The 114,829-nt window shown below is 41.7% G+C and overlaps 1 protein-coding gene across 1 annotated transcript; it reads left to right on the top strand.

The window, feature by feature from the left end:
* Window positions 1-74,262: 74,262 nt before the first annotated feature.
* LOC119910013 (ankyrin repeat domain-containing protein 6-like) lies at window positions 74,263-113,371 on the top strand. Its single transcript, XM_038728350.1, has 11 exons — window positions 74,263-74,412; window positions 74,553-74,651; window positions 86,428-86,526; window positions 86,717-86,815; window positions 91,027-91,125; window positions 96,523-96,600; window positions 96,764-96,868; window positions 97,052-97,222; window positions 109,746-110,040; window positions 111,799-112,169; window positions 112,979-113,371. The coding sequence occupies exons 1-11, from the start codon at window positions 74,263-74,265 to the stop codon at window positions 113,162-113,164; spliced, it is 1,752 nt and encodes a 583-aa protein (XP_038584278.1). The 3' UTR covers window positions 113,165-113,371.
* Window positions 113,372-114,829: the final 1,458 nt, after the last annotated feature.

Genomic DNA, 114,829 nt, shown 5'->3' with positions numbered 1-114,829 from the left:
CAGGGTCGCGGGGGGGCTGGAGCCAATCCCAGCTGACATCGGGCACAAGGCAGGGTACACCCTGGACAGGTCGCCAGTGTATTATAATTTATACCATTTTTAATTCAGTTTTGTTGCATGCCTGTCGTACCATGGGATACATAAAAGAAGTATCAATCATCGCAGTGCTCTCTCTTTCTCTTGCGGCTCCTAATTTTCCCAGCATTCCATAGATAACATAAAAACTCGTTTATCTGTTTTGGTTTTAAAACGGAAAAAACACAAAACATCTTGGCTTTTCTGATTTGGTTTTGAAACGAAATAATGAAAGAACGAACCATACACTGATTAACCAGTGTGTCTCAGTAGTGCAGTGGTTAAGCGCTTGCTCTGCCAACCTCAGCATCGGTGGTTCAAGCACCGAGTCCAGGGAATGGCACGTTAACTTCAATACTGAACTGAAGAAATGGTTCTGTAAATACACTTCAATTTTGACGGCCTTAACATTCTTGAAAACTTACAAAACTTTGAACACACACCAGGAGGGTAAAAAACCAACAAGAAGTCGGCCATTTTGGATTTAATTGTCATATTTGGTGAGATACATACATATACAAACTTCGCACTTTAACAAACTCATCCTAGAGAATTAGTCCCTGCGACTTTCCAGAATTTTCTTATCATATAAATGATCACATGTTGTACAAATGGTGAGTTTTGGTTGACCGGGGCAGTCGTGGCATGGAATTTCAATGATTTGCTACAACTTAAGTGTACATGCTCACATCTATACCAAACTTTATGTCATTGATAATGGTCCCGCCCCCAACACATCTACATGCCAAAATTAAGTTATAGTCATAGCGCCACCTACTGGCAACAGGAAGTAAGCCTTGTGTGATATCCATTATGCGATTAAAATAAATTTTCTCAATATGATGTACTGGGAAATAACGTATCATTACTGGGTGCTCCTTTGCACCAAATAAATGACATGGGAAGTGACTTTTAAGAATTTTGTGCAGCGTCCAAAGTGCGTGACACTTAAGAGCAACACTACCTGTCACGCTTCACGTGCAAGGGCCCGTCCAACGCTGATGTCTGCTTTAATATTTAACTGAATTAGTCTCTGCCATGTGATTCTTTTACCTGTAGGTAGCGCTACAGGATTTTAAATTGCTGATGAAACAGTACTTTGCAGCAGCAGCGGTAGCAGTAACAGCTAACAGCTGACAGCTCTCACACGTACTTACTTTAGTAAATACCCATTCTAGTTACTATTTGTTGTCTGCCACATTTTTGACATCTCCTTCTAGACCGTAGCTCTGAATGCCACCAAATTTTCAGAGAATCATCATTTGATCAAGCTTATTAAAAGCTGTACAAAGCATGTCAATATCTCAATTACTTTTCAAGATATATTTTTATATATTTTTATTCTATAAAACTGATACTGCGGCCTAGACAGTATGTGCTACAGACGCGAAACTCATAGGGTAGGTCCAAACCCCTGCAAGTACCTAAGGCACAAAAATTCACACACTTCCACTTCTAGGGGGCGCTATAAGCAAGGTCAACGCGTTCAGCCTTGGAACTCCCGCATATGAAGGCGGATATCAAAAACCTTATATCTACGCGTTCGGGGGATCAAGCTGAATCTTCTGGAATAGGCCACGCCCATTTCCGCTAAGACGGTTTTTTGCTACATTGCGAAAACTGCAAAACCTATTTTCATTAACTCCTCCGAAACCATAAGTCTGATCGGCACCAAACTTGGCACAGATAATCTCTGTGGATAAAAGTTTGCAAAACACTCAGGTGTCATATCTTAGGTTTGAAATGGCCGATCGACGCCAACTTTGGAGCGGTAATGTGGGACGACCCCCTGAGGGCCTGTGCAAAATTTGGTACAACTAGCCACTAGGTGCTATTTAACCTGAAAACATTTTACCTCTATAACCAAAACTCACCTTGACATGCAACTTCAGCCGAATTGTTTAGCATGGTCTCCTCACTACAGGCACCAACGTTGACCCAAATATGCCCACAGATGGCGCAGTTATTGCAGATTAAAGACGTGAAAAAAATCCCATTTATTTACATGCATTTTATATCTCCATAACCACAAGTCCGACTGATACTAAATTTGGGTCATTTGTTCCCCATGGGCCCCTGAGTACATCTGAAAAATTTGGTGCAATTTAGCTTATAGGTGGCGCTATAGTCAAAGCTCAAATACCATCGGAAAATCCCATTCATTTCAATGGGATTTTGAACCAAAGGACATTTTGCCTCATAACTACACGCCAGTACATCGCACATTCATTAACCTTATGTCTATGTGTGTGGGGGATTCTGCCTTTTCGTATGGTATAGGACACGCCTCTGTGCGATGACGTTTTCATTTCACTAAATCGTGAAAACTGAAAAACCTATTTTAATTAACTCCTCCGAAGTCCGATCGCCACCAGACTTGGCACGGATAATCTCTAGACCAAGCCGAAAAAAGTTTGTAGAAGGAATTTTGATCTGCCAAAAAACATCCTAATTATAAGCTAAAAAACATTTCCGAAAAACGCTAAAAACAGGATGTGATCTCATATCTTATGTTTACAATGTCCGAAGTACACCAAACTTATCTTATCTGGCACGCCCTCCACCAGGGGCTGTGTGAAACTTGGCGTAAATCTAGTTTATTCTTGTTTTTATCTTTTTAATCTCGTTTTAAGCCCTAATGCACATTCAGTTGTGGAACTCCCAATTTAATTTATGTCTGTGCAATGACAATAAAGGCTAAAGGCTAACTATGTAATTGATACATCATCATTGCATTAAACTCATTTCTGCACTAATTAGGTGCACAAATTAACATTATGACCACCATTATGACAGGTGAAGTGAAAAACACTGAATATCTTGTTAGCATGTTACCTGTCAGTGGATGGGACATATTAGGCAATAACCTAATATTGGGGCTCATTCATTTATTCATTCACTTTGTGAAGCTGGACATTGTTTAATATCTGGACAATGGACTAGTAAAAAAATGTCTCTGCCTCTGTTAGGGAGTGTTTTGGGGTTAGTCCCTATGATAAAGGTGAGCCAGCCAACACGGACCAGCTCCCTTCAGCTCAATGATATCGTAACTGCCGCAGCATAAGGTGTCATTGTGTGCTTCAGCAAAAATCTATGGAAGAAGGACACTTATTCCCTGTCATTATACTACTGTATGGGCCATAAGTATTTAAACGCAGCAAGACTGGTCTAAGTAGGTTAATTGCATATTAGACACACAGCAATGTAGGCTAGCCTATGTCATTCATGCTACTGGTGTCCGGAGGTACCACAGCACTAGCAGCACTGCCCTGCTTACAGTCACCAATGACAATTTTTTTCCTTTGTTTTTGTATTTTTATTAAATTCTTTTTTTAATACAAAAAAAGACAAAACAAGAAATGACAATCTCAGGGAAGTAAAAACAAAAAACAAAAACATATTCCATTTAGGTCAAAGAACAGAACAAATAAATAAATAAAAAAATAATAAAGACAGAAATATAGTTATTCCTGGATTATGTGCTCGTTGTACCTTCCCCCAAATAATAACTTCGATTTGAAAAGTTAATGTTGCTTTTATTATTTAGTAAGGACAGAATGTTGTTGTAAATCTGAGTATTAATCTGATACAAAGTTACAGGAGAATGTGCATATATAGAGTCTGACATTTGTTCTAAGCTTAATAATGTTTCAAAGGTTTGAAACCATGATTTCTCATTTACATTATTAATCGTCTTGCAATTGCTATAACTCTATAAATCCAACCGACACTATCTTTTTTTAAAATTCTGAACAGTTTTTATCATCCATATAATTCAAATAATAATTTAAGATCCAATGGAATGTTTATTTTAACATGGACACTATTTTTATAACACTAGTTTTGTACATTTCCATATCATATGAAAGAATAAACTTTTCTCTTTATTATAGTGCCAACACTTTTCATCACTGTGTAATTTCATAAGTTTTCTTGGTGTATAGTATGTCCTATTAATACATTTAAAATGTATTATTTTGTTGTGTGTTGAATTTGATATTCTATGCATTTCTTGCCAAATTGATATCCAGATATCTAAACTCTCTCTCTAAAGTCTTTTTCCCAGGTCTTTTCTAGGGCGCTATTATTAGTGTTCTTAAAACCATTTAGTATTTCATACATTTTACTTTCTAGATGAGTTTTGTTTCCCATTATTGCTATTCATACATTTTCGATATTGGTTATATCTGGAACTTTAATACGTTCTCCAAGGTACAGTGTGAGTTTTGATCTAATCTGTAAGTACAGCCAAAAGTCTTTACTCATTAAATCAAAATTAAAATTAAATTAAAATTGTTTTTCAATTATTCAAAAGACATCATCACATTCTTCAACATAACAACACTCTTTTTCTCCCAGTCCTCAATTTCTAACACTTTATCTTTCACCATAAAAAGACCATTATTCCAAAGAGGACTGTTAGGTGAGTTTTGGCCCTTAAAATCTAATACTTTATGCAAATGCTGTGCAATTTCACACAAAATTTTATTATAGGGTTTTGCATAGTTTTCAGGTAGTTGGGGTTAAACCACATTGACTTAAGACATATTTTAGGTTTATTAGTAGACACTATGTTTCTGTATCTTCCCAGATTGTTGAATCCATATTAAAATTGTATGCCCACTTTAGGATTCTTTATAGCAGTGTTCGTTCAGTGGTATTGCTTCTGATAGTTGACTTTATAACCCGATAATCGGTTAAAGGTATTAGTTATTTGTATAATATATAATATATAATGTTAACAAAATATCATCAGCATATATAAACATTTTAATAGACAGGTCCTTAATAGTGTTGTGTCGTTCAAAGAACATATCGTTCATTTGACCTAATCTTGGATGTGACTCGGGAGGAATGGGTTGTCTCAGTGAGTAATTTGTTCATTTTCACGCATGTGTGAAGGATCTTTGACTCTTGCGTTCACTCGTTACACAGCAGCTGCATGGTCTCCGTCAGCACAGGAAACGGAATTGATTAGTTCACTATTCTCAACTGTGGTTCAGCGCTCACATGGGTCCTCCTGGGAGTCTGTCTTCACTCAGCAGGCTGAATTAATGCCAGCACTGGGGAATGAGAGGAAAGTCTGTTGTCAGGTAACAGTCACTGGACTGACATATATCTAATAACTATTTTGATAATTTTGTGACATTTAATAAAGCATAACATTATTACAGCGCAGTTATGTTGTGCTAAGATATAGTTTTAACACAGGCACACCGTAACTTTAGTCCTGCTAGTGTTTACAGCTAACCGCTGATAAGAGTTGTTCTGGGTCTGCTCCACTTCAGAGCACTGACAGAGTTCTACCATGAGCTGAATTACCACAGAGGTCCTCTCCACTCCAAAACAAACGGACTGGCTCAGTAAAAGATTAGCGTTAGCCCTGTGATGTGTTTACAGCTAACAGCTGATCCGGTCCGCCAGAGAACGCAACATAACTTATTTATCGACAAAGCCATGCTGTTGTTTCACAGCTCCTGACTGGTGAACAACCTGCAGTGTTTGAGATTATTATTGAATTTGTTAAATTTTATAGTGTGTCAAGCTTACTTGTAACTAATATATTCCCTGTAAATTTGATGTTAATATATAGATTTTACTCATGGATAGGGACGTTAGGCTACAGTATGAATGAGCACTTTAGAGATATAGTGATAGTAATTATAATTATATATGGTCTGGTTGTACTCAGGAAAGATTGTGAAAATGGACAGATTTAGCCGTAGTGGCATAATTGAATATTGACATCATATTTCTGTGGTTTTTCCATGGTTTGAATTTAGTTGTGGCTCCATGGGGCTTTATAGAACCATGATAGAGAAAGATCAAGAGGTGAATTTGTACATTATACTTTGTCAATTAGAGCAAGCCAGGCAGCCTTCCGTGTTTGAGAACTGCTGTTTTTAAAAAAATCACCCACTAGAGGGCTGCAGGGCCGCAATAACCAGCCTAGTTAAAATGAACGAAATGACACAAAAAAAGATTAGTTCATTTTAATGAACGAGATTTGGTGACTCGAGACATTCAAAAGAGTGACTTTTCCCATCCCTAGTCCTTAATAGAAATACCTTGAATTGCATATTTACTGTGAATCATGCAAGCAAATGGTTCCAAAGAAAGAATAAATAACAAAGGTGATAAAGGGCAAACTTTTTGAGTGCCTCTTATAAACAAAATCAGTAAACCGTTTGTAGAGACTTTAGTGATAGGGTTACTGTACAACACAGATATATACTTAATAATATTTTGACCTAAACCAAATTCCTTTAAAGTTCTAAATAAGTATTTCCATTCAATACAGTCAAAGGCTTTCTCAGCATCTAAAGAAACTGCCACTGCCGGGTTGGGCAACTTTTTGGCGTAATGAAAGGTGTGCATTATTTTTCACATATTATTTCCAATTAATCTATTCTTAACAAAACCTGGTCTTTGTGTACATGAGAAGATAAAATTCTACCTAATCTTATGGATCATGTTATGTAACTGAATCGGTCTATAATTACCACATTCAAGTGGATTTTTATTTGGTTTAGCCAATAATGTAATTATTGAAGTGTTCTTATTTTTTGGCAGGGTGTTAAAATACTTAGACTCAATGTATGTAAGTTTATCTGCAAGTAGATAAATTAATAAACATTTTATAGAAATTAATTGAAAAGCCGTCCTCCCCTGGGGCCTTGTTGCTAGCTAGAGAATTAATAGCTGTAATTTCTTTATTAAAAATTTATATTAATTATTTATTTTTTATTTAACCTTTATTTAACCAGATGATCTCATTGAGATTTAAAACCTCTTTTCCAAGAGAGACCTGGCCAAAATAGCAGCATATTGACAAAGCACAGTTACAAATATGAAACACGAGCACACGCACAACAACAGAGAACAATTAACAAGACCATTACGATACATAAACAAACGTTAGACCACTTAAAAGTACAATTTTTACATACCGTAAGTTTAAAGGATTTAGTTATTTTAAAAGCAGTGACAACAATTTCTAGCGTCTACTTCCAAATCTTTCATGAAGTGTTTAAATTCACCAAAAGGGATCAGATTTCACAACTGCAAATCAGTCTGCAATGTGTTCCAGGTAGATGAGGCAGCATAACTAAAGGCCTTCTTGCCGAGCTCTGTACGGACCGTAGGTACAGATAACAAATACAAGTTAGCGCAAATTAAAGGAACTGATGTAGCTTGATATATAAGTGCAAAGATAAGAGGGGAGCATTTGCAACATAGACTTGTAAATAAAAGTAAGCCAATGTACGTGCCTCCTCACTGATAATGAGGGCCAGTTTGTCATTTTGTACAAGATACAATGATGTGTTGATGCTTTAAATCCAGTCACAAACCTCAAAGCACTATGGTAGACAGTACCCAACAAAGACAAACATCGGCCAGGTGCATTTCTATAGAGCAGGTCACCGTAATTGAGTGCAGTGAGAAAGGTTGCAGCAACCAATCTCTTCCTGGTTTTTCAAGTTTTTTAAATAATATCCTACTTTTAGTTTGAGCTTTTGTACCAGTTTATCAATGTGAAAGCTGAGAAAGCTAAGAAAGCTGATCATCATTTAATATATCCAAATATTTGTACAATTGGACTTGTTCGATTGTTGACTGTCCAGAGACTTGTTAGATTTTGAAAAAAGCATAATCTTAGTTTTCTCAACATTCAAAACTAGCTTTAGCTGATACAGTTGAACCTAATTATAAAATGTGTTAAATTTATAATATAAAAAAAGTGAACCAATAACATTTCAGTGTCTGCTGATGATGACATGTGCTCAGTCCTAGTACTCCTGGACTTTAGCGCTGCATTTGACACCAAAGGTCACAAAATCGTGTTAGACAGACTGAGGCACTGGGTGAGGATATCTGGTACATCTTTTGAATAGTTTTCATCGTACCTGTCACATAGAAGGTTCTGTGTCTCTGTGAATAACTGTCTCTTCATTCTGTTCTGTTAAATATGGTGTGGCTCAGGGGTCAGTCTAAGGACCCTTTTAATTTCCTTGTCTATCTGGTTGTCTTTACATTATAACCATGAACACCAATGAAAATAAATATTAATAATGAATAATAATAAACCCAAATGAGGCCCTAAACTGGACAAATAGTGTGGGGGTTTAGAGGAGGGACAAGGCATTGAGCAACCAATCCTATGTAAGACCTCTGACCAATTGATGGAGGCCACTGCTTTGTGGCCTAAAGGTGTGAAATGCTAATATTCCCTTGCATGGACCCCCACCAGGGGATTATTCACATTGGTAACTGATGGCTCTTAGTGGCTCCCTGCTGTGCCCCAAACTTGGTACATATCCAGGAGTATTCGGGATTGTGTGACTGGACAGCAAACTCCCGTACACACACGTTTATCTGTGGAGTACACAGGAGTACTCAGGAGTTTTACATGCCCGATACAGCGCTTTTCACGCAGTGGTTGTCACTTAATTTTTCCTTTATCTCAAGGACTATAAATTCCCTAAATCTAAATTTTTTTTTTTTTTATGTAAATGCTCCATACCTGTATAGCGCCTTTCTAGTCTTTTCGACCACTCAAAGTGCTTTTACACTACATCCACACAAATTCAAAAGTGCTCAAACAGAAACTAACATTCACTCACATTCATACATTGGTGGAACAGAGGCAATTTGGGGTTCAGTATCTTGCCCAAGGACACTTCGACATGCAACCTGGAGGAGCCGGGGGATTGAACCACCGCCCTTCCAATTAACGGGCAACCTGGTGTATCTCCTGAGCCACAGCCACCCCTCTATGATATTGATGATACTATGTAAGCCTATTATATAGTAGGCGTCACTACTGCAGGCAGTTAATGCTGTAATGTTACTGCATTTGAGCTTCTGATAGTAAGGCAGAAATTAATGTAATGAAAAAGAAAGTTGCAAAAATGGGGCGTTGACATATAACCATAGTAGAATCAGCAGGTCATACATCATCCTCCAAGCTTGCCCAGGCGCACTGTCATGCCTCTTTGAGTCTGAGCATCAAGCTATTCAGCTTATCTTGTATTTTACTTCGTACTTCGGTATATGTCTTGGTGTAGGTGTGTCTGTTTGTTTGATTGTCTGTCTGTCACTAAATAGCACATCCCGTTTTGAATCAATACAGGATGTGATTTGTCCCATATTTCTGAGTTGTCATCAATGCAACATCCCATGCAAATCATCCCACATGCATTCTGTGAAGACTTGTCTTTTTGTACCCCTGATTGGACAATATTCGCTGCCATTGTTGGTTTGATTAATACCGTCAGGTTCAGGGCCAATTGGAGAACGGTGGATCTCTTGGCAGGGAGTCGAGTAGAAACATCAGCAGTGGCAGCACCAAAAACCCACCTGAAACAAAAGTGGAAGCAAAAGTACCGACGATGAGAGTGGGAGAAATCAAATACTTGTCTGGAAAGTGTCGACGGAAATGAGTCAAGCCAAATTTGTTGGCCAGTGTTCTGTGTAGTGCACAGTGGCTGTCAGACCTGTGACAGCATGCCGAGGCAGTGAAATGATTTAATAAAACATAGTAATTAGGGCCCAGTCACGAACCGTGCGAGGTCCCTATTGAAACACAAGGGATTTTTCTTTTCTTTTTTTCTGCAAAATAAGCTGAATTTGGGGGCCTAAACAAGCTTGAAAACTCACCAAACTTTGCACATAATTCAGACGCAGCAAAATTTTTTGTATTTTATGGGTTTCGCGCATGGGCATGGCAAAATGGCTCGCTAGTGCCCCTGGACTAAGTTTCACCTACGTGTACGAATTTTCTGTGGTACGTGTATCATGTTCAGACGTACAAAAAAGCCTCTTGGAGCGATGCCCGACACCCAACAGGAAGTTGGACATTTTGGATTCAATGGTCATACTTCTCAAAATGATACTTTGAATAAATTGATAATAAATATATACTTAAACTTTTAATAAATATGCTTAAATACGCTCACTCAATTGGCTATGCGTTCAATTTCATTATCTAATTTCAGGGAATGACGAAACATTGGGGTCAGAGGACGTGGGCCAATCATGCACTGACCTACACTTCTATGTTTTATGACTTGACGATGTATACTATAGAAAAACTGGGTGAGGAAGAGATAGACTTCATGAACTGACAAACTTTGTTGGTTGTCAGGGATGGGAAGACTCAGACCCAGAGCTCTGTAAGCTATATTCTGTAATAAAACTGCTTAACTTTGACCAAAAAAGCCTTCTCCTATTGCTTCATTAAAGAATACGCAGGACTACACATAGTTTACTCACTCTGTGTTTGAAAATATTTTCCTTGGTGGATAGCTCTGGTGTGCGTTAGCTAATGCTAGCATATGGATTTTTATATGTATTAGCTAACGTTTGTTAGCATTTTAATAGCTTCATATTCGCGACATCAACTTATAAACAGTGTTGGGAGTAACGCGTTACAAAATTAACGTTACAGTAATGTATTGCTTTTTGCTGTAAGGTAGACTTAAATGTTACTAAAATACTTAAAATGACCAGAGAGGTCTTTATCAAGGTAATAAATGCAACTAATATGTTGCTGTCTGTGTGCTAAAGAATAGGTTCACATTTTTATAGTCTACCTTAATACTCACATGTCCATGTTTACAGTAAGTTATTGGTCTCTGTAATCATTATTCCTGCCCATATAGTCTGTAAAGACATCACCTCAGTTGTCAATTTTGTATAAATTCATTCTAATGTGACGGTGCCACTTGAATTTCTCCGCGCGCTGTAAGGTCGGAGACTCCGTGGAGGCAGCCGTCGGTTCGGCGTTCCCGAGCAGTGGAAGCCGGTGTGGTGAGCGGCGGGTGACCTCCATGCGTTCTTCCCCAGTGCGGTAGGGGCCGTGGAGACTGTGTGGTCCACTGTGTTGTATCTTATGTTGTTTACTTACATTATACAGGCCTAAGCCGCAATGTCTGGTGTGGGCAGAGATCGCCTTTTGTTGATTAAACGCCTTTTCTTAGATATCGTTTAAGAATAAATACATTAACTTGTCACATGTTTTGAGTCATCCTTGGTTTTTTCCACCCGGTTTATTTATTTATTTTTGCTAAAACCTCTTTGGGGGGCGCCAAAATTTCTCTATGCAGGAAAAACCCTGCCATTTCGCCTCATATGTAGGATCACAGCAACATGCCAGAAGGCACAGTGGTGCTGCTTTATAATAGTCTTCCAAACAGGCTAAGGCCCTCCTGCTTTTGTCTTTAGGCAGCTGTAATGTCAGAAATCTAATACTTGCCTTTGTTTTCCCCAAATAAAAGTCAGTCATTCTTTTCCATTCATTAAATTGCTTAGGGGGTTCCACAGACAGACTGGAACTGGAACAGAACGAGCACTCTGGGTAGTACCTTCATCTTTATGGCAACTATTTGATTGTACATGTTCACTGGTATTACCATTAATTAAGATCATTTTCAAAATGGTCTGTTATGGGTATGTACTGTATAAATCTTTGGGTATTTGTACTCCTAGGTATTTAATCCTACCTTTTCCATTTAAATTTAGACATTCTGTTTTCCTCTGGGTCATAGTTAAATGTGAGAGTCTGAGTTTACTCTAGGTTTAATTTATACCTAGACTATGAGCCAACTGAGCAAATATTAGCAATATTTTAGGCAGGCTTAAATTAGGATTTGTAAGATCACAACAATGTCATCTGCGTACAGGGAGGTTGTTTTCTATGGGTCCTTCTCAAGTCTCTTAATTGCATCCACGTTTCCCTCACTTGTGTATTTAACTTGTGTCTTAGTCCCGCCCACTGGGGATGCGTGGAGAGACACGAGGAAACCTAGAGGAGTGAAGGAGTGAAGGAACGAGGAAATATGTTTTTAGAGACATGTGACGTCCTTTCCTCCAAAGAGACCCCAAATAGTCGAAGATTTGATGCTTCGATGCCGGAGCCTGAATCGACTGTCAATCTCACAGTTGGAGCTTCGTAGCAAAACAAGGATCATGCCATTTTGGCGATATGGGGGTGCTCACCGTCTGATTTTACATACTACCAATTTTCTCCCAATAACTTAATATACAGCCTATGACAATACACATTTAATGCTGTAAATAAACATGTAAAAAAAATAAAATTGTCAAAAAAGTGTGTGAATAAATCCAAATTTGTAACCCTAACCCTGGGTCATCAGTACGCATGTGTAGGCGTAGAGTTTGTGTGTTGCGGCAGAAGAGGAACACTTTCTGAAGAGCCCCAACTTCACTGGAGTTGTGCTGAGTTGTCTGCACCTCGCAGGACTTTCGGATAATTTATCACCGTTCATGAACCACACAAAAATATTTTAGCATTTTTAATGATACACAGCACGGAATGCACGCAAAACTCTGCACAAGACCGGTGAATGGCAGGAGAGAGAGAGAAACCTGATTCTGATTCGACTATGCAAATCCTAGTGTTTACTATGTTTTATTGTTGTCTATTTGGACTAAACAGGAATAACCAGCCTCACATGTGACTGAAGAGAAATGAGGATAAATGATGTAAAACGTGTTTCTTGCAGACAGACAAGAAGTAGACTCTCTGACTTTGTCTCCATAATAAAAATTAATGGGAGAAATAGGAGCAAGGAATCGACAAATAAGAGACTTGAGAAGCACCCTATATCTCCAATTAAAACACCAGTTATATCTTTGTATTCTGTAATTGCCTGAGCTAATGGCTCAATAAAGAGGTTAAACACTGTTTTGGATTAGTTCCCATAGTATTTTAATTCCAGCTGTAGGAGAACAGAATAAAGACCTTAGGCAGCTGTTTGTTAAAACCAAAGCGATCAAGAACCAAATATAAATATTCACATCGGACTGAATCAAAGGCCTTCTCTTCATCAAGACTGAGATAAGATATAACTTTATTAATCCCCCGTAGGGGAAATTTCGGTTGACATAGCAGCACAAAGGAATACAAAAGAACAGATGCAGTATTATAGTATTAACAAACTATTTATACTATACAATCAATAATAATCATATACAAACATTTTCAACCAGATAAATGTCTTAAATATAATCAGGAAAATCTGTCAGTTTGGTGCTGTGGTGTTGTGGAGCCTGATGGCTGATGGCACAAATGAGCCTCCAAAGCGCTTTCAGGCTCGAGGCTGGATGAGTCTGTGGCTGAAGGAGCTCCTGGGCTGCCTCAGCTCATCATAGGGAGGATGAGAGGGGTTGTCCATGATGCGTTTCACCTTTCATCCTCCTCTCAGTTACTGCCTCCACACTGTCCAGTTCCGTCCCCACCACCGAGCAGGCGTTCCCCACCAGCTTGCCCAGTTGAATTACTAATAGCTATTGATACTGTGTTACTATTTCTCATATGGTCAATTAGGTGGAGAGATCTCCTCACGTTGTCCTGCGCTTGTCTGTTTTTTACAAAACCTGTTTGGTCTGTGTCTACCACATCTGGGATGATATTTTCCAATTGCTTTGCCAATATTTATGATAATCTAAACAGATATTGATCAATAACAACTATAGTCTGTCCTGTCTTTACCCGGTTTAGGAATTAGTGAAATCACAGCTTGTCTCCAGGATAATTGAGGATGGCAGTTTATACTGCATTTTATTGATCTGGGGTGCTTTCACTTTGTGGATGAATTTACCTGCCTGTTTCCTGTATTCTCCATGAAAGTAATTTTTTAGATTTGGGCCGTTCTCATAAAAATTTTGCTCAATTAGTTTAGCTCTCTTTTCAGTTTGATTTTTAAATAGAGCATTTAAAGTTTGTTTTGTCTCCAGAATCTGGTTTCATTGTTGTTAAATTCCATATGTTTGATGTGGTGATGTCGCAGTGGATAAGACACATCCCTTTGGTGTGAGAAACCCGGGTTTTAAGTTGCTTTGGATAAAAGCGTTAAATAAATGGTTACACTCCAAAAATAAACGCTTTTATCCAAAGCAATTTACATTTGAGGAACAACATACAAGCATCAACAGAGCATCAGATACAGATCTACAACTGACAATACATACTAGTAAGAGCAGCAATAAATACTAGTAAGAGCTCATAGTGATTTTCAATCAAATATTTAATTTGTTTCTGTTTTTCCCTTTTCTTCTGAGCTGAGTCAATCGGACACCATCCCTCCGCGACTCGTCCGCTCAGCTTCAGTCTCAGTCCACCACTTCTTCCCCTCCCTCCTCAGAGCTGGCCAGCTCCACCCCCTCCCCTCCTCTCTCCATCACAGAGAGGGAAGTCAACGGTCTTTTCTGGAGGCAGAAACCCCGCAAAGCAGCTGGGCCGGACTCTGTCTGCCCATCCACCCTGAAGCACTGTGCTGATCAGCTGTCTTTTTAACACCTCACTGGAGACATGCCATGTGCTACCCTGCTTCAAAGCCTCCACTATCATCCCTGTCCCCAAGAAACCAAGGACCACTGGACTAAATGACTACAGACATTCAATTCAATTCAATTCAATTCAATTTTATTTATATAGCGCCAAATCACAACAACAGTCTAGACCGTACTCTGTGATGTTATTTACAGAAGCCCAACAGTTCCCACCAAGAGCAGCACTAGGCGACAGAGGCAAGGAAAAACTTCCTTTTAAGAGGCAGAAACCTCGAGCAGAACCATGGCTCAGGGTGGGCGGCCATCTGCCTCGACCGGTTGGGGTGAAGGAGAAAGAAAGAAAGAAAGAAAGAGAGAGAGAGAGAGAGAGAGAGATGTAAGGAGAGAGAGAGGGGAGGGAGGCAGCCTACACAATACACACACAGAGGTACAGACAGTAAAGGTGATGTTGCTATAGACTAAATGAAAAATGGTACAGATATTTATAGTAGTGTTAATGGTAACCATCGTAATGTTAATGATTATAATAACAATAATAACAATAGGACTAGTAACAGTAATTGTAGCAGAGGGTGTCGAGCAGGAACACGGGGGCAGCAGGTGACCTGCAGCCACAGATCCAGACTCCACAGCTCCAGAGCCAGAAACACCTGCAGGAAGTGATAGGAGGAGAGAGGAGAGGGACGAGAAAGCACAAGACTACCAGAAAGGGGAGAAGTTGTGTTGTCTCCCTGACCTCTGTGGTTATGAAGTCCTTGTGTTGTCCCACCTAAAATCCGTTACAGACACACTCCTGGACCCCCTGCAGTTCGCCTACAGAGCCAACAGGTCTGTAGACGATGCAGTAAACATGGCCCTTCACTACATCCTCCAGCACCTGGACTCCCCAGGAACCTACGCCAGGATCCTGTTTTTGGATTTCAGCTCTGCTTTTAACACCATCATCCCGGCCCTGCTGCAGGACAAGCTCTCCCAGCTGAGCGTGCCTGACTCCACCTGCAGGTGGATCACAGACTTCCTGACGGACAGGAAGCAGCACATGAAGCTGGGAAAACATGTCTCTGATTCCAGGACCATCAGCACTGGATCCCCTCAAGGCTGCGTTCTTTCCCCCCTTCTCTTCTCCCTGTATACCAACAGCTGCACCCCCAGTCACCAGTCTGTCAAGCTCCTGAAGTTAGCGGATGACACCACCCTCATTGGGCTCATCTCAGGTGGGGATGAGTCCGCCTACAGGTGGGAGATCGATCTGGTTACCTGGTGTAGCCAGAACAGTCTGGAGCTTAATGCTCAGAAGACAGTGGAGATGGTCATGGACTTCAGAAAGAGCCCAGCCACACCCTCCCCCATCATCCTGTGTGACTCTCCAGTCACCACTATGGACTCCGTTTCCTGGGCTCCATCATCTCCCAGGACCTCCCTCAAGTGGGAGCTGAACATCACCTCCCTCACCAAGAAGGCCCAGCAGAGGATGTACTTCCTGCGGCAGCTGAAGAAGTTCAGCCTGCCAAAGACAATGATGGTGCACTTCTACACCGCCATCACTGAGTCCATCCTCACCTCCAGATTGCAGCTGGCTCCTCCCACGGACACAAACTGTTTCAGACTCTCCCCTCTGGCAGGAGGCTGCGGTCCATCAGGACCAAATGGAGTTGATTGCTGGCAGGTGTGGCAGGCACAGGAGGCTGCTGATGAGGTGCAGGTGTGGACCGTCAGCTGGGCTCAGGAGCAGAGAGAGAGAGGGAGAACACAAGCAAGGGGAGCAGAGGAGACACAGAGAGGCAGGCAAAACACAGAGGAAAACAGAATGCAGGAAAAAAGGAGAAACAAACAGGACACTCACTGACACCACAACACATTCCTGGATTATTTATTTTATTGTTAGGGTCCACCGATCAAAATAATCAAAACAGCTTTTCATAAAAAATAATCCAAGACGTGAATATTGTCGTGAAGTCTGTTGATCTCTGTCTTATAACTTCTGCCACAGATGCCACACACTGTGCTTCCGTTACCTTGCTGGCTACAAAATAAAAAGCTAGCCTACCCAATTTCCTCTGTTTAGTTTTCATCATTTTCCTTTGAGGTAGCCTATGCCAAATAGAGTCTGCTGCTGTATAGGTGCCGTAAAACAAGTGTTGTTACGGTTCTGTTAAGACGATAATGAGGCACATAAAAAAGTACGAGTTGAAATTCAGAAAGCTGTGAGTAGTCACATTTTCTGCTAGTGCTTTCTGGCCAACACGTTCTCATCTCAGTGCGTCATAGCTGATGCTTTCAGCCAGCGTGACAAAGCATAAGGATTTTACGCTTTTTTTAACTTGACGTGTTTCCGCCAACAAGTTCCAGACAGTATAGCCAGGATTTGGCTATTATAGTTCAGCCCTCTTTATTACCATATTATGGTATGCCTCACCTACCAATAGGCTTTGTGTCTTTTAGTTCCGTTATTTGTTAGGTAGGCTACATGGTACGCAGTTTGTTTAGCAATGCAAATACAATAGGTAAGTCAAGACACACTGCAATTGCATTAACCTTTGGCTTCTTGTCCTCCTTTCAAAGGTAGGCTACTGGTATTTTGATATGGGGCTGTCTCTCAGAGCGAGATCAAATGAATTTGTACCATAGCTTACCATTAGACCATACCATTAGATAGCCTAATTTTTCTATAAGCAATATTATGTCTGGTTTCAATTTGATAATAGCCTTCTGGTATTTCACATCTTTTCTGAGCAAGTTTTGTGCAAAAGGAATTAAAGGCCTGTCCCATACAGACGCCTGTATGGGACAGTATGTAAGACAGATGATGGCAGCCTCTGGATTACGCTCATAGTGCTTTTTGTGTTTTTGTTTATTAACTCTGTTTTCTGCCGTCCCTCTCTGGTAACATTTACCAGTGAAGAGCTCTTAAACATTGGACTTTCAACTGCTCACACTATTCCATCGCTCTTTATCGAATCAAGTTATTAGTTGGAGGAGCAGCAGCTCTGTTTGGGATCTACCGGAGACACCAAAGGGGGAAGCGTGCTGGCGCGCTGGTTAAACTGAGACAGCGGGGTTTTCGCATTGCGCTCCCTTCGATCCACCTGGCGAATGTCTGCTCTCTGGCGGCTGTGGCTCAGGAGATAGAGCGGGTTGGCCGTTAATTGGAAGGTCGGCGGTTCAATCCCTGGCTCCCCCTGGTTGCGTGTCGAAGTGTCCTTGGGCAAGATACTGAACCCCGAATTGCCCCTGGCGGCTGTTCCGCCAGTGTATGAGTGAGTGTGAATGTTAGTTTCCGTTTGAGCACTTAGGCTCAGTGTATGAATGTGTGTGAATGGTGAATGCAGATGTAGTGTAAAAGCGCTTTGAGTGGTCGAAAAGACTAGAAAGGCGCTATACAAATACAGAGCATTTACATTTGACTCTCCAGGGACATATGCAAGGATCCTCATGGACTTCAGATCGTGTTCAACACCATCATCCCAGACATCCTCAGCACCAAACTCCAGCTCACTGTGCCAGCCTGTCAGTGGATCACAAACTTCCTGTCTGACAGGAGTCAGCAGGTGAGGCTGGGGAACATTCAGTTTTATTTATATAGCGCCAAATCACAACAACAGTTATCTCACAGCGCTTTTCATAAAAGAGCAGGTCTAGACCGTACTCTATGATGCTATTTACAGAAGCCCAACAGTTCCCACCAAGAGCAGCACTAGGAGACAGAGGCAAGGAAAAACTTCCTTTAAGAGGCAGAAACCTCGAGCAGAACCATGGCTCAGGGTGGGCGGCCATCTGCCTCGACCGGTTGGGGTGAAGGAGAGAGAGGGAGAGAGAGCGCGAGAGAGAGGGCAAGAGAGGAACAGACAGAAAGAGGGCAGGAGAGGAACAGAGAGAAAAAGAGAGGGATGGAAGGAGAGAGAGAGAGGGGAGGGAGGCAGCCTACACAATACACACACAGAGGTACAGACAGTAAAGGTGATGTTGCTATAGACTAAATGAAAAATGGTACAGATATTTATAGTAGTGTTAATGATAATAATCGTAATGTTAATGATTATAATAACAATAATAACAATAGGACTAGTAACAATAGTTGTTGCAGCAGAGGGTGTCGAGCAGGAACACGGGGGCAGCAGGTGACCCGCAGCCACAGATCCAGACTCCACAGCTCCAGAGCCAGAAAACCTGCAGGAAGTGATAGGAGGAGAGAGGAGAGGGACGAGAAAGCACAAGACTACCAGAAAGGGGAGAAGTTGTGTTAGTAACATGCAATAATGGGATGAGGTTACATGCAGAGGTAGAGAAAGTAGAGGAGAGAGGAGCTCAGTGCATCATAGGAAATCCCCTGGCAGTCTAGGCCTATAGCAGCATAACTAAGGGATGGTTCAGGACTCACCTGAGCCATCCCTAACTATAAGTTTTATCAAAGAGGAAAGTGTGGTGTCCGAACGATAATGCTGCGATGATGTGTTGAGAAGAAATCCGCTTGACACTGTTCTTGATTATAAAAGTTTATTACATCAAAGAATTCAGCATCAATTACAAGCTCTGCAGCAGCTTGGAGAGTGACCCAGCCCGATAACCACTCTGTCTCTCTGTACATTGAACACAGCTTATATAAGACATGTTTAGGTCTCTGCTAAATACCATATAAGGGCACAGTGCTGTAGACTAAGTGTAACCATCTGTTAGACACCACTTCCCCTACCACTGTGTCTCTCTCCAGCTCTGGGTCAGGGGTCAAATTCTATAGGAGGGTTCACTCTTGGTTCACCCATCAATCATTACTTCCTCATAAGGGTTCACTGTTCCTTTCACCAGCTGCAGAGCATTATATTAAACTGTAATGTCAAAAGCATATGTTATACACCACATATTCCCCCCTACGAGACTTAATTGAGTCTCGAAAAACAAAAAGAGAGAAATTTCTCCAACACACACTTCTAGCATATTATTTTTAACAACATATCAACTTTATGGAGTGTGAGAACGAAAAACCTGTCCGGCAGCCTTCATTCCAAATTCCCTCCAAGACAATCTAGACAGGAAAATTTTCTCACGGCCCCTCTGCCTTAGGCGGCCACGCATGGTACTCCAGTCCAATTAATGAACGACATCTTTATCAGTCAATACAGAAATACGGTTTAGCCAATACATGTGAAAACCTCAGGAAATTAAACAAATCAAAACCATGTCCGAATTCAGGCTGGTCAACCCATCGGACCCTCCAACGGACCTTTCCCTGCCTAGACCCTATATCCCTAAGCATCAAGAAAAAGAAAAAAAACCTGAGGTCCCCAAATATTAACTCCCTAAGTGAAAGTACAAGTCTTTACATAGTTAACACAAAAAGAATATAATTGTTAATTAAGTATTATTCATTCACATATGTATTCATATCTATATCAAAGTAGACATAGGAAGGTATTCCACTGCAGCTCCTCAGCAGTGTCGATGCAATCCAGACGTTTCCACACCGTCCTTGTCCAGAGTCCATTCATACTGTCCTTGTTTGAGTATTTGAATCCCCATCTGTACATCCCCTTATACTCTGGAAGAAAAGAAAACACCAACCAGTATCTTGTTGCAAATAACACATGAAAATTAAAACCCCAATGTATAAAAATACAAAGTAACATTAAAATGGATATCTTTCCATCATTACTTCATCTGGTTCCCCTTCATCATCTCCATCTAAATCAGCCGTAGTTAACAAAGGCATCTGAGTGTTCTCCCCAGGCATTACCACTCCAACCCATCTCAATATCATAGCTTTCGCAAAAGTCAATAGCACCGTACAAAAGCAAAACATCAAACACAGCGCTACAAAGGCTGCTACCAAAATCTGAACCACCACTGCTCCCACTGGTCCTAACTGATTTTGTAGCCAAGTATTTGCTGACCATCCAGCTCCCTCAGATTGACCAAACGCATCCCTTATACTCTTTAATGCATCTATAACACTAGTGATATTATCAGAACTATCTGGGATCAAAGTATAACAACCGTCTCCCGTCAAGTTCATAGCCACACACAAACCTCCTTGTTTGGCTAAAATATAGTCAAGAGCCATGTCATGTTTCAACAATGTCAGTCTGTGACTTCTTTGAGTATTTGACAGAAGATTAAACCCTCGTATAGTTTCATTTGCAAATCCCTGCAAAGTATAAGTAATATTATCAATGTGATCTGCCAAAAAAGTTACACCATACCATGGAAAAAGTCCAAGTCCCCACTTCTCACCTAGACTTATCCTCCAATGGTAGGCTTCAAGATTATGAAATTGTGCCATGCTCCTTTTCACCCTATTTCCGACCCCCGGATCAGAATGAGCTATAGCAGGTGTCTCCCCTTTATGGATTGTAAACACCTCATACGGAAGTTTTAGCGTCGCCATGTAACAACATCCTATCCATCCATAAGGTAAGAATATATATGCCTTATCACCACAAACCCACCAAATATCTTGAAAATTCCCTATCGTCACATTGCCAGGCAAAAGCTGATCTCTTACCATCAAAGTCCTTCCCTGCTTACTAGATGGCACAGCAAAAGTTACTTCGTATGTGTTTCCTCTAACCTTACGGTCATGCTTATCCAAAGACATCATATACTCATCACACTCTGATATTCCCATAAACATCCCTGGCCCATCATACGTCTTATTTGAGCAAAAACAGCTACTAGCCCTCACAGGTCTTACCTCCATTGCTTCAGGAATTGCCGTTAACTTATTTTCCTTCTGATCTAACAAATTCACATAGGGTAATTCATTTATCCAAGAACAATTAAGTCTAGGTCTAAACAACTGCGACGACCACGACATCACTATATCTGTTGACGATTGTTGCTGATACGACAGCCATGATAGAGCATAAGATTGACACATGACGGATAGAGGTTGGGCCACTGTCTCTAAAATTGAATCCCACGTGCCTGGTGCGGGAACTTTCAACAGACATGGACCATCTAATTTCTTAACTGATCTTACAGAATGAGTTAACTGCTGGAACCATAAATTCCTACCTGCCCAGCCATCTGTAATTTTCAAAACAGAAGAATCAAACCCATATGCCTTCCATGTAGCTTCCCTCTTCTGTAACGAGCGATATTGATCAGTCATATCTTCTGGTATTTTATCAACAGTAAAGAACTCATTTGGTACATGTGGGATAATATTCTGAACGGTTTCAGATGACTCCTCATCCTTTTCTTGCATTCTTTGCTCCCCAGTCTCCATCTGTAACGCAGGCTTCTGAGTTACGTCTACCAACTCCTTTACTGCCCGAAAAATTGTAGTCGGTGTCTGTGTCATATTTACAATGGTTGTTATTGCCTCTGTAACATTCATTTCTTCCACAGTTTCTACTAAAACAATCACATTAGTTGATGTATTAACTCTTTCAGTTATTTCCAAGGGCCCAATGACAACTGTTCTCTGTGTATTATTCACTCTTGGAGTGACTACTGTAGGATACTGCTCCTGAACTCCTTTGGTGACTGTTGTCACTTCACCAGGCTCTAAATCTTTCATCATAAGCGTCACCTTACGGGTCACATAACCTTGTATCCAATAATTTTGAAACGGAACAAATTTAAAATCTGGCTTTAAATACGTACAACTATATTCCCCTAAGTCTTCCCTGGTAGCATTACGCAAAACAAGTGAACAGTCACCAACAATTTTCCACCGCCTCATATCATTAAGCAGAGAAAACTTTCTTTGACTAGGGGGTACACCCTCCAGTCCTGATAACAACACATCTTTACCGCGACTATTTAACCACTTGGGAGGTACATTACCACCCGTATTCCATTTCTCACATTTACAGGGAAGATATACCGAACCTCCAAACTTAACCTTAACCACCGTAGACAATGAAGTTGGCGTTGATGAAATCATCTGAGGCGCTACTGTAGTCAAATGTGTTACATTTATACTTTTAGAAACTGTTGTTGACTTTCCTAGAGGTGCTTCAATTCTAGTTTTCGTATCGTTTTGGTCTGACTCTTTTCCGAACTGGTCTGGGGCTGTTTTGTCTAAGTGGAACACTGGCTTCTCCTGTAACAGAGGTGCAGCCCTTGGTGACCTCTGCGACTTCCCCTTCCACTGAAATAGGCCCTGCTGATTCTGGGACATATTGAAAACCAATGTCCCCAAATCTCCTTTCCTCTCCATCAATTGCAGAGTCATATCTGGCATCATCAAAAGTGTGCACATGATTACCAACATTGTCCACTGAATGGACAATATCCCCTTCTGGGTTTTGGTTCTGGATGTTGTCATGCATCTCTCCTTCTGCCTGTTCTTCCCTATTGTCATCCAGCTCTCTTGAGCCTTCACCATCTTGGCTATCCACCCGCGGCACCTCTTCACTAGGCGCTTTAACACAATGTGATAAATGATACCACGTTGGAGACCCTCTAACCTGGACAGCTGTTCCAGTACTACGAACCACTTCAAATGGTCCCTCACGGCGTTCGTTATACCACTTCCTCCTAAAGACCTTCACGAACACCTTGTCCCCAGGTTGCACTGTGCTCCTTTTTTGCTCATCGAGCTTCTCCTGCACCTCTTCTTTCCTTTGCCTGTCAGAAACATATGTGGACAATTTTTTATGGAAATTGGCCATGTACGTGACATACGCTCTCATTTCATCTTCCAAAAGAGCCAAACTTGGACCCTTGCCACTTGTTCGTAAACAAGGCGTAGGCATCCGTCTTCCTGTGACCAATTCATGGGGCGTTATACGTAAATCACGCAGCTCACTTGAGCGACACACCATTAACGCCAAAGGGAGCGCCGCTATCCAGTTTAGACCCGTATGTTGGCAAATCTTGACAATACGGTTTTTCAAAACCCCATTCATTTTTTCACACACCCCTTGACTTTGTGGGTGATAAACTGCTCCAAGACGTTGTTTGATTCCCAATTTTTGCAAAATCAATTTCACTGTTTTATCCACAAACTCTTTCCCATTATCTGATGATATTCGATCTGGAAGTCCCCACCTGCTTATGACCTCTCTACACAAAAACTTGGCAACCGACTGAGCGTCTTTCCGCTTGGTTGGACAGGCCTCCGGCCATCGTGAAAATCTATCCACAACCACTAGCATGTATCTTTTCCCTTCAACTGGTTTTATCATATCGACAAAGTCAACAACTAACTCACGCATAGGACCCCTTGGGGTGGGAATGTAACCAGGAGGAACAGTCATACCCCTGCGGACATTATTTTTCAGACAGATTGTACACCTGCCTATGACATAATCAATCTGTTCAAGCAAATATGGTGCCCAAAAACCATACTCCTTTGTGATTTTTCTCCTAACCTCCCCCCTGGCAACATGAGCTAACCCATGTGCTTCCTGAATCATCAAACCTAACAGGTCCAGAGGTGCTACTATCAGTCCCTCATGATTTCTCCAAAGACCCGTAGAATCCTTAACAGCACCTCGGTCCAGCCACAACTGTTTATCAATCATAGAAGCAGCTTCCTGCATCAAAATCACTTCCTTAAGCGTAATTCTGTCTTCCAAGTCCACCCCATGAGTGACCAGAAAAACCTTGCCCAATTTGTCAGCTCCTGTGACAGCTTTTGCAGCTTCATCAGCAGCTTTGTTCCCTTGTGTCACTCTTGACGCATCTGTTTTATGAGCTGCACACTTAGCTATCGCTATCTCTTTAGGCCTCATCATAGCATGCAACAGTTTTATTATTTGTGCGTGATGTTGTATCGGAGAACCATCCGTTCTCTTAAACCCCCGACCTTTCCACACTGCTCCAAACAAATGACATACATTATGTGCATATGCCGAATCAGTATATATTGTCACTCGCTGCCCGTCAGCTAACAAACACGCTTCTGTTAGCCCCACAAGTTCTGCCAGCTGTGCAGACGCAGGCTGTGGTATTACTTCAGCTTTTTCAACAACAAATCCCGTTCCTTGAGCTTTTACTACTGCATAGCCAGCACACAATTTCTCTCCCACACGATAACAAGACCCATCAGTCCAATACTCCAGGTCTGCCTCACGTAGTGGAAGGGCTTGCAAGTCTGATCTAAGCCTTGAGTATTTCTCTGCCTCTTGAACACAATCATGTGGCTCACCATCCTCTGACGTTGGCAAATTCTCGGCTGGATTTACCGTATCACACCTTACCAGGGTGACATCCTCCTGCTCTAAGAGCCTATGATAGTCTCTAAGCCTTGGCATAGTCAATGTGTATTTTCCATAGTTCAGGAGATTCCTGAGACTATGATGGGTAAGAATTGTCACTGGGTAACCCATCGTAAGATGATGCTTTGTCATACATTAAATAAACTCCAACCATTGCTCTGTAGCACAGTGGTAGCCCTAATTCCACTTCGAATATGCAGTCGAATAATAGGAAATAGGTTGAGGATTCGACCCTGTACCCGTCGGCTGACAAAGGACTGCACATGCATATTTACCTCCAGTAGAACTAGACACATACAACAAGAAATTCTTAGAGTAGTCTGGTAGTGTGAGCGCCGGCGCCTCCTGTAACCTCTGTTTGATTGTTTCAAATGCCACAAGGCCTTCCTGTGTCCAGGACAGATTGCTGTGAAGTTGAGCGTTCCCAGTATCCTTAACCATAGCTCTCAAAGGTCCCGTCAAACTAGAATAATCCTCAACCCATGCTGAAGAATAACCAGCAATACCAAGAAACGTCAACATCTCTCTGACAGTTCTGGGCTTTGGAGCCTTACGAATAGCCTCCAATTGACAATCAGAAATGCTTCTGTGTCCATGCGTTATGTCTGACCCAAATATACAACCTTCTCCTGGCAATATTGCAACTTCTTTTGTGAGGCCTTATGCCCCTTTTCTGCCAATATTTGTACAATTTAATTGAGTCTTTGTGACATGTTTCTTCATCTTGTGAACAGATCATAATATCGTCGACATATTGAATCACAGTACTCTGCAATATCTGATCTATCCCTACCAAATCATCTTTCAATACTTTGTTAAAATATGAGGACTGTGTTTAAATCCCTGTGGCAATCTCTCATACTCATAAAACTGTCCTTATATGTGAATCCAAATAAACCCTGACTCTCTACACTAAGAGGAACACTAAAAAATGCACCACACAAATCTAACACCGTGAAATGTGTTGCATCAGGAGGGATTTGGGCTAACAAAGTATGTGGATCCGGAACTTCTGCTGGAAAATCAGTTACCACTTCATTTACTGCTCTCAAATCATGAACCATACGATAAGTCTCATCAGGTTTCTTCACAGGCAACAAAGGCGTGTTACTCTGAGGATTTGTTGTCTTCTTCAAAACACCTGCTTTCAAAAGTCCCTCAATTTGTGGTTCGATTCCTTGAATTGCTTCATCCTTCAATGGATACTGATACTTCCAAGGAGGTCTAGCTCCTGGTCGAAGTTCTACTTTCACTGGTTGGGCTGACTTCACAAGTCCAATATCGGTACTGTGTTGAGACCACAAACATTCTGGAACTTGTCGCAACATCTCCTCTTTCATAGAATCCGAGTCCATCTTGGCACTACAATAGATTCATGTGTCATCCGTACAGCTTGTGGCTGTCCCTGTCCTTTAGCTGAAATCATGATTTTAACAAATCGCTGATCTGTACTCCTCCAAATTGCCAAATTCTCTTTCATCGGTACAAAAACAGCTTCCTCTGCTTCTGTCATCATTTCCCCTATGTGTTTCTGCTCATAGTCTTCAGAAACCAACAAAGTCACATGTGGCACACTCTTCTCAATTTTGAATTCTTTCTCCAGATAATCATCAGTGTTTACCTTCATAGCTGCTCCTTGTGGTCCCAAAATTATGCAACTTGAGCTTAGTTGAATTCCCTTTGGTTGATGAGCCAACCATTCCTCTGGGTTTGATTGGGCAGCATTCTTGAAATACTTGAGCGTACAATGGAATGGATATTCTGGAAGTTTCGCATCTGGCATGTTTGCCACAATGAATTTCTCCCATATCTTAGCCGGCTCCAAGAAATCTGCACTGAGATTTCCAATCCAGAATACTGCAGAGGACTCCATCTCTGTTGTCATCAATAGTTGGTGGACCATTTCTTTTGGCACTTCTATCAGACAGCCATCTGGTGTACATTTTATTGTGCAGTTCAATCTACACAAAGCATCTCTTCCCAGTAAGCAATAGGTGTATGTTCTGATACCAATATGGGTATTGTAGTTTTCTGATTTTTATAGCAGAGCTCAATTGGTTCCGTGAGAGGAATCAGCTGCTTCACTCCCTCAAACCCGATTGTCCGAATCAGTTGATTGGACATAGGAAGATGTGTAGCATCTTCAGGCCGAACACAGGTGAAAGCCGCTCCGCTATCCGCCATTACTTCCAATGGTCGGTTATTTACTTTCACCTCAATTGTTGGATCTCTTTCCGGCCCTGATGCTACCAGCTGACACCCCCCTTTCGGATTTTCTGGGCACCTCTAGAATCCTGGCTCTGGGCCCCTGTGAGGGTTCACCAGTCCTCCAAGCGACCTTGACTGGCCCCTGAATCCTCCTCTGAAATTTCCTCCTCTGAAATTTCCTCCTCTGAAATTTCCTCCTGAGCTATTGCACTCACGGGCAAAGTGACCAACCTGTCCACAATTGTAACACACTTCTGGAGATTGCTGAAAGTATGGATTAAATCCTTCTTCTTGAGCTTCCTCGTCCTCTTCCTCTCCAGTTCTGCATCTGTCCATAAACTGGCTGTGGATATGAAACAACTGGGACCACTAGTGGTGGTTGGGGCAATTGCGGTTGTTCCTGGCTTGACTGAAGCTGTGGTGGTGATTGTTGCTTTGGTAAACACTGCTCCTCCATAACCAAAGCCTGTTTCTTCTCCTTCTTCTTATTTTCCACCAGTTGTATTTGATTGAGTTTCCTGAGAGTCACTTGGTCCTGTTCTTTCTGATCATGTTCCTTTTTCCTATATAGATCCACTTGATGGGCTATATGATCTGTATAGACTCCTATTGCCATGCTTCCAAGTCCAACCACCTCTGCCAGTTTGCTCCTTACTGGTGGGGGCAACCCCATCTGTAGTTTAGCTCGCAAAATTGACCGCTCCATTTGACTCGCCTCTGGATCATTTCCTGTGATATTTCTCCACACCTGATGAGCTCTCGACACATAGGCTCTCGGATTCTCTTCTTTTCCCAATGAATCAATCAAGATATTGTCAGGATGCACATTTGTGGGAAACGTGTCTTTCAGTGCTCTCCACAGTCGATTCCTACTTGCAGCGAACAACTCAGGATCATTTACAGCAGTCCCCACATATCGATTAAGTCCCGCTCTCTGAAAAATCTCTTCCATACCTGGAATCCCCAGGAGATTAGCAAAAAGCCTCTTAATATCTCCTATGGCAGTTTGTGTTCCTACCGTAATTTCTTCCAACTTCGAGATCCAAGGATGTGCTCCATCTTGAAGAATAGGCAACTTCTCAAGTATATCTGACATATCGGTATTTGCAAAGGCTTATACTCCAGATTCTGTCCTCGGATTATCACTGGCAGCATCTTCTTACTTGTGCTCCCTTTCCTTGGGCGTAATGCATACTTCTTCTCCAATTTTTGAGGCCCTTTTTTCCTCAATTTCTCCCTCTGTATTGTCAGCTTCTCGAGATGTTCTTCCAATTCTCTTATTTCTTCTGGATAAGTCGACTTCTCCAAGCATGATATGCATCGATCCATGTCTTTTTCTATTTCTTCAGTAGTCATTGGAGGATAAAATCCTCTTGAACATGAAGCACCTTTAATCTCCCACTCTTCATCGCTGTCTCCATCTTCACTTTCATCGGAGATCTGATCTCCTGTATCCTTCTTCTTCCAACTTTCATCACCCCTTCTTTCCGCTCTGGCCAGCCTCCGTCTGATCACAGGATCATATCCACCCATGATCTCTTCTACATCACTCTGTTCATCATCATCTTCCATTCTCCTAAACCTCGCTCTACCCTTAGTTTCCAAACGTGTCATTTTCTTCTTACTTTTGGAGCTTGGAGTCATCTTTATAGTTGTTTCTGCTTGTCCTCTCTCTATGACTTGTTCATCTTCATCTCTGATGCAATAACCACCCTCCTGACTGATCACTGGAAGCTGAGGATAACATCCTTAAACTCCGCTTCCTCCTCGTATGGTGGAGGTCTCTTTGCTGAATCCGTATGTGAGAAGGGTTTGTTGACTTCTGCCATTAATTTTTCTGTTATCTTTGCCTCTTTTGCCATTTTCTCCACACCACTGTCCCTTTTCTCTTGCGTCTCTTTCATCAGTTTTTGACCTTCATTCGAACAACTTAAGAACACCCAGCTCTCTTCGTCTCTTCTCTTTACGTCGTTCCCCTTTTTTCCCCTTGTTTTGATCCGACTTATATGTGGACACAAGTACTTGCATTATTTTAAGTACACCTGGGTTAAGAGTCCCTTCCACAGGCCATGGTTGTTCAATATTAGGCCAACGCTTATGCCATTTTTCAGATAACTTTACAATACCATCAACTAGAGGATTATTTTTTTGCACTACATCAACCGGAGTAGTTACTTTCAACGTTTTAATGTCCTTTTTCCACATAGTGACAACTTTTTATATTTCTTTATTGTAAATTATTTTCCTTATTACTTATTTGTTTATTTTTCTTTTAATTCTACTTAATTGTTGATAGGTGGCAATTTACCACATCCGCTAACGGAAAATCAAGGGAATTTGTCAACTCCAGAGCAATCACAAAAATCTTGTTATCCAGCAATCACACGGCGCCAACTCCTACCTAATAAGCACCCTCTCACCTTAGTTTTGTCCCAAAAGCTCAATACCACTCAATTCCCAACACAACTTGACTTCAAACGACCCCTGCACAAAAACTCCCATATGTAATATTCAAATACAGTAACTGATCAGTCCGTTGCCAAGTCTCCCCTTAGATAGTCATAACATGAAATATGGCAGGCATACACAAATAGACTCTCTGTGTTACAAATGTGTCTATAATATCCTGAAAGGAAACAAACTAATTGTGTAATAATTATAAATGAGTATAGACACATATGCACAGGTGTTTGTAAAGAGTTTGTGGATTGCACAATACTGGCCAGACTGGATCCGGGGCTGCTTTGCTGTGGCGCGCTGGACGGCACCCCCCTCTCTCCTTCTCTCTCTCTCTCTCCTTCTTGTCTCTCAGATCACAGGAGAACAAAAACCAAAAAAAAAAAAAGGGCAAACAACACTTTAGTCCTTTTATGTACTCACAAGGTTATTTCCCCCCAAAATAAGAGTGTCACCTCTCTGAGTAATCATAATCTATTTTCCCTAACTTTTTAACATATCTACGTTCACATGCAAGCTAAGGAATTTCGGTGTCATTTACACTGGGGATGCTGGGGACACTACTCTTCACTCCTATTTAAAGCTTACTCTATTAACAGCCGTTCTTCAATACCAATGAAAATGCCTTTTAAAATGTATTTACACACATAAAAAACCCCAAATGAAAAGTAAGTAAAATATAGAAAAACAAATGTACACTTCCCAAAAAAGTAACTTAGGCTAAGAAAAAACCCCACTGCTGCTTCTGAAATGACCCAAACCATACAGCAGCATTGATCAATAACTTTAACAAATTTCAAAACACAGTTTTCCCCTTGATCAAATTCCCTTCTCTCTTTCTTTATTCATATATATGTTTTCTTGAATCCTAGCATTATTGTCCTCTGCATAGTCTCACACACACACTAGGCTTCTCCTATTTCTCACACACACAACCGAGACACAGCAGGGCAGCTCTCCACACACACACACACACGATAGCTATCCAGTCAACAAGAATGCATTCCTTCACACTGTTTATAAAGCATGCTTCCGCCGCACCTTTTTCCTTTATTATTTTCCTTCCTAAATTTATGCTACCTCGAGTTTGCAGATATTTAATGAGAGGCCACTTCGGACATAGTTCGTCAACACATGTATCGAGAGGTAACTTACAATTAAATTTTTCTTCTACAAGCTCCCAGTTCCTTTGAACGGACCCGAAAATTCACCTAGTTCCTTTCCAGGATTTGCGGCCCATCTAAGATCGCCTTTCAAGGGCTTTTTGTCCAGATCTGCGGCGTCCTAATCCTTATTTTTCCTTTTTCCTTAACCTTATATTTTCTTCCTTATTATTAATTTGTATTCAAGCCGAATGACCCTGGCCAGGGTTACACTCTCTCTCTTTTTCCCTTACTCCAATTTACCTATTCCTTAAAGCCTAGTTTCACGCGACAGTAATTTCCATCCCACATGACTTACGGTTATAAGAATCTGAGGGCCCATATTCTTAATCTTTGCAAAGTTATGAAACCTCACTTCCCGTTACTCCTAGGCTGTTCCCCTTTTTCTTCCTTTTATATCTATCTATCTGTCTTCATCACATTCACACACACACCCTTTTTTCGTTATCCACAACGCACACAAAATTTAGAACGGAGTCTTCTCACACATCCACCCGCAAGCATTCACACGGGATCGAACCGGTGTACCCTTCAACGCACACACAGACACACGAACTGACCAGCGCCCACAGTTTATGAGAAAACTCACCATATACGCCAGCGTCTGGAGCGCGAGTCAGCTCGATGGAGCCTGTGATGGAACGATGAATTCAGGCACAACACGGTCCCTTCGTGGTCGCCAATTTCTGTGGTGTCCGAACGATAATGCTGCGATGATGTGTTGAGAAGAAATCCGCTTGACACTGTTCTTGATTATAAAAGTTTATTACATCAAAGAATTCAGCATCAATTACAAGCTCTGCAGCAGCTTGGAGAGTGACCCAGCCCGATAACCACTCTGTCTCTCTGTACATTGAACACAGCTTATATAAGACATGTTTAGGTCTCTGCTAAATACCATATAAGGGCACAGTGCTGTAGACTAAGTGTAACCATCTGTTAGACACCACTTCCCCTACCACTGTGTCTCTCTCCAGCTCTGGGTCAGGGGTCAAATTCTATAGGAGGGTTCACTCTTGGTTCACCCATCAATCATTACTTCCTCATAAGGGTTCACTGTTCCTTTCACCAGCTGCAGAGCATTATATTAAACTGTAATGTCAAAAGCATATGTTATACACCACAAAAGTCTTAAGCCTACTCTTAAATGTGGAGATGGTGTCTGCCTCCTGAACCCAAACTGGAACCTGGTTCCACAGGAGAGGAGCTTGATAGCTGAACGCTCTGGCTCCTAGTCTACTTTTGGAGACTCTAGGAACCACAAGTAACCCTGCATTCTGGGAGCGCAGTGCTCTGGTGGGGTAGTAAGGTACTATGAGCTCTTTAAGATAAGATGGTGCCTGACCATTAAGAGCTTTGTAGGTAAGAAGAATAATTTTAAATTCTATTCTGAATTTTACTGGAAGCAAATGCAGAGAAGCTAAGACAGGAGAAGTATGATCTCTTTTCCTGTCAGAACATGTGCTGCAGCATTCTGAATCAGCTGAAGAGTCTTAATGGACTTTTTCAAGCAGCCTGATAATAAGGAATTTCAGTAATCCAGCCTAGAAGAAACAAATGCATGGACTAGTTTTTCTGCATCATTTTTAGACAGGATGTTCCTGATTTTTGCAATATTACGGAGGTGAAAAAAGGCGGTCCTTGAAATTTGCTTAATGTGAGACTTAAACGACATGTCCTGATCAAAGATAACTCCAAGATGGTGGTGCTGGAGGCCAGGGCGATGCCATCAAGGGAAACTATATCTTTAGATAATGTGTCACGGAGGTGCTTAGGCCCCAGAACAATAACTTCAGTTTTATCTGAGTTTTATCTAGTACAGAAGTGCTGACTAAGGGTAAAACATCTTTAAGCAACCTAGTCGGGATGGGGTCTAAGAGGCAGGTTGATGGTTTAGATGAAGAAATTATTGAAGTTAGTTGGTAAAGATTGAGGGAGGCAAAACAGTATAAACATATATCTGGTTCTACAGCTGTAGAAGTCAGGTAAGGTTCCTGAGTTTAGAGATAAGTTGGTGCCAGTTAAGGGCAGGTCTTGGTGAATTTTGTTTCTAATAGTAAGAATTTTATCATTAAAGAAGTTCATGAAGTCGTAACTACTGAGAGCTATGGGAATACATGGCTCAATAGAGCTGTGACTCTCTGTCAGCCTGGCTACAGTGCTGAAAAGAAACCTGTTGCTATTTTCCTCTATTAATGACGAGTAGTACGCTGCTCTGGCATTACAGAGGGCCTTCCAATATGTTTTAAGACTATCTTGCCAAATTAAACGAGAATTTTCCAGTTTGGTGGAACGCCAATTCCTCTCAAGTTTCCGCGATATTTGCTTTAATTTGCGAGTTTCAGTATTATACCATGGAGCTAACCGTCTTTGTTTTATTATTTTCTTTTTTAGAGGGGCAACAGAGTTGATTGTCATTCGCAGCGAGCCTGCAGCACTATCAACAAGATAATCGATTTGGGAGGGACTGAAATTAGCATAGGAGTCCTCCGTTACTTTGTGACTAGATAATAAATTTAGAACTGATGGAATCGCATCATGAAATTTAGCTACAGCACTATCAGACAGACATCTTGTATAGAAATTTTTGCCCAATGGCGTGTAGTTCAGCAATACCAACTCAAAAGTTAACAGTGGTCGGATAAAGAGGGATTCTGTGGGAACACTATTAAATGTTAAATTTCAATACCATACACCAAAACAAGGTCGAGGGTGTGGTTAAAACAGTGAGTCGGTTCATGAACACTCTGAGAGAAGCCAATGGAATCTAAGAGAGAGATAAACGCAGTACTGAAGCTGTCATTCTCAACGTCCACATGGATATTAAAATCCCCTACAATAATAACTTTGTCTGTTTTAAGGACTAAAGTTGACAAAAACTCTTTGGTTGCAGTGATTTCCAACTTGGGTGTGAAAGACTAAGAACAAGGCTTTCAAATAAGTTTAGTTTAGGTTTAGAGCTGATTAATAGGCTAGAGTCGAAGATAGCTGCAACTCCACCTCCTCGGCCTGTGCCTCGAGGAATGTGAGTATTAATATGACTGGGAGGGGTGGATTCATTTTAACATATTCTCCATCACCCAGCCAGGTTTCAGTAAGACAAAATAAATCAATATCATAATCTGATATTAGTTCATTTACTAGTACACCTTTAGAAGAGAGAAATCTGATGTTTAAGAGTCCACATTTAACTCTCCTATTCGTTTGCACTATTGCTCTTGTGGTTTTTATGAGGTTTTTATGCACAGCTCCTCTTCTGTTTACCTTTGATTTAAATAATTTCGATGGTCGGGGGGGCAGACACCGTCACTATAGGGTTTTCAGTAAGTAATTCCTGAAATGGAGGAGCAGAGAAGTGTGTTAGGTCTCAACTCTGGGTTGTCATGGATTTGGTCCACTAATAAACTTGGCCAGATTTCTAGAAATGAGAGCTGCTCCTTCCCAAGTGGGATGGATGCCGTCTCTCCGGATCAGACCAGGTCTTCCCCAGAAAGTCTGCCAATGATCTACAAAGCCCTCCGTAATGCCAGAGCAGCGTACTACTCGTCATTAATAGAGGAAAATAGGAACAACCCAAAGTTTCTTTTCAGCACTGTAGCCAGGCTGACAGAGAGTCACAGCTCTATTGAGCCAAGTATTCCCATAGCTCTCAGTAGTTACGATTTCATGAGCTTCTTTAATAATAAAATTCTAGCCATTAGAGACAAAATTCACCAAGACCTGCCCTCAATTGGCACCGACTTATCTCTTAACTCAGGAACCTTAGAAACAGCTGTAGAACCAGATACATGTTTAGACTGTTTTGCTTCCCTCAATCTTTACCAACTAACTTCAATAATTTCTTCATCTAAACCATCAACCTGCCTCTTAGACCCCATCCCGACTAGGCTGCTTAAAGATGTTCTACCCTTAGTCAGCACCTCTATACTAGATATGATCAATCTATCTTTATCAACAGGCTATGTACCACAGTACTTTAAAGTAGCTGTAATTAAACCTCTTCTGAAAAAGCCCAAACTTGATCCGGATGTTTTAGCCAACTATAGACCTATATCTAACCTTCCATTTCTCCCCAATGGTCTGGAGAAAGCAGTTGCTAAACAGCTGTGTGACTTTCTACAGAGCAATAGTTTATTTGAGGATTTTCAGTCAGGATTTAGAGCTCATCATAGCACAGAGACAGCACTGGTGAAAATTACTAATGACCTCCTTATTGCATCAGACAAAGGACTTGTCTCTGTACTGGTTTTATTAGATCTTAGTGCTGCATTTGATACCATTGACCATCAGATCCTATTGCAGAGACTGGAATATTTCATTGGCATTAAAGGCACCGCTCTAAGCTGGTTTAAGTCCTATTTATCAGATCGATTTCAGTTTGTACATGTTAACGATGAGTCCTCCATGCACGCCAAAGTTACTCATGGAGTTCCTCAAGGATCTGTCCTTGGACCAATCCTCTTCACTTTATATATGCTTCCTTTAGGCAATATTATCAGGAAACATTCCATAAGCTTTCATTGTTATGCAGATGATACTCAGTTATATCTATCGATCAAGCCAGATGAAACTCATCAGTTAGCTAAACTTCAAATGTGCCTTCAGGATGTTAAAACCTGGATGACCTGTAATTTTCTCATGTTAAACTCAGATAAAACTGAAGTTATTGCTCTGGGGCCTAAGCACCTCCGTGACGCATTATCTAAAGATATAGTTTCCCTGGATGGCATTGCCTTGGCCTCCAGCACCACTGTGAGGAATCTTGGAGTTATCTTTGATCAGGACATGTTGTTTAAGTCTCACATTAAGCAAATTTCAAGGACCGCCTTTTTTCACCTACGTAATATTGCGAAAATCAGGAACATCCTGTCTAAAAATGATGCAGAAAAACTAGTCCATGCATTTGTTACTTCTAGGCTGGATTACTGCAATTCCTTATTATCAGGCTGCTCGAAAAAGTCCATTAAGACTCTTCAGCTGATCCAGAATGCTGCAGCACGTGTTCTGACAGGAACCAGGAAAAGAGATCACATTTCTCGTGTTTTAGCTTCTTTGCATTGGCTTCCAGTAAAATCCAGAATAGAATTTAAAATCATTCTTCTTACCTACAAAGCTCTTAGTGGTCAGGCACCATCTTATCTTAAAGAGCTCATAGTACCTTACTACCCCACCAGAGCACTGCGCTCCCAGAATGCAGGGTTACTTGTGGTTCCTAGAGTCTCCAAAAGTAGACTAGGAGCCAGAGCGTTCAGCTATCAAGCTCCTCTCCTGTGGAACCAGGTTCCAGTTTGGGTTCAGGAGGCAGACACCATCTCCACATTTAAGAGTAGGCTTAAGACTTTCCTCTTTGATAAAGCTTATAGTTAGGGCTGGCTCAGGTGAGTCCTGAAACATCCCTTAGTTATGCTGCTATAGGCCTAGACTGCCGGGGGATTTCCCATGATGCACTGAGCTCCTCTCTCCTCTACTTTCTCTCCCTCTGTATGCAACCTTATCCCATTATTGCATGTTACTAACACAACTTCTCCCCTTTCTGGTAGTCTTGTGCTTTCTCGTCTCTCTCCTCTCTCCTATCACTTCCTGCAGGTTTTCTGGCTCTGGAGCTGTGGAGTCTGGATCTGTGGTTGCGGGTCACCTGCTGCCCCTGTGTTCCTGCTCGACACCCTCTGCTGCAACGACTATTGTTGCTAGTCTTATTGTTATTATTGTTATTATAATCATTAACATTACGATGGTTACCATTAACACTATTATAAATATCTGTACCATTTTTCATTTAGTCTATAGCAACATTACCTTCACTGTGTGTACCTCTGTGTGTGTATATTGTGTAGGCTGCCTCCCTCCCCTCTCTCTCTCCTTACATCTCTCTCTCCTTACATCTCTCTCTCTCTCCTTACATCTCTCTCTCTCTCTCTCTCTCTCACCCCAACCGGTCGAGGCAGATGGCCGCCCACCCTGAGCCATGGTTCTGCTTGAGGTTTCTGCCTCTTAAAAGGAAGTTTTTCCTTGCCTCTGTCGCCTAGTGCTTGCTCTTGGTGGGAACTGTTGGGCTTCTGTAAATAACATCACAGAGTACGGTCTAGACCTGCTCTTTTATGAAAAGCGCTGTGAGATAACTGTGTTTGTGATTTGGCGCTATATAAATAAAATTGAATTGAATTGAATTGAATCATTTGCTGGACACCACCTCGACAACCAGCGGCGGAATGACGACATGCGGCTATACATGTCATCACTGGTCAGATTTGTCAGGGGTCCAGAGAAAACTACGGTGTCCGACATTGTTTTTGCATATGTACACACCGACTCAACATTAATCTTAGTGACCTCCGATTGGCGTAACCGGGAGTCATTACCGCCAACGTGAATAACAATCTTACTGTATTTACGTTTATCCTTAGCCAGCAGTTTCAAATAAGACTCAATGTCGCCCGCTCTGGCCCTAAGGATGCACTTAACTATGGCCGCTGGCTTCGCTAACTTCAAGTTTCTCAAAATGGAGCTGCCAATGATCAGAGTTGGTTTCTCAGCGGGTGTGTCGCTGAGTGAGGAAAATCTGTTAGAGATGTGAACAGGTTGATGGTGCCCCGTGGATGCTTACGACTATTCTTCCTTCGGACAGTCACCCAGCCACCCCTTCATGGCTGCTCAGGGGATGCCGGGGGACGGCTACCACAGGCTAACTCAGGCCGTTCCGTACCAACTACTAGGGACTGGCTAGCTACAGTAGCTAAAGACTGATCTACCAAGGTGCGGAGCCGGACTTCTAAATCACTGAGCCTCGCCTCCATGTCTAAAAACTAAAGGAGGCAGAGGAGTAACAGAACATCTGACACACCGAGCAGGAGAAAGTAGGAGAGAGAGAGGGAGAAGGAGAAGCCATCGCTAGCTGCTAAGCTAAAGTCGCTAACGGCTAAGCTAAAGTACTGTAGCGTCAGCTACCAAAATTTTAGAACAACTATGAGATTGAACAGCAGTCACTAAAAGATGGAAGATGGAGTGTTTAGGCAAAATTACTGTAAGAATAAGTGTTTAGTGGACAGTTGGCTGCTGTAATCTAACAAATGTAACTGGTATTTAGCGAGAGCAGCACAACACGGTACCAACACACAAGCACTGGAAACAGAAATGAGTTGACACGCTTACCGCAGTACGTCAGCAATGTCAGCCGTCAACTTCACATACATTATCTGGACTATTAGCACTGGCGCCCCCCAGGGGTGTGTGCTCTCCCCCCTGCTCTTCTCCCTCTACACCACGAACCACCAACCTGTCAAACTTCTGAAGTTCGCTGACGACACAACGGTGATCGGCCTCATCCGGGACGGTGATGAGTTAGCCTACAGACGGGAGGTTGATTAGCTCTCTGGTGGAGATGATCATGGACTTAAAGAAGTACTGCGACCAAAAAGGACAGCAGCAGACTACAACGGACAGTCAGGACTGCAGAAAAGACCATCGGTGCCAACCTGTCCTCCATTCAGGAAACATCACTGCAGATCCATCTCACCCCGGACACAACCTGTTCCAGCTTCTCCCGCCCCCCCCTGATTTCTGACTCACAGTGTCAGGAACAATTCCTGTGCATTAACCCAGTAACTCTGCCTCTAATCAGCCACCTGTTTACTGGTTACCACTTATTATTTATTCATCATTCTCTATTTCAGAGCTGTTCATACTATTCATATTGTCATTTTGTATATTGTAGATACTGTATACCAAACCCACCTACCTCAAATACATAACACCTGCACTTAATACTTATTTATTCCATCCTTTGCACTATGCTCCATCACACTGTGTACATGTATGTGTATGTGTATGTGTACCTGTCACATCCACCTCAGACATGTACATAATAATAATAATAACAATAATGGTAATAATAATTTACTCCTGCATGCTTTGCACTCTGCTTATTGTACTGTCTCAATCTTTGTTTTGTTTATAGTGTGTATGTATGTGTTCTCTATTCTGTAGCCTGTGTTTGATTTAATTACTGTGTTATTGTGTTATTGTATTATTGTATAAGTAAACACATCGTGAGCATTGTACAATCCAGAGTAAAATTCCTTGTATGTGTACACATACCTGGCAATAAAGGTGATTCTGATTCTGATAGGCAGGGTAAGATCAGTGATTTAAATAATTAAAAGCCCGGACTATTATTTGAAGTTTTATGGTATATACTGTATCAAAACTTTTGGTAAATTTGTCTGTGGCTTCTCTGTTTGTGTTTGTCAGCTAGCATGTCATTACTATGGTGGTCCTAGGAGCTTAGCACAGTACGATGTAAGAAACACATGCAAATAGACAAAACACAAGCAAAGTAAGAAAACATCTTCAGAAATTTTACAACACATGCGTAGCATTTTGAAAACATACTGCAAATTCAGACAACACAACACATTATTATTATTATAGCAACACATCTCAGAAGCTACACTGTAAGCTTCATAAAGGTAGATCCATTAGTGGTCCAGTCTTCAGTGTTGCTGGTTTGTGCTTGGTTTATTTTGGTTCCTCCAGACATAAAATATTGTAGTGGCAAATGTCCCAGATTGTGCCACGAATTGCTTGCTTTGTTATTTTATAAAGGAGATGCAAAACATCAACATTTGTACTGAAGTAAATGACAGGTAATATTAGATATATATAGATAACAAATTTAGTTTTGAAAATTCTCCAGCTCAATTGTGTATGAATATTTGCTGTTTCAGCCCAACAGCCATTTTGGAGATAAAGAGTAAAAAGACATGAACACAGTGTTATACCAATCACAAAAAACATTATAACCCTCGTTAAGACATAATTTATTGCAGGGCTGTTGTACTGGACAGCATTAGTTTTAGCTTGGTGTACCTAATAAACTGAAAGTACTGTAAGTATTAACTGTATTTGAATATTCTGCACATTCAATGGGTAATGGCACTTTTTAGTCACAGGGTGGCAGCGTTGCCTCAACACTTCACAAATGAGGTTTTGTATGTCTCTGTGTCTGGGTTCAATCACATATGCACATGTGAAATGCATAATCTGCTTTTCTACTGGCTTCTCTTTGCAGCCCTGCATTTTTCTCATAATAGCAGCTGAGAGGTTGCTGTGATGGTGTGATGTGATATTATATAAAAAAAAGTTCTCTTTTTCCCAGCATATGAATCACACCTTAATGGAGTCCACTTCACCTGCCCTGCTTTCCAGATCAGAAGATCATCAAGGACGAGGCAGTCAGTCTGTCTATACCAATTAACGCTTTAACACAGGACAGATGTTTTTGATCCGGTCTTCAGGTTGAGATTATAAATCATAGCAAAAACAGAAAAGTCCTACAATTCATATTATACTCTGTCAAAGACATACTCAGTCACATTTGATTATTTGTGAGATATATTTTCAGCTACCCACCACCAGACTCCAGAGCAGCTTTTTCTCCCAAGCTATCAGACTTTTAAGCTCAAATTCATCCTCAGCACTGCTACATTGATTTTAGTTTATTTCTGTTCATCATTGCATTATAATATTTTGAACAATTTCACTGTACTCAGTTTTAAAAAATGGTCTGTGTGTGGAGCCATTTGTAAATGTAAATGTAAATGCTCCGTACTTGTATAGCGCCTTTCTAGTCTTTTCGACCACTCAAAGCGCTTAAATATGTCATGGAAATGAATCCATTGCCTTGGGGAGAATTAAACAAATAAATACTAAATAATAAAAACAACAGACCGTTGTCTTTTGGTTGATTTATTAAAGCAGGAAAAACAGAAAAATACATGAAACAAAAATTCAGCTGGGTCAGAGGTCTACCACCTAGGGCAGTATCAGACATCTGACCCCGAGCAGAGGACAAACTGCTCCCTCACACAGTGGACTTGAAACTCCACTTTCCATGGTAACAGAGAGGCATAAGACATTTTCACAGATGTTCAAACCCAAATGTCAGAGAAGGTGACTATCAGTACACACTGGTAGATATATAATTATCAGCATTAATACAAGACTGATCAATATTCTGCCACCACAATCCTCCCTCTGGCCACAACATGGACACAATATGTACATCAATAAATTGGCAATACATAAATAAATGCTCACAGTTTACTGTTTGAACAAATGCATCATCAATTAAAAACAGAATATTAGCTTTTGCTGTCTTTTCAGAACATTCTAAAGTTGGGAGCAAACAAGAGGAACAAATATATTCGTACTTAAGATTCATCCTGAAAAACATCACTGCTCTTGGTCATAACATATTCATACTTTGGGTGTGGTAATGAGTTGCCTAGTTACAATTCCTATCTATAATATATCCTAGATTTATCTATGAGATAAAAATTGCTCTTTATCTGTAAATTAATTTCCCACAATGAATGCAATTACTTTCTCTGACGTATGACAATACAATGTTAATATCTCAATATTTAACTGCTGTGACTAGTTTGAACAGTTGATTGTAACTAATGTATCACATTTTCCATCTCCACATTGTTGTTAATTATATATATATATATAAATATAAAACCTAGTTGATTGCTAGCTTTGAATTCATTTGGAACCCCTCTGGGTACCACAGGGGCATTTATATGCTAAGGTGAGGTGTGGTCTGTAATGGAGAGCCTCTGTTTGTGATGTGATGTGTTGATGACAGATTATATGCCTAAGAATTTAGGATAACGTGTGCATTAGGCTGCAATCGATTTTATTGTCTACTATAAAATCCTAAACAGGTGTGTAAACACTCTCCAGGAAAATTACTCACATTTGATATGTGGTATGTATTACTGCAGTGTTTACAGTGATTGTTTGGAAGGAGAGGACTTATGTAAAATATGTGGTTGAGTTAGATCTAGGTGGGTGTTAAGGGTACAGTGATCGCCAATGTCCGATACGGTAAGTCCCATTATGTGCATCTTGTGTAATTGAGTCAGTCTTGTGTTGGTGTTATTGGACATGCTAAAGTTGTTTTTGCATATTTTGGTCCAGAATGTATTATTAGTGCTGAAGTTGAGATCTTTTCCATTTATTTATTGGCAGAGATATGGTGGAGTCAATAGAAGATACAAGTTTATATAATTTAGACAGGCTTGTTTGAGTTACCAGTTTTATTGATGTTGTTTAGGGGTGGTAGTTGAAGGTTGTCATTGGATGTGCTGATTAGAGTACTGCCCTTACTCAAATCTATAGTTTTACATTAACTGTTGGAAAATAAGTAATGTATTATTTTCGAAGATGTGGTGTAGATGTTATATCTTTTTCCTTCCATTTAGTGCCTGTCATGGGTGATTTATTTACTAGAAAATCTGGGTTGTGCCAACTGGGTATATGTAGGCTAGGTGTTAGTAGTTCTCTGTTCAGGCTAACAGAGTTGTGGCAATTACAGTGTTTATTAATAGTGTTGCAAAGGAAGGGTAGGTCCTTGATTGCTAATTCTTTACATTCCGTTTATGTTTCCCACGCAAAAAGCGGGGGAAGGGGGGGGGGGCTCTTAACTACTCTACTCACATGATGTCTGTGAAGATTCTAAGTCATCCAGGTCATACATCTTGTGAACATCTTCTCGTGTAAACTTGATTTTACTGTCCACAGAGTTGATGTGTTCTTTGAAGGCTTGCACTTCTTGGCTTTTAATTTTGAACAACCACTACACAAACGTATGGCTCAACACAGAAGGGCCAACTCTGCAGTCCACTTACATCTGAAGGACAGAGGACACTCGTTTGAGGACCACCAGGTGCACATTTTAGACAGAGAAGATGGACGGTTGGAAAGAGGTGTCAAGGAAGCATCTACACCAGGGTTGAGAAGCCATGGATGGATGGATCAATCAAATGCTGGGCTGCGGGACAAAATGTCTGTCCACCTCTGAAATGTCTGTTAGTGGAGTGCCTAGAATTACAGCCTGATTTTTGTTTAGTGTAGGCATTGCAATTTTGTCAGTGTCCTGTTTGTTTCTCCTTTTTTCCTGCATTCTGTTTTCCTCTGTGTTTTGCCTGCCTCTCTGTGTCTCCTCTGCTCCCCTTGCTTGTGTTCTCCCTCTCTCTGAGCCCAGCTGACGGTCCACACCTGCACCTCATCAACAGCCTCCTCTGCCTGCCACACCTGCCAGCAATCACTCCATCTCAGCCAGTTTATCAACCCCGGTTCTCCACACAATCCCCGCTTGATCGTCGTTGCTCCTGACCTAGTGCCACTTCTTGACTCAAGCTTTTGATCCCGCAAAATCTCTGTTTCCCTGTTTTCTGTTTCCCAGTGATTAACCTTGTCTGTCTGTCTGCCTTTCTGTGGTACAAGTATCATGTCCAGAAGCACAAAAACGCCTCTTGGAGCAATTGCCTAAACCAAACAGGAAGTCAGCCATTTTGGATTTTATGGTCATTTTTTGCGATTGACACACTTTGTACTTTAACTCCTCCTAGGGATTTAGTCCGACCGACTTCAGATTTGTGCTGTGCAGTCTAAACCCACTGACAATTTAAAAGTTGTATAAACTGTTATTACCAGTTGACCAGTTTGCCCATGGCGTGGCGTCCAAAATCGATCGCCATGAAAGAAGAAGTTGTTCTACATGCTCACATCTGCACCAGATTTTTATGATAAGAGTCGCACCCTGAACACATCCAATATATTTGCTCACAGTCATAGCGCCACCTGCTGGCAACAGGAAATGACAAGTTTTACGCTGTAATGTACTACTCCTAGCAGGTTGGACATATCAACTTCAGAACTTTCCCAGAAAGCCCTTAACACACTGATGAAACCATGTTTTAAAACTTCAGTCAATGGCGTGGGGTAGCATGGCAGTTCCACGCTTCACCATGACACAGGAAGTTGTGTTAACTTTACTGTACATGCTCAGATCTCTACCAAATTTTACACGTTTATTAAGAGTCCCGCCCTGAACAAATGTACATGCTGACATTCACCCACTATCATAGCGCCACCTGCTGGCAACAGGAAGTGATCTCTAACGAAGCAGCCCCCACCACACGTTTCACCTACATGTATGAAATTTGTGGCACATATCGGTCCTTTCTAATTTACCAAATTTCTGTGTCCTCGACTGCTCGATCCTCGACCGTGTGGCCTGGAAATCAATCTCAGCACGCCATCTTGAGGGACATCTCAATTCTTAAAATGCACAGCGAGGATCGAGGATCGAGGAGGCTTGCTGATGGAGCTATAAGCGAGGATACATTGGTGTATCCTTTGCGGAAGTCTTTTCAGCCGCTGTCATGTTTATAAGAGGCGTGACAAGCAGCTGGACCAACCCATAGCCGGAGCAGGACACTGCAGTGTTCATGTTGTTTTCATAAGTTATAATAGTTAAGCCTATTAAAAAGAATCAAATCAAATTTCTGCCCTTCACCGTTTGTGTAGCGCCTCATAAAGCGCTGTTCTAACCGCATTCCTTAATGTCATTTCACTTTGATATCACTGATGTTGTTATTGTTGAATGTGATGCAGTATTGTAAAAATGAACAGTAAATAGCAGCTGGATGAAGCGTCTCTCCAGTGACACTATGCGCATTTACGAACGAGCCACAGCAACATAAATTAATAATAAAAAGTCTCCCGACACGCCGACAGGATCTGATGTTAATTCATGTTCTGTGTTCTTCTTCACATCCAAAGGGTCTCACACACAGTCCAGGTTAATACAGTAAGACTGTTTGGAGTAAAGCAGCCATCCTCCTGATCAACCCTGAGCTCCATCAGAGTCTAAACGTGGATTATAGAAGCTGAAATTTAAATTCTGTTTCCTCTCTCTCTGTCTGTTTTGTCTCATGATATTTGCTGTGACATTACTGCACAGATTGAAATGTTTAAATGACTGACAGCAGCCTCTCTAATAATCAAAGTAAATTGTTAAAGATAACACTCGAGAAAGGCCCATCATGTCCAGACGTACCAAAAAGCCTCTTGAAGAGATGCCCTAAACCCAACAGGAAGTCAGACATTTTGAATGTTATGGTCATTTTTGGATGATTTACACACTCCTTACCTTAACAAACTCCTCCTTGGGATTTAGTCTGATCGACTTCAGATTTTTGTGCAGTCTAAATCCATTGACGATTAAAAGTTGTACAAGCGGTGGGTTTTCGTGAAACGGCGTGCCCGTGGTGTGGCGTTCAATATTGATGATTTGCCATAAAACAGGAAGTTGTAATAACTTTGGTGTACATGCTCACATCTTCACTAAATTTGATATGTATAATAACAGTCCCGCCCTAAACACATCCAAATGCCAACATTCACTCAAAGCGATAGTGCCACCTGCTGGCAACAGGAAGTGACCTTTAACAAAGCATTTCCCGCAGCACGTTTCACTTAGATAAACAAAATTTCTGTGGCACCTCTATCATGTCCAGACGTACCAAAAAGCCTCCTGGAGCGATGCTCTAATCCCAACAGGAAGTCGGCCATTTTGAATTGTATGGTCATTTTTGGATGATTTACAGGCTCTGTACTTTAATAAACTCCTACTAGAGAATCCGTCAGCGAGGATGGCGTCCAAAATTGATGATTCGCCATGAAACAGGAAGTTCTTGTAACTTCAGTCTACATGTACCAAACTTTACGTGCTTGATAACTGTCCCGCCCCGAACACATCTACACGCCAATATTCATTTGTAGTCGTAGCGCCAAGTGCTCTGCAGTACCACAAAGGGGATACAGGAAGTGACATCTAACACCTTTGTGCAGTGTCTGAAGCGCGTAGCAAATTCACAGCAGCACCGGCAGAGCTCCAGAATCTTCAACACGGGTGCCTCATGCCCCAACGCAGCTTTAATTATTAGTTTATGATCCATCATAGGCAAATAATATGCATTTACCAACTCTTCAGCGTCAAAAGTTGCTATGGCAATTGTTTACATCTGATAATGTGGGGCTTTAAGAAATACACACATTATATCTTTCCACTATCAGATTAGAAAGTGATAGATTGATTTCATGAAATCCTGCATGTAGCATGTTCTTAAATTTACCATATCAAAGATGAAAATTCTCCACTGTGTGCCAACTTTCCCTTCCATGTATGTCTTAACTTCTTAGTATGTCACATATTCTGTGATGGATTAACTAGAATGTTCCACAGCACAAACCTACATACCAATGCCAGATGTGTACTAAGTAAACAGGCCGTATTAGTCAAAAAACAGACATTGGCTGAGTGTGCTGATGTATCATGAACCATCACCAACAAGACCGGTATGCCAACATCTGAAATGAATTTTACATCGTGTGCCACAACGTCAGATATTTTGAAAAACTCAATTGTTAATTTTGCTCATCTCTAAATGGCAGTGGTTAGAAACAGGTATATAGTGTGATATTCACGAATTGTAAATAAGTTGGTTTAATGTTTGTAACAGAATTTACAAAATAAATACCAAACAAAGTTTTCTGACTAGTACTTCAAAAGTAGTTCATTTTAAGTACATTACTATTTGTTGATTTTATTTTATTTATTTATTTTTTTACACATTTCCACGTGGGGAACTGACTGGTCTTCCCTTACATGAGCCAGGGCAACATGCAGGATTTGTTGACACAGTGAGATTATGCAATGTTAGATGAAGTTATCCTTGAACACAGATGTGTTGATTCAACTCTGCGGTAATTTATGAGGTAATACCAAGTTCCTATGAAGTAAAATTAAGGTGCAATGCTAAATGACACATAGTTTAATCCAATTTTTCAAGAAAAGGTGAATGCAGTTGGTATGAAAGTGTAAACAATGTGCTATATATATATATATATATATATATATATATATATATAATATATATATGATTACTGCAGGGCAATTATATTGAATAGCAAATCACTGTGTTGTGTTGTTTTGTCCACTGTGTAAATATGGAAGATAGTGCTTGAAAGAGGAAAGATCAATAAATGTGACACAGTGTGCTGGACTCTATTACCGCCCCCATTACCCCAACCCTCGACTGGGTAAATATGTAACAGTGAGTAAGTCTGTGCAGTTGGCATAACCTTATATAATGTTACGAAAGAGCTGGGCTAGATTTAAAGAGATCATCCATGCAAGGGCTGCACTTTGACCTTGGTGATTTTGCTGCTGTATTTTACAGCAATGTTATATAAAACTGCAGTGTCACTTGACTGGGGGTACCTTCAGCACAGTGAAAGCATTTACATTATAGTAAAGCCAAACTATGTAAATGTACAAATGGTGCATTTTTTTCTTATTTAAAAAAAACTTAATTTTCTAAGCAGTAAAAATAACGTATCATCGTCTGTGTCCCAAGCAACAAGGTGTAAACAAAGGTTCTGAGGGAAAAGCAAAGATACCAAAGATGCACTCCATAGTATGGTTCACCAACTTTTTTGCCAGCCACCATAGAACACGGAAGAAAACCGAAGACAGCTGACCATAACATACCCTATTCATCATGTAGGTCCACAGGTGGCTGGTCTTTAAAAGGTATGATAGGATTTAATTGTCATTACTTTGTCAGGCTCTTGAAATATTGGGGGCTTAGCCCAGTCATATATATATATATATATATGCATGCTCATATCTGCACCAAACTGTACATGTAGAATGAGAGTCCCGCCCTGAACACATCCATATGCCAACAAAAACACAATGTCATAGCGTCACCTGCTGGCAACAGGAAGTTTTACGCTGTTATGTACTACTCCCAACATATTTGCCTCACCTGCTTCAAAATAGTCTCAGAAAAGCCTTAAGACATTGATGATGCTATGTTGTGAATCTTGTGAGGCGTGTCCTTATCGTGGCGTCAAATTTCGATGCTTCGCCATGACACAGGAAGTTGTTGTAACTTCATTGTATATGCTCACATCTGCACAAAGCTTTGCGTCCTTGACAACTGTCCTGCCCTGAACACATCTACATGCCAATATTCATTTAAAGTCATAGCGCCAAGTGCTATTTAACGGCTCAAAGGGGACACAGGAAGTGACATATAACCCCTTCATGCAGTGTCCGAAGCGCCTAGCAAAATTAATAGCAGCACCGGCAGAGCTCCAGAATATGCAACGCGGCCGCCTCACGTCCCGATGCACTACAAGTGCGAGGGCCCGCCCAACGCTGCTTGCAGCTTTAATTATTATGTATTTCGCCATTTCTTCGGCATCTATCGTCTCCTGCACCGTTTCTCAATAGCGCAGAGGTTAGGGCCCTCCCTTCAGATGCAAAGGTAGAGGGATCAAATCCTGGTCACTGCACATTAACTCCAATACTGAAAGGAAGACAATTTTCTGCAAATACAATGAGTCTTGACAGCCTGAACATTCTTGAAAACTTAGGGTGCTTTTACACCTGTCGTTCGCTACATTTGATCCAGACCAATTGAAAAAAAATGTACACACTGTTGCATTTTAGTTCTGGTCGGGCTGATGTTATACAGACTTACAGGTAACTTGTTGATTGGACAGTTTTGGCAATTGTCATCCTGCATAATAAGGGAAATCAGATTCCAGACTCCATTTGAGCTTTAAGCTTTCAAAGTTGTATTTAGTGCCCCCCCCCCAAAAAAATGACTCATTCCTGATGGACTTCTACAGAGCCCAGCCCGGCAAACTGAGAGGTCCGCCTGGAGGCGTCCGTTGAGGAGGGGGCTCTGTTGTGGTGGCAGCCCGGCTGATGGTGATTGTCCTGTTTATTTCTCCTTTTTTCTTGTGATTTTCTTTCCCTTGTGTTTTGGCCTGCCTGTCTGTGTCTCCTCTGCTCCCCTTGCTTGTGTTCTCCCTCTTTCTCTCTGCTCCTGAGCCCAGCTGACGGTCCACACCTGCACCTCGTCAGCCACCTCCTGTGCCTGCCACACCTGCCAGCAATCAACTCCATCCCTGCCAATATTTCAACCCCGGTTCTCCACACAATCGCTGCTTGATTGTCGTTGCTCCTGACCTGGTCCGTCCTCCATCGAGTCAGCTGGGCTTGCCTACCTCCCCTCTCCTCCCGGGCGTCTTCCACGGCACCCTCTCGGCTCCCCCTCGTTCCTTTCAGTCAGCCTGCCACCACACTCCTCCACCACCCCCCTAGCCTCCCAGTTCCCTCGTCCCAGCCTCCTTGGTCCCACCTGCTCCTCGGCTCCCTTGCCTCAGCCCCCCTCTGCCCTACTCGCTCCTCAGCCCCCCTCTGCCCTACTCGCTCCTCAGCCCCCCCGTGCCCGTGTTCCCCCGGCATCCACCTCTCCCTCACCACACCCCTTTTTCCCTCAATAAAACCAACTGAGCATTGCTTTTGGGTCCTCTCTGTCCTACACACGCAACAGGAACTATTCTTTATGCTTTTCATTAAGTTATTCAAATTTATTGTTGTTATTCTAGTTCTCAAGGCGGTGCTGTGTTTATTTATTTAGCTTGACTGCTTTTTCTCATTCTCCCTCAGTAGTTTCTTATGTTTCTTAATTTTTTACAACCGCTAACATCCTTTTGTCCAATCTGTAGTCACATTTTGTTCATACCATACAATTAATAACACAATTCATGTTTACACAGAATGCAGTTAACTCTTAACTAATTTCTAAATCTAAAAGTTTTTCTTTATGTACAAGCTTAACCAATACCAAAACTATGAATGTTTTTGTGTTATTTACAAATGCTTGCACACAACATGAAACCTTAAATTATGTATAAAGCATCTACTTCTGCTACGATAGCAGCTCAAAATCTATATTGAAACAGCTGATAAGCATTTTTGAATGAACTTATCATTAAAAACACTGAGAAATAGCTGATTTATTGTAATTTGGGTAAAATAGATGGTGTTGAAGTTATTTCAGTTAAATACACAATGCAGCAAAAAGGAGACTTTGTGGAGTTGAGATTATCAAATGTGGATACAGAACAACACAGAAGAGGAGAGAAAGAAACAATGTCTGGATGTCTTGAAGAATAGTTGGGCCAGAGAGATGAAGAGGGCCAAGGAGGAGTAGCTGACCCAGTAAGTCTTTCTATCCAGGTTCTTATTGAGAGATGACATTAGATGACACATTAGATGAGGCATTTTTGTTTTTTTGTTTCAGTGTAATAGTGTATTTACATTTACTCATGTGGCAGACACTTTTATCCAAAGAGAGAGTTTTCAGAAGCTTTTTGAAGTCAGATGCTCTGATGGCATGTGGTAGTTCCATTGTGGTATTGTGGTGATGGCAGAACCAGGCGGCGTTTGTTGGAGGAGAACAGAACAGAACAGAACAGAAAAGGAACGTAAACTATTTTTACACATGTTGAACCAAAAGCCTCACAGGTTGGATTATTTGTTGATCACTATCTGCAATGTCATGTTGAAAATAAAGCTGTTACTTTTTTTCTACTGTATGTTCTATAAATGATGTCCAAAAATGCACACATTCGACCCCTCAAGCTAAAAATGTAGGGTGGTTTACAGTAAAAGGAGACTGAATTACAAAAAACAATAGATTTCACATTGTCTACTGTTTGCAGGTAGAGCTGAAACCTGAAAAGTAATGCAGTTTTTATAATGTTTTGTAATGCCATTAAATGTTTGTATTTAGAAAGTCGTGCTGTGATTGATTGATCTGGTCTTTGTGGAAAGAAAACGTACTAGTGTTTTGACAGAATGATTTGAGTTTGAGTCAGGTTTGCTGTGTTTTGATAGAGTTTTGTGTTTGTAGTGAATGTTTTTTTGCATTTTGTATTTAAAGAACAAAATGTGGTTTTGAGCAGAAAATGTATTGTTTGGCTAATTGTGTGAGGTAGGTGTGTTGCTGTGTTCAGAGTTTTGATAAAGTATCTTGAGTTTAGATAAATGCTTGTTAGCATTTGAAAAAAACTGTATTGTTTGTTGCTGGACACCACCTGTTGACTACTCAAGTCAGCTCCTATTGAATGTTTATTATTAGGATCTTATTTTATATTTCTTATTGAACTGTACTACCTTTTGTGGCACATTCTAATCCACCAAACAAACTCAGAGGTGGCGCTCACACACCTAATTTCTCGCCTTAACTAAACTAATTTTATCAAACTCAGGAGTATTGCCCTAGTTACAGCCCAGCTACCTGACTATCTGCAGGCATAACGCTCATTATAAGGTGACAAAAAAGTTGGATGTAAATCTCTGCAGGTAGCCTACAACATCTGTTCTGCTGAATTATGCATCCACCTCTTAAAGATTAAGTGTGTAAGTTTAGTGACATCTAGTGGTGAGGGTTGCGCATTACAAGAATTTCAACATCCCCTCCCCTATAGATACACTGCCTGAGACAGCACAAAAGATGTCCAATGAACCTAGTGCCACCTAGGTAGAAGTGTGCGAATTTTTGCGCCTAAGGTACTCATGGGGATGTGAACCCTCCCAGTGAGTTTCGCGTCCCTAGCCATTACTGTCTAGGCCGCAGTATCAGTTTTGTGTACGGAATGAAAACAAAAATTAAAAACAAGAACGAAAAGAAAACAATAGGGTTCCCAGCCCCACTCAGACTTGGACCCTAAGAACAAGTGTAAACATTTGCATATTTGCACACATGTTTTATTCCTTAGTGTGCAGTACAGTACAACACGCCAAACAACAAATTATTCTGCCCCAGCGGTAGGTCTTAGGTCTGGGACAGGCCAGAGATTCTTGTTCTCCACCTCCTCACTCTACCTCCTTATCTTCCACCTATTCCATCTCCCCCTCTAACTTCCACTGTTCCTCTTCCTCCATGTCCTCCTCCTCTCTGTCCTCTACAGTCATAATTGATAACACACCAATCAGAAGCTTCAATAGATAGATAAAAGGGCCAGAGAGGAAGAGGTGTAGGACACTAGAGAGGAGGAAGAAGAGGAGGAGGAAGAGCAGTATAGAGAGGAGTAAGACGTGAAGGAAGAGGAACAGTAGGAGTTGGAGGAGGAGATGGGATAGGAGGAAGATGAGGAGGAGGAGGAGAAGGAGAATCTCTGGCGGGTCCCAGACCAAAGACAGGATGCTGGGGCAGAATAATCTGTTGTTTGGCGTGTTGTACTGTACAGCACACTAAGGAATAAAAAATGTGCAAATGTGCATTTGTTATTTCTTTTGTTGTGTTCATCATGTGAAAAGGTTTTTGAGGGGGAGAACCACACGCAACATTATTAATGACCAGTTTTTGTAGTATTGTCTTGAATTGATCTCACCAGTGTGTCAAACTGTTGTAGTGTGTGTGTTTTAGGGCTTGTGTGTTATGTCTGAGGGCAAAGTTTGGTTTTTCAGCAAGATTGAAAGACTTTGAGTGGAGAGCTTCATTTTGACCTGAAAATAGGATGTTTGGGGAATTGGGCGAGAAGTTGTGGATGTGTGTTTAGTTTCGAGAAAAAGAGGCATAATTTCAAGAACAGTTTTGTCTTTACATATCTGTTTGCTTTGAATTTATGTGATCAGTGCTTGATTGTTCGAGTCTGTGTTTCAAAGTCATGAAATAATCCAGACCAGAGTTCGTTTTATAAAACAGATGATCTCTAAAGTCTAACCAGTGGATTCTCAGTATGTAACACAGATGTCATTATTTTATGACCTTACTTGCATTTCAGTTTAGCTGGAGATTTCTTTTCTCTAGCCCTTTTTGTTATCATGTGCAACAAAAGCTTAAATTGAAATGACAACTTTCCGGGTAAAGCAGAGTAAGTCAGAGACTTCATCTGGGTGTCCGGATCCTAATACACATAGAATGAATTTCAGAAAGACAAGTGCTTGTTGTAATTGCAGAACACAGATGAATTGGTTATAAACACGATAAAACCTTTTTCCATGACTGTGCACATGTAGATGGAGGCTTAATCCTATTATTACAGATGTATGAACTACTCTCTCTCTCTCTCTCTCTCTAAGCTGTAATGCAATACAACAGCTGGCTTCCTCTCAGCACATCTTCCCATACTGAGTAGCCAGCTTGCTATCGTTGTTGTTGCATCAGCATCATCCTCTTACACGCCACGTACATAGCTAGAACCCTTTGAAAGGCCTGTTTGGATTTTGCATAGATGCTCCTTTTTGCTACAAAAGGGAGTAACAGAAGTCTGCAGGCTCTACGGAGGATAAGGTAAAACAATCCACTTCTTGTCTATGTGAACTCAGAAATTTTAACAAAAGCAAGCTTCAAGTGGAAATACCAATAATCACGTAAAAAAGTCTATTTAACAGCAGCAAATGCTATAGCTTCTATTTTGAGTCCTACTCAACAGATGCTTACATTCGTAAGCAGCACATTATTTGTTAGACAAGACCTTTAAACATCCTCCATTTGCACTTTTGTTGCTTGCTCTATGCTTCTATTATGACAATTCAAACTTTATTGAAGGTGATTGAGAATAAGTGCTACTTTTGCCTTTTATTACCTGCTGTTTCAAGTGAGGAATAACTGAAAACCTGGATTTATTTTACTTTATTTTATTTAACTTTCTTATTACACGGTTTCCGTGGGGTCTTAAAAAGTCTAGAAAAAGTCTTCAATTCAAAATTTAAGACCTTAAAAAGTCTTAAATATGCTAAAGTATTGTGTTCTGGGTCGTAAATAATTTTAAACAGGTCTTAATTTTCCTACGTCCATGTAATGCTACCTCTAATGCTCATTGAAATGCTCCTGCTGCGCTTTAGAATGTTTTTTTCCCCCCAGTGATGTTGTAGTTCTTTGTCTCACTAGTCCAAATATAATTTGCTGTGTAACAACTACAAAGACCAACATGCCGCTTGGAGCAAGTCTCTTTGAATCAGAATGTCATTCATGTGAATCGTGTAGATCCAAAGATTATTCTTTGGGTGGGGGTTGCGGCCAGAATTTCACACGATCGTTAATGATTTTTTTAGCACAGTAACACTTAACGCATGGCTAGCTTCCTCCCCTAATTCTTCAAAGGACATCTACATGACAGGTGCAGTTACTGTGCATAGTGTGTGGGCGAGCGAATGTGAGAGAGAGAGTGGCAGAAAGTGACAGTGAAAGTTAGCAGAGGAAAAGATTAACTGGCAATAAAACCGTAGCTTACAGCATAGAAGCTCATTTAAGTCAGCTAAACTTTTACTGCCCTGGTAGAATAAAGATGTAGGTTGTGTTGTAATTTTTAACTTTGTTCTCAAACTGTGTCTTGGCTTTGCAACTGGACAGAAATGTATTGATTAGTTTATGAGACAATCAGCTGATGTTAATTATTCTCCAGGCTTTGGCTTACACGTGAGACAATCAGCTGATTATTGTTGGAAATAAAACGGTACAGCTGGAAGTTCCGATCAGCCAGCTAAACTTCACATTTTACTGCCCTGGTGGAAAACACTTTACTGCTAACAGCGTTATGATAACAAGACCGTGGGGAGAGGAGCCTTGATCCTCACCTGACTATGCCTTTGTAAACTTCATGTTATGTGCAAACTCAGAAGAGATGAAAAAGGACTTCAAGAACACAAAATTGTCCCAAAATAATAAAGTCTGAGGTTGTAGATAACAATAAACAATCAATCCATACCCACGATGCTGCCAAAGGCGTATGATGTATGCAGATGTCGCTGGATTAGCTCAGATGTATCTTACAGTTCTCAATTGCTTAAACACTATAACCAGGCTGAACTAAAATTTCTAAACCATAATTCCATTTTTCAAAAAGCACACCCATTTCCCTAAACTCTATACACAAAACCCCTTCATTTCTCATTGCCTAAACCATGTGATCATTGAGAAAGCACTGACATTCAGTATTCTTCGCTCAATCAGCACAGCTTGAGCTCAATCAGCACACCACTACCCAGGTGGAAACACAAACAGTCATGATTGATAACACACCAATCAGAAGCTTCAATAGATAGATAAAAGGGCCAGAGTCAGTTTATTCAGTTTAGGAACAATGGATCCAGAGAAATCTGAAGGAGAGGAGGAAGTAGAGGAGGAGGAAGAGCAGTATAGAGAGGAGTAAGACATGAAGGAAGAGGAACAGTAGGAGTTGGAGGAGGAGACGGGATAGGAGGAAGATGAGGAGGAGTTGGAGAAGGAGAATCTCTGGCGGGTCCCAGACCAAAGACAGGATGCTGGGGCAGAATAATCTGTTGTTTGGCGTGTTGTACTGTACAGCACACTAAGGAATAAAACGTGTGCAAATGTGCATTTGTTATTTCTTTTGTTGTGTTCATCATGTGAAAAGTGGCCTGTACTACAAAGCGAGGTAACTGGCTTATCCAGGTAACTTCAGGAGTAACTTGGTGACGTCGGGTGTAACTTCCAGATTAACCCGTACTACAAAAGGTGGATAGGTGTTAACTGAGGTCTGTTACCATGGCAATTTACGCTGCATCTCTAAACTGCTCTGAGCAGGTTTTGTTCGTGGTTAACTCGAGGTTACCCTGCATACATGGACTACACACCACATCTGTACTCAGTGTTAATGATGACAAGTGGGATATTAATACACACTGTAGGGCGGCTGTGGCTCAGGAGGTAGCGCGGGTTGGCTGTTAATCAGAAGGTCGGCGGCTCCCCCAGGCTGCATGTCGAAGTGTCCTTGGGTAAGATACTGAACCCCGAATTGCCCCTGTTCCGCTAGTGTATGAATGTGTTTGACTGGTGAATGCCGATGTAGTGTAAAAGCGCTTTGAGTGGTTGAAAAGACTAGAAAGGCGCTATACAGAGCATTTACATTTACCACTTGATAAAATGTTTAGATTTCACAACAGCATAACATTCAGACAGCGAGCCCTGCAGCGAAGCTGTGATTTTAGAGAGGATAGTTTCTTAGATGTAGCCCATCTGTAGTCTATGATTGAATTCTCCGAAGTGTTTTCACATATTTACATAGATTATTTTATGTGTCCAAAAAATTGCTGAGAAAAAAAAATCCTAGATGAAAGTGTGAAATTCCCTGAAATTGATGTCATAAAATATCAAAAATCACTCTGTTTTCTTCTGAATACGCCCAATCCAAGACAAACTCTCTTCGGTGCATGATAGTGATTGTGGGCTAAACTCAGGAGTATTTCCTCACTGCTTAATCCGATTGCAAAGTTTAATATAACTTTCCACTGCATGTATGCATACTACACGGCAGACGTGTGTGTGATGTTGCGGCCTTGCAAAGTGAAGTGACTATAATGTCAGACAATATTCAAGTTTTTTGCTTGTAGATTAATCTTTCATCATTTTGTCTCAGATTATTCCCCCTCTCCGCTGGCTCCTTTTTTTCTATTACAATTGACCTTATGTGCAGTTGTACCTTTTCATCTTTATCATATTAGGCTACACATAAAAGAAGAGCCCATAAAATACATAATAGATATTTGAACTACAATAAGAACACTGTTCCAACAAGCCTCCCTGGCTTTGTCGTCCACCACGATATTAGATTTACCCGTTAACGTGTCTTTACATTCATAATTTCCTGACACTACCAATGTGCATTCCTCTGGGGAAAATACCGGCCGAACACACTCCTTTTATGCGAACACGCACCAACTCCAATTAAGTTAACACGGACTCAACTAACCAACATCTTATCCACCGTCGTAGTACCGTTTAACTCCAGTGTAGGCAGTCAGAGTTTGTCAACCTTGAGTTTGCCTGATAACCCCAAGTTAACTCTGAGTAGGTTGAACTCCCTTTGTAGAACAGGCCAAAGGTTTTTGAGGGGGAGAACCACACGCAACATCTAATGACCAGTTTTCGTAGTATTGTTTTGAATTGATCTCACCAGTGTGTCAGACTGTTGTAGTGTGTGTGTTTTAGGGCTTGTGTGTTATGTCTGAGGGCAAAGTTTGGTTTTTCAGAGCTTCATTTTGACCAGAAAATAGGATGTTTGGGGAATTGGGTGAGAACTTGTGGATGTGTGTTTAGAGTTTCGAGAAAAAGAGGCATAATTTCAAGAAATGTGTTTAAGCAATCGAGAAAAACGTCTCGGGTTACGTATGTAACCCGGGTTCCCCGAGAAGGGGAACGAGAGACTGCGTCGGTTACGACACTATGGGAACGCCTCTAGGCGAAGCAGGTCTGAACGTGAATGAAATCACTCCAATCCTATTGGCTTGTTGCTAGAACGGTAAGGTGTGACGGAATAACCGGAGGAGTATAAAGCACACCTGTACACACTCATCATTAGCTTAAACTATGAAGCAGGCGCTTCAGGCGGGGAGAGAGGTGCGGCGGGCCAACGCAGTCTCTCGTTCCCCTTCTCGGGGAACCAGGGTTACATACGTAACCCGAGACGTTCCCCTTCGAGGGAACTCGAACTGCGTCGGTTACGACACTATGGGAACGAGATACCCACTAAACCGTGCCGAAAACCCCGCCTGCCCCTGTGTGCAATAAAGTGGCACGACTAAGAGGAGAGCACACGAGTGCCAGGTGCCGAAGGAAGGTCAAGACTGTAAAACCGAATGAATGTGTGCGGAGTGGCCCAGCCAGCCGCTAAACAACATCCTGCAAGAGGCCCCGGAAAGGAGGGCTCGAGAGGCCACCTTGCCTCTGGTAGAATGAGCCCTCACAGCCACAGGTGAAGGCAAACCGCGCACCTGATAGGCCAGGGAAATAGTCTGAACAATCCAGTTGCTAATAGTATGTTTGGATGCAGGGAGCCCGGCCCTGGGAGACCCAAAACACACTAGCAGCTGGTCAGCCTTCCTCCAACGGGAGGACCTCAGAGTGTAAATACTCAGTGCTCTGACAGGGCAGAGCAGATGAAGTCTCCCGTCCTCCGCCGTCACATGAGGTGGAGGATGAAATGCCTGCAGCACTGTGGACCCTGCCGCACAAGAAGGCACTTTAGGGATGTATCCTGAACGAGGGTGCAGGATAGCCCTAATATTCCCCGGGGCAAACTCCAGGCTTTGCGGGGAAACTGAAAGCGCTTGGAGCTCCCCCACCCTCCTCAGAGAGGTGATAGCAAGGAGAAAGGCCATCTTGAGGGTCAAGTGCTTAGCCTCAGCTGACTCCGGTGCTTGTGTGTTGGTACCGTGTTGTGCTGCTCTCGCTAAATAACAGTTACATTTGTTAGATTACAGCAGCCAACTGTCCACTAAACACTTATTCTTACAGTAATTTTGCCTAAGCACTCACAGTTCTTTCCCTCTTTTAGTGACTGCTGTTCAATCTCATAGTTGTTCTAAACTTTAGCTTAGCCGTTAGCGACTTTAGCTTAGCAGCTAGCGATGGCTTCTCCTTCTCCCTCTCTCTCTCCTACTTTCTCCTGCTCGGTGTGTCAGATGTTCAGTTACTCCTCTGCCTCCTTTAGTGGCAATGGTACGAATAATGTGTGTCTAATAAAGTGTAGTTTATTTTTAGACATGGAGGCGAGGCTCAGTGATTTAGAAGTCCGGCTCCGCACCTTGGTAGATCAGTCTTTAGCTACTGTAGCTAGCCAGTCCCCGGTAGTCGGTGCGGAACGGCCTGAGTTAGCCTCTGGTAGCCGTCCCCTGGCCAAGTTGTCTTTGGTTGAAGATACTGGAAGACGTTTCATCCCTCATCCAAAGGACGATGAGGGACGAAACGTCTTCCAGTATCTTCAACCAAGTCCAGTTGCCCTTGATTTTAACCTTCGTTGGATGACCTCCTTATTGCATCAGACAAAGGACTTGTCTCTGTACTGGCTTTATTAGATCTTAGTGTTGCATTTGATACCATTGACCATCAGATCCTATTGCAGAGACCGCAACATTTCATTGGCATTAAAGGAACCACTCTAAGCTGGTTTAAGTACTATTTATCAGATCGATTTCAGTTTGTACATGTTAACGATGAGTCCTCCATGCACGCCAAAGTTAGTCATGGAGTTCCACAAGGATCTGTCCTCGGACCAATCCTCTTCACTTTATATATGCTTCCTCTAGGCAATATTATCAGGAAATATTCCATAAACTTTCATTGTTATGCAGATGATACTCAGTTATATCTATTGATCAAACCAGATGAAACTCATCAGTTAGCTAAACTTCAAATGTGCCTTCAGGATGTTAAAATCTGGATGACCTGTAATTTTCTAATGTTAAACTCAGATAAAACTGAAGTTATAGTTCTGGGGCCTAAGCACCTCCGTCACGCATTATCTAAAGATATAGTTTCCCTTGAAGGCATCGCCCTGGCCTCCAGCACCACTGTGAGGAATCTTGGAGTTATCTTTGATCAGGACATGTCGTTTAAGTCTCACATTAAGCAAATTTCAAGGACCGCCTTTTTTCACCTACGTAATATTGCGAAAATCAGGAACATCCTGTCTAAAAATGATGCAGAAAAACTAGTCCATGCATTTGTTACTTCTAGGCTGGATTACTGCAATTCCTTATTATCAGGCTGCTCGAAAAAGTCCATTAAGACTCTTCAGCTGATCCAGAATGCTGCAGCACGTGTTCTGACAGGAACCAGGAAAAGAGATCATAGTTCTCCTGTTTTAGCTTCTTTGCATTGGCTTCCAGTAAAATCCAGAATATAATTTAAAATCATTCTTCTTACCTACAAAACTCTTAATGGTCAGGCACCATCTTATCTTAAAGAGCTCATAGTACCTTACTACCCCACCAGAGCACTGCGCTCCCAGAATGCAGGGTTACTTGTGGTTCCTAGAGTCTCCAAAAGTAGACTAGGAGCCAGAGCGTTCAGCTATCAAGCTCCTCTCCTGTGGAACCAGGTTCCAGTTTGGGTTCAGGAGGCAGACACCATCTCCACATTTAAGAGTAGGCTTAAGACTTTCCTCTTTGATAAAGCTTATAGTTAGGGCTGGCTCAGGTGAGTCCTGAACCATCCCTTAGTTATGCTGCTATAGGCCTAGACTGCCGGGGGATTTCCTATGATGCACTGAGCTCCTCTCTCCTCTACTTTCTCTCCCTCTGTATGCAACCTCATCCCATTATTGCATGTTACTAACACAACTTCTCCCCTTTCCGGTAGTCTTGTGCTTTCTCGTCCCTCTCCTCTCTCCTCCTGTCACTTCCTGCAGGTGTTTCTGGCTCTGGAGCTGTGGAGTCTGGATCTGTGGCTGCGGGTCACCTGCTGCCCCCGTGTTCCTGCTCGACACCCTCTGCTACAACAAATACTGTTACTAGTCCTATTGTTATTATTGTTATTATAATCATTAACATTACGATTATTATCATTAACACTACTATAAATATCTGTACCATTTTTCATTTAGTCTATAGCAACATCACCTTTACTGTCTGTACCTCTGTGTGTATATTGTGTAGGCTGCCTCCCTCCCCTCTCTCTCCTTCCATCCCTCTCTTTTTCTCTCTGTTCCTCTCCTTCCATCTCTCTCTCTCTCTCTCTCTCTCTCTCTCCCCTTCACCCCAACCAGTTGAGGCGGATGGCCGCCCACCCTGAGCCATGGTTCTGCTCGAGGTTTCTGCCTCTTAAAAGGAAGTTTTTCCTTGCCTCTGTCGCCTAGTGCTGCTCTTGGTGGGAACTGTTGGGCTTCTGTAAATAACATCATAGAGTACGGTCTAGACCTGCTCTTTTATGAAAAGCGCTGTGAGATAACTGTTGTTGTGATTTGGCGCTATATAAATAAAATTGAATTGAATTCTAGTGTTTTCATCAGCAGCAGCGTATGAGATTTGGATTAGGCATCCTACAACCTTCACCCCCAGCCGAAGAATGATGAATTCTTCAATGATGATTTAGATATTTTTGGATGATTTAGTCTCAATATTCACCATCAGAACATCCCGAAAGTTAAATAATAATAAAAAAGATATATATGCGTAAATTGATTTCAAAAGGACAAATTACATTTTTTAAAAGATTAAAACATTTTTCTGATTACACAGTCATGGTAATTTATACATAGAAAGAGTGGCCAACAGAGGGGTTAAAACAAACGTGGCTTAGAATGCACTATATAGAAGCTTTATCATGTAACTTAAAACCTTAAGATTGTAAATATTACACAACAGTATTTACCCCATTGATGCTGTGCACACTAATAGCTCTTACTAGTATCTATTGTCACTTGTAGATCTCTTACTTTATTCATGCTTCATTGGTGCTTGTATGTTGTTCCTCAAATCTAAGTGGCTTTGGATAAAAGCGTCTGACAAATGAGTAAATGTAAAAAATACATCAGACCAATCAGTTTCATGCTCCACAAGTTAAGTAATAATAAAAAAATCATAAAACATAGAATAACATACAGTGTACAGTACACAGTGTAATTATGCACAGACCTAGGCGTCATTGCATGAATGTCTTTACAGTAAAATGTGATACAGGTGGGAATAGTGAAGAGAACAGAATGAAGAGTGTTTCAGTGTTTTGCACATGCTTTGGGTTCAAGGCTGTTAATCACCAACAAAGATTAAATGTTGACCCTTGAAATAGAGCATAATCTGACTATCAGATTAAAAACTGCAGCACGGACATAAAATCCTTCATTTGGGTCAGATGTTTGAATGAATATACCTACACAGGGCTATTCACTTTATATTGTTATTATTTACATTCACATCATTCACAGTGAAAAATCTTTAAAGGGTTATCACCCACTTCTGCAGTTCCGCTTGACTCTACAGAGTATTTTATCCTCTTTCAGCACTTTGTCGGAGTGGTCTACAACTTTGTTGTTTTGGTTCAGTCTCAGTGCTCTCACCAGCTGTGTTTCCAGCTGCAGCAGGCAGCTGTTTGATAAACCCACTGTCCACTACCTGCCCAGCACCAAACAGCAGGCAGACACAGTTGAGTCTAGCTGGTGAACATATTTCACCAGAGCTAAAAGAGAGTGAATATTACACTTCGGGTGCTCAGAAACATGACTCACATGCAGCTTTAACTCTTTGAATCCAAAAATGTTTATGTTAGTTGCCAATCCCTTCATTTACAAGCTTTTGGCATAGTCACTACCTGACTTGACTAGGCAAGCATTCATCATTATTATAAGGTTAAGCTGGGCTACTCAAAACTGTCAGACATTTGCTCATGAGTGGTATTCAGGGTTCAAAATACAGGGAAACTACATGACCTCCCAAGAAAGTCTCATTTGAGAAATTGAGGGGAGAGCTCTAAAATATCATAATTGTTTATGTCACTGTTTTTTGAATAAATTTAGATTCCCTTGTATATTTAGGTTCCTATAATATAAAATAAATAATGTCTAATTGTAAAGCACCTGTCAACATGTGTTTTCCAATTATTAGTGTCTAATAAACACAACGCTGTCTGTTCCTGCTGTGGCCATCCATGTGCGGGGTGCATGTTCATAATGTCATGGTGTGCAGCCTAGGTCTGGTCTGTTTAACAAAGTAATGCAAACCATTGCCTAGCAGTGGCAATGGCATATTTATTGTTTCTCGGCAGAGAGCGATGGAAAACACATTGGCTCATACTAATCTTATATATTATAATTATTATAATATTTGGTGCAAAAACCTTTATAGATAATGACTGAAGGCCTTTTCTTCAGCCTTTAATTAAATTTTTTCAGTTATTATAATTTTCCAACAAAATGAAAATTGGATAGAATGATTGTCAAACATTTATTTTATTTTAATATAAAATAAACATAATATCAGTTGTATTGAAGTCAGGTAACTGGCTTGGCCAGTCAAGAACAAAATCTTTGGTTATATTTTCTGCATGTTTAGGATCATTGTCCTGCTGCATTGTCTTAAAATTGGCGGAATATCCATATACAAGTCTTACCTGAGTTTATCCTGTTATCATCTGTAGCAACCAGATAGGTGGATCCAGGCTGTCGCTTAAATATTGTTGGCTACATTTAATTCTGCTACACACATGCTCTTATAACAGCAAAGTCAAACAATCACCAAGGTTATTTTAGTTTTTTTATTAGTTTTAATTTTTATTTCGTTTTGACTTTTTGTTTTTAATTTCAGTTTAATTTTATTTAGTTTGTAACGTGGGTTTGCTAGTTTAGTTTAGTTTGTTTTTGGAAAATGCTTAGTTTTGGTTTAGTTTTTATTAGTTTCAGTGTTAGTTTTCGCTGCATGAAATGAGGGGCTTGGACTAAAACTGTCACAGCTAAGAAATTGGAAGATAGTGTAGGAGCTCTTTGGAGCCACAGACAACAGGTCCCCAGCACCCTAAAGGCAAGTATGAGTGGAAAGCAGTTAATCTAAATTATATTTATCAAAAAATAAGTACTCTGATTACAACTTTGTGAAGCACAAAGAGACAGGTTGGCAGAGATACCAATGACCCCATAAAACAACATACTAGCTGACATGCAGTGAATATAATGACCAGCAGACACGTTAACCCAGCGCAAGGGGAGCTCACAATCAATATATTAGGGGCAAGTTGATCACACAAGCAGTATGAGCACTAAGCCAGACCACAAGAACAGAACAAAACACAGCAGGGAAAAGAAAACCACCAAGACTTACTACCTTCAAACAAAACTAAACACAACTCTATACAGTTTTTGCATTTATATTATTTTGTACAATTGTATTAGACAACATAATAGAAAAAATGTTAAAAAACCCAGCTACGCAGTTAACCCTACTTGGATTTCCCTGACTAAATTACTCCTAACGTCACATGAGCATGCTCCCAAAAAGATCGCACATGCTACGCTCCGCCCACACTTCGCTCTGACCCAGCTCTTCTCTTAACAGCGGTCTGCAACCTGCTATGCTCCGGCCAGACACTGCTCTGATCCGGGCTCTCCTGATGAATAAAGCAAGAACACCAATTCCGATTTAATTCTGATTCATTCACATTGTGGCAGGACAGCCACTGGACATGAAGCGTGCCAGCTCTTCTGTGGAGGACAAAAGCATAATAGACCCGTGGCTCACCAACAGGTGCCTATTGCCCACTGAACTGCCGGTCTGGCCAGACAAACTGCCTCACAACATCATTTCCACCCGGCTTCATATCCACCCAAATATAGGCTTATATAAGGTCTTATAAAATAAAATGACAAAGAGAAGGACAATTACTCTTTAATTGTGGTTTATTTGAGTTAGTTTTGCAAACCTCCAATACAGTTTCAGTTAGCATGTTTTGTAAAGCCTCGTTTTTGTTTTGATTTCAGTTAATGACAATGTTTTTTCACATCTAGCTTGTTATTTTGTTCGTTTTCGATAACAATAATAACCTTGACACTCACACAGACAAAGTCAGCAGTATTCAGTATTCAGGGCACTAGTACAGCAGTGGAGGTTGAGTCTTCATTTCATTACTGATATCACATGTGTACTGACCATGCTATGTGCTGTGTTTCACAGAATCACCTCCTGCAAAGTGGAAAATCCTTGGAAGCACCAGAACTGTTGTCGATATTTTAGGCAACAGGAAGTGCAAGATCCATCATGCCTGAGCACTGTAGGATTGAAGTCATTCATCTGATGGTGAGTAGGAATAGGACACTATTAATGACTATGTTTTGCAACTAAAATGATTTATTGCTTTAATGATATTATGTATGATATACAAATATCTGTTGTCAATCATGTATCATGAATGCATGCACACATACACACACAGGTCCATAGGCCTACTGGATGTGCATAAATGTGTTTGTGTCAGCAGTGATGAGTGAGCAGGCACTGGTCCATGTGCCTTCATCATCATGCCAGGGGCCATGTCATAAGCCAGGCCTGCACCGAGCTGCCATGGTCGGGAACAGTGATGCCATGGCTGCTCTGATTCAGGGAGGCTGTGCTGTGGACCTTCAGGACAGAGTGAGTGGTGGACATATACAGTACATGTCAGAACCCTTTTACACACCTACAGGAAAATGTGTTCATGCATTCTCAATTTGTGGGGTTGATAAAATGATAATGCTTTGTGATGATAATACTATATCCAATATTTGTTTGAGGACGGCAACACTGCACTGCATGAGGTGTCTTGGCATGGTTTCTCTCACTGTGTCAAACTGCTGGTCAAGGCAGGAGCTGCTGTACACATCAGGAACAAGGTAGGATAATAAGAATAAGAATAATAATACAGTTTTTTACAACCGCTAACCTTTGGTCCAATCTGTAGTCACATTTCCAAAACTCTGAACACAGTTAGCCCCACATCGGTCTGTTCATTCCATACCGTTAACACAATTCATGTTCTTTCCACTGAATATGCAGACAATTAACCCATTTCTACAATGCTAAGTTTTTCATTACGTACAAGCTTACCCAATACCAAAACTATGTATATTTTTTGTGTTATTTACAAATGCTTACACACATGTCAGAAATGAAGACCTTATGATCAAAACTTAAATATTGCATAAAGCCTCTACTTCTGCAATAAAAGAAGCTCAAAATCTATATTGAAACAGCTGATAAGCATTTCTTAATGAACATATCAATGAAACACTGAGAAATAGCTGATTTATTGTAATTTGGGTAAAATAGATCAACAGCTAATTCCAATCTCAATCAGAGACATAGCCAGGTGTGGAAGTTCTTTCAATTACATACACAATGCAGTATAAAGGGGACTTTCTGGACTGAATTTATTCAATGTGGATACAGACCAACACAGAGGAGGAGAGAAAGAAAAAATAATGTCTGGACAAGGCAGACAAATAGTTGGACCAGGGAGAGGAAGAGGGCCAGGGAGAGGAGTAGCTCAACCAGGGAGAGGAGTAGCTCAACCAAGGAGAGGAGTAATTAGACCAGAACCAGGGAGAAAGAGAGGTAGGGGGAGAGGACTAAGAATGCGTGGTGGTGTTCAAAGGAGAGCTGCCATCATAGATGATGTGATAAACCATGGTCTATCGATGAGCAACCGGTAAGCAATTACAGTAATTTCACATGGGCTTCCTCTGTCATTACAGTAAAGTTGCTATCTCTCATAGTAACTGTAGGCCACCAGTCCCAATGCAAATACAGTATGTTGTATTTTTGTTCTTTTAGGACACAATGTCTTCCTTCCTCTGGGGGAAGAGGAAAACTCCTCAGTAAAGACCAATAGCATGCCATTGTAGGACTGGTCATTGCTGACATTGCAATAAAACTGAGAGAAATTCAGACCAGAATTGTTGAGGACAACCTGGTATTTCACAATGTGAAAAGCATTAGCCTGATCACCATTGCTTGGACTCTGAGCAAACACAGAGTTCGGATGAAACAGTTGTACACAGTTCCTTTTGAAAGGAACAGTGAGCGGGTCAATACGTCCAGGTATGGTATCTATCCAATATGTCTTGTTCTATAGTTTGTTTTATAATTTGTTTGTTTGCTTTATGGAAACATGAGTTACGGTACTGATACTGTGTTAGATATCCCTCAGAGAGTCATGGAGTTCAAGTCTAATCAAACCCCACATGATACCATTTATGTGGACGAGGTAGGGTTTAACCTGGCAAAGACAAGTCGGCGGGGAAGAAACGTACTCTGTGATGTTATTTACGGAAGCCCAACAATTCCCACCAAGAGCAGCACTAGGCGACAGAGGCAAGGAAAAACTTCCTTTTAAGAGGCAGAAACCTCGAGCAGAACCATGGCTCAGGGTGGGTGAGAGAGAGAGAGAGAGAGAGAGAGAGAGAGAGAGAGACTACACAATACACACACAGAGGTACAGACAGTAGATGTGACGTTGCTATAGACTAAATGAAAAATGGTACAGATATTTATAGTAGTGTTAATGGTAACAGTCGTAATGTTAATGATTATAATAACAATAATAGGACTAGTAACAATAGTCGGGGGCAGCAGAGGGTGTCGAGCAGGAACACAGGGGCAGCAGGTGACCCGCAACCACAGCTCCAGAGTCAGAAACACCTGCAGGAAGTGATAGGAGGAGAGAGGAGAGGGACGAGAAAGCACAAGACTACCGGAAAGGGGAGAAGTTGTGTTAGTAACATGCATTAATGGGATGAGGTTGCATATAGAGGGAGAGAAAGTAGAGGAGAGAGGAGCTCAGTGCATCATGGGAAATCCCCCGGCAGTCTAGGCCTATAGCAGCATAACTAAGGGATGGTTCAGGACTAACCTGAGCCAGCCCTAACTATAAGCTTTATCAAAGAGGAAAGTCTTAAGCCTGCTCTTAAATGTGACATGCCAAGCGTTTCTATCCAAGGTGCATAGCAAGAGATGACATTAAATGTGATGTGGATGAGAACATGTGGCCAAATTTGTTTCTTTCCCATCTGTGCCTCTTTTTTTGTTGTCAAATTGTGTATCTGACAGTATTTTGCCAAATTTTGAACCAAAGGCCAAATAGTTTGAATTATTTGTTGATCACTGGCTGAATTTCATGTTGATAATAAAGCGTTAACTTCTGCAATTTTGTCGCTAACAATTTTTTTCTACTGTACATTCTATAAAGTAAAGATGACTCATTCACTTTTGCATAGTTTGTTGCCAAAAATGCACACATTCGACCCTCAAGCCAAAAATGTAGGGTGGTTTACAGTAAAAGGAAACTGAATATCAAAAAACAATGGATTTCACATTGTCTACTGTTTGAAGGTAGAGCTGAAACATGAAAAGTAATGCAGTTTTTGTAATGCCATCAAATGTTTGTATTTAGAATGTCATTGTGCTATGATTGATTGGTCTGTTCCTCTTGGAAAGAAAACATGCTAATGTTTTGACAGAATGATTTGATTTTGAGTCAGGTTTGCTGTGTTTTGATAGAGTTTGTGTACATAGTGAATGTTTTTTTGCATTTTGAAATGTAGAGTTGCTGTTTAAAGAACAAAATGTGTTTTTTAGCACAAAATGTACTATTTGGCTAATTATGTGCGGTTAAGAGTTTTGATAAAGTATCTTAAGTTCTGGTAAATGCCTTCTTACAGTTTTTTTCAGTTGCTAAACTGAAAAAAACTGTAAGAAGGCTATTTACAGATGTGAATACAGCATTATCCTTATCCTTATCAGTATCCTTAGTACTGCGTTTATCTCTCTGTTAGATTCCATTGGCTTCTCTCAGAGTGTTCATGAACCGACTCACTGTTTTAACCATACCCTCGACCTTGTTTTGGTGTATGGTATTGAAATTTAACATTTAGCGGTGTTCCCACAGAATCCCTCTTTATCTGACCACTGTTTGATAACTTTTGAGTTTGTATTGCTGAACTACACGCCATTGGGCAAAGATTTCTATACAAGATGTCTGTCTGATAGTGCTGTAGCTAAATTTCAGGATGCGATTCCATCAGCTCTAAATTCATTATCAAGTCACAAAGTAACGGAGGACTCTGCTAATTTCAGTCCCTCCCAAATCGATTATCTTGTTGATAGTGCTGCAGGCTCGCTGTGAATGACAGTCGACTCTGTAGCCCCTCTAAAAAAGAAAATACTAAAACAAAGACGGTTAGCTCCATGGTATAATACTGAAACTCGCAAATTAAAGCAAATATCGCAGAAACTTTGGTGTTCCACCAAACTGGAAAATTCTCGTTTAATTTGGCAAGATAGTCTTAAAACTTATAGGAAGGTCCTCCGTAATGCCAGAGCAGCATACTACTTGTCATTAATAGAGGAAAATAGGAACAACCCCAGGTTTCTTTTCAGCACTGTAGCCAGGCTGACAGAGAGTCACAGCTCTATTGAGCCAAGTATTCCCGTAGCTCTCAGTAGTTACGACTTCTTGAGCTTCTTTAATGATAAAATTCTAGCTATTAGAGACAAAATTCACCAAGACCTGCCCTCAACTGGCACCAACTTATCTCTTAACTCAGGAACCTTAGAAACAGCTGTAGAACCAGATATATGTTTAGACTGTTTTGCTTCCCTCAATCTTTACCAGCTAACTTCAATAATTTCTTCATCTAAACCATCAACCTGCCTTTTAGACCCCATCTCGACTAGGTTGCTTAAAGATGTTTTACCCTTAGTCAGCACTTCTATACTAGATATGATCAATCTATCTTTATCAACAGGCTATGTACCACAGTACTTTAAAGTAGCTGTAATTAAACCTCTTCTAAAAAAGCCCAAACTTGATCCGGATGTTTTAGCCAACCTATAGACCTTCCATTTCTCTCTAAGGTTCTAGAGAAAGCAGTTGCTAAACAGCTGTGTGACTTTCTACAGAGCAATAGTTTATTTGAGGATTTTCAGTCAGGATTTAGAGCTCATCATAGCACAGAGACAGCACTAACGACCTCCTTATTGCATCAGACAAAGGACTTGTCTCTGTACTGGTTTTATAAGATCTTAGTGCTGCATTTGATACCATTGACCATCAGATCCTATTACAGAGACTGGAACATTTCATTGGCATTAAAGGAACAACTCTAAGCTGGTTTAAGTCCTATTTATCAGATCGATTTCAGTTTGTACATGTTAGCGATGAGTCCTCCATGCACGCCTAAGTTAGTCATGGAGTTCCTCAAGGATCTGTCCTCGGATCAATCCTCTTCACTTTATATATGCTTCCTTTAGGCAATATTATCAGGAAATATTCCATAAGCTTTCACTGTTATGCAGATGATACTCAGTTATATCTATTGATCAAACCAGATGAAACTCATCAGTTAGCTAAACTTCAAATGTGCCTTCAGGATGTTAAAATCTGGATGACCTGTAATTTTCTAATGTTAAACTCAGATAAAACTGAAGTTATAGTTCTGGGGCCTAAGCAACTCCGTGACGCATTATCTAAAGATATAGTTTCCCTTGATGGCATCGCCCTGGCCTCCAGCACCACATCTTGGAGTTATCTTTGATCAGGACATGTCGTTTAAGTCTCACATTAAGCAAATTTCAAGGACCGCCTTTTTTCACCTACGTAATATTGCAAAAATCAGGAACATCCTGTCTAAAAATGATGCAGAAAAACTAGTCCATGCATTTGTTCTTCTAGGCTGGATTACTGAAATTCCTTATTATCAGGCTGCTGAAAAAGTCCATTAAGACTCTTCAGCTGATTCAGAATGCTGCAGCACATGTTCTGACAGGAAAAGAGATCATATTCTCCTGTCTTAGCTTCTCTGCATTGCTTCCAGTAAAATCCAGAATAGAATTTAAAATTATTCTTCTTACCTACAAAGCTCTTAATGGTCAGGCACCATCTTATCTTAAAGAGCTCATAGTACCTTACTACCCCACCAGAGCACTGCGCTCCCAGAATGCAGGGTTACTTGTGGTTCCTAGAGTCTCCAAAAGTAGACTAGGAGCCAGAGCGTTCAGCTATCAAGCTCCTCTCCTGTGGAACCAGGTTCCAGTTTGGGTTCAGGAGGCAGACACCATCTCCACATTTAAGAGTAGGCTTAAGACTTTCCTCTTTGATAAAGCTTATAGTTAGGGCTGGCTCAGGTGAGTCCTGAACCATCCCTTAGTTATGCTGCTATAGGCCTAGACTGCCGGGGGATTTCCTATGATGCACTGAGCTCCTCTCTCCTCTACTTTCTCTCCCTCTGTATGCAACCTCATCCCATTATTGCATGTTACTAACACAACTTCTCCCCTTTCCGGTAGTCTTGTGCTTTCTCGTCCCTCTCCTCTCTCCTCCTGTCACTTCCTGCAGGTGTTTCTGGCTCTGGAGCTGTGGAGTCTGGATCTGTGGCTGCGGGTCACCTGCTGCCCCCGTGTTCCTGCTCGACACCCTCTGCTACAACAAATACTGTTACTAGTCCTATTGTTATTATTGTTATTATAATCATTAACATTACGATTATTATCATTAACACTACTATAAATATCTGTACCATTTTTCATTTAGTCTATAGCAACATCACCTTTACTGTCTGTACCTCTGTGTGTATATTGTGTAGGCTGCCTCCCTCCCCTCTCTCTCCTTCCATCCCTCTCTTTTTCTCTCTGTTCCTCTCCTTCCCTCTCTCTCTCTCTCTCTCTCTCTCTCTCTCCCCTTCACCCCAACCAGTTGAGGCGGATGGCCGCCCACCCTGAGCCATGGTTCTGCTCGAGGTTTCTGCCTCTTAAAAGGAAGTTTTTCCTTGCCTCTGTCGCCTAGTGCTGCTCTTGGTGGGAACTGTTGGGCTTCTGTAAATAACATCATAGAGTACGGTCTAGACCTGCTCTTTTATGAAAAGCGCTGTGAGATAACTGTTGTTGTGATTTGGCGCTATATAAATAAAATTGAATTGAATTCTAGTGTTTTCATCAGCAGCAGCGTATGAGATTTGGATTAGGCATCCTACAACCTTCACCCCCAGCCGAAGAATGATGAATTCTTCAATGATGATTTAGATATTTTTGGATGATTTAGTCTCAATATTCACCATCAGAACATCCCGAAAGTTAAATAATAATAATAAAAAAGATATATATGCGTAAATTGATTTCAAAAGGACAAATTACATTTTTTAAAAGATTAAAACATTTTTCTGATTACACAGTCATGGTAATTTATACATAGAAAGAGTGGCCAACAGAGGGGTTAAAACAAACGTGGCTTAGAATGCACTATATAGAAGCTTTATCATGTAACTTAAAACCTTAAGATTGTAAATATTACACAACAGTATTTACCCCATTGATGCTGTGCACACTAATAGCTCTTACTAGTATCTATTGTCACTTGTAGATCTCTTACTTTATTCATGCTTCATTGGTGCTTGTATGTTGTTCCTCAAATCTAAGTGGCTTTGGATAAAAGCGTCTGACAAATGAGTAAATGTAAAAATACATCAGACCAATCAGTTTCATGCTCCACAAGTTAAGTAATAATAAAAAAATCATAAAACATAGAATAACATACAGTGTACAGTACACAGTGTAATTATGCACAGACCTAGGCGTCATTGCATGAATGTCTTTACAGTAAAATGTGATACAGGTGGGAATAGTGAAGAGAACAGAATGAAGAGTGTTTCAGTGTTTTGCACATGCTTTGGGTTCAAGGCTGTTAATCACCAACAAAGATTAAATGTTGACCCTTGAAATAGAGCATAATCTGACTATCAGATTAAAAACTGCAGCACGGACATAAAATCCTTCATTTGGGTCAGATGTTTGAATGAATATACCTACACAGGGCTATTCACTTTATATTGTTATTATTTACATTCACATCATTCACAGTGAAAAATCTTTAAAGGGTTATCACCCACTTCTGCAGTTCCGCTTGACTCTACAGAGTATTTTATCCTCTTTCAGCACTTTGTCGGAGTGGTCTACAACTTTGTTGTTTTGGTTCAGTCTCAGTGCTCTCACCAGCTGTGTTTCCAGCTGCAGCAGGCAGCTGTTTGATAAACCCACTGTCCACTACCTGCCCAGCACCAAACAGCAGGCAGACACAGTTGAGTCTAGCTGGTGAACATATTTCACCAGAGCTAAAAGAGAGTGAATATTACACTTCGGGTGCTCAGAAACATGACTCACATGCAGCTTTAACTCTTTGAATCCAAAAATGTTTATGTTAGTTGCCAATCCCTTCATTTACAAGCTTTTGGCATAGTCACTACCTGACTTGACTAGGCAAGCATTCATCATTATTATAAGGTTAAGCTGGGCTACTCAAAACTGTCAGACATTTGCTCATGAGTGGTATTCAGGGTTCAAAATACAGGGAAACTACATGACCTCCCAAGAAAGTCTCATTTGAGAAATTGAGGGGAGAGCTCTAAAATATCATAATTGTTTATGTCACTGTTTTTTGAATAAATTTAGATTCCCTTGTATATTTAGGTTCCTATAATATAAAATAAATAATGTCTAATTGTAAAGCACCTGTCAACATGTGTTTTCCAATTATTAGTGTCTAATAAACACAACGCTGTCTGTTCCTGCTGTGGCCATCCATGTGCGGGGTGCATGTTCATAATGTCATGGTGTGCAGCCTAGGTCTGGTCTGTTTAACAAAGTAATGCAAACCATTGCCTAGCAGTGGCAATGGCATATTTATTGTTTCTCGGCAGAGAGCGATGGAAAACACATTGGCTCATACTAATCTTATATATTATAATTATTATAATATTTGGTGCAAAAACCTTTATAGATAATGACTGAAGGCCTTTTCTTCAGCCTTTAATTAAATTTTTTCAGTTATTATAATTTTCCAACAAAATGAAAATTGGATAGAATGATTGTCAAACATTTATTTTATTTTAATATAAAATAAACATAATATCAGTTGTATTGAAGTCAGGTAACTGGCTTGGCCAGTCAAGAACAAAATCTTTGGTTATATTTTCTGCATGTTTAGGATCATTGTCCTGCTGCATTGTCTTAAAATTGGCGGAATATCCATATACAAGTCTTACCTGAGTTTATCCTGTTATCATCTGTAGCAACCAGATAGGTGGATCCAGGCTGTCGCTTAAATATTGTTGGCTACATTTAATTCTGCTACACACATGCTCTTATAACAGCAAAGTCAAACAATCACCAAGGTTATTTTAGTTTTTTATTAGTTTTAATTTTTATTTCGTTTTGACTTTTTGTTTTTAATTTCAGTTTAATTTTATTTAGTTTGTAACGTGGGTTTGCTAGTTTAGTTTAGTTTGTTTTTGGAAAATGCTTAGTTTTGGTTTAGTTTTTATTAGTTTCAGTGTTAGTTTTCGCTGCATGAAATGAGGGGCTTGGACTAAAACTGTCACAGCTAAGAAATTGGAAGATAGTGTAGGAGCTCTTTGGAGCCACAGACAACAGGTCCCCAGCACCCTAAAGGCAAGTATGAGTGGAAAGCAGTTAATCTAAATTATATTTATCAAAAAATAAGTACTCTGATTACAACTTTGTGAAGCACAAAGAGACAGGTTGGCAGAGATACCAATGACCCCATAAAACAACATACTAGCTGACATGCAGTGAATATAATGACCAGCAGACACGTTAACCCAGCGCAAGGGGAGCTCACAATCAATATATTAGGGGCAAGTTGATCACACAAGCAGTATGAGCACTAAGCCAGACCACAAGAACAGAACAAAACACAGCAGGGAAAAGAAAACCACCAAGACTTACTACCTTCAAACAAAACTAAACACAACTCTATACAGTTTTTGCATTTATATTATTTTGTACAATTGTATTAGACAACATAATAGAAAAAATGTTAAAAAACCCAGCTACGCAGTTAACCCTACTTGGATTTCCCTGACTAAATTACTCCTAACGTCACATGAGCATGCTCCCAAAAAGATCGCACATGCTACGCTCCGCCCACACTTCGCTCTGACCCAGCTCTTCTCTTAACAGCGGTCTGCAACCTGCTATGCTCCGGCCAGACACTGCTCTGATCCGGGCTCTCCTGATGAATAAAGCAAGAACACCAATTCCGATTTAATTCTGATTCATTCACATTGTGGCAGGACAGCCACTGGACATGAAGCGTGCCAGCTCTTCTGTGGAGGACAAAAGCATAATAGACCCGTGGCTCACCAACAGGTGCCTATTGCCCACTGAACTGCCGGTCTGGCCAGACAAACTGCCTCACAACATCATTTCCACCCGGCTTCATATCCACCCAAAATATAGGCTTATATAAGGTCTTATAAAATAAAATGACAAAGAGAAGGACAATTACTCTTTAATTGTGGTTTATTTGAGTTAGTTTTGCAAACCTCCAATACAGTTTCAGTTAGCATGTTTTGTAAAGCCTCGTTTTTGTTTTGATTTCAGTTAATGACAATGTTTTTTCACATCTAGCTTGTTATTTTGTTCGTTTTCGATAACAATAATAACCTTGACACTCACACAGACAAAGTCAGCAGTATTCAGTATTCAGGGCACTAGTACAGCAGTGGAGGTTGAGTCTTCATTTCATTACTGATATCACATGTGTACTGACCATGCTATGTGCTGTGTTTCACAGAATCACCTCCTGCAAAGTGGAAAATCCTTGGAAGCACCAGAACTGTTGTCGATATTTTAGGCAACAGGAAGTGCAAGATCCATCATGCCTGAGCACTGTAGGATTGAAGTCATTCATCTGATGGTGAGTAGGAATAGGACACTATTAATGACTATGTTTTGCAACTAAAATGATTTATTGCTTTAATGATATTATGTATGATATACAAATATCTGTTGTCAATCATGTATCATGAATGCATGCACACATACACACACAGGTCCATAGGCCTACTGGATGTGCATAAATGTGTTTGTGTCAGCAGTGATGAGTGAGCAGGCACTGGTCCATGTGCCTTCATCATCATGCCAGGGGCCATGTCATAAGCCAGGCCTGCACCGAGCTGCCATGGTCGGGAACAGTGATGCCATGGCTGCTCTGATTCAGGGAGGCTGTGCTGTGGACCTTCAGGACAGAGTGAGTGGTGGACATATACAGTACATGTCAGAACCCTTTTACACACCTACAGGAAAATGTGTTCATGCATTCTCAATTTGTGGGGTTGATAAAATGATAATGCTTTGTGATGATAATACTATATCCAATATTTGTTTGAGGACGGCAACACTGCACTGCATGAGGTGTCTTGGCATGGTTTCTCTCACTGTGTCAAACTGCTGGTCAAGGCAGGAGCTGCTGTACACATCAGGAACAAGGTAGGATAATAAGAATAAGAATAATAATACAGTTTTTTACAACCGCTAACCTTTGGTCCAATCTGTAGTCACATTTCCAAAACTCTGAACACAGTTAGCCCCACATCGGTCTGTTCATTCCATACCGTTAACACAATTCATGTTCTTTCCACTGAATATGCAGACAATTAACCCATTTCTACAATGCTAAGTTTTTCATTACGTACAAGCTTACCCAATACCAAAACTATGTATATTTTTGTGTTATTTACAAATGCTTACACACATGTCAGAAATGAAGACCTTATGATCAAAACTTAAATATTGCATAAAGCCTCTACTTCTGCAATAAAAGAAGCTCAAAATCTATATTGAAACAGCTGATAAGCATTTCTTAATGAACATATCAATGAAACACTGAGAAATAGCTGATTTATTGTAATTTGGGTAAAATAGATCAACAGCTAATTCCAATCTCAATCAGAGACATAGCCAGGTGTGGAAGTTCTTTCAATTACATACACAATGCAGTATAAAGGGGACTTTCTGGACTGAATTTATTCAATGTGGATACAGACCAACACAGAGGAGGAGAGAAAGAAAAAATAATGTCTGGACAAGGCAGACAAATAGTTGGACCAGGGAGAGGAAGAGGGCCAGGGAGAGGAGTAGCTCAACCAGGGAGAGGAGTAGCTCAACCAAGGAGAGGAGTAATTAGACCAGAACCAGGGAGAAAGAGAGGTAGGGGGAGAGGACTAAGAATGCGTGGTGGTGTTCAAAGGAGAGCTGCCATCATAGATGATGTGATAAACCATGGTCTATCGATGAGCAACCGGTAAGCAATTACAGTAATTTCACATGGGCTTCCTCTGTCATTACAGTAAAGTTGCTATCTCTCATAGTAACTGTAGGCCACCAGTCCCAATGCAAATACAGTATGTTGTATTTTTGTTCTTTTAGGACACAATGTCTTCCTTCCTCTGGGGGAAGAGGAAAACTCCTCAGTAAAGACCAATAGCATGCCATTGTAGGACTGGTCATTGCTGACATTGCAATAAAACTGAGAGAAATTCAGACCAGAATTGTTGAGGACAACCTGGTATTTCACAATGTGAAAAGCATTAGCCTGATCACCATTGCTTGGACTCTGAGCAAACACAGAGTTCGGATGAAACAGTTGTACACAGTTCCTTTTGAAAGGAACAGTGAGCGGGTCAATACGTCCAGGTATGGTATCTATCCAATATGTCTTGTTCTATAGTTTGTTTTATAATTTGTTTGTTTGCTTTATGGAAACATGAGTTACGGTACTGATACTGTGTTAGATATCCCTCAGAGAGTCATGGAGTTCAAGTCTAATCAAACCCCACATGATACCATTTATGTGGACGAGGTAGGGTTTAACCTGGCAAAGACAAGTCGGCGGGGAAGAAACGTACTCTGTGATGTTATTTACGGAAGCCCAACAATTCCCACCAAGAGCAGCACTAGGCGACAGAGGCAAGGAAAAACTTCCTTTTAAGAGGCAGAAACCTCGAGCAGAACCATGGCTCAGGGTGGGTGAGAGAGAGAGAGAGAGAGAGAGAGAGAGAGAGAGAGAGACTACACAATACACACACAGAGGTACAGACAGTAGATGTGACGTTGCTATAGACTAAATGAAAAATGGTACAGATATTTATAGTAGTGTTAATGGTAACAGTCGTAATGTTAATGATTATAATAACAATAATAGGACTAGTAACAATAGTCGGGGGCAGCAGAGGGTGTCGAGCAGGAACACAGGGGCAGCAGGTGACCCGCAACCACAGCTCCAGAGTCAGAAACACCTGCAGGAAGTGATAGGAGGAGAGAGGAGAGGGACGAGAAAGCACAAGACTACCGGAAAGGGGAGAAGTTGTGTTAGTAACATGCATTAATGGGATGAGGTTGCATATAGAGGGAGAGAAAGTAGAGGAGAGAGGAGCTCAGTGCATCATGGGAAATCCCCCGGCAGTCTAGGCCTATAGCAGCATAACTAAGGGATGGTTCAGGACTAACCTGAGCCAGCCCTAACTATAAGCTTTATCAAAGAGGAAAGTCTTAAGCCTGCTCTTAAATGTGACATGCCAAGCGTTTCTATCCAAGGTGCATAGCAAGAGATGACATTAAATGTGATGTGGATGAGAACATGTGGCCAAATTTGTTTCTTTCCCATCTGTGCCTCTTTTTTTGTTGTCAAATTGTGTATCTGACAGTATTTTGCCAAATTTTGAACCAAAGGCCAAATAGTTTGAATTATTTGTTGATCACTGGCTGAATTTCATGTTGATAATAAAGCGTTAACTTCTGCAATTTTGTCGCTAACAATTTTTTTCTACTGTACATTCTATAAAGTAAAGATGACTCATTCACTTTTGCATAGTTTGTTGCCAAAAATGCACACATTCGACCCTCAAGCCAAAAATGTAGGGTGGTTTACAGTAAAAGGAAACTGAATATCAAAAAACAATGGATTTCACATTGTCTACTGTTTGAAGGTAGAGCTGAAACATGAAAAGTAATGCAGTTTTTGTAATGCCATCAAATGTTTGTATTTAGAATGTCATTGTGCTATGATTGATTGGTCTGTTCCTCTTGGAAAGAAAACATGCTAATGTTTTGACAGAATGATTTGATTTTGAGTCAGGTTTGCTGTGTTTTGATAGAGTTTGTGTACATAGTGAATGTTTTTTTGCATTTTGAAATGTAGAGTTGCTGTTTAAAGAACAAAATGTGTTTTTTAGCACAAAATGTACTATTTGGCTAATTATGTGCGGTTAAGAGTTTTGATAAAGTATCTTAAGTTCTGGTAAATGCCTTCTTACAGTTTTTTTCAGTTGCTAAACTGAAAAAAACTGTAAGAAGGCTATTTACAGATGTGAATACAGCATTATCCTTATCCTTATCAGTATCCTTAGTACTGCGTTTATCTCTCTGTTAGATTCCATTGGCTTCTCTCAGAGTGTTCATGAACCGACTCACTGTTTTAACCATACCCTCGACCTTGTTTTGGTGTATGGTATTGAAATTTAACATTTAGCGGTGTTCCCACAGAATCCCTCTTTATCTGACCACTGTTTGATAACTTTTGAGTTTGTATTGCTGAACTACACGCCATTGGGCAAAGATTTCTATACAAGATGTCTGTCTGATAGTGCTGTAGCTAAATTTCAGGATGCGATTCCATCAGCTCTAAATTCATTATCAAGTCACAAAGTAACGGAGGACTCTGCTAATTTCAGTCCCTCCCAAATCGATTATCTTGTTGATAGTGCTGCAGGCTCGCTGTGAATGACAGTCGACTCTGTAGCCCCTCTAAAAAAGAAAATACTAAAACAAAGACGGTTAGCTCCATGGTATAATACTGAAACTCGCAAATTAAAGCAAATATCGCAGAAACTTTGGTGTTCCACCAAACTGGAAAATTCTCGTTTAATTTGGCAAGATAGTCTTAAAACTTATAGGAAGGTCCTCCGTAATGCCAGAGCAGCATACTACTTGTCATTAATAGAGGAAAATAGGAACAACCCCAGGTTTCTTTTCAGCACTGTAGCCAGGCTGACAGAGAGTCACAGCTCTATTGAGCCAAGTATTCCCGTAGCTCTCAGTAGTTACGACTTCTTGAGCTTCTTTAATGATAAAATTCTAGCTATTAGAGACAAAATTCACCAAGACCTGCCCTCAACTGGCACCAACTTATCTCTTAACTCAGGAACCTTAGAAACAGCTGTAGAACCAGATATATGTTTAGACTGTTTTGCTTCCCTCAATCTTTACCAGCTAACTTCAATAATTTCTTCATCTAAACCATCAACCTGCCTTTTAGACCCCATCTCGACTAGGTTGCTTAAAGATGTTTTACCCTTAGTCAGCACTTCTATACTAGATATGATCAATCTATCTTTATCAACAGGCTATGTACCACAGTACTTTAAAGTAGCTGTAATTAAACCTCTTCTAAAAAAGCCCAAACTTGATCCGGATGTTTTAGCCAACCTATAGACCTTCCATTTCTCTCTAAGGTTCTAGAGAAAGCAGTTGCTAAACAGCTGTGTGACTTTCTACAGAGCAATAGTTTATTTGAGGATTTTCAGTCAGGATTTAGAGCTCATCATAGCACAGAGACAGCACTAACGACCTCCTTATTGCATCAGACAAAGGACTTGTCTCTGTACTGGTTTTATAAGATCTTAGTGCTGCATTTGATACCATTGACCATCAGATCCTATTACAGAGACTGGAACATTTCATTGGCATTAAAGGAACAACTCTAAGCTGGTTTAAGTCCTATTTATCAGATCGATTTCAGTTTGTACATGTTAGCGATGAGTCCTCCATGCACGCCTAAGTTAGTCATGGAGTTCCTCAAGGATCTGTCCTCGGATCAATCCTCTTCACTTTATATATGCTTCCTTTAGGCAATATTATCAGGAAATATTCCATAAGCTTTCACTGTTATGCAGATGATACTCAGTTATATCTATTGATCAAACCAGATGAAACTCATCAGTTAGCTAAACTTCAAATGTGCCTTCAGGATGTTAAAATCTGGATGACCTGTAATTTTCTAATGTTAAACTCAGATAAAACTGAAGTTATAGTTCTGGGGCCTAAGCAACTCCGTGACGCATTATCTAAAGATATAGTTTCCCTTGATGGCATCGCCCTGGCCTCCAGCACCACTGTGAGGAATCTTGGAGTTATCTTTGATCAGGACATGTCGTTTAAGTCTCACATTAAGCAAATTTCAAGGACCGCCTTTTTTCACCTACGTAATAATGCGATCAGGAACAGGAACATCCTGTCTAAAAATAATGCAGAAAAACTAGTCCATGCATTTGTTACTTCTAGGCTGGATTACTGCAATTCCTTATTATCAGGCTGCTCGAAAAAGTCCGTTAAGACTCTTCAGCTGATCCAGAATGCTGCAGCACGTGTTCTGACAGGAACCAGGAAAAGAGATCATATTTCTCCTGTCTTAGCTTCTTTGCATTGGCTTCCAGTAAAATCCAGAATAGAATTTAAAATCATTCTTCTTACCTACAAAGCTCTTAATGGTCAGGCACCATCTTATCTTAAAGAGCTCATAGTACCTTACTACCCCACCAGAGCACTGCGCTCCCAGAATGCAGGGTTACTTGTGGTTCCTAGAGTCTCCAAAAGTAGACTAGGAGCCAGAGCGTTCAGCTATCAAGCTCCTCTCCTGTGGAACCAGGTTCCAGTTTGGGTTCAGGAGGCAGACATTGAAGAGTAGGCTTAAGACTTTCCTCTTTGATAAAGCTTATAGTTAGGGCTGGCTCAGGTGAGTCCTGAACCATCCCTTAGTTATGCTGCTATAGGCCTAGACTGCCGGGGGATTTCCCATGATGCACTGAGCTCCTCTCTCCTCTACTTTCTCTCCCTCTGTATGCAACCTCATCCCATTATTGCATGTTACTAACACAACTTCTCCCCTTTCCGGTAGTCTTGTGCTTTCTCGTCCCTCACCTCTCTCCTCCTATCACTTCCTGCAGGTTTTCTGGCTCTGGAGCTGTGGAGTCTGGATCTGTGGCTGCGGGTCACCTGCTGCCCCCGACTATTGTTACTAGTCCTATTGTTATTATTGTTATTATAATCATTAATATTACGACTGTTACCATTAACACTACTGTAAATATCTGTACCATTTTTCATTCAGTCTATAGCAACATCACCTTTACTGTCTGTACCTCTGTATATATTGTGTAGGCTGCCTCCCTCCCCTCTTTCTCTCCTTCCATCTCTCTCTGTTCCTCTCCTGCCCTCTCTCTCTCTCTCTCTCCCAACCAGTCGAGGCAGATGGCCGCCCACCCTGAGCCATGGTTCTGCTCGAGGTTTCTTGCCTCTTAGTAGGAAGTTTTTCCTTGCCTCTGTCGCCTAGTGCTTGCTCTTGGTGGGAACTGTTGGGCTTCTGTAAATAACATCATAGAGTATGGTCTAGACCTGCTCTTTTATGAAAAGCGCTGTGAGATAACTGTTGTTGTGATTTGGCGCTATATAAATAAAATTGAATTGAATTATCTTAGCCCAGGTTCTCTATCAGTAAAACAATATAACATAATATTCAGCAAATGTACATTAATAGAGAAAATTAGATCACCTTTGTAATTCTTTTGTTAGATGCATGGAAGGCACTAAGAGGAATTAGCAATTGTGCACATTTATGAAACCAAACCTATGCCCTTGCCCTCACAATATCAAAACCTCATGCCATTCCATCCATCCATCCATCGTCAACCGCTTATCCAGGGTCGCGGGGTCATGCCATTCCAACACAACAAAATGTAAATAACTGTCAGAAGTGGTTTAACCAGAACCCAAAAGCAGACAAAGACGGGAGGCCTTTTCACAAACTTTATTGCGAGGCAAGCAAGACAAGGTGGGAGTGAGTGATTCAGTTTGGTGGCAGGCTCGGTGGCAGGCTCGGTGGCAGGCTCGGCGGCAGGCTCGGCGGCAGGCAGGGTATGCTCCTCCAGACAAAACAGGCAGGTATGGGCATGAGGGAAGGCGACCTCTCCAGAGCTATACGACATAACAATCCAGCGAAGGCTGAGGAGAACTGCAGGGCTTATGAAGCAGCACAGAACGACATGATATGGATCAGGTGTGCTAATCAGTCTGCCAGACAGGTGAGTGAGCCATCCCCATGCTTCCCCACCAGTCACGCCTCCTGTCAAACTGCAAGGGTAGAAAGAGAGGTCGAGCAACAGAAAAACACAGACAACCACATACCGACACTCCCAGCATAGTCATAGTTGAGACCTCGTGACAGTACCCCCTGTCCGACGGCCGCCTCCAGGCGGGCCACCAGGTTTTTCAGGGTACCGACGATGAAAGTCTTTGACCAGAGTAGCATCCAGGATTTGAACGCGAGGAATCCAGCTCCTCTCCTCCGGGCCGTAACCCTCCCAGTCCACTAAGTATTGAGTACCACGGCCACGGCGGCGGGAGTCCAGCAGGCGGTGAACAGTAAACACCTGCTCACCATCGATGAATCGGGGTGGGGGAGCCGGAGGTGGCGGTGGGAGCAACGGACTGAAGGCAACAGGCTTGAGTCGGGACACATGGAATGAGGGGTGCACCTTCATGGAGCGGGGCAGCTTTAGCCTGACCACCATGGGGTTTATGATTCTTTCTACTACAAAGGGCCCGAGAAACCTAGGAGAAAGCTTGCGCGACTCAGTCTTCAACGGTAAGTCCTTGGTAGACAGCCATACCTTATCACCCCTAGAGTATTTGGGGGCAGGGACCCGATGACGATTGGCCTGATGCTGGTACTGGGCTGAGGTCCTTAGCAGCTTGGAGCGGGCCCGGTGCCACGTCCGGTGACACCGCCGGATATGAGCCTGGACCGAGGGAACTGCTATGTCCTTCTCCTGGGAAGGAAACAGAGGTGGCTGATATCCGTAGAGACACTGGAACGGCGACATACCTGTAGCAGTAGTTGGCAGAGTGTTGTGAGCGTACTCGACCCATGACACTTGAGAAGCCCACTTGGTGGGATTATTGGAAACCATGCAGCGCAGCGTTACCTCCATCTTCTGATTGGCTCGCTCCGCTTGGCCGTTAGTTTGAGGGTGGTACCCGGAAGATAAGCTGACAGATGCCCCCAGAGCAGAGCAAAACTCCTTCCAAACAGCGGAGATAAACTGCGGACCACGGTCAGACACAATATCCAGAGGAAGTCCGTGAATGCGGAACACTTGCTTGACGAGGACCTCCGCCATCTCTTTAGCAGAAGGTAATTTAGGAAGTGGGATTAAATGTACAAACTTGCTGAATCTGTCGACCACTGTGAGGATGGTCGTCTGACCCTCAGATGGAGGTAACCCGGTCACAAAGTCCAGAGCCAGGTGCGACCAAGGACGACGAGGAATGGGTAGTGGTCGCAGGATGGCTGGTTAGACCCCTTGTTCTGGGCACACACAGGACAGGCAGCCACAAACGCCCGAGTATCCGCCTCCATGGTGGGTCACCAGAACCTTCTGCGAAGGAAGACCAGAGAGCGGGAGACTCCAGGATGACCTGTGAGTCTAGATGAATGAGCCCATAGCAACACTGCAGATCTCATAGGAGAAGGTACAAAGAGACTGCCAGGAGGGCCGTTACCTGGATCAGGATGTTCATGTAGAGCCGCCTTGACCTCCTCTTCAATCCCCCAGGTGATGGCGCCGACCACACAGGCGCTGGGGATCATAGTGTCCAGAGTGGCAGAAAAGTCCTCATCCCTGCTGAATGCTCGGGACAGTGCGTCAGGTTTGATGTTGCGTGAACCAGGTCTGTAAGTCAGTGTGAAATGGAAACGACCAAAAAACAACGCCCACCTGGCCTGACGGGAATTTAGTCGCTTGGCTGAACGGATATACTCCAAGTTCTTGTGGTCGGTCCACACCACGAATGGACGCTCCGCTCCCTCCAGCCAGTGCCGCCATTCCTCCAGTGCCAGTTTGACTGCCAACAGCTCCCGGTCACCCACATCATAGTTCCTTTCTGGAGGAGAGAAACGACGGGAGAAAAAAGCACAGGGATGCATCTTGTCATCAGAAGCCCGCTGGGACAGCACGGCACCAATGCCGACCCCGGAAGCATCAACTTCAACAACAAACTGTTTTGTGGTGTCAGGCTGGACCAAAATGGGTGTTTCAGTGAACCGCTTCTTTAAATCTGAAAGGGCTGCACTAGCCTTCGGTGACCACTGGAAGGTTCGGGAGGTAGAGGTAAGACCAGTCAAGGGGGCAGCTACGCGGCTGTAATTGCGAATAAACCTCCGGTAAAAGTTAGCAAATCCCAAAAACCTCTGTAGCTGTTTCCTGTTCTCTGGTACAGGCCATTCGACCACTGCTCTCACCTTGCACGGATCCATCCTTATCTCACCTTGAGAGATTATATTGCCCAGAAAAGAGACCGTAGGGGTATGAAACTCGCACTTCTCCGCTTTTACAAACAGGCGATTCTCCAAAAGGCGTTGCAATACCTGGCGAACGTGGTGAACGTGCTCAGCTGGATCTCTGGAAAAGATCAAAATATCGTCGAGATAAACAAACACAAATCTGTCAAGCATATCTCTGAGGATGTCATTAACCATGCCCTGGAAGACTGCGGGGGCGTTGGTAAGCCCAAACGGCATAACCAGATACTCAAAGTGCCCAAGGGGAGTGTTAAAGGCAGTCTTCCATTCGTCTCCCTCTCTAATGCGAACCAGGTGATAGGCATTGCGTAGGTCCAGCTTGGAGAAAATGACCGCCCCCTGGAGAGAGTCAAAAGCAGAGGTCATGAGAGGTAATGGGTATTTGTTTTTTACTGTAATGTTATTGAGACCTCTGAAATCAATGCAGGGCCTGAGGGTGCCATCCTTCTTTCCCACAAAGAAGAACCCTGCCCCCAGGGGTGATGAGGAGTGACGAATAATGCCAGCCGCCAGCGAATCCTTTATGTAGGCCTCCATTGTCTCGCGTTCGGGCTTAGACAAGCTGTAGAGACGACTCCCAGGGAACGGAGAACCAGGCAACAGCTCAATAGAGCAGTCGTAAGGCCGGTGAGGTGGCAAAGACAGGGCTTGTTGTTTGCTGAAAACCAACTGAAGGTCATGATAATCCAGAGGAACATTAGATAAGTCTGGTTCTACAGAACCCGTCACCCGACGGGAAACAGACTGGGGTGTGGCAGAAGATAAACAGCTAGCATGACAGGCAGTGCTCCAACTAATGATCCTAGAGGTGGGCCAGTCAATGTTAGGGTTATGGCAGACTAACCAGGGATTACCCAGGACCAGTGGCACCGAGGGGGAACTAATAACAAAGAAACTAATCTGTTCGATATGGTTACCTGATAATTGCAGTCTAACTGGGCAAGTACGGGCAACAACCTGGGCCAATAACCTACCATCAAGGGCGTTAGCTTCAAGTGGCTTATCTAGCAGTACAGTGGGGATCTTTAACTGCTCTACCAACACCTCATCTAGGAAACTCTCATCTGCTCCAGAATTGATAAGAGCTAAAAGACTGTTAGACTGACCTTGGTAAGTGAGGGTGGCGTGGAGTTGAGTGCGAGGATGAGGAGAAAGAGGGGTCGCTGCTCTACTCGCTAGGATTCTCCTCCCACCTAGCGAGCTTGCCTGTTTGAAGGATTGACAGGGCAGGAAACCAGGAAGTGTCCAAACTGGCCACAATACAGACAACACCGATTAGAGACGCGGCGTTCCACAGGGTCCAGACGCTGGCGGCCTAGCTGCATGGGTTCCTCTCTAGGTGGGGAAGCACGGCGGTAATCAGAGCTGGTAGCTCCTGATGGGCGAACGGTTTCTGGAAACCGGAAGCGCCGGTACTGGGTGATGTCACTCCCCTGTCGTGGGTGTCGAGACCTCCTCCGCTCCCGGAGTCGATTGTCAATGCGAATAGAAATAGAGATTAAAGCATCTAAATCAACAGGTTCAGGATAGGAAATTAATTCATCCTTTATGGCATCACTCAGACCCTTGGAAAAAGCTGCTTGGAGAGCCACCGCGTTCCAGCCACTCCCCTCTGCCAGCGTGCGGAATTCCACAGCGAACTCAGCCACGCTCCGGAACCCCTGGCGAAGAGAAAGCAACCTCATGGAAGCATCAGGGCCCCTCATCGGATGGTCGAAAACCTTGCGTAGCTCAGAGCAGAAGGTGGCGTAGGAAGAGGTAGGTGTGGACTGCTTCTCCCATACTGCTGAGGCCCATTGCAGAGCGTCTCCCTTTAACAGCCCAATAACAAAAGCAATCCTGGATCTGTCCACAGCGTAGGTACGGGGCTGTTGTTCGAAAACCAAATCACACTGCATTAGAAACGGTTGACAATGTCCCAAGATCCCCTCATACCGTTCTGGCGTAGGAACCCACGGTTCCCGATCTGGCAGTGCGATCGGTGCCGCTGGTGGTGCGGGATCTTGAGGAGCCGCTGGAGCCACAGTCAGCTGAGTTTGTAGCTCTGTGACGTTGATGGTGAGTTGTCGTAGTCCATCCATGATCTCCCTGAGAGAATGACTGTGCTGTCCGAGGGTGTATTCTTGCGCTGTAACTGCATGTTTGACCGCGTCTAAGTCTGCTGGGTCCATAGTGGCTGGATTGTACTGTCAGAAGTGGTTTAACCAGAACCCAAAAGCAGACAAAGACGGGAGGCCTTTTCACAAACTTTATTGCGAGGCAAGCAAGACAAGGTGGGAGTGAGTGATTCAGCTTGGTGGCAGGCTCGGTGGCAGGCTCGGTGGCAGGCTCGGCGGCAGGCTCGGCGGCAGGCAGGGTATGCTCCTCCAGACAAAACAGGCAGGTATGGGCATGAGGGAAGGCGACCTCTCCAGAGCTATACGACATAACAATCCAGCGAAGGCTGAGGAGAACTGCAGGGCTTATGAAGCAGCACAGAACGACATGATATGGATCAGGTGTGCTAATCAGTCTGCCAGACAGGTGAGTGAGCCATCCCCATGCTTCCCCACCAGTCACGCCTCCTGTCAAACTGCAAGGGTAGAAAGAGAGGTCGAGCAACAGAAAAACACAGACAACCACATACCGACACTCCCAGCATAGTCATAGTTGAGACCTCGTGACAATAACTTAAAGTGTATGTTTTAAAGTTACCACATTCTACAATAACAATATCTTAAATAGCATCACAATATATATGAGTTGTGTTGTTAAAATCTTAAAATTTGTTGAGACGATGGTATCCAACATGAAAGCACACTGATCAGCTGTATTAACTCTATAGTAACTCTATAGTGTATGTTGATTCAGGCAGGAAACACAGCACTTCACCTGGCCTGTCAGAACGCACATGCTCAGACTGCTCGCCTTCTGCTGCTAGGAGGATCCACACCAGACACCAAGAACAATGTGAGTTCTCCAACATCCCACAATGCACTTAGTTCTCCGAGAATAACAAATTATTTTAAAATGATTTCATTATGACACCATTGAGCTACCAGTACCATGGACTGGAATAGTTTCACAATGCAACTGATACATCATTGATCATGGTATCCCTTGATAAAACAGTAAACTAACAAATCTGTTTCGGTTCCAGATGGGTGACACCTGTTTGCATGTGGCTGCTCGCTACAACAACCTGACCCTGGTGAAAATCCTGCTGAGTTCTCTGTGCTCTGTGACAGAGAGAAACCAGGTACAGTATGTCAGTGTTATCAGTAGGATTTTGCAAGGCATCTTAAGGCCCATATAAACAACTGAAAAAATCCCATACACACCAGAGAAGGTGAAACCACTAACACACTGTTTTGAGTCATGCAACATGCTACATGTGTGGTTACTCTGGTGCATATAGGAGATTTTCTTCTTCTGGGTGTTATTTCAATACTCCATTGTTGTGTGTTTAAGAGGTTTCAGTAGTGAGGGCTGTTTCACAAAAGCAGAATTTAGAAGTCCAGGACAACAGAAAAGGCTAGGCTAGGCTCACTTTGTCAGATCTGTTTGACAAAGGCCAAACCAGGCTCAGTAGGAGCAACTTTGTCCAGCCAGGTGTAAGTAATTCAGATAAATACATGTCAACAACTTTCTTCAGGAGACCACACGGTCGATCACAGATTTATTGATGCTGAAATGGAAAAGACGTGTGCAGCATACTTTACACACAGTGAGTAACAGCAAATAATGATTTACGATGAAAAAATGCACATAATTTTACAAGAAAGAAAGAAAGAAAGAAACACAGCCGTAGTATTAAAACAGCAAGAAAAAGTGTGGCAGACAATACAGGACCGACTGAATGAGTAAGTAGCTGAAATAATAATTTGGGAGTATTATGAAACCTAATGAAAATTAAAGTTGCAACAGCGTTGGGCGGGCCCTCACATGTGTAGCACGTCGAGGTATGAGGCGGCCCCATTGCAGATTCTGGAGCTCTGCCGGTTGTGGATTTGCCACGCGCTTCAGACGCTGCACAAAGGTGTTAATCATCACTTCCTGTGTCCCCTTTGTGGCGCTACATATCACTTGGTGCTAGGACTATAACTGAATATTGGCATGTAGATGTGTTGACAGTTATCAAGCACGTAAAGTTTGGTGCAGATGTGAGCATGTACACTGAAGTTAAAACAACTTAATCTGATCTTAATCAGAATTGATTTTGGATGTTGTACCACGGGCATGGCGTTTTTCACGAAAACTCACCGTTTGTAGAACTTTTAATAATCAGTGGGATTAGACTAGACAGCGTGAAACTTCGCTGCCACTAACTGCAAACTAACTGCAAACTCACAAGTTATACAACATGGCTTCATCAATGCGTTATGGGTTTTCTGGAACAGTTTTGAAGTTGATATGTCCAACCTGCTGGGTGTAGTACATTACAGCGTAAAACGTGTCATTCATTACCTGTTGCCAGCAGGTAGCGCTATGAGTTTGAGTGAATATTGGCACTGTAAACACAGTTAGCACCACATCAGTCTGTTCATACAATACAATTAACACAATTCATGTTATTTACACAGAATATGCAGTCATTTAACCCATTTCTAGTTTTTCTTTACGTACAATCTTACCCAAAACTATGGATGTTTTTGATGTTATTTACAAATGCTAAAAAACTTGCATAATGTATAATGCATCTACTTCTGCTACAATAGCAGCTCAGAATCTATAATGAAACAGCAGCTTTTTCAAATGCTAACAAGCGTTTATCTAAACTTAAGATACTTTATCAAATCTCTTAACACAGCAACACACCTACCTCACACAATTAGCCAAATAGTACATTTTCTGCTCAAAACCACATTTTGTTCTTTAAACACCAACTCTACATTTCAAAATGAAAAAAAATATTCTCTTCATACACAAACTATCAAAACACAGCAAACCTGACTCAAAATCAAATCATTCTGAGATCTTAAGTTTAGATAAACGCTTGTCAGCAATTGGGGGAAAAAAAATTATACATGTAAAACTTCCTGTTTCATGGCAAATCATCGATTTTTGAAAGCACGCCACGGGCAAACCGGTTGACTGGTAATAACCGTTTGTACAACTGTTAATCGTATGAATGTTGAAGTCGATCAGACTAAATCCCTAGGAGGAGTTTGTTAAAGTACAAATTGTGTAAAAAATGATCATTAAATCCAAAATGGCTGACTTCCTGTTGGGTTTAGCCAATGGCTCCAAGAGGCTTTTTTGTACATGGATACATATACCACAGAAATTACGTACACGTAGGTGAAACTTTGTCCGGGGGCTGCTCTGTAGGGGCCTCTAGCAAGCCAATTTGCCAAGCCCATGCACAAAACCTATAGAATACGACATTTTTTGCCCCGCATGAATTATGTGCAAAGTTTGGTGAATTTTTGAGTATGTGCAGGCCCCAAAAATTGAGGTTACTTTCCAGAAAAAAAAAAATCCCTTCAGTTTCAATAGGGACCTCGCACGTTTCATGCTCGGGCCATAATATATACACACACACACACACACACACACTGTGTGTGCCATCCAGCGCACACTTTTAAGGCACCATATATACGAGTTTCAGTTTAGAGCAGAGATATTTTTAGCTACTCACACATTCAGTCAGTTCACTAAGATGACCTGCCATCAGGTTCAAGCAACTGGTTTTGTTTGTGGTTTGGAACCCATACGTCATGTTCATTACAGCCATGTGTAACGTCAACTACTGACGTAACAACGCTTGCTGTAGCCTTGTTTATTTGCTCCAAACAAGCTGATGGAAACGCACATTTTGCAAGTACACTTAAAATTCACATGACAATTGGATGGAAACATGGCTTAATAATACAGTGTTGGAGAATAACGTTATATGAAATTACAATGCGATAACACATTGTACAACGTTACTGCTATCAGCGCCTTCCATCATGTGGAAAAAGCCATACCAATGTTTATCTGTGATTTCTGCTAGTAATAAGAATAATAATAATCTTTATTTGTAGAGCACTTTTCAAAAACAAGTTACAAAGTGCTTTAACAAGTGTAAAGACAATAATACCCAAGAGACAATAATACAAAAACAATATAAGATAAAAGCATGAAAACATTGAAAAGACTAAAATATGTGATTTACTAGCGAACCAGCAGATGGCAGTATTTGTTATACTGCCATCTGCTGGGACCCGATGACCAGGATTTCTGTTTTATCGGAGTTCAGTTGGAGGAAATTATTTGACATCCATTTTTGAACTTCACAAAGGCAGTTGTTAAGTGAACTCAGCATTCCAGGGTCTGTGGATCTGACGGGCAAGTATATTTGTGTGTCATCAGCATAAATATGAAAAGAAATGCCATGTTTATGGATAATATGTCCAAGGGGAAGCAGATACAAGGAAAACAAAATGGGTCCTAAGACCGACCCCTGAGGCACACCATATTTAACTGGACAGAACGAAGAGACATAATTGTTTACAGACACGCAAAACTTCCCATTTGACAGGTAGGATGAAAACCATTCTAGGGCAGTACCAGAGATCCCCACCCAGTGCTTCAGTCTGTCTAACATGATGTTGTGATCAATAGCTACATATCCTATTCCAAAAATATTTTACAAATACCAAACTGTCTGCCCAGAGTCCCTTCTCTTCTCTGGGCACTCTCCAACAAGGAAAAACTACACCAATAGTTATCCGTGTTTGTCCTCGCTGTCCACTGCTTCTTTGTTGCTGTAATCCTCAGAAACCTATTTCTGCTACAGGCTCTGCCATACTCCTAGCTGCTGTACCTACTACGTCGATACGGTTGCTCCAGAGACATATAGAGAGGTGTGCCATCTAGATTCAATTTCAAATCAAGTGAATTTGTTGTCATTACTGCATACGATTCAACATAAAAAAGCAACATAAACAGTTCTCAATAATTAACATTCTCTCCAGTGGAGAGCAATGGCAGATCATGAAGCTCTCTATATGAATCTGGGTCGCTCTCCCTTCAGCTCTGCCAAACCAGTCATTGCTGGTTGGCATAAAACGCATCACTGCCAGTTCACCAGAGTGGGAATGTCACTACAGACACCACATTTAAAAACTCCAGTATACTGCGAGTACAGTGAGATTTACTTGGCACTGGTATGCTAATCAGCACTGTGTGAACTCATTTGGCAAGGGCTTGAATGTAACCGATGTTCATGTATCTGTTAAATTTCTGGACTCAAGCTTTCAAGTATCAATACCACAATGTGAAAATACTCCATTATACTCCAATTTAATTAAAGTTTCAAAAGTAAAAGTACTCATTATGCAAAACAGCCCTTTTCATACTAGCATATTACACAGTAAGGAAATTATAGACCGGTGAAAAAAGTGTTACCAACAGAGAAACTGTACAAAAGCGAACAAACATGCATACATAATATATGGTATATCTGTCTGCGTTTGCCTGTAGGGAGGCGACACAGCTCTCCATGTGGCTGCGGCTCTGAACCATAAGAGGACAGTTCAGCTCTTACTGGAGGCGGATACTGATGGGAAAATCAGAAACAATGTAAGTCTACTAGCTGAATGCTTAGTCCTCATAGGTTCACAATTTTATTTTTTTGATATCACAAAATTTGCTATTTAAACAGTAACAATTAGTGCGCATACCAATACTATTGTGTAGTCTTGCGTCAAACCTCTGTTATTGCTCTCTGAGATAATGGCACATTTATTCACAACAACTAAATATGAAAACCATCACCACTAGCGAAAAAAAAAAAATCTCTTCAAATCTGACTTTCAAATTTAGACATTTTAAACTGTCAAGGTTCGTGGAGGAGCGCAGAGGAGGTGAGCCCAAACGCAAGACACCAAGGCAGAGATAAGGTTCAGGGATTTTAATCCACAACAGCAAAAGGTAAACAGGCTTACAGGCAGTTGACTGGAAGACCCACACAGGCAGACAGAACACTCTACCAGACAAACGTGACTGAGTGAACACACTACAATGACCGCACACAGACTGAGGAAACAAACAAGTATATATGCACACATGGGTTAGCAAGCTGGGAGGGAGCAACACAGGTGACCGGGATCAGAACAGATAGAGACAGGCAGGCCGGCAGAGACAACAGAGGGTAACAGAGAGGCAGGCCGGCAGAGAGACAGTTAACCCAGAACCCAGTACACAGTCCAGAAGTAAACACTAAGACATGAACTGAGACACAGAACTAGGACACAGGGCTGAGATGCAGAGCTAAATCTAAGAGACAAGACAGATACTAAGTAAACTTAAAGATGCGGATGAATAACATAATAAACAAGGCTATACAGAATACAGACAGACAGGTACAAAGTAAGCTAAACAGAACCAGTAAATGAACAAGGGAATACACAAGACAAAACAGAGAACACAAGACCAGGAACCAACCACAAACAGGAAACATGGACCAACTGCTAAAGTTTAAACTAAACAGGACAATGGGGAGTTTAACGCAAGGTGTTAGCAACAACACAAACAGGGACCGAACTAATAACACAGAGTGGCAAAGGACGACAAGGTAACAGGACAACACTGACAAACTCAACCACAGACAACTGAACAGATAAACACAGAGAGATAATAACCAAATGGATAACAAATCAGGCAGAGCTCACAATGACATTAACAGACTGGACACAGGACAACAGACCTGAACCCTAAAACACAACATACTAAATAACAGATACTGAACTGATCAAATATAACAAAAACACACAGAGGGCTAAACTTAAACATGGCCGACAGGCAGAATGTGACATAAACTTAGCTATAGTGTAGTGTAGTGTTAAGTGTTAGTGTTAGTTTTAAACCAGCAGAAAACAATGCTAATGTGTTGCACTTCCCTGAAATTGGGGGACTCTTTTTTAAAAAAAGACCAAAAAAAGTTATTTCTGTGCAGCAGAGGCAGACATATCCAGACAAACACCAAAAGCACAGGATCCTACATTTCCTGTACTGCAATTTTGTTCAACTCAATTCAATGTTATTTATATAGCACCAATTCACAAAAACAGTTATCTCATTGCACTTTTCATAAAGAGCAGGTCTAGACCCTACTCTTTGTGCTATTATTTACAGAGATCCAACAATTCCCACCATCGGCAAGCGCCAAGTGCTTGATTGTATAACAATAATTGTAGCAAAGGGTGTCGAGCAGGAACATGGTAGCAGCAGGTGACTCGCAACCACAGATCCAGACTCCACAGCTCCAGAGCCAGAAACACCTGCAGGAAGTAATAGGAGGAGAGAGGAGAGGGACGAGAAAGCACAAGACTACGGGAAAGGGATCATGGGAAATCCCCCGGCAGTCTAGGCCTATAGCAGCATAACTAAGGGATGGTTCAGGACTAACCTGAGCCAGCCCTAACTATAAGCTTTATCAAAGAGGAAAGTCTTAAGCCTACTCTTAAATGTGGAGATGGTGTCTGCCTCCTGAACCCAAACTGGAACCTGGTTCCACAGGAGAGGAGCTTGATAGCTGAACGCTCTGGCTCCTAGTCTACTTTTGGAGACTCTAGGAACCACAAGTAACCCTGCATTCTGGGAGCGCAGTGCTCTGGTGGGGTAGTAAGGTACTATGAGCTCTTTAAGATAAGATGGTGCCTGACCATTAAGAGCTTTGTAGGTGAGAAGAAGGATTTTAAATTATATTCTGGATTTTACAGGAAGCCAATGCAGAGAAGCTAAAACAGGAGAAATGTGATCTCTTTTCCTGGTTCCTGTCAGAACATGTGCTGCAGCATTCTGGATCAGCTGAAGAGTCTTAATGGACTTTTTCGAGCAGCCTGATAATAAGGAATTGCAGTAATCCAGCCTAGAAGTAACAAATGCATGGACTAGTTTTTCTGCATCATTTTTAGACAGGATATTCCTGATTTTCGCAATATTACGTAGGTGAAAAAAGGCGGTCCTTGAAATTTGCTTAATGTGAGACTTAAACGACATGTCCTGATCAAAGATAACTCCAAGATTCCTCACAGAGGTGCTTGGGCCCCAGAACAATAACTTCAGTTTTATCTGAGTTTAACATTAGAAAATTACAGGTCATCCAGGCTTTAACATCCTGAAGGCACATTTAGTTAAATGATGAGTTTCATCTGGCTTGATCAATTTCGATCGATCGGTTTATTGGAGAGAGAGACTCCAGGAAGTCCGTGTTCCAGTTGGTGAGTGATATTCCTGTATTTTATTTATGTATTATGTGTATCAATATTTAACAGGTATAGCTGTTGGCAGATAGCTTGTTAGCTTAGCTCGTTACGCTAATTAGCCAGATACAAGCAGCCCCAACCGGCTGACAATGCTAAGTTAATGCGAGTTAGTGTGTTCTAACCGCAGCATTTAAGGAGTCAAAGACAAGTCAGCAAGAAGAGAGAAGCCAAAATGTATTAGATTAAACTTAGTGTTAGACATTAGGGTGAATGAACACTTGAAATATATCAGTCTGTGTGGAATGAACGTATATATTAGGTGGTGATGGCGCATCGATAAAATGCTTACCTTTGGTGTGGGAGACCTGGATTCTATTCCCACTATGAGACAGCCACCATTGTGTCCCTGAGTAAGACACTTAACCCCTCGTTGCTCCAGAGGTGTGCAACCTCTGACATGTCTAGCAATTGTAAGTCGCTTTGGATAAAAGCGTCAGCTAAAATGAATAAATAAGTGTACATTATACAAGTTTCACTTTTTGAATGTAATTACTGTAATAAATCAACTTTTTGATGATATTCTAATTATATGACCAGCACCTGTATTTGTAGACAGTGTATTTCACATTGCCACGCCTAATTACTGTAACATGCCAGAGAAGTTTTCATGCTGAGGCAATCTCAGAGTTCAGTAGCTTTATGGCACTTTGGAAGAAGCTGCTTAACTGTCTACCCATTGTTGTCTTTACAGGTGCCAAAGGAGCTGATTGCAGATTCAGAACCCCCCAGATGATTTGCTGTGTCCAGCTCTACAGGAGACAACAGCTCCAGCTTCCAGCTCTTCAGCTCCTGCTCTGCGCAGCCTTTTCTTTTACTCACAACACCTGAACACTTTTGATGTTAAATTATGACATTGGGTTCTTATCAACAGATTCTATCATTATAATAACTCTTACAACATATTAAGTCAAACAAAACTACTTTTACATTTGTAACCTTTTAATATTGATGTTTTCATGAATGCAACACAAGAGTTTAAACTATTGCTTCTGTATTAGGAATACTTTGTTATAATATTAATCAGACTAATTATACATATAATAAAATCACATTTTTCATTCATCATCAGTTTTATATGTTAATTGTAAATAGTGTGATCTAAACTTAACAATATATTAGAGATAACAGCTGTAAATGAAAATATTAAGATGGTATTTAGGTAGATTAACATATATTTATATATAGTGCATATATGTTAGAATGTAAAAAATCAAAAGTTAATATTATATACTGTTTTATTTTGACATTTCTTTAAGAGAAAAATGTGACATTGACTTAGAAGTTACTCTATTGTGAAAAAGAATTATCTGAATACTGAATAGTTTTGAAGCTCTGTACGAGGTGTCATTTATTGCGACCTCTGAGAAGGTCTTGTGTGGCTTTCATTGTATAGAATGCAAAAGTACATTCAATCAGCTCTGAGACCTCAGAGTTTGCAAGGTCACCATAAAAACCACCTAGTGGGATTCATAATTACTCTTCAAACTTCAGGCTCTGTTATACAGTATATGGGTACTGGGTGTATGGCTCCTTATTTATCTTAAAGTATAAGGTAGAAAGTAAAAATATTCCTGCACACACAGAAATAAAATGCATAATTACTTCAACATTTCATGTGAAACATGTTGGAAGTATTTTCACTTTTTAACTTATACTATACTGATGTCAAGAGTTCAGCTTTAATGTTTCATGTTTTATCTGTGGTATACGATTAGTTAAGACAGGGAGTGCTCATATATATAGAATTTATTACAATGTGAACCATAAACCATACCTTTTTTTAAATGGACCTACAACACAAATATGGACAATATTAAAAACTCAAAGTAAACAGAAGGAGAGAAGGCCTTTCCACGCCAGTCCACCCCAACAGCGCAGTGAGGATGCTTCCCAGGTCTCTGCAGCTCTCTGGCACCAGGTGGGGCATCTGATCTACAGTGTGACTCTGGGAGGAAAATGTGTAATAAATACTTCAGGTGATGAAAAATAAAAAGTGAGCGATACAGATTCTTTAAAAAATCGAATATTGTGGAGAAGTTAATTCTAAAAGTGAATCTTTGATATATTTTAGATTCATTATAGAAACTGAAGCATTTCAAACCCTTTTTGTTTTCATCTTGATGATTACGGTTTACAGCTCATGGAAATAAAAACTCCAGTATCTCAAAACGCATAAACATTTTAGAATAGCCTAAATACATTTCCATCTTGTGACCAATATAAAAAGTACCTCTCTCTCTCACGTGTCCTATTCCAGACAATAATCTCACACCGCCTTGCTGACAGCATCAACGTTAATCAATATAGCGGTGGGGAATTAATTAATGTGATTGCAGCCATGACTATGTGAGTTATTTTAATATTTTCCTGTGTCTTACCTTGCCTGTGAGCTGGTAACAAGACGGCTGCAGGTTCCAACCTTCACCGTACAGCACCGGGGAGTAACATATAGCATTAGCTCCTTAGCTTGAGCTAACTCGGTTACGTGGAGCTAGGTGGGAGTGGTTTCAGCAACACGTCACCTCAGCTCCACCCAAAGTGACGTGCAGTAACGTGCCAAGATGGCACTGGCCAGCTCCGCCCAATTCGGGTTTAAAACTGCTCTTCAGAAACTAATGGGTGACGTCATGGATACTACGTCCATTTTTATATACAGTCTATTGAAATATCATAGTGGTTCTAGTGTTTAAGATTTACTGTTCACTTCCAGACAGGTAAAACAGCCCTTGACAAGGCCAGAGATAACAACCACAAAGATGTGGCACTTCTCCTGGCTAGAGCTCCTCAGGTTGGTTTATAAAGAATTTAGATTATGTAAGTTCATATTCTTGTATTAAATGCTTTCAACCAAAACATTACGGTGTACAGTGTCAGAATTGGATTTGTATACATTTGATCTTTCTTTACCCTGAGCATAACTATCACAATCATAGTTTTGTAATTGTCTTCAGATACATCGCTTCATGCGAGGAAGAACAACAAAGAAACGAAAAGAAAGACTGACAACTGATTGCAGGACACAGATCGTCACAAAAGTAGAAATTCAACCAAACAAAGTAAGAAATAGAAACAATCACTCTTTACAGCATGTGGAAGTAAGATGATTGGTCTCATGAGCTAATTCTAATATAATTCTAATTTAATTCTAGCATTTGATATCATTGATTCATGACTGCAGGTTGCAATTTGCATTTGAATTTTAAGTTATTTTGTACCTCTTGTCTGTGTGTCCTGAGTAGGACAGCAATTATGTGGTAGAGGAAAGCCCCAGCAATGAACAAATGGAGAGCAGAACAGCAGTTAAGGTGGGTCCTCACCAGCAGCAGAAGCGGCAGCAGCATTACCACGAGACCCCAGCCACCATCAGCAGCCCCTACAGCTACCACAAGGGGAGTAGAGTCAAGAAACAGGTAGGTCTACAACAGAGGACTGTCATGCTCAGCTAGTCCACAATGGATGTTTTCATGTGACATTCATAAATGGCTGTTATGGTGCTATTCACTCATAAAGAGAGCACTCAGTTACTATAGTTCAGGGAATCCTGAATTCACTTTTGCAACAGCTGATAGGCTCTCCGCTTTTAAGTTATTGCTTCAACATCAGTGGCTCATTGAAAGACCAGCTGCTTGGCTACTAGCTGTATAACATCTGATCATATTATAGGTTATACTCCGGAGCCATTATATCTATATCATATTTATAAATGAATCACTTTTTTATTGCCTATTTGTGAATGGGATGGAGCTGCCGGAACAATAAAGTTTTATGAGAATCACATCAACGTCGGGTGAGAACACAGTCAACGTCCGAAAGGCCTTTAAACCACTGCAAGACTAACATCTAACTAACATCACTGCAAAGCATGTGAAATAAATTGTGGTTTTGTGCTTTAGTTGGCTCAAGTTAGATAACATTAGCTTGCTGGCTAATGCCGACCACTTGCTAACGTTCTCCAGTATAAAATAGTATAGTTGTATGGCTTGCCACATTACTTCACCAGCTAACGCAATACATATTACTATTCTGTGTCTGGTATTAGAATCAGAATCAGAATCAGAAAGAACTTTATTGCCAAGTAGTGTTTTACACATACGAGGAATTTGCTGTGGTGATAAGGTGCTACACGTAGACAAACATACAGTCGACATAAATAAATGTAGAAATATATAAATATGGGATAGAAGAACAACGTTGCAGATATATATATATGTGCGTTATTCTGGGTCTGTGCCGTGCAGAAGTAACGTAACGGAAGAGAATATTGTGTAAATATAAATATATTAACTGACAACATAAAAATATACAACAACAAAGATCAACAATCAACAACAAATACGTGCGACAAGCCAGGTCTGTGCCCGACACGAGATGAAACGGTATTTACATTTGCAGAAACATTTGTATCTTTTGCGAGGGGGGAGTGTCAGTGGGGGACCCGGGCCTTGTTAATGAGGCTAGCTGCAGACGGAAAGAAGCTGTTTTTGTGGCGAGAGGTTTGAGTCCTGATGGACCGCAGCCTCCTGCCAGAGGGGAGAGTCTGAAACAGTTTGTGTCCGGGGTGGGAGGAGTCAGCTGCACTCTTTCCTGCAGGCCTCAGAGTCCTCGAGGGGTACAAGTCCAGAAGAGAAGGAAGATTGCAGCCAATCACCTTGTCTGTAGAGCGAATGATACGCTGCAGCCTGCCCTTGTCCCTGGCAGTGGCAACAGCATACCAGATGGTGATGGAGGAGGTGAGGATGGACTCAATGATGACGGTGTAGAAGTGCACCATCATTGTCTTTGGCAGGCTGAACTTCTTCAGCTGCCGCAGCTGAGGAAGTACATCCTCTGCTGGGCCTTCTTGGTGAGGGAGGTGATGTTCAGCTCCCACTTGAGGTCCTGGGAGATGATGGAGCCCAGGAAACGGAAGGAGTCCACAGTGGTGACTGGGGAGTCACACAGGATGATGGGGGAGGGTGTGGCTGGGCTCTTTCTAAAATCCACGACCATCTCCACTGTCTTCTAAGTGTTGAGCTCCAGACTGTTCTGGCTGCACCAGATCACCAGATGGTCGATCTCCCACCTGTAGGCGGACTCATCCCCACCTGAGATGAGCCCAGGTGCTGGAGGATGTAGTGAAGGGCCATGTTTACTGCATCATCTACAGACCTGTTGGCTCTGTAGGCGAACTGCAGGGGGTCCAGGAGTGGGTCTGTAATTGATTTTTATGTGGGACAACACAAGGTGTTCAAAGGACTTCATAACCACAGAGGTCAGGGCGACGGGTCTGTAGTCGTTTAGTTCAGTGGTCCTTGGTTTCTTGGGGACAGGGATGATAGTGGAGGCTTTGAAGCAGGCTGGCACATGGCATGTCTCCAGTGAGGTGTTAAAAATGTCTGTGAACACCGGAGACAGCTGATCAGTACAGTGCTTCAGGGTGGATGGGGAGACAGAGTCCGGCCCAGCTGCTTTGCAGGGTTTCTGCCTCCTGAAAAGACCGTTGACTTCCCTCTCTGTGATGGAGAGAGGAGGGGAGGGGGTGGAGCTGGCCAGCTCTGAGGAGGGGTGGGAAGAAGTGGTGGACTGAGACTGAAGCTGAGTGGAGGAGTCACAGGGGATGGTGTCCGATTGACTCTCAAAGCGGCAGTAGAACTGGTTCAGCTCATTTGCCAGGCGAGAATCGTTTATGGAGGGGAGGACTTTGGGTTTATAGTTTGTGATTTGTCTGAACACCCTCCAGAGAGAAGTGGCGTCGTTTGCAGAGAACTGGTTCTTCAGTCTCTCTGCATACAGTCATTTAGCTTCTCGCACCTCCCTGCTAAACCTGTACTTTAACGCCCTGCACCTGGCCCTGTCACCACTCCTCAAATGTCAAAGTGTTGATTTTAGCCTGCAAGATAGGATGTAACGGTACAAAGCAAATGTGTAATGGTTTGTTTATACTAGCCAATATTGATGCAAGCCAGCTACATTGACATGGATCGGGTGTTGTTTGCGTTGTAACATTAAGTTGACGTTTACCGATACTCGGGTACACAGCTTCTTCTGCAGTCTCAGTTGCCGTAACTAACATGAACCACATAATAAAGTTTTAAAAATATAAATTACAGTAAAGTAACTTACTGGATGGAATATACATCATCAGTGACATCATACATCAGCAAATGTGTTGATGATGTGGTGATCCGAAAAAGTTCCTTATCTATCATGTAGGAACAGTACTACCAGTGCCTCACGTGCTGCAGTAAGGCTATTGACTCATTTCCGTTTCCGGGGCTTGTGTGTTAGTAGCATGTTTTGCTGCTCTACCAAAATACCAGTTAAATGTGTTAGATTCACCTTTACAACGTAGTAGGAAACTCAATAAAACAGGACATTCAATGGTAAGTGTATATAATCATCAATAATCCCTACAGCTCCTACCACCATGTTTTATTAGATCTTAGTGCTGCATTTGAGACCACTGACCATCATACCCTATTACAAAGACTGGAACATTTCATTGGCATTAAACAGTAGGTTACGTTGTAACCATCCTTCTCTCTCTCCACCGTTACATATTCCATATTTATATGATCCCCTGAGGTCAGGTACATGGAAACCTCTCTAAGACACACTGGCTTGCCCGGCCATGCCCCATAGTTGACCTATAAAGCACCTGCGCCGGTGTGAAATCACTGATAGTTTGATCACTGATAGTTCGGAACCGTCTCCGAGCGGCCTGCAGTTGGAGAGATAGTCTCTCCACTCAGAGAACCAACGTAACCATCCGTTCTCTATCGTGTCGAGACCATCCCTCCTCCGTTACATATTCCATATGTACGGGGGAACACCCCGTGAGGAGACTGTGCTACCCAAGCCCATATAGTGAAACAAACAAACTATTTACAAATATACACTATTTACACGCCAAGCCTAAGAAGCAGAGGGTCCGCAAGATGCAAGACTGCCCCAAGGAATGCATGTAGGCCAATCAAGTCAGCCCACAAGGCGCAAAGCTGACCCCAGAGACGACAACCAGTGTAATGACCACGCAGCCGAGGCTTTTTGTCATTCATAGAGGAGATGCGCCCAGCACTCACTCGCTGCCACATTCAGACAGTAGAATCTGGTGAAAGTGGACTGAGAAGACCATGTGGCTGCTTCACATATGGCCGCAAGGGAGGCTCCTCGCCACAAGGCCCATGAGGTAGCAATGCCACAGGTTGAGTGTGCTCGCACCCCGACAGGACAGGCACCCCCGAAAACACTTACGCCTGCTGAATAGCGTCCACAACCCAGTGGGACAGCCTCGATTTTGACCTGTTAGGCCTGTTCTGGTGCCTGGACTCAAAGCAAATGAAGAGCTGGTCCGTCTTCCTGAGGGCCCGAGTGCGCCAGACATATTCACCCAGTGCTCTGACCGGCAAGGCAAGGCAAGTTTTTTGTATAGCACATTTCAACAAGGCGATTCAAAGTGCTTTTCATTAAACATAAAAGCAACATAAGGAAATTTAATAAATACACATTAAAATATAATTTTGGTGAAATAGAAAAAAAAAATTTATAATAATAAACAGGGTAAAACAGGACAGTAAAAGTTACAGTGAAGTGTACAATCAGGCTTAAAAGAGTTAAACGAAAACTAAAAACAGGCTGAGGGGTTGAGCAAATAACTGAGTTACAATTTTTTGTAACTCTTTTGAAAAGACAGAGAAGTAGACTTAATCTGATCTCTCTAGCTAGTCTGTACTTGGGTCCATAGCAATCTTTGGGTCCACTGAAACTTTGATCCAGTTATACTCTGGACCCACCTGCATGTTTACAGGTGGACAGAGGGTCCTGCAAATCTCAGGCACGAGATTTAAGACCACTTCCTTCACTCCGTTCAATCTCACTGTCATTATTTTTTCACTCAATTACCTACTCATTTCTCACCGGGTAAATATTTAATTAAAAGCAATGGTAAAAAGAAAAGTCTTAAGTCTTAATTTAAAAGAACTGACAGTTTCAGCAGACCTGCAGTTATCTGGGAGTTTATTCCAGATATATGGAGCATAATAACTGAACGCTGCTTCTCCTTGTTTAGTTTTGACTCTGGGGACAGAAAGCAGACCTGTCCCAGAGACCTGAGAGGTCTGGGTGGTTCATAACGAATCAGAAATGTATTTTGGCCCTAAACCATTTGGTGCTCTATAAACTAACAGCAGGATTTTGAAGTCAATTCTTTTACATACAGCAAGCCAATGTAAAGACCTCAGAACTGGAGTGATGTGATCCACTTTTCTAGTCTTAGTGAGGACTCAAGCAGCTGCGTTCTGAATCAGCTGCAGCTGTCTGATGGATTTCTTAGGGAGCCCTGTAAAGACACCGTTACAGTAGTCGTGTCGACTGAAGATAAATGCATGGATAAGTTTTTCCAGGTCTTGCTGAGACATAAGTCCTTTAATCCTTGATATATTCTTCAGGTGATAGTAGGCTGACTTTGTAATTGTCTTAATGTGGCCCCTTAGTTTCAGTTCTGAGTCCATGACTTCACCAAGATTTCTGGTTTGATTTGTGGTTCTTAACATTACAGATTGAAGTCACTGACTTTCAAACGTTCTTCCTTGGATCCAAAAACAATAACTTCAGTTTTATCCATGTTTAATTGAAGAAAATTCTGGCACATCCAATCGTTGACCTGCTCAATACAGTTACTCACCGCTTGTATGGGATCATAGTCCCCTGGTGATATCGTTATGTAAATCTGTGTGTCATCTGCATAATTATGGTAACATATTTTGTTGTTTTTCATAATCTGAGCCTAGTGGAAGCATGTAAATGTTAATTCAATTCAATTCAATTTTATTTATATAGCGCCAAATCACAACAACAGTTATCTCACAGCGCTTTTCATAAAAGAGCAGGTCTAGACCGTGCTCTATGATGTTATTTACAGAAGCCCAACAATTCCCACCAAGTGCAAGCATTAGGCGACAGAGGCAAGGAAAAACTTCCTTTTAAGAGGCAGAAACCTCGAGCAGAACCATGGCTCAGGGTGGGTGAGAGAGAGAGAGAGTGAGAGAGAGATGCCTCGACCGGTTGGGGTGTGTGTGAGAGAGAGAGAGAGAGAGAGAGAGAGAGGAGGCAGCCAACACAATATACACACAGAGGTACAGACAGTAAAGGTGATGTTGCTATAGACTAAATGAAAAATGGTACAGATATTTATAGTAATGTTAATGGTAACAGTCGTAATGTTAATGATTATATTCACATTAGGACTTGTAACAATAGTCGTTGCAGCAGAGGGTGTCGAGCAGGAACACGGGGGCAGCAGGTGACCCGCAGCCACAGATCCAGACTCCACAGCTCCAGAGCCAGAAACACCTGCAGGGAGTGATAGGAGGAGAGAGGAGAGGGACGAGAAAGCACAAGACTACCAGAAAGGGGAGAAGGTGTGTTAGTAACATGCAATAATGGGATGAGGTTGCATACAGAGGGAGAGAAAGTAGAGGAGAGAGGAGCTCAGTGCATCCTAGGAAATCCCCCGGCAGTCTAGGCCTATAGCAGCATAACTAAGGGATGGTTGAGGACTCACCTGAGCCAGCCCTAACTATAAGCTTTATCAAAGAGGAAAGTCTTAAGCCTACTCTTCAATGTGGAGATGGTGTCTGCCTCCTGAACCCAAACTGGAACCTGGTTCCACAGTAGAGGAGCTTGATAGCTGAACGCTCTGGCTCCAAGTCTACTTTTGGAGACTCTAGGAACCACAAGTAACAAACAAAAGAGGCCCTAGAATGGAGCCTTGGGGAACTCCACGTCATTTTTGTTAGCTTTTGTGTAATTACCTATAGACACAAAGTAGTCCCTGTCCTTTAAGTAGGATTCAAACCAGTTTAGTACTGTGCCAGAAAGTCCAACCCAGTTTTCAAGTCTTTCTAATAATATGTTGTGGTCAACCGTGTCGAATGCAGCCACTGACAGTGAATGGATGTCATTGAATACCTTAACAAGAGCTGTCTCAGTGCTGTGGTTTGGTCGAAATCCTGATTGGAAGACATCAAAACAGTTATTTAGTGCCAAGAAAGCACAAAGCTGTTGAAACAGCTTTTTCAATGATTTTACTTAAAAATGGGAGATTTGATATTGGCCTATAATTGCTCATTAGGGATCTGTCTAGATTGCTCTTTTTTAAGAGTGGCTTAATGACTGCAGTTTTCAGGGCCTGTGGGAAAAAACCTGAGAGAAGAGACATGTTGACAATTTGTAGTAGATCTGCAATGATATGCATGATTCTTTCTGCCAAGTCAGTATTTTGGTGTTCTTACTGCACATGCTTCTTACATCATTTACAGCAGAGTCACCCACAATCAGAGTTTGAGGCCCAGTTGTTAGATTTCCCTGCAGCCTTTCTGATTTACTCTCAGTCCTTACCCTTCTGTGTGAGGATAGGATATTATCCAGGTCATCAGACGGAGATCCAGGGTCCTGCAATAGTGGTGAAAATCTGTTCTGCTGTTGCACACTCGGTTGTTGGGGAGGTTTGTTGCTAACTCTCCCTTTCGCAGCTGTCCACGGCTGTCCTACTAAGAACAGGGGTTGAAGAGGCGCTCTGCCTGCATGATAATGCATCACAAATCTCAGGGAGCTGGGTTCTACCTCCCACTTCCCAAGGAAATGATTTACTCTTAGGCTTTGCACCAAGACCGTTCCAGGGAGGACTCCCACTTTCAGATTTATTACCCAGTACACAGGCCTCCTGCTTCTTGGTAGTGTTGTTGGTGCTAATTAGCCGTGTGTTAGCAAGCTCTTGTCCACTGTTTTGGGTCCACAGTAAAGTAGTGTCATTCCCACATAGTCCATTCACTTCCACATTCACTTCTAACCTGTGGATCTTGGTGACCGTAGCTCAACCGACTGGGTCAGATGGAATTCAGACCAAAGCTTAGGCAGGAAAGCTAGATTGGGGTGAAGGACTACGCCTGACCCATCAGGCAGGAACCTGCAGCACTGGTCGTGAACCGACAGTGCATGGAGCTCACCTATCCTTCTGGCTGAGGTTATAGCCAAGAGGAATACAGTTTTGAGGGAGAGCCATTTCAGATCAGCAGACCCAAGAGGCTCAAAGGGGGATTGCTGAAGTGCCCTGAGGACCACTTCCAAATCCCAAAGAGGGACTGATGGTCTGGTCTTACAAACCGCCAGCCTCTGAGAGCCTCTGAGAGCCTCGGAGAAACCAGGAAATAAGGGAACATTCCTGCTCTTTCAGTGTGGAATCACCAACGCAAACTGCCTTAATCGCCGCCACAATCCCTCGCAGGGTCATGGCCGACTTCCCTGCCTCCAGCGATAGGACAGAATGATAGGTGTCCTTTAATGTAGTGTAGCAGTGGTCCAGTATGTTAGTGTTCCTGGTGAGACACTTAATATGCTGTCTGTACTTTGGAAGTTCATGGCTGAGGTTTGCTCTGTTGAAGTCCCCGAGAACAATGAGCAGGGAGTCTGGGTGGTTTTTCTCCATGTTGGTTATCTGGTCACCCAGGTGTAGTAACGCCTCACTAACACAGGCCTGAGGTGGAATGTAAACAGCGGCCAGAACTAACGAGGAAAACCCGCGGTGAATAAAAAGATTTACAGTTTATGAATAATGTCTCTAAGTGAGGGCTGCATGATTTCTTCAGCACTGTGACATCTGTGCACCAACCTTCATTTATGTAGAGATAGAGTCCTCCTCCCCTTGTTTTTCGCGTGAGCTCCGTTAAGCAATCTGCCCGGAAGAGATTAAATCCCATCAGGAAAAGTGCGCTATCCGGGATGTGCGTGGTGAGCGAGGATTCGGTGAAACAGAGGGCGGCAGATCTTTTGGTCATGGAACTGCCAGTCTGCTGTCAACAAAACTGAATTTATCACTACTTATGCTAACGCATTATCTCTTGGGCTACTGGCACTCACTGAGGCTTGGATAAAACCAGAAAACATCGCTACCTCCGCTGCGCTGTCCAACAATTACTTTTTCACTGGGCTCTTAATTTCCAACAAATGGAAATTTGCACACCTGCTACCCCCGAATCAATATGACTCCTTCGGATATCATGCTGTCTTGGTGTCCGCTCTGGTAAATGTCTCTGTGATTGTCATCTACTGTCCACCGGGACAAGTGGGTAACTTTGTGGACGAGCTAGACACAACGCTGTCTTCAATTCCAGATCATGACTGTCCGTTACTTGTCCTTGGTGACATGAACATTCACTTGGACAAATCAAACTCAACAGACTTCCTGTCTCTGATTCAGTCCTCTAACTCGGGTTCTCAGCCCCTTGACCCACAAAGCTGGCAAGGTGCTTGACCTTGTTCTTGTCTGAAACTGTCCCACCGAGTGCCTAACTGTCACTCCTCTACACATGTCTGACCACTTTTTCATTCAGTTCACGGTATGCCTACAGGAACAGCCCATTGTTCCAGCACCGTTGATCTCACACCGCCGCAATCTCCAGAACCTGTCTCCCACTCACTTTGCCTCAGTGGTAGGGGGTGGCTGTGGCTCAGGAGGTAGAGCGGGTTGGCCAATCCCTGGCTCCCCCAGGCTGCATGTCATGTCCTTGGGCAAGATACTGTTCCGCCAGTGTATGAATGTGTGTGAATGTTAGTTTCTGTTTGAGCACTTAAACTCAGTGAATGAATGTGTGTGAATGGTGAATGCAGATGTAGTGTAAAAGCGCTTTGAGTGGTCGAAAAGACTAGAAAGGCACTATACAAATACGGAGCATTTACATTTACATTGGTAGCATCTGCTCTACCTTCCTTCAACACATTTTCCTCACTCAAGGTCAATGATTCCACACAATCTCTTTGCTCTACTCTGTGCTCGTGCCTGAATAGCCTGTGCCCTCTATCCACCAAGCCTGCCCGCCCAAACAGTCCCACCCATGGCTAACTGATACCATCTGTGGGCTCCGTACTGACCCTGCTGACCTTAAGGGCTACCAACTGCTCCTATCCTCCTTCTCAACAAGCATCAGTGCTGCCAAAACTGCGTTCAATAAGCAGTGCCACTGACTCAAGAAAATTATTTTCCACTTGCTACTAAATCCTCCTCCACCCACAAACTTGTCTGCTGATACCTTTGCTGCCTTCTTCACAGGCAAAGTGGTGGCTATAACTAGCCTATTCTCTAAATCTGTCAAATCCTCTCACGGAGAATGAAGTATCAGAACTCCTGACCCATAGCTGTCCCACTACATGCCCACTGGACCCGATTCTTACGAATTTCCTCCAAGCCATATCTCCTACTGTGGTCCTGGCAATCACTCATGTGATAAATACTTCTCTGGCTTCAGCCCTCACTCGACCCAACTCAAATCGAGAACTATTGGCCAGTTTCTCTTCTACCATTTTTATCCAAAACTATCAAATAGGCAGTCTTCAAACAGGTCTCAGAATTCCTCTCACGGAATGACCTCCTAGATCCATATCAGTCTGGTTTTAAGAGTGCCCACTCTACTGAAACGGCTCTTCTGTCTGTAACAGAAGCCCTAAGGTCAGCTAAAGCTGCAGCCCAATCCTCGGTTCTTATCCTGCTTGACCTATCAGCTGCCTTTGACCCAGTCAATCACATGATCCTCCTATCTCAGGTAAAGCACTCCTGTGGTCGAATCCTACCTCTCGGGGCGTTCCTACAATGTTTTGTGGCAAGGACAATTATCCTCCTCCCACTGCCTCTCCACAGGGGTACCCCAAGGCTCAGTGCTAGGGCCCCTTCTCATCTCAATTTACACCACCTCACTGGGGCTGATCATTTGCTCGCACGGCTTCTCTTACCACTGCTACACAGACGATACGCAACTCTATCTATCCTTCCTGCCAGACGACCCCACTGTCTCAGCGCGACTCACAGACTGTCTCTCGGACATATCTGCATGGATGAAGGCTTGCCACCTTCAACTAAACCTCTCTAAGACTGTACTCTTGGTCATTCCAGCAAAGCAATCTACAAATTGGCTCCTCAACCATCACTCCAACCAGGGTGGTGTCATGATTGATGACCAGTTGTCCTTTTCAGACCATGTTGCTGCTGTCTCTCGGTTGTGCCGCTTTGCTCTATACACCATCAGAAAAATCAGGCCCTACCTTACTCAATATCCCACCCAGCTTCTGGTACAGGCCATGGTTACCTCTCGCCTTGACTATTGCAATGCCCTCCTCCAGCTTATGTGGTGAAACCCCTACAAATGGTTCAGAACGTAGCAGCGCGTCTGGTTTTTGATCAACCCATGTCACTCCATTGCTGTGTGACACCCACTGGCTACCCATGGCCTCCAGAATCAGATTCAAGTCACTAATGCTTGCATACAGAGTGACTACAGGGTCCTTCTACGTTCCTCCAATGAACGCCGCCTGTGGTGTCTGTGACACCACGATGGTGGAACTAGCTACCACATGCCATCAGAGCAGAGGCGTCCCTCTCTAACTTCAAGAAGCTCTTGAAACCTCATCTCTTCCGAGAACTCTCCCCTCTTGTAACACCTCTAACTCCTAACATTTAACATGCACTTCCTGTGCTCTTCTTCTTCTATCCCTTACAATTATCTTGTATTGATTGCACTTTTTGTTAACTCTAACTTCCTTCCCTAGGTATTTACCCCATTGATGCGATATGTGCCATTAGCACTTACTTGTATTTATTGCTGCTTTTATTAATATGTATTGTCAGTTGTAGATCTCGTGCTTTATTTTATGCTGTGTTAATGATTGTATGTTGTTCCTCAAATGTAAGTCGCTTTGGATAAAAGCGTCTGCAAAATGAGTAAATATAAATGTAAAATGTAATGTATGCTTCATTGCACTGTGTACATACTCCTGCATCCTTTGCACTCTGCTCACTGCACTGTTTGTCAATATGTCAATATTGTTTTTGTTCATAGTGTTTATTTGTGTTGTCTACACTGAAGTCTGTGTCTGATTTTATTTTATTTTTATTATTTTATTATTTTATTGTGATTTTGTATTTCTGTAATAGTAAGCACATCGTGAGCAATGTACAATCCTGAGTCAAATTCCTCGTATGTGTACACATACCTGGCAATAAAGCTGATTCTGGTTCTGATTCTGAGCTCTAAATTCATCATGAAGTCACAAAGTAACGGAGGACTCCTATGCTAATTTCAGTCCCTCCCAAATCGATTATCTTGTTGATAGTGCTGCAGGCTCGCTGCGAATGACACTGGACTCTGTAGCCCCTCTAAAAAAGAAAATTATAAAACAAAGACAGTTAGCTCCATGGTATAATACTGAAACACACAAATTTGCGGAAACTTGAGAGGAATTGGCGTTCCACCAAAGTGGAAAATTTAATTTTATAGTCTTAAGATAGTCTTAAAACTTATAGGAAATATTGACACCTGCTGAACAACCTCAATTGATGACACACTGCAACAAAATAAATCTACTCTTTTTGGTAATTATGTCAAACACCAAGGATACATCTTTAGATTATATGTAGAAACAAAATGTTCATTTTCATGACAGAAAGTTCCAAAATCGTTACAAAATTGCTTGACTCAGGTTTTCACTGAGATTAATTTGAGAATTGTAAATGTAAAGCCAGAAATTGTGGTGTGATATAAGTCAGAATTCTCAGATTAAATAAAAACAATTGAGATTTATGCAAGAAGAGACGTTATGTCATAGTTGCCACCCACAGGAGACCAATCTGGAAATTAAAAACACAGTAAATAACGACATATGTACTTAATCGTACAATTCCAAGAATAAAGTCAGAAATTCTGAGAATAAAGTGAGTATAGTAAGAAAAGAGTCAGAAATGGATGTTTACATCAGAATGTATTTTTGTCATGTTTTGCACCCCAGAGAGAGACTAATCTTTACCACATAAATTTGAGAAACACTTTGTTATGGTCCAGTGCATACAGTATGTGCCCTAATTAAGGAAAGGTTTGATCATACAGCAGTTTTGTTTCTTATCTCAAGCAGGCAGCAGTGAGTCATGAATTGAAGAGTTGGTGTATGTCCCTAGTGAAAGATATGGACGTCCACTTCCCAGCCAAACCCCAGTATTACAAACTCCTCCCCTCACCGTCTATGGAGCAGTCTGTGGCAGACACTGACCTGGAATCACTCCCCCTGTTGGTTTCTGGAGACAGCAGCACTTCACTGGCTACCTACGTCAACATCCTGCCATCTAAATCAACCCACAGTCTGGGAGGGCCAGATCAGGAGCAGATGGGAAGTGGGACATACTTTGAAATAAAACTGGACAGGTCACCAGGTATGTCTTCTACAAAGCAGTCAGTATAGACCAGGGTTGCAAACTACTACCTGGGCAACTGTGGCCCACTGCCCACAGTGAAGTTTTAAAAATAAACTAGAATATGGCTTGAGTTTATTTCTAATAAATTGCACTGTATGTACATTACATATCCTAGTTTAAGCATTAGGTGTCACTGTCATCCTGAACAACTACTAGCAAGCCCTCTCACTGCAATTCTTAATTTGGCCTACAATGATGGATTACTAGTCAATAAAAACATTTACCTCAGTTGATTAGACATGGTGGAACCGAAAATATGGAAGATAGTGAGTGAATTTGGCCTGTGACTTATTATATTTTTCTGTATATGCCCCAGAATCAAAAACATTTGGCCACCTCTGATCTATACCATTTTAAAGGGACATTCAGCAATGATTTATAGATGCTATCACTGCAACCACTGGCGGACTGACCACTGGGAGCACCGGGAGTTTTCCCTGTGGCCTGAGAGCCATTTTGGCTTACCATTAATTGTGAACTTGATCAGTGGCAGCAAAAATACAGCAAGTTATAAAACAATATAACAAGCAGGAGAATTTGCACAGCAGGTGCGTCTCAAGGGCTTTTCAGACAGCAACTCTCCACCTACGTACTTGCTTGGATCCATGGGGTTGCACTGCGCTACTCATGTGAACAGTTGGAATTATTGACAGATAGATTTGTTTATTTTTGTGCTGTTTGCTTTATGGACACCAGTGACATTGTTACAACATTGTTATCATTTGAGGTTTTTCTGTATAGTAGTGCTTTTTTTTTTTGCATTACACTTATTTTGATTGTTGTAGCTTATGTTCAAGCTCACTGAAGATGTGTGTGAAGTTTTTTGATCCTTTTTTGTGTCTACTTGTTGGTCAGTCCCAAATGTTTGCATTTTGTAATGTGAATAACTTTCTGCCCAGATGAACATGCTGGCCAAATCTATACCTACTTACACCCATTACATCAACAAACTCAACACAGACAGTCTCTAAAATTAGCTGTCTGGTGGTTTGTTTGAACAGGGTGGCCTGGGATGGAGTTTTCCCTAGCATTCTGAGCATTTTACCACAGCACTAACGCCAGAAAAAAACTGTTGCTATGCTTTCGTGTCATTTGGGGCACACGGTTTATGTCCTCTGTGTCACACACACACACACACACACACACACACACACACATACACACACAGCCAGAGAGAGACTCTGCTGTCCAGAATATGATTTATTTAACTGACAGTTTAGATTAGTCTCAGTGAGATATTATTGAGTTTGTATTTTTCTGCTCTAGAAACAAATATACATCAACACTATTTAAATTATCATTTAAAATGATAATTAAAAAAAAACAATGAAAAAGAACCTATAAGAACATTGATAAAGAACAGCTGGTTAGAGGCTTCACCACTGAGAACATCCCAGTTTACATCCCTTCACTATAAGTCTGAGTGTAATGTGGAAAACTACAACCTGTATTCTGTAAATATCATTATGGTAATTGTCTAAAATCATGTGAAAATGCTTTGTTTTTAGTCAAACAACTTTTGCTTATGGGAGGATCCCCAAACCACTTGACCACCGCAACCACAGCCTTTTGTTCTGTGCTGTGTATATTTTCCTTTGCTTTGCTTTTTTGTCCTTGCCAATCAAATTCCTAAACTCATGTAAACCTAAGATCTGTTAATGTTAGAGCCTCATTAACTGATTTTTTCCTTCTCTAAACCCACACTGCTCCTTTCAGATGACTATAAGAACACAGTTCTGTTTCCTCTGCCTGCCAACCACACCTCATGCCTCCTGCTAGGCTCTGTTGACCCTCTCCGGCAGCCCCCAGGAGTGCAGGACAGCTTGATAGCAGCAGTGGTGCCACAGTGTGGGGAGGGCTTCTCAAGCAGCAGCAGCCAGCCCAGCATCCACAACCACAGAACCACACTGTTCCGACATCGGGAACACATCTACGACAGACAATGCAAGAAACAGTTTGGAGAGCTGAAGAGTGCCTGCAGGCATGCAGAGATACACTCTGAGGGCACTAGAACACTGGAGTTCTTTATCAACCATCGCACTAAGCCCACATTCACCCAGGAGAGGAACAATCTGCATGCTATGGCGGTGAGTGTAATAATGGGTGAGATGAATCGGCCACCACAGCAAGCAGTGACAGGCTTGGACTGGACCTGTCAATCAAGCAAACATGCTCCAAAATGTGCTTTTCTTTAAGCCATAGAAGATAATTCCTTTCTGGCCATCATTTCCATCATTTTCATAAGTAAAGTTGTACTTACAAAATTAATAGCTGGAGACATCTCTAAAAACAAAGTAAAGATGCAGTCAGACAATGAGAACTTATTATTCAAACTGTCTGTTGTAAACGTCCATCACAGTTTACAGACCCACCTTCTGCTTCAGCTATGACCCACTGTACCTGGTATAGTTGATCTCTGAATAAAGTGGTGTAGATAATCTGGGGAAAGTTTTGATGTGTTTACAATCTGTCTGATCATTTTTCCAGACTTTGTCGTAGTGATTTCAGCAATTAACTTTGTGAATGCAATTTTTGTAACTGATGGAAAGGCTGGCCAGAACTATGATAGACAGAAATACGAGAAGAAGAATACGAAAGGAATAGTTCAACATTTTGGGAAGACATTTTTCTCATTTTCTGTGAGAGTGAGATGAGTAGATCAATATCAATCTCATTTCTGTGTGTTAAGTGTGTTAACAAGTAGAGGCTTACACACTTAAAGTAATGCTAAGCTAAGCTAATTACCTCCAGGTTCTGTTACATAAGTTTTTCAACTTTGGGGAGAAACAGTTTCCCGCATGCTCCCAGTCTTTATGCTAACCTCACAAAAATGCACAAAAAAATCTGAATTCAAGCTGATCCTAAAACTTTAAGTCTGTTGTTGCCTTCCTGTCAGGTGACTCAGCGTTACTTTGAGACTGTGTCGACTCAGTTGGAGCTTTGGTACGAGAGGAAGATTGTAGAGGTGGAGCAGCAGACGGAGCTCAGAGCCCAGCAGGACACGAAGGAGCTGCTGCAGCGAATAAAAACACTGGAGGAGGAACTTCAGAGGCTGAAGACCAATGAAAATGCAGAAAGCTGATGCACCCTGTGACATTGACTAATGTTGGAGGGAGACAGCAGACAGCAAAAACACAAAATGAAAGTCAAAGTCTTAATGTAAAGACAACCTAATAAACAAATAAAAATGACAAACAGATGTTATATGTACTATGTAATATACATGTTATTTGTAAATGTATTTTAGTAATGTTATGACCTGTCTCAGACGACCACAACAAAAGGGAGACACCGTGGGAGCATTTAAGAAAATATGTTTATTTAACCCAAAATAATCCAAATTAAGAATTGTGTCAAAGTAAAATTATTAAAGTATGTGGTATGAACATCAGTGGTTTCAGTTGTGTCAGGACAGGATGATGGATGCATGTGTGTGAGGGTGTTGTAATGTGCAAGAAGCAAGGTAAATGTAAAACCACAGGTGGACCCTTTGGAGAGCCAGGGAGGTCTATCACCTCAGCCCAGCCTCAGTTCTTCAAGTGCAAGGGGGAGGGATTCAAACCCATGCTCTACTGGGTGAGCTTATTGATAACCCATAACTGGTCATTAAATAGCTTAAATAGATTATTTGTTCACCACTGGACAGAGAATTTTGTTACGTCTGCCATAAAATTTGGCAGATGCTGATGTCACTAATTCTAATAGTTAAAAAAAAGATTTTTCTTATTGAATTTATTGTTCCATAAGACGTCGCCTTTAATCAACAACAAATAAAATGGCATTTTATTCAGATTACTGGCAAGTTTATACTTTGTTTAGTGTAGCTGTGTTGCATATGTTAAATGGGGCAAGAGTTATTTAGTGACAGTTAACTGTATCTGAAGTAATAATATAATAGTAATAATAAGAATAATAATAGTTTAGTCATACATCACTACATTGTATGAACCCAGACTCATTTAAAGATTTCAGGGCTAAGCCCCAGATCTTCATGAACCCTAGACTCAGATAAACTGGAACTTTTTGGATTTTAAAATACAGCTGCATGCTTGCCTGAATTGTGTGTCAAAAGAAGAAAAAGAAGAGGTTCAGCTGAACTGCAGCTTAACAGCATGTAAACCGGATGTATGTTGAAGTTACCTTTTCAGGTTGGTTTGGCGCCACTTGTGGTTACTGGTGGAAAGCACTGCCGAACAGCAAGTGTGCTAATACTACGGATCACAGAATTCTGGGAACAGCAAAACAACTATTTTCGTTTTAATTAAGAAATAAGTCAGGCAACCATTTCAAAAATAAATCCATCATTCTGTGAGCAACCGTGATCTGACGATATGACTCGAACAGCAGGGCACAGTGAAAGGAGGTGGATACCTCTCTGACGAGTTGGAGGTGCGCAAGCAGTTGAGGTCTGGTGTCAACAAACAGAGGGACTAGACAGTCCCAGCCTAGTTGCGCAGCTGTTAGTCAGGCCATGGGTAGAGCTCCTGATGAAGCAGCCATTGGTTGTGTAAGCCAATGATCCTGGTGTGACATCTGGCATTTGGCCTCAGCAACCACAGCCGAAGCTCCTGAAGGGAAAATCAAATCAATGCTCCATTGACTCTGTCAGAGCGCGATGGAAACCTAATTAAAGGCCCTCCAGGCACAGCTGGTCATTTTATGCTGCCAAGCACCAGAGCTCTCAAGCCAGTAATATGTACTATTGCTTTACTCTGTGCACTGGGGGTGGGGGTGGGGGGGGTCCCCT

This window comes from Micropterus salmoides, unplaced genomic scaffold, assembly GCF_014851395.1.
Source record: "Micropterus salmoides isolate LMB-PRFRI ecotype aquatic unplaced genomic scaffold, ASM1485139v1 Ms_hic_scaffold_19, whole genome shotgun sequence".
In the NCBI taxonomy this organism is placed as follows: Eukaryota; Metazoa; Chordata; class Actinopteri; order Centrarchiformes; family Centrarchidae; genus Micropterus; species Micropterus salmoides.
Note: the sequence above shows the minus strand (reverse complement) of the source record. Positions and strands in the feature narration are given on the sequence as shown.

Coding starts and splice junctions, on each gene's coding strand:
- LOC119910013 (XM_038728350.1), top strand. CDS start 74,263: ATGAGTGAGCAGGCACTGGTCCATGTGCCTTCATCATCATGCCAGGGG. Junction 96,869..97,051: donor TAGAAATTCAACCAAACAAA/GTAAGAAATAGA, acceptor TGTCCTGAGTAG/GACAGCAATTATGTGGTAGA. Junction 97,223..109,745: donor GGAGTAGAGTCAAGAAACAG/GTAGGTCTACAA, acceptor TATCTCAAGCAG/GCAGCAGTGAGTCATGAATT.